The 144,179-nt window shown below is 33.8% G+C and overlaps 1 protein-coding gene across 1 annotated transcript; it reads left to right on the top strand.

Annotated features, from left to right (window-relative positions):
• Positions 1-100,089: 100,089 nt before the first annotated feature.
• LOC139901684 (uncharacterized) lies at positions 100,090-100,848 on the top strand. The gene has a single exon (XM_071884363.1). The coding sequence runs from the start codon at positions 100,090-100,092 to the stop codon at positions 100,846-100,848; it is 759 nt and encodes a 252-aa protein (XP_071740464.1).
• The last annotated feature ends 43,331 nt before the right edge of the window (positions 100,849-144,179 follow it).

Here is a 144,179-nt window from a genome sequence, read left to right as displayed (position 1 = left end):
GTCTTCCAGTCCGGTTGGGGTTGTCAGGCCTGATAGATCTATCAACAGGATTCGCGTTGACAATACCACATGTAAATAGTAGTTACCAAGCTACAGGGAAGTATGCCAGTGGTACAACTCAACGTAGAATATATTTTAAGTACTTGTGTCTATCTCGTAAACATTTATAAAAGCAGCGCATGTGTTCTCAGCCCAAATTATATATATTGCAAAAGCAATTAAAAAGGGAGTAAATGAAACTCACCTACTGTATTTTGTAGTAAAATACATAGAACGACATTGAACAAGTATAGGATTGGCCTCGGATTCACGAACCTATACCATGTATATATATATATATATATATATCAACACATATATTCATAACCGAACAATTTGTGTATTATTATTTATTGTTATTTTAGTAACTTAAAATAATTAGTGTTTATTATACAATATCAATATAGTTATATAAATATATTTTTCTTATATACATAATATTTATTTAGTATATTAATAATAGTAATCTTAATAGTGATAGTGAAAATAATAATTTTGATGATAATATTAATAGTCACTTTGTTTGTAGTAATAATAATACTGGAATAATGATAGTATTATTGATAATAATAATGATAATAATAAAAATAATATAAAATCATGTTAATAAAAATAATAATAATGATGATAATTCTAGTAATAACGATAATGATACTAATAATAATAATTTTATTAATAATAATAATTATAATGATAAGTAACATGTTAATACGTATAATAGTAATGAAAATGATAATTTTAACAAAGATACTTTTATAAAAAAAAATAATAGTTTTAAAAATGATAATTTTAATGGTGATAATAATAATAATAATAATAATACCTTAAATGAAAAGCTTCCAAAAACAAAAATGTCTATGCCCGGGCTCGAACTAGAGACCTCTCGTTCACCCACCAAACACCTTAACCATCTAAGCTAATTAGTTTTCTTGATTTTATTCTGTTCGTATATATATTTAACCATTTCGTTTCTGTTTGAAATTCATCATCATCACTATCTAATTGTATCCTAATCAATCTCATCTTCTTCATCATTCTTATTTAACGAGTATTATCTAAATACCCTCATTAACCCGTCATCGATTCAATATTATTATCAACATCATAAACTTATAATCTTCATTATCGATTATCTCCATATTAAAATCACCACGGTATTTTTCACGTATGATCTTTAATACTTTTTAACAGAAAATAAATTGGGTCTTCAATAACACAATGATTTATTCGACCCCCATGATTTATACTACTCCAAATTGACTAGCCCAACAGAAAAGCATTCGGCCCAAGTTAGAAGAATGAAACACGACCCAAATAACTAATGACGGCCCAAGAGAAATTTTCATTTTTTTTTAAAACGAACGGAAGCAGGAGCCAGGAACAAAATACAGTCAACATCATCTATCTATATTTATCATTAAGTCATTATCATCTTTATCATTAAAGTTGACATACCCATCATTTCATCATATTCATCTTATTTTACCATCAACCTTCATCGTTATTTTAATAAAAGAATAAACAGAAAAATGCTGCAGTAGCTCTTCATTTAGATGGCTGCAACAGAAGATCAAAGCATAGTAGTCGTTGGAACAAGAACGGAAATACAAACGTGGCGAGTTTGTAGCAGAAGTAGCGAGCAGGAAATTTGGGTTGTTGTGTCGGTTATCGTGGGTTAAGCTCGAACAAAACAGTTGAGTTGTAAACGGAGGATAATTGTAGTGTATTCGATGGGTTGTATGATGTTTTCGAATAGAAGTGATAGTAATTCAAGTGGGTTGGGTCTCCGAACAACAGTAGCATCAAATGGAGGTTGTAGTGGTGTTGATGAAAATTTAAAACAGTAGCTCTTGGGTGTTCTTGAGTGGTGGTTCCATGATGGTTGTGGTGATAGGTTAACGAAGAAACAAGAAGCAGAAATAGTAGTGGTGGTGCTCAAATGAGGTGATGAAGTGTTGATTTAGTTTGGGTCGAGTATAGATCAGAACATGAGTAGCCAACAATCATTTACGAGGTACAGGTGTTCATTTGATATCGAAACAGAAAAAAAAATAGAAAGGATGTAGCAGTGATTTGCAGCTTGTTTGATCACGGTTAAAAAAAAAATAATTAGCAGCAATTACCCACATGGTATTTGGTTTTACGAGTTGGTGGGTTTGTTTGAAAGACAAATAGTACAGCAGAAGTATACGATGGCTAACATTGATCGAGCGTTAAGGTGGTGATAGTGTGTCAGGTTTAAGTGGTGAAGGTTAATGTGGCTGTAGGGTGGTTATGGATGGTGATGATTGCCGGAGGTGGATGGGTGAGGTGGTGATTAGTTAAAGGTGGACATATGGGTGATGGTTTTTGCACACATGAAGGAGTATATATGTATATAAAGGGTATGTGTAAGCATGAGTGTTACAAAAATGAAATCTGTAATTGAAGGAGATTGATAGTTAGGCTCCAAAACAAGAAAAGGTAATTGGTGTGTGAATGGATATCAATAACATAAAAAGTGGGAGGTATTGGTTGTTTTTCAAAAATAGATACAGGAACAAGAAGAAAATGAAATATAAAGTTAAAAGTGGTTGAGTGTTCAATGTATATGCATCGAATATATATCTATATATATAACTGTAATATGGTTCTAATAATTAAATATAATAATATAATAATCATTATAATATAATAAAATAATAAAATTTAAAACATGTGAATTTGAAAAACATTAAAGCAGTCGATGAATTTGGTTGTTAGTTACCTAATAGTTTTAATTCGGATAATATATCTTGCTCCGTTGTTAATCAGTGGCGGATAAAAAGTCTTTGGAAAAATCCCAAATTTTTAGAGTAATCATCTTTATTTATTTTGATCATTATGGTATCAAATTCGGTCATTAACTATTAAATAAAATTTACATTACTACTAATTGTTAACTCCCAATCCTAAGTAAAATATAAAAATTTTAAGATTCATCAAATAGTTCCCAGATACATTTTTATTAAGTCTAAAATTTATGTTACTCATTTTACAATTTAATCATATATTATTTCAAATTAACATATATATATATATATATATATATATATATATATATATATATATATATATATATATATATATATATATATATATATATATATATATATATATATATATTTATATATTTAAATATATATTTATCTATTTACAAATAATTGTTCATGAATCGTCGGAATCAGTCGAAGGTCAATTAAATATATGAAACAGTTCAAAATTTTTGAGACTCAACCTAACAGACTTTTCTTATCGCGTCAAAAATATTAAAATCGTATCGAGAGTTTGGTTTAAAATTAGTCGAAATTTTTTTCGGGTCGTGACACATAATTAGACAAAATGCTTTTCACCACATATTCAAATATGTAAAACTAACACGTTCCATTAATAAAAAGGGTTTTACAATGCCGGGCCCACCTATGCCCAAATTACCCTTAAAGTACGAATTACAAGTTTTTGAGCACAAGACTTTTAATACAAAATAAAGCCGAGCATGACGACTGGGGATATGCTACCCAATCCTAATCAATCCAAAAGCAAGCCTTCTAAAGCAACTACGCAAGTCCACTAGTCCCACGCTTACCCGAGCCACCGCATCCATGCAAATCTATAAAAAGGTAAACAACGATAGGGTAAGCTAACGCTTAGTGAGTGATAACATACTACATACATATATATGTATAAAATGGACACGCCACACAAATAATCAAATACCGCATACCGGAGCATCCAAGCATAAAGGCAAGCTAAGCTAAGCATACCGTATAATCACTAAGCAACAAGCTAGTAACAACAACCATAAAGTAAGTCACCAACGACGATGTGAACAACGCCAATAAGCTACACCCGGAGGGTTAGCTACATCACAACAATACATTAATATATATATATAACAGAGCGTAAAATCGCCCAAGGTTAACCAATCGCATAAAGGAATGGTACTCGAATTTCCCATCGGTGTTCGTAACAACCGTTAGTGTACAACACATATATCACTAACCCTTGGACAACACATATACGTTCATGAAACCGTTAGCGTACAACGCATATATCACTAATTTTGGACAACACATATCCATTCATAAAGTCGTTAGCGTACAACACATATATCACTAACTTGGACATCACATATCCATTCGTAAAACCGTTAGCGTACAACACATATATCACTAACTTGGACAACACATATCCATTCATAAAGTCGTTAGCGTACAACACATATATCACTAACTTGGACAACACATATCCATTCGTAAAACCGTTAGCGTACAACACATATATCACTAATCTTGGACATCACATATCCATTCGTAAAACCATTAGCGTACAACACATATATCACTAACTTGGACAACACATATCTATTCATAAAAATAAACACATCACAATTCAATATCAACCCTTCTCCAGTGGGGTTATCCAATTCACAATCACGTGTGATAATGTACACACAAAATGTGTACCTCGCCAAAGGTGGTCAACCAAAATGCACATCCGTGCTAATTGGACCTATACACAAGTCCATCAAATCCACCTATATGTGAAGTGAGCTCTATAACCGAGAACCACTTCACCCGACCCGCACCCATCCTACACATACATATGCATATAGGATATTAACACTCACCTTATCGCCTTGATGAATGCTTCCAAGTAATCCGCGACTCGTCAATGGAAAGTACCTATTTCATTATCACGAAACAAGCAATTAGGGTTGACTTACAAACCAACCCAATTCGACACTTAGTGCCATTTTGACCCAAATGCACTTCCAAGCACAAACCGTGCCCAAACTAACCAATAATCACTAACACAAGTGAGAATGGTCCTAATATGCCAATTAAACCCAATCATAGGTGTTAAACACCTATCTTGCCCAAAATGACACTTAAACCCTAATTTGACCCATAAGAAGTCAATATCACGCCATTAGCAAGTTTTGACACCAAAACATATTTAACTCGGTTTTATACTTCAACTTAATCCATTTTAAGTTTATAAACCTCATCGAATCGACATTCGGGTCATAATCATCAACAAACCCTTATTTTGACTCTAGTCAAAATTAGTCAACCACAAGAACCCTAAAGGTCTCCAATACATCAATAATCACTAATACTAGTGATTATACACCATTCTCAAGTCTTAAACATGGTTAAATCATTAACCAACCCAAAACCCGCCTTTTAACACTTATAAACCCGAATCTTGGTGTTAATCTTCAATTAACAACTAAATGGGTTCCATCTATGAATCATACAATCAAAAGCCCCAAAATTGAATGATGAACACGAAAACAAAATTCGGAGTTAGAGCTTACCACTAGTATCACCGTGTGGCTAAGAACGAGGAGAACAAACTTGTCTACTACGCCAAAGATCAATACCCGCTTCTTCCTTTCCAAAAATCCCTTTGAATCAAATGGGTGTTTGAGTTCTTGAGAGAAATATGAAAAGAAAAGGAAAAAGAAATGAATAAATGAAATGGGTGGATGAGGTTAAGTCCCCAAATCTGGCTCAAATGTGAAAAGACCAAAATGCCCTTTTAAAAAACTCTAAAATAGCCAAAGGGGTCTGCCAGCGAAATATGGCGCGGCGCGCCATAACCCCGCGCGGCGCGCGACTGGGCAGAATCAGAATCCAGGTCTTACAACTCTCCCCCACTTAAAATCGATCACGTCCTCGTGATCTTCACCACTTAACCAATCCGGACCCACTCAACGGTCCTCAATCATATCCCAATCCGAACTTTCCTAGACAATTCTTCCCAATGAATCGCCTTTAGCAACTAAATCGTCACCCGCGATTTATCAAATCCACAATTAGAGCACTAAAACCATGCTCATTCCCTAACATCGGGAAAACTCAACCAATCTCGTACCGAGATATCAATCCCTTAGCGTACCCTTACCGAGTACAACGCTAAAAGCAACCAAGTCTCAACCTAAGGTCAACAACCCGAAACGATGAAGACCGAACTAAACGAACCCTTACGGATAACACTTACCACTAAACATCCCTTGTAGTGTGCAATACGACCAATACGCAACTACCGTAACATCGTAAACAAACGGCTAAAACCGGTAGCACCCAAAACGACTATGGCAACGCTAATCCTAAGGTGTACAAAATCGACTATTGTCACACCCGTAACAACATGTGAGCGAAACACGGCTATCGAAATCACTAATCACACAACATGGTCCTCACGATCCCACCATCGGTGTATAAAATAATCGATAGATCACACCACACGGTCCTTACGACCCCACCATCGGTGTATAAAACAACTGATAGATCACTCAACACTGGATGAAGTCAGCGGACCCCGTCAACAGTCATGCTTCACCAATATATCACTACTCCCATGATGAAGTCAGCGGACCCCGAAGGTCATGCTCCACCAATCAACGATCCCATGATGAAGTCAGCGGACCCCGAGAGTCATGCAACTTCAATCACATACGCACTTTTGGCCTCAAACAACGAGTAGTGCAACATCGCGCTCTGCTACACTATAGTGAACCCTAACAGATACCACTAACCATTTACACAATCGAGCAAGAACCACCTATATCGAACATAGGCACAAAACAATAATTCTCTGTAAGAGAATCCACCACGCACATCCCTTAACCGAGGGATTCCACCTTGCTCGCCATACCCGTCCATTATATCTCAACGAGATTTACCACATTACCACCTTGGTGATAATTCAAATCCAAAATCATAGGTACAATTTAACCGAAATTGTACTCTACCACAAATCTACCAAATCTAGGTCCCGACACAAATTTCGGATCTACCATAAGCATTGTCCGAAATCTCACACTAAAACCTCCTCGTGCGGGAGTGTAACTCCCCCACTTGGAATTACGTTCCATAACCGCATCTCGTACACCCGTACAATGCTACCAAAGGTAGACTTTACCAATAATTGGGTTCACACGGCCCATCACCATGTCTTGCTCCAACTTTGAGCATACCAAGGACCCTAACCTATCCTTAAACACTTCGAACGAAAAGTGTTCCACAAATTACACGAACTATACACTCGCAATCATCTAATTGTTTAGTTTGTCGAATTTCACCCGATCACTCATGAACCTAAGGGTTTCACTTCGGTACCCTAAGTACAATGTAACTGCAACACAATCGGAGTCGAACACCATGCTAGTAGGTATAAAAAGGCACCTAATGTCGCGTCACGTAGACTCCCTTACTAACATGCATCGAGATCAACACCCGATTTCAAGAGTTTCAATCTGTAGTGACCCGAACTTTTCCATGTTTATATATATTAATTGAGATTGATATTTACATGACTAAATGTTTCCAACGTGTTAAGAAATAAAATTTGTTAAGACTTGATTAAATGACATAAGTTTCATATAGACAATTGATCACCCAAGTTGACCGGCGATTCACGAACGTTACAAAATTGTAAAAACTACATGTTGTGGTATATATAGACATATATATATGGTTGACATGAGATTATGATGAATAAGTATCTCACTAAGTATATTAACAATGTGTGATATACATAAGAAATGAGATTACTAAGTTAAGAAACTCGAAATGATATATATAACGATTATCGTTATGATAACATCTACTAAATATATATGTATCACATTATGATATTGATACACTATATTTAACATGATAAAATGATATTTAAATATATCATTAAGTGTGTTAACAATGAACTACATATGTAAAAACAAGACTACTAACTCAAGAATTACGAAACGAGACTTATATGTAACGATTATCGTTGTAACTATATTTTAATGTATATATCATATTAAGATATATTCATACATCATAATATCATGATAATATAATAATTTAACATCTCATTTGATATAATAAACATTGGGTTAACAACATTAATTGAGATCGTTAACTTAAAGGTTTCAAAACAACACTTACATGAACGACTAACGAAGACTTAACGACTCCATTAGAATGTATATACATGTTGTGTTTTGATATGTATTCTTACACTTTTGAAAGACTTCAAGACACATATCAAAGTACTTCTACTTAACAAAAATGCTTACAATTACATCCTCGTTCAGTTTCATCAACAATTCTACTCGTATGCACCTGTATTCGTACTCGTACAATACACAGCTTTTAGATGTATGTACTATTGGTATATACACTCCAATTATCAGCTCTTAGCAGCCCATTTGAGTCACCTAACATATGTGGGAACCATCATTTGGCAACTAGCATGAAATATCTCATAAAATTACAAAAATATTAGTAATCATTCATGACTTATTTACATGAAAACAAAATTACATATCATTTATATCTAATCCATATACCAACGACCAAAAACACCTACAAATACTTTCATTCTTCAATTTTCTTTATCTAATTGATCTCTCTCAAGTTCCATCTTCAAGTTCTAAGTGTTCTTCATAAATTCCATAAGTATAGTTTCATAAAAATTAAGAATACTTCCAAGTTTGCAAGTCTACTTCCAAGCTTTCTAATCCATTCCAAGTAATCATCTAAGATCAAGGAACCTTTGTTATTTACAGTAGGTTATCTTTCTAATTCAAGGTAATATTCATATTCAAACTTTGATTCAATTTCTACAACTATAACAATCTTATTTCGAGTGAAAATCTTACTTGAACTGTTTTCGTGTCATGATTCTGCTTCAAGAACTTTCAAGCCATCCAAGGATCCTTTAAAGCTAGATCCATTTTTCTCATTTCCAGTAGTTTTATCCAAAAAACTTGTGGTAGTAATGATGTTCATAACATCATTCGATTCATACATATAAAGCTATCTTATTCGAAGGTTTAAACTTGTAATCACTAGAACATAGTTTAGTTAATTCTAAACTTGTTCGCAAACAAAAGTTAATCCTTCTAACTTGACTTTTAAAATCAACTAAATACATGTTCTATATCTATATGATATGCTAACTTAATGATTTAAAACCTGGAAACACGATGAACACCATAAAATCGGATATACGCCGTCGTAGTAAAACCGGGGGCTGTTTTGGTTTAGATAATTAAAAACTATGATAAACTTTGATTTAAAAGTTGTTATTCTGGGAAAATGATTTTTCATATGAACATGAAACTATATCCAAAAATCTTGGTTAAACTCAAAGTGAAAGTATGTTTTTCAAAATGGTCATCAAGATGTCGTTCTTTCGACGGAAATGACTACCTCTTTAGTAATTGACATGTAACTTAAATTTCTAACTATAAACCTATACGTTTTCTATTTGGATTCTTAAATTAGAGTTCAATATGAAACCATAGCAATTTGATTCACTTAAAACGGATTTAAAATGAAGAAGTTATGGGTAAAACAAGATTGGATATTTTTGATCTTTTTAGCTACGGAAAATGTTTAACAAATCTATACAAATCATATCCTAGCTAACTTATATTGTATTATACATGTATTCTAATATATTATGTAATCTTGGGATACCATAGACACGTATGCAAATGTTTTGACATATCATATCGACCCATGTATATATATTATTTGGAACAACCATAGACACTCTATATGCAGTAATGTTGGAGTTAGCTATACAGGGTTGAGGTTGATTCCAAAAATATATATACTTTGAGTTGTGATCTAGCCTGAGACGTGTATACACTGGGTCATGGATTGATTCAAGATAATATATATTGATTTATTTCTGTACATCTAACTGTGGACAACTAGTGGTAGGTTACTAACGAGGACAGCTGACTTAATACACTCAAATCTTTAAAATATAATAAAAATGGTTGTAATTATATTTTGATCATACTTTGATATATATATGTACATATTTGTATAGGTTCATGAATCGATCCGTGGCCAAGTATTATTTCCGAGGAAGGAAATATCTGTGAAAATGAGTTATAGTCCCACTTTTAAAATCTAATATTTTTGGGATGAGAATACATGCAAGTTTTATAAATGATTTACAAAATAGACACAAGTACGTGAAACTACATTCTATGATTGAATTATCGAAATCGAATATGCCCCTTTTTATTAAGTCTGGTAATCTAAGAATTAGGGAACAGACACCCTAATTGACGCGAATCCTAAAAATAGATCTATTGGGCCTAACAAACCTCATCCAAAGTACTGGATGCTTTAGTACTTCGAAATTTATATCATATCCAAAGGGTGTCCTGGAATGATGGGGATATTCTTATATATTCATCTTGTTAATGTCGGTTACCAGGTGTTCACCATATGAATGATTTTTATCTCTATGTATGGGATGTGTATTGAAATATGAAATCTTGTGGTCTATTGTTACGATTTGATATATATAGGTTAAACCTATAACTCACCAACATTTTTGTTGACGTTTAAAGCATGTTTATTCTCAGGTGAATACTAAGAGCTTCCGCTGTTGCATACTAAAATAAGGACAAGATTTGGAGTCCATGCTTGTATGATATTGTGTAAAAACTGCATTCAAGAAACATATGTCGATGTAATATATTTCTATTATAAACCATTATGTAATGGTCGTGTGTAAACAATATATTTTAGATTATCATTATTTGATAATCTACGTAATGTTTTTAAAACCTTTATTGATAAAATAAAGGTTATGGTTATTTTAAAAATGAATGCAGTCTTTGAAAAACGTCTCATATAGAGGTCAAAACTTCGCAACGAAATCAATTAATATGGAACGTTTATAATCTATATGATCGGGACATTTCAGTTGGTATCCGAGCGTTGGTCTTAGAGAACCAGAAAATTTGCATTAGTGTGTCTTATCGAGTTTGTTAGGATGCATTAGTGAGTCTGGACTTCGACTGTGTTTTCTTTAAAAATGATTGCTTAACATTTTTGTTGGAAACTATATATTATTAACATGTAAATATTATGTGATATATTAATCTCTTAACATGTTTGATATTGTGTGATAGATGTCTACCTCTAGCACAAATCCCATTGACTCACCTAATAATAACGAAGAGTCGAATATATATTGGCAAGATTCACAAGTTCCCGAAGAACCGGAAGAAGAGGAACCGGAAGAAGAGGAACCAGAAGAAGAGGAACCGGAAGAAGAAGAGGTTCCGGAGGGGGGAATAGTAGGAACCACAGAAAACCGGTCAAATAAAAGAAAATCCTCAACCAATAGACCAAAGTTAATAATGGTCAATGGTGTTTCCGCTAAGGAAGCAAAATATTGGGAAAATTACCAATTTTCCGATGAATCGGATCCTGATGAGGATTCCGATGATGTTATAGAAATTACCCCGACCCAATTTAATGAGGCAAAAGAAAATAATAAGGGAAAAGGCATCAAAATAGAGAAATCTGATTCCGACCCCGATGAACTTTATATGTACCGTCAACACCCGTATTTTCAATATCGTGACAATAACCCGGGAACCTCTAAACCACCAGGTTTTTCTAAACCAATGTGGAAAACGACGACTCGTATTAGAGGAACATCATATATCCCTAGAAGATTAGGAAAAAGAACCAAGCCCGAAGAAGAAGAAACCAGTGATTCAGATTAGAGGGGTGTGAGCATGTTGTGTAATAAATGTATTGTAGTGTGCTTGTACTTTTATGTTCTATGTAAAAATTGCTTGTATTGTTTGTTATTACGAATCTAATCCTTGTCTATTTTACAGTATAAAAACAAAATGGACGTTAAGGGTAGACAACCGAATATTTTAGAAGACCTACCAGAGGATATGATTGAGGAAATCTTGTCTAGAGTCGATCAGCATTCATCAGCACATTTAGTTATGGCGAAATTAACTTGTCAAACATTTGAAAAACTTTCCAGAAATGCCTTAGTTTATAAAAGGCTTTCCTTTGATAGGTGGGGTATATCACATTGGGGAGACTTTATGAAAGGACCCGTTCATATACATTATAAACGATTCACAATAGTTGATTACATTGCGAGGTATTTGACCTCTATATGATACATTTTACAAACATTGCATTCGTTTTTAAAAGACAAACTTTCTTTACATCAAAAATTGACAGGCATGCATACCATTTCATAATATCCACTCTCCAACTATAAATTGATTTAATAATAATCTTTGATGAACTCAATGACTCGAATGCAACGTTCTTCAAAATATGCTATGAAAGACTCCAAGTAATATCTTTAAAATGAGCAAATGCACAGCGGAAGATTTCTTTAACACCTGAGAATAAACATGCTTTAAAGTGTCAACCAAAAGGTTGGTGAGTTCATTAGTTTATCATAATCATTTTATTTCCATCATTTTAATAGACCACAAGAATTTCATTTCCAGTTCTCATAAATATACGTCCCATGCATAGAGACAAAAATAATCATTCATATGGTGAACACCTGGTAACCGACATTAACTAGATACATATAAGAATATCCCCTATCATTCCGGGATCCTCCTTCGGACATGATATAAATTTCGAAGTACTAAAGCATCCGGTACTTTGGATGGGGTTTGTTAGGCCCAATAGATCTATCTTTAGGATTCGCGTCAATTAGGGTGTATGTTCCCTAATTCTTAGATTACCAGACTTAATAAAAAGGGGCATATTCAATTTCGATCATTCAACCATATAATGTAGTTTCAATTACTTGTGTCTATTTCGTAAGACAGTTATAAAAACAGCGCATGTATTCTCAGTGAAAGGACCCGTTCATATACATTATAAACGATTCACAATAGTTGATTACATTGCGAGGTATTTGACCTCTATATGATACATTTTACAAACATTGCATTCATTTTTAAAAGACAATCTTTCTTTACATCGAAAATTGACAGACATGCTTACCATTTCATAATATCCACTATCCAACTATAAATTGATTTAATAATAATCTTTGATGAACTCAATGACTCGAATGCAACGTTCTTCGAAATATTCTATGAAAGACTCCAAGTAATATCTTTAAAATGAGCAAATGCACAGCGGAAGATTTCTTTAACACCTGAGAATAAACATGCTTTAAAGTGTCAACCAAAAGGTTGGTGAGTTCATTAGTTTATCATAATCATTTATTTCCATCATTTTAATAGACCACAAGAATTTCATTTTCAGTTCTCATAAATATACGTCCCATGCATAGAGACAAAAATAATCATTCATATGGTGAACACCTGGTAACCGACATTAACTAGATACATATAAGAATATCCCCTATCATTCCGGGATCCTCCTTCGGACATGATATAAATTTCGAAGTACTAAAGCATCCAGTACTTTGGATGGGGTTTGTTAGGCCCAATAGATCTATCTTTAGGATTCGCGTCAATTAGGGTGTCTGTTCCCTAATTCTTAGATTACCAGACTTTAATAAAAAGGGGCATATTCGATTTCGATAATTCAACCATAGAATGTAGTTTCAATTACTTGTGTCTATTTCGTAAAACAGTTATAAAAACAGCGCATGTATTCTCAGTCCCAAAAATATATATTACAAAAACATTTAAAAAGGGATTAATGAAACTCACCATACTGTATTTCGTAGTAAAAATACATTTAACGTCATTGAACAAGTGCAAGGTTGGCCTCGGATTCACGAACCTAAATTAATTATATATATTTATGTGTTGGTCAATATTTGTCTAACAAATTAGGTCAAGTCATAGTGTACCACAATCCTAATGCTCGAGACTAATATGCAAAAGTCAACAAAAGTAAATTTGACTCAAAATAATTTCCAAAAATCTATACATGATTAATATATAGTTTAAATATCGTTGTTTTATATTTTTAAATATTTTTAAAAGATTTATTAGAGTAAATAATATAATTTATTTATTAATAAATAAAATTTTATATTAAATTTATATAATAAAATATACTTTTATATATATTAAGTAATAAAATTTATAGGGTTCATTTAATATCATAAAGATAATATGATAGGTATTATTAAAGTAAGTTATTACACGTAGTAAAATATGTTTGTATCACATATTTATTTTATAAAATAATATCTATAATGATAGTAAGTAAAGGTTGTATTATTTTGTAATAATAATTATTATTATAAAAATATCAATATTTATAATTACTAAGATGACGTTATGATAAAACGATAATTCTAATTATGATAACTTTAATATTTACGATAATTTTTAATATTATCTTTAAAATAATAATTCTATTTAAAATAATAATAAAAATGATATTTTATAGTAACAATGACATTTCTATTAAAATGATAATTTTTGTTAAAATGATAGTTTTAATACTAACGATACTTTTAATAATAATAGTAATGATAAAAATAATAAGAACGATAATTTTATCTAAATCAATATCTTATAATATTTTAATTTCATCATGATACTCTTACCCATTATTTCTTAATCGTTTCGTTTAATAGCTTTTAATCGTCTTTTATATCGTGTTCATAATAATGATAATAATAGTAATCAAAATAATTAGGTGTTACAAATATTTGTTTTAATTACACTAATATTAATAGTGATAGTTACTATAACATTATTAACGATAATACTAATAATTATCTTAATGATAATATAGTAATAATAATAATAATAACAATAACAATAACCATTTTTAAATAATGATATATATATTAATAATGATAATAATAATAATAATACCAATAATAATAATAATAATAATAATAATTGGATAATAATAATAATACTAATTATAACTTTAACGATAATAACGATAGTAATAATAATAAAAAAATAACAATTTTTAATGATAAATCCCTTTTATTGATAAAGATAATAATAATGATAATAATAAGATAAAACTAGAACGACGATAAAAACGACGATAATAATAATCATTTTTAATAAAAATATCGAAAATTCAATTGATTATAACTTCTAATCCGTTCATCGAAACCATTCGATATCTAAAGGAAAAGTTCTTAATTTTTCGCTAGCTTTCCAAGGACATGCATATCTTATACCTTATCTCAACCGCAAGTGTAACTAATTCAACATTCAACCTAACCTGTCTAATGGAAATATCAAAAGTACAAGCATGCATAATCCTAAATACTCGAGCACTAGTCAGGGATACACTATTAGTATGTAAAAGTTAAATTATGAGTACTCACGTGTCAATATTGAGATTCAATATTGCAGGAAAGGTACGTAGACGCAACGAAAATGATAAACACTATATTGACCTTACGAGCATACCCATGAACCATATTCAATCACCTCCATAGCTATAACCCATAATTTCTTTAATCCTATCCCACTCGAAAAACAATTTCGAAATCACTCGGACAGCACTCCGTCGTAATATTTTATATATACTAATAATATCTTGAAATAATACGGAGTAAATATATATATATGTAAATCGATTGAGAGAGTTTAGAGAAAAATATTTTCACAATAGTTCATATACATTATAAACGATTCACAATAGTTGATTACATTGCGAGGTATTTGACCTCTATATGATACATTTTACAAACATTGCATTCGTTTTTAAAAGACAAACTTTCTTTACATTAAAAATTGACAGGCATGCATACCATTTCATAATATCCACTCTCCAACTATAAATTGATTTAATAATAATCTTTGATGAACTCAATGACTCGAATGCAACGTTCTTCGAAATATGCTATGAAAGACTCCAAGTAATATCTTTAAAATGAGCAAATGCACAGCGGAAGATTTCTTTAACACCTGAGAATAAACATGCTTTAAAGTGTCAACCAAAAGGTTGGTGAGTTCATTAGTTTATCATAATCATTTTATTTCCATCATTTTAATAGACCACAAGAATTTCATTTCCAGTTCTCATAAATATACGTCCCATGCATAGAGACAAAAATAATCATTCATATGGTGAACACCTGGTAACCGACATTAACTAGATACATATAAGAATATCCCCTATCATTCCGGGATCCTCCTTCGGACATGATATAAATTTCGAAGTACTAAAGCATCCGGTACTTTGGATGGGGTTTGTTAGGCCCAATAGATCTATCTTTAGGATTCGCGTCAATTAGGGTGTCTGTTCCCTAATTCTTAGATTACCAGACTTAATAAAAAGGGGCATATTCGATTTCGATCATTCAACCATATAATGTAGTTTCAATTACTTGTGTCTATTTCGTAAGACAGTTATAAAAACAGCGCATGTATTCTCAGTGAAAGGACCCGTTCATATACATTATAAACGATTCACAATAGTTGATTACATTGCGAGGTATTTGACCTCTATATGATACATTTTACAAACATTGCATTCATTTTTAAAAGACAATCTTTCTTTACATCGAAAATTGACAGACATGCATACCATTTCATAATATCCACTATCCAACTATAAATTGATTTAATAATAATCTTTGATAAACTCAATGACTCGAATGCAACGTTCTTCGAAATATGCTATGAAAGACTCCAAGTAATATCTTTAAAATGAGCAAATGCACAGCGGAAGATTTCTTTAACACCTGAGAATAAACATGCTTTAAAGTGTCAACCAAAAGGTTGGTGAGTTCATTAGTTTATCATAATCATTTATTTCCATCATTTTAATAGACCACAAGAATTTCATTTTCAGTTCTCATAAATATACGTCCCATGCATAGAGACAAAAATAATCATTCATATGGTGAACACCTGGTAACCGACATTAACTAGATACATATAAGAATATCCCCTATCATTCCAGGATCCTCTTTCAGACATGATATAAATTTCGAAGTACTAAAGCATCCGGTACTTTGGATGGGGTTTGTTAGGCCCAATAGATCTATCTTTAGGATTCGCGTCAATTAGGGTGTCTGTTCCCTAATTCTTAGATTACCAGACTTTAATAAAAAAGGGGCATATTCGATTTCGATAATTCAACCATAGAATGTAGTTTCAATTACTTGTGTCTATTTCGTAAAACAGTTATAAAAACAGCGCATGTATTCTCAGTCCCAAAAATATATATTACAAAAACATTTAAAAAGGGATTAATGAAACTCACCATACTGTATTTCGTAGTAAAAATACATTTAACGTCATTGAACAAGTGCAAGGTTGACCTCGGATTCACGAACCTAAATTAATTATATATATTTATGTGTTGGTCAATATTTGTCTAACAAATTAGGTCAAGTCATAGTGTACCACAATCCTAATGCTCGAGACTAATATGCAAAAGTCAACAAAAGTAAATTTGACTCAAAATAATTTCCAAAAATCTATACATGATTAATATATAGTTTAAATATCGTTATTTTATATTTTTAAATATTTTTAAAAGATTTATTAGAGTAAATAATATAATTTATTTATTAATAAATAAAATTTTATATTAAATTTATATAATAAAATATACTTTTATATATATTAAGTAATAAAATTTATAGGGTTCATTTAATATCATAAAGATAATATGATAGGTATTATTAAAGTAAGTTATTACACGTAGTAAAATATGTTTGTATCACATATTTATTTTATAAAATAATATCTATAATGATAGTAAGTAAAAGTTGTATTATTTTGTAATAATAATTATTATTATAAAAATATCAATATTTATAATTACTAAGATGACGTTATGATAAAACGATAATTCTAATTATGATAACTTTAATATTTACGATAATTTTTAATATTATCTTTAAAATAATAATTCTATTTAAAATAATAATAAAAATGATATTTTATAGTAACAATGACATTTCTATTAAAATGATAATTTTTGTTAAAATGATAGTTTTAATACTAACGATACTTTTATTAATAATAGTAATGATAAAAATAATAAGAACGATAATTTTATCTAAATCAATATCTTATAATATTTTAATTTCATCATGATACTCTTACCCATTATTTCTTAATCGTTTCGTTTAATAGCTTTTAATCGTCTTTTATATCGTGTTCATAATAATGATAATAATAGTAATCAAAATAATTAAGTGTTACAAATATTTGTTTTAATTACACTAATATTAATAATGATAGTTACTATAACATTATTAACGATAATACTAATAATTATCTTAATGATAATATAGTAATAATAATAATAACAATAACAATAACCATTTTTAAATAATGATATATATATTAATAATGATAATAATAATAATAATACCAATAATAATAATAATAATAATAATTGGATAATAATAATAATACTAATTATAACTTTAACGATAATAACGATAGTAATAATAATAAAAATAATAATAATTTTTAATGATAAATCCCTTTTATTGATAAAGATAATAATAATGATAATAATAAGATAAAACTAGAACGACGATAAAAACGACGATAATAATAATCATTTTTAATAAAAATATCGAAAATTCAATTGATTATAACTTCTAATCCGTTCATCGAAACCATTCGATATCTAAAGGAAAAGTTCTTAATTTTTCGCTAGCTTTCCAAGGACATGCATATCTTATACCTTATCTCAACTGCAAGTGTAACTAATTCAACATTCAACCTAACCTGTCTAATGGCAATATCAAAAGTACAAGCATGCATAATCCTAAATACTCGAGCACTAGTCAGGGATACACTATTAGTATGTAAAAGTTAAATTATGAGTACTCACGTGTCAATATTGAGATTCAATATTGCAGGAAAGGTACGTTGACGCAACGAAAATGATAAACACTATATTGACCTCACGAGCATACCCATGAACCATATTCAATCACCTCCATAGCTATAACCCATAATTTCCTTAATCCTATCCCACTCGAAAAACAATTTCGAAATCACTCGGACAGCACTCCGTCGTAATATTTTATATATACTAATAATATCTTGAAATAATACGGAGTAAATATATATATGTAAATCGATTGAGAAAGTTTAGAGAAAAATATTTTCAAGTTTCTATGATATAATGAAACCTATTGAATTCTATTTATAATAGATTTTTGAATTATTAAAGTGAATTATTAAAGTATGAATTATTAAAGTGAATTATTAAAGTATGAATTATTAAAGTGAATTATTAAAGTATGAATTATTAAAGTATGAATTATTAAAGTGAATTATTAAAGTTAAATTAAAGTAAAAATAAAGTAAAGGTAAAGTTTAAGTATAGTAAAAGTATAAAACTATGTACGCATAATACGCGTATAAATATATAATATTAATTTAAATCGTTATATATATTTAATAAAATAAAATATAAATATCGTTATCTTTATCATACTAGTTAAGTAATGAGTTGTCAAAAGTGGTTCTAGATATTTATAAAAGATATATACGTTTTAATAATAAAGTTCTTTTTAAACTGAAAACGTTTTTGTACGTTTGAAACTAAATAGATCAATCGAGTCTTTATGAGATTCAATCTTCCACTATCCTTTGTCTAGTTCTCAATGATTGACAATTTGTTCTTATTTATAAATCACTTTACCATTTTCCGAATATTGTTAAAATGGAAAGATTTCTCAAATCAACGTGGGCCTTTCAACAGAGACTTGTAATCATAATTCAATATATATGATAATTCAATCATTTGATCGTATCTTCTAATTCCATTGATAAACATTTTGAAAGAGATACAATCATATAAAGTATTTAATCTAATATTTTGTTTACGTTTCAAGTTATAATATATATACACATATACATATATAATCATATTCGTTTAATGGTTCGTGAATCGTTGGAACTTGGTCGAGGTTGAATGAATGTATGAACATAGTTTAAAATTCTTGAAATTTAACTTAACAAATATTGCTTATCGTGTCGGAAACATATAAAGATTAAAGTTTAAATTTGGTTGGAAATTTCCGGGTTGTCACACTCAGTCCCAAAAATATATATTGCAAAAGCATTTAAAAAGGGATTAATGAAACTCACGCATATAATTATTGTAAAACAGTTACTAAAGCATTTGCATGTATTCTCAGCCCAAAAACGTAAAGAGTAAAAAGGGATTAAATGAACTCACCTAATGTATTTTGTAGTAAAAATACATATGACGACATTGAACAATTACAGGGTTGGCCTCGGATTCACGAACCTATATTAAGTATATATATTAACACATTGTAACATTAATCAATTAAGTTTATATATATTTTAATATAATCATATTAGTACTTATAATACGTTATATTATATATATGATATATAATTTAATTAGTGTTATAAAAATAATATATTAGTTAACATGTTAAAACATAGTAGTTTGTAATATTAGTTATATTTATGTTATATGTAATAATTATATTTTATATATATAATATTTATTGTAATAATAATAATAATAATACAAATGGTACTATTAGTAATACAATTAATGATAATAATAATGATAATAATAATAATAATAATAATAATAATAATAATAATAATAATAATAATAATAATAATAATAATAATAATAATAATAATAATAATAATAATAATAAAAGAGTATAACCTTTGAAGAAATGAGCTTTAAAAATAAAACGCCACTGCCCAGGCTTGAACCCCTGACCTCTCGTTATACGCAAACACCCTTAACCACTACACCATCTGCTTCTTTATGTTAACTTACGGATTTTATTTCATCTTATTTTTATTTCATTTTTCATCTTCTTCTTCTTCTCTAAGCAAATCGATCATAAACTTAACCATTATAATCACAGCCTTCGAACTGCATCCCTTCTTCATTAATATGATTACAGAATCATCATCAATCGTCTTCATTTTCATGCACCATCATTAACGTTTAAATCAGATTCAATCCCCATTATCATGTATAGTTTAAATGGAAATGGGTTTCGGCCCAATTCAGTTTCAGAAGTCCAATTATAATCCTAACTAGTCTACTAGAAGCCCAATCACCATGGATAAATCAACCGGGAGTATTTCAACAGGGTTTCGATTCTCCTTTTTTTTTTTAAATGGGGTTACTTAAGGTTGCAAATTGTTGGCCATCAGGAAAAGTAGTAGGAAAGATTAACGTGGCCTTTGAATGATTTGCTGGAACTCGATTGGAAATAAAGAGAATATATAATATTCGCTAGTTTAAAATCTACTTGCTAAACAGCACTTCAACATATTTTTATTATTATTACGGACCATATGCCAGCGAATTAATCCACTAAAGTGGATTCCAACTTTGCTTTTAATATGTTAACTAATTTGTATAATAGAACTTGCTGTAGTAATTGTTGGCCAAAAAGGAACAAGGAAAAGGATGTGCAATCACTTTCCTTCCTTATTAATTCTTTGTTTGCATTAGTTTTCACGAATAGGAAAATATCACAGCCCTTTATGCGTTATACTTCATCATGGTTATCATATTATTTCAATGTAATAACGAAACAATAGGAAGTACAGCAGTTGTAGTCGACAGAAGTAGCTGAACAAGGAAAACAAATAAAGGTTGGTTGTGGTATTCGAACAAGAGAATCAGGAATAGAGCTGCAGCAACAATAAAGCATTTGTAGCAGGTGATGGCAACGTGGACTTGTGCTGATGGTGGTGAAGGTTTTGTCGACGGGTGGTGGTGGCACAAGGTGGCGATGGTGGTTCAAAACATAAACGAATAAGAAGATCAAGATTATGAGAGAGAGAGGAGAGAGATAAAGGATTGATGTTTGTGTTTTCATCGAACCAAATGAAGTAGAAGAGAAAGACAGGATATTTAACGATGGTGGTTGTTTAACAAGAAAAACAACGGTTGGTGTTGGTTGCCCGAAGATGGTGAAAGTCATGATGGTTAGTTCATGGTGATAGTGGATGGCGGTGGTGTAGGGTGGCGGTTTTACAGAAGTAAAAGCAAGTAATACACGCAACAGTGAATCATGGGGATGTGATTATAATGGTTGTGGTGTAATGGTGAGTGGGGTGTTCGGTTATTGGAATGGGTGTTCTTGGATATAAAACGGATACAGTGGGCAGTAGTAGTTAACATAGTTCATGTGGTTTTGGTGATGATGGACAATAGTTGTAGTTGGGGTTGGCATATAATCAATGTAGAAACACAAGCAAAACAGTTAGAAATTTCCCGGTTATATATGTATATTTAAATATCACGGTTACAATAAAATTAGAGAGGGTGTTAAGGTGATTACCGAATGAAGAGGATGAAGAGTGATCGAGTATGTGTGAATTAAGAGTTTGAGGTAGGTGAAGAAGTTGCTGTATTTCAATAAGGAAAGCAGAGAAATATAATATTTCCCATGTGCATGAATCAAGAGAAAAATAATTAAAAGACACAGCTGTCACTTTTGACAATTTAAATCACCCATGACCATTACTTGTTTACATCTTACAGATACTTTTAATTTGGATAAAATATAGTACTCCGCTCTTAATTAATGGCGGACAAAAGTATTCAGAAAAATCCCATATTTTTAAATTAACTATATTTATTTATTTTGGTCATTATGGTATAAAATTCAATCATAAATTGTTTAAATAAAAATTACATCAACTGTCCCTCTCATTTATGGGTAAAATATAAAAAGTGTCAAAATTAATTAATTAGATCCTAAATATACTTTTAATAAGCCTACAACTTATATAATTCATTTTCGTATCACCGTCTAACTTAAAATTACATAAGTTTGGATTTAACATACTTAATATCACTAGGGACATCAATTGAATATTACAATCATTTAATATTTATTTTTAAAATACTTTATTTATATATATAGATATATTGTAGATGATAATTATTATAATATCCTATTTTTATTTTATTAATTTTAATAACAATAACATATAATACTTCAAATTATATTTCCAATTATTAATTATATATATACATTTATACACACACATCTATTTACAATTAATTGTTCGTGAATCGTCGGGAATAGTCAAAGTGTATTTGATTACATGAATATAGTTTCAAAATTTTCGAGACTCAACATTACAGACTTTGCTTATCGTGTCGGAAACATATAAAAATTAAAGTTTAAATTTGGTTGGAAATTTCCGGGTCATCACACTTTAAGTTACTCCGTGTTTTCTTTAAAGAGTTAAATGCAGGGAACCCAAATGTAATTTTACGCTACGGGTTAAGAACCTATTTTGACTCAACATATCCCAACATAGGATTTTGTGAATTAGAAAGAGCTTCTAACATGCAACATAAAGAAGCATGTTATGCTTACGTATAACAACCCTCATATTTCCTTACATGAATTGACTAATTTGACTATAGGGTTGTTATCCATACGTAATATATAATTAAATTCGACGTTGATCAAATATTTATTTTTAGTCGACATGTTCTGTTAACTAAAGTTTACACTAATTATATAAAATAAATTTAGTTAATATTAATGCGTATTATATTTAAAACTATATGTAACATAATTATTAATTAAATGATAAGTTATTTTAATCATTATATATATTTTTAGCTTATAAAAAAATAAAAATAAAAAAAATAAGATTTTTTTTTATAAATTAAATAATGAGCCCATGAATTTTGATTAAATATTTTCAAAAAAAAAAAAACTTATTAAAAACATTTTTAACATGTTTTTATTATTTTGTCAAAATTGGCACCTTTATTTTATTATTTTTTTTCTTTTCACCAACCATTTTTTACCAATAAATACATGGCTCCTCATTTATTTTTTCTTGCCAAACACAAAAAATTAAGTTATTCTCTCAAAACTTTGAAGAAAATTTGAGGTACTTTCTATTTTTATTAATTTTTTTCAATATTATCATTTATATTTATATTTATTGTATATTCTTTGTAAAATTCGAAATTAATTATGTTTATATGTTATAATTAGTATTATAAGTGTTATGATGCATAAAAATAATTTTGATAATTTATGGAATATTATTTATAATTAAATATGAATTATGTAGTGTTTAAACGTAAAAACAATGTAAAATTCGTAATAAATACTTTTAACCAAAAATAAAATATATATAATTTTTTTCTGAGTTTTTAAAACTTATATAGATCTGAAAAAATTATAAAAATAATTACTTGGGTCGAATTGGTATTTATTATATAATTAAACTCTATTATTATGTAATTCGAAGATAAATTAAGAATAAATATAAAATAATAAAAAAAGATTTTTTTAAATATTTTTCTACAGGTTATTAGACTGATAGAAAATTATAAAAATTATAAAAATAATTATTTGGGTTTATTTAGTAATTATGTAGAATTAAAATTATTTTGTGAATACATTAAGGGTAAAAACAAAAATAAATACAAAAATATAATAAAAAACGTTTTCTTAAATTTTTCTACTAATCTATATGATTAACTAAGACTATAAAAATTATATATGTAATTTTTAGATATTTAATTTATTATTTAGACATTTTTGAATAATGTTCGATTAATAAAACACTATTATTTTTGAAGTAATTTAGGTATTTATTTAAAGGTAATTATATTAATATATATAAGACATACTAAGGTATAATAACTAAATATTAAATAAAACTTAGGTTATATTATCACATATATAATTATTAAGTACATTAATAAATCGTTGTGTGTATACACCTAAAGTGAATGTTAATCAAAGATAATGTATAATTCATGTGAACTTCATCGCTACTCACGGTCGTAAGTGAATGATGTCTAGGTTGCCATTTATGGGTAAGCTTGTGGATCTCGAATGCCATGACTTAGATTCTGGTCAAGAATCCTGGGCCCCCGGTTACATCTGGTCATTCCTGACTTATTTGATAGCAACAAAGTTTGAGTAAAGTTATACAACGTCTTGCTAAAGATTAACCCGAACTTTCTAAAATTGGAAAATTACTATAAGTGGAAACTTTCCATAAATAGTAACCTTCTGAAAATGGAAATTCTTTAGTGAACCATTACTATCAATATAGTACTATATACTATTGTCTGTTAGGCAATGTCTGATCATACGTTCTATCTCTAGGTTGAGATCTCGGTCACGTCCTTCCGTTCAATTCTTTCGTGTGCTACTAAGGTGAACTTCATAGCCCCACTTTTTACTGTTTCATAACTGTTTTATAACTTTTGGGGTGAGACACATGCTTGCTTTATAACTGTTTTACGCTTAGACACAAGTACTAAATTGTTAACTATGCTGTCATGCTTTGATTCATGCTAAATCCCTACCGTAATATCGTTAATTGCTACGTTTAAATGCAAACTTAATTATTGTGAGTAGGCATATTGAGAGTAACGTCTCTAACCATTCGACCGTTGGTCTTTGGTTACATAATAATGATTCCACGACACTGACAGTACAAGGTGTCATAGGGTAAATTGTTTAGTAGCGATATTACAAACTACAGAAACACTTTTAGATTGATATATCTATATTGATCAACTTTAAACTAAATCTTGTGGTCTAAAACTTTGGATATTATTTATAAACCTATGAATTTCACTCAACCTTTTTGGTTGACACTTTAAGCGTGTTTTGTCTCAGGTGATGATTGAGCTAGCTGGTACTTGCTACTAGATGATTGATGTATGCTTTGCTGCTTGCATGGAGTCCATCATTCATATTTATCATTTTGTTTAAGACATTTTCCATTTACTGTACTCTTATGATGTAAAACTTTGAATAATGCTTCCGCTGTTTATTTAATAAATAAAACGTCTCATTTAGAGTCGTTCTCGCTTATACAACTGTGTTATGATATGATTGGTCACAATTACCCTTGGTCCATTTTGGGGGTGTGACAGATTGGTATCAGAGCATGTTGTTGTAGAGAACCAGGATTGCATCTTATGTGTGCCTTATACAATTAGGTACCTTAACAATGTAGGACTACAACTTCCTTTGACTATAGTGCCTTTAATTGTTGCCTTTAACTGTTAAATGCTACACTATACTTTAGAAACTTTACTTATCTTAGAATGCCGAGCCAATCTAAGAACTCTGCTCATTCTCCTAAGTAGTATTCAATTCCGCCACCACATTTAAATGCGACACCGTTCTCGACATTCCTATGTCATTTATCATGGTTTTGTGTATTACATATGTATTACATGAAATATTATCCATGAATTTTTGAAACTCCTATATTTGTTACTATTCATACTCAAACGTATATAACTCCCTGTTATATCACGTACCTATATGCTTTATGCCTTTATGCATCAGTTTGCGAACCGAAAAATGTCATTGAGTTATCGAGAATCTCAAAGACATTATAATGTCATCACTACTCATATTCATTACTTTTATACCTTTTATTTCTCGTTATTGAATTTTCTTGACGGATGGCGTCTACGAAACTCTAGAATGGAAGGGTTTGGATTACCGATTTAAAGGATCCTATAGCTCAAGCCCCTAGACCTGAATATGCCATTACGAATTGAAAGTCTTTAATCGAAAGATTATCAGATTACATACTTATCATTTTATGATCTCGACACGTCATACTGCTATTATTGGATTATAGACACATCATATCTTATTATATCTTATCATATCTATCTTAATAAACTTTGTCTAACACTTTTCCTAAATTTCCTCCGTAAATTATGGAAATCTTTTTGCTATATATACGTATATCAAGAAGACAAATATATCATTCAATATTCAACACTCATCTCATAACAAAAACCCTTATTCCGATCAGATAATATGGATTTCTCACATGATTCCTCGAACTCCTCGAGCTCCAATGGCAGCGTAACCGGAATGAACCTACCAATTAGTCATCATCTATTTTGGATGAATTGGGGATGGGTTCGTAGTAAACTTAATCAATGGAGACAAGAAGAAGGTGATCCCTTCCACCAACCGAATTCACCTCTTGGTGAAGAACCAGAAGCACTTACCGGCGAACCCATTCGGAACACTATTTTCACCCTCATTTCCAGGGTATCCAGTCACGAATATATAATATCTAAAATTCTAGATCTTATTCATCCACTTGTCCGAACCGCCAATCACCCCGGAATAATAGAAGAAGTCAATGAGATTCGCGGTCGAGTGGTGGCTCTGGAGAATATGGTGCGAAACCTACGAGCACCAGCAGCAGCACCAGCAGCATAACCAGCATCACCACCAGTACCAACAGCATCACCACCAACAACATCAGCTTCACCAACAACAAACACCATAATCTGTACCTCGGATATCAACATCATACGTCCCATAGATACCAAGGAATATTAGTAATAATGAGTTAAGATCTATTGACTCATTCTTCCTGAAAATTATATATGTATACTTTATATATATATATATATATATATATATATATATATATATATATATATATATATATATATATATATATATATATATATATGGTTTGGGACAATAATAAATCTTTTCGTATTAAGCTATTACGTGTGAATCTTAAATAGTATGTACTACTTGGTTAATTCATATCACTAATATGCTATGATATACATTCCTCGTTAATCACTGCTTCATCACAATAAACTCCATTTCATAATAAACTAAGTGTATTATTCAAATACATGTTTGGTTTTACACTTTCATTTTCGATGTACTCAAAACTCTTTAGAAAACATCATTTGTGCCTTGTGAATTTCACAAGAATTCCACGAGCATCAACATCATATACCGAGGTATATCAATAACAATGAACGATGGAGTATTGATTCATAACTTCATTAAAGAAAGATTCTGCAATGATTATGTAATCTCTCAAGTTTTGAAGATTATTTATTCTCGCTTCAACCGCAAATTAAATGATTTTAATAGTATATTAACTCATTAAATCTATATTATACGTGAAGAATACATATATGAACGTATATCTTCATAAAGATTGTAATTAAAAATCCTTTTGTACAAACTGTTAATTGTGAAAATATTTTAACGGGTACGTAAAACCCGAGAAATATTTATATCTCACATCAATATCTTACATTGTACATTCTTCAAATTCTGATTCAATAATTAGTAACTATACTACTTACATCCACATATGTATCCGTTCACTAAAGAACAACCATTTTCATACAAATTTAATTACCTACTCTGATTTGGACATATCGGAATCCAAGTAAAGCTTTAGCAAGTGTAATCTTCCTAAAGATCACTACATTCATGAATTATATTCATTTGTATTCTATGATGAATTATCACATCAAACCACCGAAATTATCGTTCATTACTTTTGAAATCAACAACGCCTATTCATCAACCATTAGATCCGTTGACGATTACAATCAGCGTTTAATCATCTAAAAATGAAATTTCTTGAAACCATCTCGGATTGATAACCGATGAATCAAATATGGCTGCATTAAATGCAGAGGAAACAGCAAAATTATAGATGGTCTCAATGGCCAAAAGTTTGATAATAAAGAATGGTACGTTGGAAAAGCTCAAAAGAAAATTTGGAACTGAAAAACGGATTGAGCTAAACATGGAGGAGACCAAGGAAAAATATAAGGACCAAACCCTATATTCAAAGAATCCAAGTAATTCTGGATCCGATGAAATCTTTAGAGAATATCTTGCTCCGAAGTTATGTTAAAAGCTTGCGGAAAATTTTTCTTCATCAACCTTCGAACTTAGAAATTCCAAAATGTCGTTATAAATATCCTCTATATTTCTGAAGATATTTTCATAACGATTCTTGTCCACAATTAAGTATCTCTTTGCGATATCTTTATAAAGGAAACTATTTTAGTTTCTATATTCAGTAAAATTCAAGTTTAAATTATAAATGTTTTGAAGAAATATTGGAAATTGAAGCATGAGTTAGTATAATATAATGACGTCAGGCCAACGTGATTATATTACAGTAAGTCATGCTAAATTTTTAATGGAAGATGATGATTCATAGACTTTATAATCATTATTTGCCATGTTACACGACTCTTACATTCTACTTAATCTCTGAACATATCAAGAACATATATTCTTGATAGTTCTATCCTCAGTAATTCTGGTAATTTACCAAATCAAATCGTGATATTACGCTTAGAACATTAGGTTCATTCGAAACTTCATACCTATAAATTCTGGACCATTACTCGCTTAACTTAGAGTCGAGAGCAGAATAAAAAGGTAAAGAGCTCCGACATATAAGGGAAAATACAAAGCCCGATAACAACACGGAAATTACAAATCGTGTATATCAATGCGTATAACAACATAAAGACACGGGAGAATTAAAAACACTATAACCCCAAGAGCATAGTGGAAGTAAACAGATTCCTCTGGTGGTAAAAGAAAAAGAAGCATGACTGCATATATGGTCAATATAATAACAAATATCAATACGGGATTGAGCATATTAACAAATCTTTTAGAAGTATGAATCTAGGAAGAAAGTATAGAAGTGGTGAAGATAATGAAACGGAAGAAGCTAATTTATAGCAAAATTTCCAAACACAGCAATCGAGGCAATTCACCGCATTTAATCAAAGAAATCCCAAAATTCCGTAAATACCGGATAATCAAATCTTATAGATTACGAAGATTTCCTTTAATCCCTTGAATTCCGGAAATCAATCGTGACTACGTCAAAAGTTAAGGCGAACATTTAATTTACTCATTCACTCTTTTACGATAGCTTCGTTTATACTCTTTCTATAATCGAATCGTTCTATCCATATTATTCAATAGTGATAAAACTTTATTCTTCAACTTATATTCATCATTACAATATTCTTGTTGTAAACAATGATGATCTCTATCAAACTTCATGACTATAATTTTCATGAACTACTCTCTGTTTTGTCTACCCTAACATTGTGGCATAAACGCTCAAGGTTTAAATGAGCTCGATATTATTCATAACACATTTTATATATCCAATTTACTGAAATGACTTGTATAACATCATCATTTTGAATGATCTCCGCATTAATAATAAAATGCACTTCGTAGAAGAACTTGTAGAAATTATGGTATGTATGATTTTAATTCTTGAAACAGAATAATATTCTATCCGTTGGAATTCACGCAAGGCCCCGAGCATACCTGGGAACGTGAAAACCAAATAAAACGTAAATATCCTCGTCTATGTACGAACAACACCGATTAATGGCAACAACTAAATTTCGGGACGAAATTTCTTTTAACGGGTAGGTACTATAACAACCCTCATATTTCCATACATGAATTGACTAATTTGACTATAGGGTTGTTATCCATACGTAATATATAATTAAATTCGACGTTGATCAAATATTTATTTTTAGTCGACATGTTCTGTTAACTAAAGTTTACACTAATTATATAAAATAACTTTAGTTAATATTAATGCGTATTATATTTAAAACTATATGTAACATAATTATTAATTAAATGATAAGTTATTTTAATCATTATATATATTTTTAGCTTATAAAAAAAATAAAAATAAAAAGAAATAATATTTTTTTTTATAAATTAAATAATGAGCCCATGAATTTTGACTAAATATTTTCAAAAAAAAAAAAACTTATTAAAAACATTTTTAACATGTTTTTATTATTTTGTCAAAATTGGCACCTTTATTTTTTTATTTTTTTCTTTTCACCAACCATTTTTTACCTATAAATACATGGCTTCTCATTCATTTTTTCTTGCCAAACACAAAAACTTAAGTTATTCTCTCAAAACTTTGAAGAAAATTTGAGGTACTTTCTATTTTTATTAATTTTTTTCAATATTGTCATTTATATTTATATTTATTGTATATTCTTTGTAAAATTCGAAATTAATTATGTTTATATGTTATAATTAGTATTATAAGTGTTATGATGTATAAAAATAATTTTGATAATTTATGGAATATTATTTATAATTAAATAATGTAAAATTCGTAATAAATACTTTTAACCAAAAATAAAATATATATAATTTTTTCTGAGTTTTTAAAACTTATATAGATCTGAAAAAATTATAAAAATAATTACTTGGGTCGAATTGGTATTTATTATATAATTAAACTCTATTATTATGTAATTCGAAGATAAATTAAGAATAAATATAAAATAATAAAAAAAAAATTTTTAAATATTTTTCTACAGGTTATTAGACTGATAGAAACTTATAAAAATTATAAAAATAATTATTTTGGTTTATTTAGTAATTATGTAGAATTAAAATTGTTTTGTGAATACATTAAGGGTAAAAACAAAAATAAATACAAAAATATAATAAAAACGTTTTCTTAAATTTTTCTACTAATCTATATGATTAACTAAGACTATAAAAATTATGTATGTAATTTTTAGATATTTAATTTATTATTTAGACATTTTTGAATAATGTTCGATTAATAAAACACTATTATTTTTGAAGTAATTTAGGTATTTATTTAAAGGTAATTATATTTAATATATATAAGACATACTAAGGTATAATAACTAAATATTAAATAAAACTTAGGTTATATTATCACATATATAATTATTAAGTACATTAATAATTCGTTGTGTGTATACACCTAAAGTGAAGGTTAATCAAAGATAATGTATAATTCATGTGAACTTCATCGCTACTCACGGTCGTAAGTGAATAATGTCTAGATTGCCATTTATGGGTAAGCTTGTGGATCTCGAATGCCATGACTTAGATTCTGGTCAAGAATCCTGGGCCCCCGGTTACATCTGGTCATTCCTGACTTATTTGATAGCAACAAAGTTTGAGTAAAGTTATACAACGTCTTGCTAAAGATTAACCCGAACTTTCTAAAATTGGAAAATTACTATAAGTGGAAACTTTCCATAAATAGTAACCTTCTGAAAATGGAAATTCTTTAGTGAACCATTACTATCAATATAGTACTATATACTATTGTCTGTTAGGCAATGTCTGATCATACGTTCTATCTCTAGGTTGAGATCTCGGTCACGTCCTTCCGTTCAATTCTTTCGTGTGCTACTAAGGTGAACTTCATAGTCCCACTTTTTACTGTTTCATAACTGTTTTATAACTTTTGGGGTGAGACACATGCTTGCTTTATAACTGTTTTACGCTTAGACACAAGTACTAAATTGTTAACTATGCTGTCATGCTTTGATTCATGCTAAATCCCTACCGTAATATCGTTAATTGCTACGTTTAAATGCAAACTTAATTATTGTCAGTAGGCCTATTGAGAGTAACGTCTCTAACCATTCGACCGTTGGTCTTTGGTTACATAATAATGATTCCACGACACTGACAGTACAAGGTGTCATAGGGTAAATTGTTTAGTAGCGATATTACAAACTAGAGCAACACTTTTAGATTGATATATCTATATTGATCTACTTTAAACTAAATCTTGTGGTCTAAAACTTTGGATATTATTTATAAACCTATGAATTTCACTCAACCTTTTTGGTTGACACTTTAAGCATGTTTTGTCTCAGGTGATGATTGAGCTAGCTGCTACTTGCTACTAGATGATTGATGTATGCTTTGCTGCTTGCATGGAGTCCATCATTCATATTTATCATTTTGTTTAAGACATTTTCCATTTACTGTACTCTTATGATGTAAAACTTTGAATAATGCTTCCGCTGTTTATTTAATAAATAAAACGTCTCATTTAGAGTCGTTCTCGCTTATACAACTGTGTTATGATATGATTGGTCACAATTACCCCTGGTCCATTTTGGTGGTGTGACATTACGGGTTAATGATGTTCGCTTCTTACCAAAGTGAGAAAAAGAACATCGGATTGCAGCTTTTGTAACGACCCGGAAATTTCCGACCAAATTTAAACCATAAACTCTATATGTTTCCGACACGATAAGCAAAAACCTCAATATTGAGTCTAGAAAGTCTGAAATCTATATTCGGATAATCAGTTACCCTTTGACCATTTTCGACGATTCACGGACAAATGTTGTAAATAAATATGTATATATAAATATAAGCACATATTATAATTTGAATATTATCAGTTATTATAATGATTATGTATTGTATTATAATTATTGTTAAATTATTATTAAGAATTATAAATACAATGATTTTTGTTATCATTATTAATATCACTAGTATAAAATAACAAGTAGTAAAATTTTGATTAAGATTATTATTATTTATAATTATCATTATCATTTAAAATCATTATTATCATAAATATTTTAGAAAATAACACAATTTATCATAGGTACCATTAATAATATTCTTATTAATTGACTTATTAAAAATTATCATTTTATCAATATTATTTATTATTATTATTTTATTGTTATATATATATATATATATAGATATATATATATATATATATATATATATATATATATATTATTATTAATGTTTATAAAATTTATAAAATAAAAACAGATTTAAATAAATCGGTTTTCTCATTATATTTGTATAATTTTCTTTTTCTGTCAACCCTGTACCAATTAGCCTCACATGTCAATCACTTACTGTATGTGATTTTTGTTGGATTCCCCTAAGTTGTTACATGTTTCTATCCAACGTACAAATCAGAGAAAAACTAGTATGAATCCAAAATTTATTGTCAAATCTTTTCTTCTTTATTATTTATTTATTTATATATTTTTTTTCTTCTGTATATAAATTGTTTTGCGTGGCATCCCTTCTGATGAAAACACATCGGTTCAAATTGTTAAAGGACACCAAAAATCTCGCTAACAACTCCTAATATCTTTCACAGCTTTTAAAAATAGCGAATTAATAACAATTAAATAGGAAGAACAGGTACCGACCCCTGTTCAAGCTTCCTTCTTTAAAAAATCGATTTGTGGTTTATTTAAAAATCTTCTAACACAGTTTGCTTCTAAATCTTCTAAATGAACTATCTGGAAAGTTTAAATTGCCAATTCCTAATAGTTAGATCGAATTTTGGGAATCAAAGTTTGTTTTCAAAAGTCAACAATTTTGTTCATCACAAAATTTAATTTCAATTCGTTGTTTTAGGATAAATGGAGGTTACAGAACGTTTTTAACTGTAAGATAGCACCTTCTTCATGTTTTAATCTTTGTCTGAAATGTTTTCAAATTCAAAATCAAAGATTGAGCTTAAAACCGAAGTGTTCTAGCTGTGCAATGTTTTTTTTTTTTTTTTTTTTTCTGTTAATTTAAAACACCCCAACTGATGATTCAGGGTTCGTATGAAAACATAAAACTAAATGGATAATTAATTGTGGTGATGGGATCAATCCTTGGTCGAATTGCTGTTATGGGGAAGAAGAAACTGTAACGATTGAAAGATAGGTTATAAAAAAACGATTTCAGGTTATAACAGAAAAACATAGCAGCTCGGATGGTTAGGGATATGGGTGTTAACCGAGGGGTCTCGGGTTCGAGCCCGGTTTGGGACTTTATTTTTACAAAAGGCTCTCTAAGGTAGTTTATGATTTTCAAAAACCTTTATTATTATTATTATTATTATTATTATTATTATTATTATTATTATTATTAGAATTATAATTTTAATTATTATTATTAATAGAATTATAACTATAAATATTATTATAAGTATTATTAATAGTATTATCATTATTATCATAATAACTCTTATCATTTAAATTATTAAGTATTATCATTAAGACTAATATTAGAATTATCATTATTATTAAACTTATATTTTTATTAAAAATTAAAATTTAAAAGTATCATTATTATTATTAATTATTAATATTATAATTATTATTAGTAGAATTAAAATCAGAATTAGAATTTGAAATATTATTATTCTTATTAAAATTATTACTATTAAAATTTTCATTATTATTAAATTATCATTTTTTTATTATTATTAAATTATTCTTGTTATTTTTATTTATTATTAATAATTTTTTTTAACATGTATAAAAAAAAAATATATTTGATACCTAATTATAATAATATTACATAAAATATTAAATAGACAATAACATTTATCATATAAGTATTATATAATTAATAGGTGAAATTATTTGACTTCAATTATGTATTAATATATAAATGTGATATAGGTTCGTGAATCCGAGGCCAACCCTATACTTGTTCAATGATGTTATATGTATTTTTACTACAAAATACATTAGGTGAGTATATAGTTCCCTTTTAAACTTTAAATATTTTGGGATGAGAATGCATGCGCTGTTTTTATAAATGATTTACGTTATGGACACAAGTGATCAAAAATATATTCTACGTTGAGTTGTACCACTGGCATACTTCCCTGTAGCTTGGTAACTATTATTTACAGCGGTATTGTAAACGCGAATCCTGTTGATAGATCTATCGGGCCTGACAACCCCAACCGGACTGGACGACCAATATTCAACGGTTGCACAGTACTTCGTTTCGTAACTACACCTTGGTACGGTGTAGTAAGATTTCATAATAAAGGGAATATGCGACGTGATTAAATGTTAAGTATGGTTACCAAGTGCTCAACCACTTAGAATATTTTTATTAAAATGTTTACATATGAAATCTTGTGGTCCATAGTTATAACGCTGCTAGCATCAAACCTATATATCTCACCAACTCTATGTTGACGTTTTAAAGCATGTTTATTCTCAGGTACGTATAGAATCTTCCGCTGTGCATTTGCTCATGTTAAGGACATTACTTGGAGTCGATCATCGCAATGGAACCAAATGTTGATGATTTCGTCCAGGGGATAAGGACGGGTCTCTACAGGTGGTATCAGAGCGGTGGTCTTAGTGAACCAGGTCTTGCATTAGTATGTCTAACTAGTAGATGTTAGGATACATTAATGAGTCTGGACTTCGACCGTGCCTGCATGTCAAAAGTTTTGCTTATCATTTCTAGTCGTAAATTATTTGCTTATCATCCTTAGGGAATTGCCTGCTTATCATTCATAAGTCTAGACACGTCTTACTGCATTTAGTGCATCGATAGTGTATAGACAAAATTCATATCTTAGCATATCTGTTACTTTGGACTTTAGTTGACATCTTTTCAAAGATTCTCCGTAATTTACGGGATTTTGGTATTATATATACATATGTAAAGTATGTATTGAAGAGTACCAAATCTAACTTCTATAATCTATTTCATACCAAAAATTCATTTTTTTTCCGATTATACAAGATGGATTCCGCATCTAGTTCGAATTCCTCAGATTATGACAGCTATACCGATATGGATTTTCATTCAAGCTCCGAAGGCAGCGTCACCGGAATGGATCAACCAATCTCCCATCATCTATTCTGGATGAATTGGGGGTGGGTTCGTAATATACTAAGTCACTGGAGACATGAAGAGGGTGATCCCTTCCATCCACCAAATTGCCCTCTTGGCGATGAACCTGAAGCACTTACCGGCGAACCTGTTCGAGAAACCATTTTCTCTCTCATTTCTAGAGTATCTCGTCACGATTATATACTATCCCATATTTCAGATCTTGTTCATTCGCTCACTCCAACCACCAATCATCCCGGTGTACTAGCAGAGGTTAACGAACTTCGCGCTCGCGTGACGGCTTTGGAAAATATGGTGCGAAGGTTACAAACACCAGCAGCAGCACCAGCAACATAATCCGTACCACCATCATCAACACCGACAGTACCCATATCACCCTCAACCACAACCGCGTCGTAAACCTCAACATCACAATTTGTACCTCGGATATTAACATCACACACCTCAATATCACTATCTGTACTTCAAGTATGATCTTCGATTATCTTCGCTTTACTTATCGTTCCATCTCATTTATCTTCGTTCGACATGGTAATTATGTAATCTTTAATGTTTTAGAGATCATGTAATCAAGTATTAACGATAAATCAAAAAATTTAATATCTTATTGACTCATTAGATCCATGATTACATCTGAAGAAAATATATATACAAGTATATTTTCATAAAGATTGTAATTAAAAATTCTTCCGTACAAACTGTTAATGATGAAAATATTTTAACGGGTAGGTAGTACCCGAGGAATATTTAGATCTCACATTAATCAGTTACAGTGTATATTCTTCGAATCTGATTCAACGGTCATTTGCTATTCTACTTACAACCACCGATATTCGTATCTGTTCACCACCGAATAACCATTTTTATTCAAATTTCATATTTGGATTTTTATCTATCAGAATCCAACAAGTGGCATAATGAAGAAAACATTGGACAAAATAAAAAGTGTTAGAAACAAACAAATTAATTATGAGAAATTCTGTTAGGAATCCACGCTAACTGTTCCTAGTTAACTGTTCCCAGTTAACTGCTAATTCCGTATTACATTTTAACGCAATTTAATTTATTGTCATTTAAGTTCTGTTATTTATTTTACGCACTTTAAATAACGGGACACGTATACAAGGTTTCGATCTATCATATCGAACCATCTATATACATATTTCGGAACAACCATAGACACTCTATATGTGAATGTTGGAGTTGGCTATACAGGGTTGAGGTTGATTTCAAAATATATATATGGTTTGAGTTGTGATCAATACTGAGACCGGTACACGGGTCACGATACGTATTAATTAATTCGAATATTATATATTAAATTATATATGAATATATTGGACTAGTGGACAACTGGACTATTGGACTGCTAACTTTGGACAATTAAAATGAATTAAAATATTGATTATAACATATGAAACTAAACAATTCTTCAAGTTTGCCACTTGATTTCATCTTAAATCTCATTTATACCTCGACAGTTACAATTTGCGTTTAAATCTTTCATGATTTTTGAAAATCCCTCAATCGAGAAATTGAACTAATCGCACTTCATCTACGGAAGAAAAGATTTTTGCATATAGTTATGCACCTAAAAACTCTCGGAAACTGAGTCAACGTAGCAGTGTTAATTCCTTTAAGTGTTATTATTACCCAAAATAACTTTACAATCCCTTTCCAAATTAGCCAATTTTGTCACAGCTCCAGCAAATTAACTTCGACTTCTCAGTAAGACCAGTCTTATTATAACCTCGATATATACACCTTGTCCTTGCGCCGTCGTTATCGGAAAACCTTTTATATTCCACCATACTATCATAAGCGTTTAATCATCTAAAAACACAATTCGCCCGAAAACACCTTGGATTGATAACCGACGATTCAGATATGGCTGCATTAAATGCAGAGGAAACAGTAAAATTGTAGATGGCCTAAATGGCCAAAAGTTTGATGATAAAGAAGGGAGTGTTAGGAACGCTCTATAGAAAATTTGGTACTAAAAAATGGATTGAGTTAACCGTGAAGGAAACAAAGAACAAATACAAGGACTAAAACCTGCTTTCAAAGGATCCAAATGATTCAGTACCTGCTGAAACCGTCAGTAAGAACCCTACTCTTTATTCTAAACCTTTTCCGGATGATATTCTTCATCATCATCTCATCTTAGATATTAAAAGATATCTTCATATTTTCTGTTATACATATTCTTCATATTTCTGGAGATATTTTCACAACTATACCTATCTGCGATCATTTATCTCTCCGTAATAAAAGGAACTTTGTTAGTTTCTAAATTTTAAAACCTTCGAGTTTAAAATATGAATGTTTTGAAGTAATGTTGGGAACTGATGCATGAATTAGTATAATATAATGAAACTTGATCAACTTCATTATATTACAGTAAGTCATGTTAAGTTTCTAATGGAATGTGATGATTCACAGTACCATCATCATGTGCCATGTTACACGGCTCTTACATTCTATCCAATCTCCAAATATATCGAGAACATATCTTCCTGATAGTTCCATCTTTTCTTCTAAATTCTGGTAATTTGACAAATCAAAATCGTGCCGTTACCATTTCTTTCTTAAGGCATTAGCTATATTTATTCCAAATATTCATACCTACGAATTCCAGATCATTACTCGCTTGACTCGAAGTCGGGAAAGGAAAACAAAAGCATGAGGCTTTGAAAAATAATGAAAAATACAAAAGCCGATAACAACCCTCAGAAATTACAAACCGTGTATATCAATACGTATTGCAACGTAAAGACACGGGAGAATTAAAAACATTATAATTCCAAGGAAATGATAGAAGCAAATAGATCCTTCTGGCGGCAGTTGAAAGAGAAGAATGAAAGATATGAAAGTTAGAAGTGTAACAAGAATCAGAACGTGATGAAGCATTTCGAAGAATGCTTTAAGGTATGAACTGAGGAGAAAGAATAGGATGTGAGATATGGAAATAAAGAAACAAAAGTAGTGGATTTATAGTGAAATATCCGACAGAGAAATCGAAATAGATTGGCGCATTAAATCAAAGAAGATCATAATTTCCCTATTCGCCGAAGAATCAAATCTTTTAGATTTCCAAGATTTTCTTTTAAATTCCTTAAATTCCGGAAGTCAATAGTAACTACATCATCGGTTGAAATGAATATATTTATTTACTCATTTCACTCTTTTGTGATAGCTTCACTCGTGCGCCTTACATAATCGAATCGTTTTATCTAAATCTCTCAATAATGATAAAACTTTATTATTACCTCATATTCGTCATGAAAACATTCCTATTGTTATTTTATGACAACCTCTACCAAATTTCGAGGACGAAATTTCTTTAACGGGTGGGTACTGTAACGACCCGGAAATTTCCGACCAAATTTAAACCATAAACTCTATATGTTTCCGACACGATAAGCAAAAACCTCAATATTGAGTCTAGAAAGTCTGAAATCTATATTCGGATAATCAGTTACCCTTTGACCATTTCCGACGATTCACGGACAAATGTTGTAAATAAATATGTATATATAAATATAAGCACATATTATAATTTGAATATTATCAGTTATTATAATGATTATGTATTGTATTATAATTATTGTTAAATTATTATTAAGAATTATAAATACAATGATTTTTGTTATCATTATTAATATCACTAGTATAAAATAACAAGTAGTAAAATTTTGATTAAGATTATTATTATTTATAATTATCATTATCATTTAAAATCATTATTATCATAAATATTTTAGAAAATAACACAATTTATCATAGGTACCATTAATAATATTCTTATTAATTGACTTATTAAAAATTATCATTTTATCAATATTATTTATTATTATTATTTTATTGTTATATATATATATATATTATTAATGTTTATAAAATTTATAAAATAAAAACAGATTTAAATAAATCGGTTTTCTCATTATATTTGTATAATTTTCTTTTTCTGTCAACCCTGTACCAATTAGCCTCACATGTCAATCACTTACTGTATGTGATTTTTGTTGGATTCCCCTAAGTTGTTACATGTTTCTATCCAACGTACAAATCAGAGAAAAACTAGTATGAATCCAAAATTTATTGTCAAATCTTTTCTTTTTTATTATTTATTTATTTATATATTTTTTTCTTCTGTATATAAATTGTTTTGCGTGGCATCCCTTCTGATGAAAACACATCGGTTCAAATTGTTAAAGGACACCAAAAATCTCGCTAACAACTCCTAATATCTTTCACAGCTTTTAAAAATAGCGAATTAATAACAATTAAATAGGAAGAACAGGTACCGACCCCTGTTCAAGCTTCCTTCTTTAAAAAATCGATTTGTGGTTTATTTAAAAATCTTCTAACACAGTTTGCTTCTAAATCTTCTAAATGAACTATCTGGAAAGTTTAAATTGCCAATTCCTAATAGTTAGATCGAATTTTGGGAATCAAAGTTTGTTTTCAAAAGTCAACAATTTTGTTCATCACAAAATTTAATTTCAATTCGTTGTTTTAGGATAAATGGAGGTTACAGAACGTTTTTAACTGTAAGATAGCACCTTCTTCATGTTTTAATCTTTGTCTGAAACGTTTTCAAATTCAAAATCAAAGATTGAGCTTAAAACCGAAGTGTTCTTGCTGTGCAATGTTTTTTTTTTTTTTTCTGTTAATTTAAAACACCCCAACTGATGATTCAGGGTTCGTATGAAAACATAAAACTAAATGGATAATTAATTGTGGTGATGGGATCAATCCTTGGTCGAATTGCTGTTATGGGGAAGAAGAAACTGTAACGATTGAAAGATAGGTTATAAAAAAACGATTTCAGGTTATAACAGAAAAACATAGCAGCTCGAATGGTTAGGGATATGGGTGTTAACCGAGGGGTCTCGGGTTCGAGCCCGGTTTGGGACTTTATTTTTACAAAAGGCTCTCTAAGGTAGTTTATGATTTTCAAAAACCTTTATTATTATTATTATTATTATTATTATTATTATTATTATTATTATTATTATTATTATTATTATTATTATTATTATTAGAATTATAATTTTAATTATTATTATTAATAGAATTATAACTATAAATATTATTATAAGTATTATTAATAGTATTATCATTATTATCATAATAACTCTTATCATTTAAATTATTAAGTATTATCATTAAGACTAATATTAGAATTATCATTATTATTAAACTTATATTTTTATTAAAAATTAAAATTTAAAAGTATCATTATTATTATTAATTATTAATATTATAATTATTATTAGTAGAATTAAAATCAGAATTAGAATTTGAAATATTATTATTCTTATTAAAATTATTACTATTAAAATTTTCATTATTATTAAATTATCATTTTTTTTATTATTATTAAATTATTCTTGTTATTTTTATTTATTATTAATAATTTTTTTTAACATGTATATAAAAAAAAATATATTTGATACCTAATTATAATAATATTACATAAAATATTAAATAGACAATAACATTTATCATATAAGTATTATATAATTAATAGGTGAAATTATTTGACTTCAATTATGTATTAATATATAAATGTGATATAGGTTCGTGAATCCGAGGCCAACCCTATACTTGTTCAATGATGTTATATGTATTTTTAAAACAAAATACATTAGGTGAGTATATAGTTCCCTTTTAAACTTTAAATATTTTGGGATGAGAATACATGCGCTGTTTTTATAAATGATTTACGTTATGGACACAAGTGATCAAAAATATATTCTACGTTGAGTTGTACCACTGGCATACTTCCCTGTAGCTTGGTAACTATTATTTACAGCGGTATTGTAAACGCGAATCCTGTTGATAGATCTATCGGGCCTGACAACCCCAACCGGACTGGACGACCAGTATTCAACGGTTGCACAGTACTTCGTTTCGTAACTACACCTTGGTACGGTGTAGTAAGATTTCATAATAAAGGGAATATGCGACGTGATTAAATGTTAAGTATGGTTACCAAGTGCTCAACCACTTAGAATATTTTTATTAAAATGTTTACATATGAAATCTTGTGGTCCATAGTTATAACGCTGCTAGCATCAAACCTATATATCTCACCAACTCTATGTTGACGTTTTAAAGCATGTTTATTCTCAGGTACGTATAGAATCTTCCGCTGTGCATTTGCTCATGTTAAGGACATTACTTGGAGTCGATCATCGCAATGGAACCAAATGTTGATGATTTCGTCCAGGGGATAAGGACGGGTCTCTACAGGTTTTAAATAAAACTTTTCCACAAGTGATGGATTCAGTAGTTGGGGTGAGAAACAAGGTTTTTAGATTATTACGGGGCTGCTGGACATTACGAAACCCTCGTCCTTTTGACGACATTACAACATGCTACCTAGCTAATGGTCATAATGGTTATTTTCCACAAGACCAAGGATGGGAAGTCGTCTTAGTAAAAACCAAAATGCATGACTTGTTTCTGGACTTATGAATTACGTGTCTTTATTTTTTTTGCTGAACAACTTGCGTATTAACTAGATTTATCTTCAAAACTGTCCTGTATCATAGTGTACTATATTTCATGTTATATGTAATATAGCGAAGTTGTAAGTTTGAAGAATATTTGTATGTGATATATTATTATAATCAGTTTTTCATATGGAATTGTAGTAGTTGAATTGCATATTAGCTACTAAGTATGAACTTAACGGGTAGGTAGTACCCGAATTTAAACTTATAAAACGCTAATATGAAGAAAAAGCTTTTATAAATGAGTTCATATTATGCTACGAGATACTATTGACTACTCTTAATATTCTGTATGATTAACTTGTTTCATTTGACTATTTTGAAGGAAATGGCACCGACTACTCGACACACCTTGAATATGAGCGAAGAGGAATTTCGTGACTTTCTTGCTTCAAACATAGCCGCAGTACAGGCCGCGCTACATACCAAAAATAACTCTGAATCTAGCAATACAGCTAACGGTGCGAGAAATCATGTAGGATGCTCCTACAAGGAATTCACTGCCTGCAAACCTTCAGAATTTGATGGGACCGAAGGACTAATTGGATTGAAACGGTGGACCAAGAAAGTTGAATTGGTGTTTGCCATAAGTAAGTGTGCTGAAGGAGAAAAGTGAAGTACGCTACGCATACCTTCATAGGTATTGTGTTAACATGGTGGAATACCTATCTAGAGCAAGTGGGACAAGATGCTACTTACGCGCTACCGTGGTCAGCATTCAAGCACTTGATGAACGAGAAGTACTGTCCCAGAACCGAGGTCAATAAGCTCAAGTCAGAACTTAGAGGGTTACGAACACAGGGATTCGATATTACTTCGTACGAAAGACGATTAACAGAATTGTGCCTATTGTGTTCGAGAGCGTTCGAAGATGAGGAAGAGAAGATAGACGCGTTTGTGAAAGGGTTACCGGAGAGAATCCAAGAAGATATAAGTTCACACGAGCCTGCCTCCATACAAAAGGCATGTAGAATGGCTCACAAACTAGTGAACCAGATTGAGGGAAGAATTAAAGAACAGGCGGCCGAAGAGGCCAACGTGAAGCTAGTCAAAAGAAAGTGGGAGGAAAATGGTGATAAGAGTCACCAAAACAACAACAACTATCCCAACAATCGCAACATCAATCGCAACTACAACAAATGGCACAACAACAACAAGAACTACAACAATCATCCCAACAATAATAACAACCGCAACAACAACAAGAATCAGAAGCAGCTATGCCAAAGGTGTGAAAAGTATCACTCGGGGTTCTGCACCAAATTTTGCAACAAGTGTAAAAGAAATGGTCATAGCGCGGCGAATTGTGAGGTCTACGGACCAGGGGTTAACAGAACGAAAGGAACAAATGGTGTCGGAACGAGTAATGGTGGAGCAAGTAGTGTCGGAGCAAGTTATGCCAATGTAGTTTGTTATAAATGTGGAAAACTAGGCCACATTATTAGAAATTGCTTGAACCAGGAGAACACGAATGGACAAGGCCGCGGAAAAGTTTTCAATATTAATGCGGTAGAGGCACAGGAAGACCCGGAGCTTGTTACGGGTACATTTCTTATTGACAATAAATCTGCTTACGTTTTATTTGATTCGGGTGCGGATAGAAGCTATATGAGTAGAGATTTTTGTGCTAAATTAAGTTGTCCATTGACGCCGTTGGATAGTAAATTTTTACTCGAATTAGCAAACGGTAAATTAATTTCAGCAGATTATATATGCCGAAATCGAGAAATTAAACTGGGTAGCGAAATATTTAAGACTGATTTGATACCAGTAGAGTTAGGGAGTTTTGATGTAATAGTTGGCATGGACTGGCTGAAGGAGATGAAAGCAGAGATCGTATGTTACAAAAATGCAATTCGCATTGTACGAGAAGAAGGAGAACCCTTAATGGTGTACGGAGAAAAGGGCAACACGAAGCTACATCTTATTAGTAATTTGAAGGCACAAAAACTAATAAGAAAAGATTGTTATGCTATTCTAGAACACGTCGAGAAAGTACAAACTGAAGAAAAGAGCATCAATGATGTTCCCGTCGCAAAAGAATTTCTCGATGAATTTCCGAAAGAATTACCGGAACTACCTCCACATCGATCTGTTGAATTTCAAATAGATCTTGTACTAGGAGCTGCACCAATAGCTCATGCTCCTTACAGACTCGCACCCAGCGAGATGAAAGAACTGCAAAGCCAACTGCAAGAACTATTAGAACGTGGTTTCATTCGACCAAGTACATCACCATGGGGAGCTCCTGTTTTGTTTGTCAAGAATAAGGATGGTACATTTAGGTTGTGTATTGACTACAGAGAGTTGAATAAACTTACCATCAAAAACTGTTATCCACTGCCGAGAATTGACGACTTATTTGATCAACTACAAGGCTCGTCGGTTTATTCGAAAATTGATTTACGTTCTGGATATCATCAAATGCGAGTAAAGGAGGATGATATTCCAAAAATTGCTTTTAGGACGCGTTATGGTCATTACGAGTTTATGGTTATGCCGTTTGGATTGACTAACACACCAGCTGTGTTCATGGACCTTATGAACCGAGTGTGTGGGCCATACCTTGACAAGTTTATCATTGTTTTCATCGATGACATACTTATTTACTCAAAGAATGATCAAGAGCACGAAGAACATTTGAGAAAAGTGCTAGAAGTATTGAGGAAAGAAAAACTGTACGCTAAGTTTTCAAAGTGTGCATTTTGGTTGGAAGAAGTTCAATTCCTCGGTCACATAGTAAACAAAGAAGGTATCCAGGTGGACCCGACAAAGATCAAAACCGTTAAAAAGTGGGAAACCCCAAAAACTCCGAAGCATATACGTCAATTTTTAGGATTGGCTGGTTACTACAGAAGATTCATCCAAGATTTCTCCAAAATAGCAAAACCCTTGACTGCATTAATGCATAAAGGGAAGAAATTTGAATGGAAGGATGAACAAGAGAAGGCGTTTCAGTTATTGAAGAAAAAGCTAACTACGGCACCTATATTGTCATTGCCTGAAGGGAATGATGATTTTGTGATCTATTGTGACGCATCAAAGCAAGGTCTCGTTTGTGTATTAATGCAACGAACGAAGGTGATTGCTTATGTGTCTAGACAATTGAAGATTCATGAGCAAAATTATACAACTCACGATTTGGAATTGGGTGCTGTTGTTTTTGCATTAAAGACTTGGAGGCATTATTTATATGGAGTCAAAAGTATTATATATACCGACCACAAAAGTCTCCAACATATATTTAATCAGAAGCAACTGAATATGAGACAACGCAGGTGGATTGAACTATTGAATGATTATGATTTTGAGATTCGATACCACCCGGGGAAGGCGAATGTGGTAGTCGACGTTTTCAGTAGAAAGGACAGAGAACCTATACGGGTAAAAGCTATGAATATAATTATTCGTACTAACCTTACTATTCAAATAAAGGAGGCGCAACAGGGGGTTGTAAAAGAAGGAAAGTTGAAGAATGAGATACCCAAAGGATCAGACAAACATCTTAATATTCGGGAAGACGGAACCCGATATAGGGCTGATAGAATTTGGGTACCAAGGTTTGGAGATGTGAGAGAAATGGTACTTAAAGAAGCACAGAAAACCAGATATTCAATACATCCCGGAGCGGGGAAGATGTATAAAGATCTCAAGAAACACTTTTGGTGGCTGGGTATGAAAGCCGATATTGCTAAATATGTAGGAGCATGTTTGACATGTTCTAAGGTCAAAGCTGAACATCAGAAACCATCAGGTTTACTACAACAACCTGAAATCCCGGAATGGAAATGGGAAAACATTACCATGGATTTCATTACTAAATTGCCAAGGACTGCAAGTGGTTATGATACTATTTGGGTAATAGTTGATCGTCTTCCTGCCAATGAGAGAAGATGACAAAATGGAGAAGTTGGCGCGATTGTATTTGAAGGAGGTTGTCTCCAGACATGGAATACCCATCTCTATTATCTCTGATAGGGATGGTAGATTTGTTTCAAGGTTCTGGCACACGTTACAACAAGCATTGGGGACTCGTCTAGACATGAGTACTGCCTATCATCCACAAACTGATGGGCAGAGTGAAAGGACGATACAAACGCTTGAAGACATGCTACGAGCATGCGTTATTGATTTCGGAAACAGTTGGGATCGACACCTACCGTTTGAGGCACTTTATGGTAGAAAGTGCAGGTCTCCGATTTATTGGAATGAAGTGGGGGATAGACAGATTACTGGTCCAGAGATAATACAAGAAACTACCGAGAAAATCATCCAAATTCAACAACGATTGAAAACCGCCCAGAGTCGACAAAAGAGCTACGCGGACAGTAAAAGAAAAGATATAGAGTTTGAAATTGGAGAAATGGTCATGCTTAAGGTTTCACCTTGGAAAGGCATTGTTCAATTTGGTAAACGGGGGAAACTAAATCCAAGGTACATTGGACCATTCAAGATTATAGATCGTGTCGGACCAGTAGCTTACCAACTGGAGCTACCTCAACAACTCGCGGCTGTACATAACACTTTCCACGTCTCGAATTTGAAAAAATGTTTTACTAAAGAAGATCTCACTATTCCGTTGGACGAAATCCAAATCAATGAAAAACTTCAATTCATTGAAGAACCCGTCGAAATAATGGATCGTGAGGTTAAGAGACTTAAGCAAAACAAGATACCGATTGTTAAGATTCGATGGAATGCTCGTAGAGGACCCGAGTTCACCTGGGAGTGTGAAGATCAGATGAAGAAGAAATACCCGCATCTATTTCCAGAAGATTCGTCAACACCTTCAACAGCTTAAAATTTCTGGACGAAATTTATTTAACGGTTAGGTACTGTAGTGACCCGAACTTTTCCATGTTTATATATATTAATTGAGATTGATATTTACATGACTAAATATTTCCAACATGTTAAGCAATCAAACTTGTTAAGACTTGATTAAATGAAATAAGTTTCATATAGACAATTGATCACCCAAGTTGACCGGCGATTCACGAACGTTACAAAATTGTAAAAACTACATGTTGTGGTATATATAGACATATATATATATGGTTGACATGAGATTATGATGAATAAGTATCTCACTAAGTATATTAACAATGTGTGATATACATAAGAAATGAGATTACTAAGTTAAGAACCTCAAAATGATATATATAACGATTATCGTTATGATAACGTATACTAAATATATAGGTATCATATTAAGATATTGATACACTATATTTAACATGATAAAATGATATTTAAATATATCATTAAGTGTGTTAACAATAAACTACATATGTAAAAACAATACTTCTAACTCAAGAATTACGAAATGAGACTTATATGTAACGATTATCATTGTAACGATATTTTAATGTATATATCATATTAAGAGATATTCATACATCATAATATCATGATAATATAATAATTTAACATCTCATTTGATATAATAAACATTGGGTTAACAACATTAATTGAGATCGTTAACTTAAAGGTTTCAAAACAACACTTACATGTAACGACTAACGAAGACTTAACGACTCCATTAGAATGTATATACATGTTGTGTTTTGATATGTATTATTACACTTTTGAAAGACTTCAAGACACATATCAAATTACTTCTACTTAACAAAAATGCTTACAATTACATCCTCGTTCAGTTTCATCAACAATTCTACTCGTATGCACCCGTATTCATACTCGTACAATAAACAGCTTTTAGATGTATGTACTATTGGTATATACACTCCAATGATCAGCTCTTAGCAGCCCATGTGAGTCACCTAACACATGTGGGAACCATCATTTGGCAACTAGCATGAAATATCTCATAAAATTACAAAAATATTAGTAATCATTCATGACTTATTTACATGAAAACAAAATTACATATCCTTTATATCTAATCCATATACCAACGACCAAAAACACCTACAAACACTTTCATTCTTCAATTTTCTTCATCTAATTGATCTCTCTCAAGTTCCATCTTCAAGTTCTAAGTGTTCTTCATAAATTCCATAAGTATAGTTTCATAAAAATCAAGAATACTTCCAAGTTTGCAAGTCTACTTCCAAGCTTTCTAATCCATTCCAAGTAATCATCTAAGATCAAGGAACCTTTGTTATTTATAGTAGGTTATCTTTCAAATTCAAGGTAATATTCATATTCAAACTTTGATTCAATTTCTACAACTATAACAATCTTATTTCGAGTGAAAATCTTACTTGAACTGTTTTCGTGTCATGATTCTGCTTCAAGAACTTTCAAGTAATCCAAGAATCCTTTGAAGCTAGATCCATTTTTCTCATTTCCAGTAGTTTTATCCAGAAAACTTGAGGTAGTAATGATGTTCATAACATCATTCGATTCATACATATAAAGCTATCTTATTCGAAGGTTTAAACTTGTAATCACTAGAACATAGTTTAGTTAATTCTAAACTTGTTCGCAAACAAAAGTTAATCGTTCTAACTTGACTTTTAAAATCAACTAAACACATGTTCTATATCTATATGATATGCTAACTTAATGATTTAAAACCTGGAAACACGATGAACACCATAAAATCGGATATACGCCGTCGTAGTAAAACCGGGGGCTGTTTTGGTTTAGATAATTAAAAACTATGATAAACTTTGATTTAAAAGTTGTTCTTCTGGGAAAATTATTTTTCATATGAACATGAAACTATATCCAAAAATCTTGGTTAAACTCAAAGTGAAAGTATGTTTTTCAAAATGGTCATCAAGATGTCGTTCTTTCGACGGAAATGACTACCTCTTTAGTAATTGACATGTAACTTAAATTTTTGACTATAAACCTATACTTATTCTATTTGGATTCTTAAATTAGAGTTCAATATGAAACCATAGCAATTTGATTCACTCAAAACGGATTTAAAATGAATAAGTTATGGGTAAAACAAGATTGGATATTTTTGATCTTTTTAGCTACGGAAAATGTTTAACAAATCTATACAAATCATATCCTAGCTAACTTATATTGTATTATACATGTATTCTAATATATTATGTAATCTTGGGATACCATAGACACGTATGCAAATGTTTTAACATATCATATCGACCCATGTATATATATTATTTGGAACAACCATAGACACTCTATATGCAGTAATGTTGGAGTTAGCTATACAGGGTTGAGGTTGATTCCAAAAATATATATACTTTGAGTTGTGATCTAGCCTGAGACGTGTATACACTGGGTCATGGATTGATTCAAGATAATATATATCGATTTATTTCTGTACATCTAACTGTGGACAACTAGTTGTAGGTTACTAACGAGGACAGCTGACTTAATACACTCAAATCTTTAAAACATAATAAAAATGGTTGTAATTATATTTTGATCATACTTTGATATATATATGTACATATTTGTATAGGTTCGTGAATCGATCCGTGGCCAAGTATTATTTCCGAGGAAGGAAATATCTGTGAAAGTGAGTTATAGTCCCACTTTTAAAATCTAATATTTTTGGGATGAGAATACATGCAGGTTTTATAAATGATTTACAAAATAGACACAAGTACGTGAAACTACATTCTATGATTGAATTATCAAAATCGAATACGCCCCTTTTTATTAAGTCTGGTAATCTAAGAATTAGGGAACATACACCCTAATTGACGCGAATCCTAAAGATAGATCTATTGGGCCTAACAAACCCCATCCAAAGTACTGGATGCTTTAGTACTTCGAAATTTATATCATATCCGAAGGGTGTCCCGGAATGATGGGGATATTCTTATATATTCATCTTGTTAATGTCGGTTACCAGGTGTTCACCATATGAATGATTTTTATCTCTATGTATGGGATGTGTATTGAAATATGAAATCTTGTGGTCTATTGTTACGATTTGATATATATATAGGTTAAACCTATAACTCACCAAAATTTTTGTTGACGTTTAAAGCATGTTTATTCTCAGGTGAATACTAAGAGCTTCCGCTGTTGCATACTAAAATAAGGACAAGATTTGGAGTCCATGTTTTTATGATATTGTGTAAAAACTGCATTCAAGAAACATATGTCGATGTAATATATTTCTATTGTAAACCATTATGTAATGGTTGTGTGTAAACAATATATTTTAGATTATCATTATTTGATAATCTACGTAATGTTTTTAAAACCTTTATTGATAAAATAAAGGTTATGGTTGTTTTAAAAATGAATGCAGTCTTTGAAAAACGTCTCATATAGAGGTCAAAACCTCACAACGAAATCAATTAATATGGAACGTTTATAATCTATATGAATGGGACATTTCACAATCCACCCGACGAACCTCATGGTTCATCAACTTCAACATGAAAGCGAACACACGCTTAACGAACGAACACCAAAACCCATTTCCATGATTTGGTAGAAACATTTCCCAATACTAAGGGATGCTTGGTTGCACCAAGTCTTACGCCCTTCGCCCGACAATCCAACGTCACCATAGGGTACTTCCATTAGGAACGTCACCCATATCAATAACATGCACAACACAATTGAGACCTTAAGGGTCTCACTCGAACGAGCTTAACGACCCGATACCAACCAAAATGCCTAAGCACCCAAGGATTCGCACCATAGGGTCAAGGCACAACACACCACTTATACACTCTACCGAGAGCAAACCGGAACCATAAACGTAAACCACCCGCTCGCTACGAATTATCTCCAACGGAGAATAAAGTTTAGCTAAGACTTACGCACATACCGCATGTTATTATAAACGAACAACATATAATTTTGTACTGATGTATTCCCATCATGTATTCGTGCTCTAACCTCCTAACCCGATCGTCATGCGATTCGGAACACTCTGACTTTCGGTGTCCCTCCATCCGGCAAATGAAACACCTGATTGAGCCTAAAGGCACCACCGTACAATCTTGTGCCAAATGACCCCGTTCCCCACACTTAAAGCACGTAAGCTTGTAACCCTTCTTACTCTTCTTCTTCACATTCCCGACGCCTTCAGGCGTACTTCGTGCCCTCTTACCCTGAGCACCATGTAATCCTAACCTTGCAAGTACATCTTCATCATCACTAACTCGAGGTTTGAGAAACCTCTTTTCAAACTCTTCCTTTACAACTTTAGTCACTTGGTCTCGGACCATTTCCGTCATTTGTCCTTCGACCAACTCCTTGGTTACTTCCCTAACTTTGCCGGTGAAAACCGAGACATATTGTTCAAACACGGCCTCAATCTTTAACGTTAACTCATCCTTCCCTTCGTGAATAGGCTCACTCATTCCGCATCCATCTTCCGCTTTCATTCTAAGGAATGCAAACGATTAGATCACGAACGTATAAACCACACGCACAACACCGCCCCATCTTGCTAAACACTCATCGTACATCACTTGTTAGACATGATTTGCACCCGTAATAAGGTTTGCAAGTCCTTATTACGCACACACGCCGTATCGACTTGTTAGTACAACGACCGTCTCGCTCGATGCTATAAACAAACACAAACGAAATTCTACGCGATATAAACACATGCGAGAATTATCATCACAACACAATCATATATTAATAATATCCGCATTACTAATATAAACGTTAGTCAACCTATAAACAAGGCACTAACTAAACCCATTTCGACCCGTAATCCTACAAGTCCCGCAACAAATTAAGCACACACAAAAGTCTAAGTCTAGGCACCTATCTCAAGTCACCTAAATCCCTTAGACCATGCTCTGATACCACTTGTAACAACCCAAACCAAACCACGTTCGAACCCGCTTAAAATAAAACACAAAAAAAATTTTATTTTGTTGCACAGCTATTGGCGCGGCGCGCCGGGAACCCGCGCGGCGCGCAGAAAGGCCTGGACAGGCTGCTGTCCCAAAAAGTCAAAAACGTGAAAATGTTTGACCACCTCCCGACATAATTAGACAAAACGCTTTTCACCACATATTCAAATATGTAAAACTAACACATTCCATTAATAAAAAGGGTTTTACAACGCCGGGCCCACCTATGTCCAAATTACCCTTAAAGTACGAATTACAAGTTTTCGACCACAAGACTTTTAATACAAAATAAAGCCGAGCATGGCGACTGGGGATACGCTACCCAATCCTAATCAATTCAAAAGCAAGCCTTCTAAAGCAACTACACAAGTCCACTAGTCCCACGCTTACCCGAGCCACCGCATACATGCAAATCTATAAAAAGGTAAACAACGAGAGGGTAAGCTAATGCTTAGTGAGTGATAACATACTACATACATATATATGTATAAAATGGACACGCCACACAAATAATCAAATACTGCATACCGGAGCATCCAAGCATAAAGGCAAGCTAAGCTAAGCATACCGTATAATCACTAAGCAACAAGCTAGTAACAACTACCATAAAGTAAGTCACCAATGACGATGTGAACAACGCCAATAAGCTACACCCAGAGGGTTAGCTACATCACAACAATACATTAATATATATAACAGAGCGTAAAACTGCCCAAGGTTAACCAATCGCACAAAGGAATGGTACTCGAATTTCCCATCGGTGTTCGTAACAACCGTTAGTGTACAACACATATATCACTAACCCTTGGACAACACATATCTGTTCATGAAACCGTTAGCGTACAATGCATATATCACTAATCTTGGACAACACATATCCATTCATAAAGTCATTAGCGTACAACACATATATCACTAACTTGGACATCACATATCCATTCGTAAAACCGTTAGCGTACAACACATATATCACTAACTTGGACAACACATATCCATTCATAAAGTCGTTAGTGTACAACACATATATCACTAACTTGGACAACACATATCCATTCGTAAAACCGTTAGCGTACAACACATATATCACTAATCTTGGACATCACATATCCATTCGTAAAACTGTTAGCGTACAACACATATATCACTAACTTGGACAACACATATCCATTCATAAAAATAAACACATCACAATTCAATATCAACCCTTCGCCATTGGGGTTATCCAATTCACAATCACGTGTGATAATGTACACACAAAACGTGTACCTCGCCAAAGGTGGTCAACCAAAATGCACATCCATGCTAATTGGACCTATACACAAGTCCATCAAATCCACCTATATGTGAAGTGAGCTCTATAACCGAGAACCACTTCACCCGACCCGCACCCATCCTACACATACATATGCATATAAGATATTAACACTCACCTTGTCGCCTTGATGAATGCTTCTAAGTAATCCGCGACTCGTCAATGGAAAGTACCTATTTCATTATCACGAAACAAGCAACATAATTAGGGTTGACTTACAAACCAACCCAATTCGACACTTAGTGTCATTTTGACCCAAATGCACTTCCAAGCACAAACCGTACCCAAACTAACCAATAATCACTAACACAAGTGAGAATGGTCCTAATATGCCAATTAAACCCAATCATAGGTGTTAAACACCTATCTTGCCCAAAATGACACTTAAACCCTAATTTGACCCATAAGAAGTCAATATCACGCCATTAGCAAGTTTTGACACCAAAACATATTTAACTCGGTTTTATACTTCAACTTAATCCATTTTAAGTTTATAAACCTCATCGAATCGACATTCGGGTCATAATCATCAACAAACCCTAATTTTGACTCTAGTCAAAATTAGTCAACCACAAGAACCCTAAAGGTCTCCAATACATCAATAATCACTAATACTAGTGATTATACACCATTCTCAAGTCTTAAACATGGTTAAATCATTAACCAACCCAAAACCCGCCTTTTAACACTTATAAACCCGAATCTTGGTGTTAATCTTCAATTAACAACTAAATGGGTTCCATCTATGAATCATACAATCAAAAGCCCCAAAATTGAATGATGAACACGAAAACAAAATTCGGAGTTAGAGCTTACCACTAGTATCACCGTGTGGCTAAGAACGAGGAGAACAAACTTGTCTACTACGCCAAAGATCAATACCCGCTTCTTCCTTTCCAAAAATCCCTTTGAATCAAATGGGTGTTTGAGTTCTTGAGAGAAATATGAAAAGAAAAGGAAAACGAAATGAATAAATGAAATGGGTGGATGAGGTTAAGTCCCCAAATCTGGCTCAAATGCGAAAAGACCAAAATGCCCTTTTAAAAAACTCTAAAATAGCCAAAGGGGTCTGCCAGCGACATATGGCGCGGCGCACCATAACCCTGCGCGGCGCGCGACTGGGCAGAATCAGAATCCAGGTCTTACATTACATTCGTTTTTACATTTTAATCTCATTAAAACACTAAATCAAGCATATCTTTTGATCCGAGACTCGAAATAATATGAATCCAAAGCCTAAAATTATTGTCTTGATGAGAGGGACTCATCTATACACTTTATTTTATCAAAAAAAACATGTAAAGTTTACTGATTTCATCAAAAAGTCCGCTGTCCCAATTTAATCAAACCGAAAACATACATAAATGAGCATTTCTACGCATACAATCATCAATACAACAATACACTAGTACTATACAATCATAATAACATCAAAAACAGAAAAAAATGAATAAAAATGAAAAAGTTAGGTTAGGGTTTATACCCTAATCAAGAATTGATTAGTATAGACGCGTAGAGGATGATGCGCTGAATCCGAAAATGATGAAAGCTCCTTGAAATGAGTTCTTGATTGATGAAGATTATAACAACCCTCATATTTCCATACTTGAATTGACTAATTTGCCTATAGGGTTGTTATCCATACGTAATATATAATTAAATTCGACGTTGATCAAATATTTATTTTTAGCCGACACTTTTTGTTAACTAAAGTTTACACTAATTATATAAAATAACTTTAGTTAATATTAATATTAATGTGTATTATATTTAAAACTATATGAAACATAATTATTAATTAAATGATAAGTTATTTTAATCATTATATATATATTTTTAGCTTATAAAAAAGAGATTTTTTTATAAATTAAATAATGAGACCATGAATTTTGACTAAATATTTTCAAAAACAAAAACTTATTAAAAACATTTTTAACATGTTTTTATTTTTTGTCAAAATTGGCACCTTTATTTTATTCATATTTTTTTTTCACCGACCATTTTTTTCCTATAAATACCCACTTCCATTTCATAAAAACTTGTATCAAATCTTTGGAAAAACTCTCTCACAAACTTGGGAAAGTACTTGAGGTATTTTCTATATTTTTTTATCGAATTGCTTTTATTTTTTTGTATATTCTTTAAAAATTCGAATTTAATATATATAAATTATTTTTACATGTTATAATTAGTATTATAAGTATTATGAGGTATAAAAATAATTTTGATAATTTATGGAATATTATTTATAATTAAATACGAATTATGTAGTATTTAAACATAAAAACAATATAAAATTGGTAATAAAATATTAAACGGTAATAAAAAAAATTATAAATTTTTTTTGAGATTATTATACTTTTATAAACAAGCAAAAATTATAAAATTAAATAAATGGGATGATTAGTATTTAAAAAGAATTTACTTTTGCATTATTCTAAACCGAGAGAAATAATAAAGAAAATACAAAATAAATACAAACGTGTATTAAATATTTTTATAATATTTTTATATGATTAGTAACATCACTAGATACTTTAAAAAATATATAAAAATTAATTTTAAATTATTTTTCTGATTTATTTAATTATAGGTCGATTACAATGGTTAAATAATTAGAAAACATTAAATAAATAATACTTTGATATAAAATTTGATTTAATAATTTTTATAACATTTTTACATAATATAGAACCTATAAAAAGTATACAATTATTTATTTAGGTCAATTTAATATTTATTACCTAATTAAATTTGATTAATATAAACCGAGTATATATATAAAGAAAAGTGGGAAATAAATACAAAAACTTGATAAAATTATTTTTATAAAATATCCTACTGAATTGTATAATTAACTAAGTTTATAAAAATTATAAATATAATATTTAATGAATTAATATTCGAATTAACATATATTAGTATGATTTTCGATTAACATAAGTATATTACATATACTAAATTAATATTATTATTATAACTTACGGTTAATAACTAAGTATGCTATATAATAAAGTATAATGCTTATAATGTAAGTTAATAACAATACATTATTAATAAACACTTATTTTATAACTATACTAATTTAATAATAATAACTTATAGTATATAATATAAGATAATCAAATTGTTAATACATTAATAAATATATTATAACATATATAATAACATATAAACCTAAAGTGAAGGTTAATCAAAGATAATGTACAATTCATGTGAACTTCATCACTACTCACGGTCGTAAGTGAATGATGTCTAGGTTGCCATTTATGGGTAAGCTTGTGGATCTCGAATGCCATGACTTAGATTCTGGTCAAGAGTCCTGGCCCCCGGTTACATCTGGTCATTCCTGACTTATTTGATAGCAACAAAGTTTGAGTAAAGTTTTTGTAAGACCCAAATATTTATTGTACATAATGTATTTATGGTGTACAATGTGTGTATGAAGTGTACGAGACATGTACGTGTTGCTTGCTCGAACGTCGAAGAAAACTGGACGTTGTTTGGAGTTACAAGGTGTGTACGTACCTTTTCGACCCCAAATAAAGTTTGTGTTGATGTTTCAAAGCCTTACCATTAAAAAGAAAATCTTATTACGTTTCCAACGATATTTGATTCATCGAAAACGGAGTTACGGTCAAAACGTTATGGCCAAAACAAGTTTGCTGAAGTTCGGATGAAACAGGCAATTGTCACGGCGCGACCAGAATGGCCACGGTGCGACAAATGCCTATTTTGAGGGTCAGAAAGCTTAAAAAAAGTGATCTAAAATCACCCTTTAGGCCACGGCGCGACAAATTTGCTTTGCGGCGCGACAATAGGCACGATCTGGTACTTTTCAGCCTTTTAATGAGTTAAATGAGGGGCAAAGTTGGTATTTCACATATGGACGGGTCTTTGGCCATAAAACTGATCCCAATCTTATCTAAACCTCATTTCCTTCTCATTTCTTCCCTCCCACTCAAACCTCAAACCCTAGAGAGAGAGTAAAGGGTTTAGAGAGAGAAAACTCGAATCGGGGATGAAGAAGAGTGATTCGGGTCGGGTCTCAAGAGTTAAAGTTGTTCTCCTCGTTCACGGCTACATTGTGATAGTGATGGTAAGTTCTAACTCCGAAATTCATCTTTATGATTTGATATTCAAGTTAGGGTTTTTAGCTTTTTAGTTGTAAAACCCATTTAGATGATGAAGTGGGTTATGAAAATTAGTTATTTTTGATACATGGCGGGTTTTGGGTTGATTGACGTTTTGACCATGATTAGGCTTTGGTTTTTGGTGTAATCACTTAGTTTAGTGATTTTAGAAGCGTTGGAACCCTTTTGGGTGTATTTGAGTTGACTAATTTTGAAATGGGTCAAGATTAGGGTTTATGTGTCAAAATGGGTTTTAAGTCAAGTTTTGGTAAATCAAGTAGGTAAATACTTGATTTAAGTGTTAGTGGTTGTCTTGAAAATATAATCACTAGTCGTTAGTGATTTTGGGGCGTCTTATGACTTTGGTCAAAATGAGCAATTGGAATTGGGTCAAAATTGAGGATGACACTAATTTGGATTAATTGGATGTTAAACGCTTTTGTTAAGTGTTAAATGATGCTTTTGATGTAATTACTCGCGAGAAGTGATTTTAGGTTAAAATTTGGTGTTTTAGCAATAAAGTCAAACTTGGTCAACCATGGAATGGGTTTTGTGTAAAATACGAGCTAGTATGCATTTAGAGGTTAAAGTTGACATATTTGGGTATTTCGGGAACGCGGGAACTAGTCTCGTTAGTTTTGGACCTTCGGGTAGCGTTAAAAGTGCAAAAGGGTGTATTTTGCACTTGTTGTTCATTTGGGTTGGTCAAGAGTCCAAATGGGGTTGTATGTTGATTATGTGTATACCTATATGCGTATTATAGGTAAAATCTTGCTCAGTTGTGTGTGGTGAAGATTTCGCGCATGGTTTGTAATGCTCGAGTTCACGAGGTGAGTGGAATGATTATGCATATGTGTATATAATGTATTTACTTGTACGAGATTCGATGTGGGTTTAAGTTCGGGCGGTCGATACCACATCGGGTCAATATATGATATGGGTTTAAGTTCGGGCGTTCGATGCCATGTCATATATGTGTGTGGGCATGTAGTGTGGGTTTAAAGTTCGGGCGTTCGATACCACATTACACGTGACGGGTGGGTTTAAAGTTCGGGTGATCGATACCACTCCGGGGTTAGTGTTATAATTTGTTGTGCACTAACGGTTGTTGGGAACACCAATGGGAAATTCGAAGTACCATTCCTTGTACTATTGGTTAACCATGGTTATGTGCTGTAGTGTAGCATATTATATTGTTCGAGTTATTTATGCTATTGTTTGTGCTAGCTTGTGGTCTTGGAGATTTAGCGACATACTTTGCGATGGTATGCCATGTAAATTGCTAGCGTGTATGAGGTATTTGTGTAAGTGTTTGCAAGTAGGTATATTATGTAGTGACCCGAACTATTCCATGTTTATATATATATTAAATGAAATTGTTATTTACATGATTAAGTCTTTCCAACATGTTAAGCAATCAAACTTGTTAAGACTTGATTAATTGAAATAGGTTTCATATAGACAATTGACCACCCAAGTTGACCGGTGATTCACGAACGTTAAAACTTGTAAAAACTATACGATGACATATATATGGTTATATATATAGTTAACATGATTTTATTATAAGTATGTATCTCATTAGATATTTTAACAATGAGTTATATACATAAAAATGAGACTACTAATTTAAGAAACTCGAAAACGATATATATAACGATTATCGTTATAACAACGTCTTACTAGGTACATATGAATCATATTAAGATATTGATACACTTGGTTAATTATGTTAAATGATAAGTAAATATATTATTAAGTGTATTAACAATGAAATACATATGTAAAAATAAGACTACTAACTTAATGATTTCGAAACGAGACATATATGTAACGATTATCGTTGTAACGAAATTTAACTGTATATATATATCATACTAAGATATATTATATATCATAATATCATGATAATATAAAAATTTAACATCTCATTTGTTATAATAAACAATGGGTTAACAACATTCAACAAGATCGTTAACCTAAAGGTTTCAAAACAACATTTACATGTAACGACTAACGATGACTTAACAACTCAGTTAAAATGTATATACATGTAGTGTTTTAATATGTATTCATACACTTTTGAAAGACTTCAAGACACTTATCAAAATACTTCTACTTAACAAAAATGCTTACAATTACATCCTCGTTCAGTTTCATCAACAATTCTACTCGTATGCACCCGTATTCGTACTCGTACAATACACAGCTTTTAGATGTATGTACTATTGGTATATACACTCCAATGATCAGCTCATAGCAGCCCATGTGAGTCACCTAACATATGTGGGAACCATCATTTGGTAACTAGCATGAAATATCTCATAAAATTATAAAAATATGAGTAATCATTCATGACTTATTTACATGAGAACAAAATTACATATCCTTTATATCTAATTCATACACCAACGACTAAAAACACCTACAAACACTTTCATTCTTTAATTTTCTTCATCTAATTGATCTCTCTCAAGTTCTATTTTCAAGTTCTAAGTGTTCTTCATAAATTCTAAAGGTTCTAGTTTCATAAAATCAAGAATACTTCCAAGATTGCAAGTTTACTTCCAAGTTTTCTAAATCCATTCCAAGTAATCATCCAAGATCAAGAAACCTTTGTTACTTACAGTAGGTTATATTTCTAATATAAGGTAATAATCATATTCAAACTTTAATTCAATTTCTATAACTATAACAATCTTATTTCGAGTGAAAATCTTACTTGAAATTGTTTTCGTGTCATGATTCTGCTTCAAGAACTTTCAAGCCATCCAAGGATCCTTTGAAGCTAGATATATTTTTCTCATTTCCAGTAGGTTTATCCAAGGAACTTGGGGTAGTAATGATGGTCATAACATCATTCGATTCATACATATAAAGCTATCTTATTCGAAGGTTTAAACTTGTAATCACTAGAACATAGTTTAGTTAATTCTAAACTTGTTCGCAAATAAAAGTTAATCCTTCTAACTTGACTTTTAAAATCAACTAAATACATGTTCTATATCTATATGATATGTTAACTTAATGATTTAAAACCTGGAAACACGAAAAACACCGTAAAATCGGATTTACGCCGTCGTAGTAACACCGCGGGCTGTTTTGGGTTAGTTAATTAAAAACTATGATAAACTTTGATTTAAAAGTTGTTATTTTGGGAAAATGATTTTTATTATGAACATGAAACTATATCCAAAAATTATGGTTAAGCTCAAAGTGGAAGTATGTTTTCTAAAATGGTCATCTAGACGTCGTTCTTTCGACTGAAATGACTACCTTTACAAAAACGACTTGTAACTTATTTTTCTGACTATAAACCTATACTTTTTCTGTTTAGATTCATAAAATAGAGTTCAATATGAAATCATAGCAATTTGATTCACTCAAAACGGATTTAAAATGAAGAAGTTATGGGTAAAACAAGATTGGATAATTTTTCTCATTTTAGCTACGTGAAAATTGGTAACAAATCTATTCCAACCATAACTTAATCAACTTGTATTGTATATTATGTAATCTTGAGATACCATAGACACGTATACAATGTTTCGACCTATCATGTCGACACATCTATATATATTTCGGAACAACCATAGACACTCTATATGCAGTAATGAGGGAGTTAGCTATACAGGGTTGAGGTTGATTCCAAAATATATATAGTTTGAGTTGTGATCAATACTGAGATACGTATACACGGGGTCGTGTATTGATTCAAGATAATATTTATCGATTTATTTCTGTACATCTAACTGTGGACAACTAGTTGTAGGTTACTAACGAGGACAGCTGACTTAATAAACTTAAAACATCAAAATATATTAAAAGTGTTGTAAATATATTTTGAACATACTTTGATATATATGTATATATTGTTATAGGTTCGTGAATCAACCAGTGGCCAAGTCTTACTTCCCGACGAAGTAAAAATCTGTAAAAGTGAGTTATAGTCCCACTTTTAAAATCTAATATTTTTGGGATGAGAATACATGTAGGTTTTATAAATGATTTACAAAATAGACACAAGTACGTGAAACTACATTCTATGGTTGAATTATCGAAATCGAATATGCCCCTTTTTTATTAAGTCTGGTAATCTAAGAATTAGGGAACAGACACCCTAATTGACGCGAATCCTAAAGATAGATCTATTGGGCCTAACAAACCCCATCTAAAGTACCGGATGCTTTAGTACTTCGAAATTTATATCATATCTGAAGGGTGTCCCGGAATGATGGGGATATTCTTATATATGCATCTTGTTAATGTCGGTTACCAGGTGTTCACCATATGAATGATTTTTATCTCTATGTATGGGATGTGTATTGAAATATGAAATCTTGTGGTCTATTGTTACGATTTGATATATATAGATTAAACCTATAACTCACCAACATTTTTGTTGTCGTTTAAAGCATGTTTATTCTCAGGTGAATACTAAGAGCTTCCGTTGTTGCATACTAAAATAAGGACAAGATTTGGAGTCCATGTTTGTATGATATTGTGTAAAAACTGCATTCAAGAAACTGATTTCGATGTAACATATTTGTATTGTAAACCATTATGTAATGGTCGTGTGTAAACAGGATATTTTAGATTATCATTATTTGATAATCTACGTAAAGCTTTTTAAACCTTTATTTATGAAATAAAGGTTATGGTTTGTTTTAAAAATGAATGCAGTCTTTGAAAAACGTCTCATATAGAGGTCAAAACCTCGCAACGAAATCAATTAATATGGAACGTTTTTAATCAATAAGAACGGGACATTTCAGTTGGTATCCGAGCGTTGGTCTTAGAGAACCAGAATTTTGCATTAGTGTGTCTTATCGAGTTTGTTAGGATGCATTAGTGAGTCTGGACTTCGACCGTGTTTACTTGAAAAATGATTGCTTAACAAATTTTGTTGGAAACTATATATTTTTAACATGTGAATATTATGTGATATATTAATCTCTTAACATGTTTGATATTGTGTGATAGATGTCTACCTCTAGCACAAATCCCATTGACTCACCTAATAATAACGAAGAGTCGAATATATAGTGGACTGATTTACAAGTTTCCGAAGAGGAACCAGAAGAAGAATCAGAACCGGAAGAAGAATCAGAACCGGAAGAGGAGGAACAGGAGGAGGAAATAGAACTTGTGGGGGAAATAATAAAATGGTTAAGTAAAAGAAAATCCTCAACCAACCGACCAAGGTTAATTATGGTCAATGGTGTTTCCGCCAAGGAAGCAAAATATTGGGAGGATTACCAATTCTCCGATGAATCGGATTCCGACGAGAATTCCGATGATGTTATAGAAATTACCCCAACTGAATTTAAAAAGGCAAAAGAAAATAATAAGGGAAAGGGCATAAAAATAGAGAAATCTAATTCCAACCCTGATGAACTTTATATGTATCGTCAACCCCCGAAGCCCTTAAGTTGTAACAATGACCCGAGAACCTCTAAACCACCAGGTTTTTCTAAACCGTTGTGGAAAATGACAGCTCGTATTAGGGGAACATCATATATCCCTAGAAACTTGGCAAAACGAACCAAAACCGAAGAAGAAGAAACAAGCGAGTCGGAATAAGATAGGTGTATTCGTGTGGTGTAATATATGTAATATAGTGTGCTTATGCTTTATGATATATGTAAAAATTGCTTGTATTAATAAGTATTTTTTTAATGAATCTAACTCTTGTCTATTTTACAGTATAAAAACACAAAATGGATAGACAACCCAATATTTTAGGAGACCTACCCGGAGACATGATTGATGAAATCTTGTCTAGAGTCAGTCAGAATTCTTCGGCACAACTATTTACGGCGAAATCAGTTTGTAAGACATTCGAAGAAAGTTCCAAGAATGTCTTGGTTTATAAGAGACTTTCGTTTGAAAGATGGGGGATATCACATTGGGAAACCTATAAGTTACGATGTGTTTACTTTGACGCATATATTGCGGGGAACCCAAATGCTATTTTACGCAACGGGTTAAGAAATTATTTTGACTCAATGTATCCGAATATAGGACTTCATGATTTAGAAAAAGCGGCTAACATACAACATAAAGAAGCATGCTATGCTTACGGGTTAGTAATGTTCGCTTCTCACCAAAGTGAGAAAAAGAACATCGGGCTACAACTATTAAACAAAACGTTCCCACAAGTGACGGAGTCAGTAATTGGGGTAAGAAATGAGGTTTTTAGGTTATTACGAGACTGTTGGTCATTACGTAACCCTCGTCCCTTTGACGACGTTACAACACGCTGTCTTATCAACGGCCATAACGGTTATGTTCCACAAGACCAAGGATGGGAAGTAGTCCTAGTAAAACTAGAATGCATGACTTGTTTCTGGAAGTATGAATTACGTGTCTTTATTGCCTTTGCTGAATGAATTGTGTACTAGCTAGAATTATCTTCACAACTATCTTGTATCAAAGTTATTGTGTGCTATATTTCATGCTTTATGTAAAATAAGCGGTATTGTAAGTTTGTAAAATATTGTATAAAAGTTTGAACGCGAAATATTATTATAATCAGTTTTTCATATAGAATTGTAGTAGTTGAATTGTATATTAGCTACTAAGTATGAACTTAACGGGTAGGTACTACCCGAATTTAAATAAAACGCTAATATGAAAAAAAAAAAAAAAGCTTTTATAAATGAGTTCATATTATGCTACGAAATACTATTAACTACTCTTAATATTCTGTATGATTAACTTGTTCCATTTAACTATTTTGAAGGAAATGGCATCGACTACTCGACACCCCGTGAATATGAATGAAGAGGAATTCCGTATTTTTCTAGCTTCAAACATAGCCGCAGTACAGGCTGCGCTACATACCAACAATAACCTTGGATCTAGCAGTACAGGAAATCGTGTAGGATGCACCTATAAAGAATTCACTGCCTGTAAACCTTTGGAATTTGATGGAACTGAAGGACCGATCGGATTGAAACGGTGGACCGAGAAGGTCGAATTGGTGTTTGCCATAAGTAAGTGTACTGAAGAGGACAAAGTGAAGTACGCTACACATACCTTCACAGGTTCTGCGTTAACATGGTGGAATACCTATCTAGAGCAAGTGGGATAAGATGATGCGTACGCACTACCATGGTCAGCATTCAAGCACTTGATGAACGAGAAGTACCGTCCCAGAACCGAGGTCAATAAGCTCAAGACAGAACTTAGAGGGTTACAAACCCAAGGATTTGATATTACCACGTACGAAAGACGATTCATAGAATTGTGCATATTGTGTCCGGGTGCGTTCGAAGATGAGGAAGAGAAGATCGACGCGTTTGTGAAAGGACTACCGGAAAGAATCCAAGAAGATATAAGTTCACACGAGCCCGCCTCCATACAACAGGCATGTAGAATGGCTCACAAGCTAGTGAACCAGATTGAGGAAAGAATTAAAGAACATACAGCTGAAGAGGCCAATATGAAGCAAGTCAAAAGAAAGTGGGAGGAAAACGGTGATAAGAATCACCAATATAACAACAACAGCAATTACAATAATAATCGCAACAATTATCCCAACAATCGTAACATCAATCGCAACTACAACAAACGGCCCAACAACAACAACAACAACAACAACAACAACAACAACAACAACAACAACAGCAACTACAACAATCATCTAAATAACAATAACAACCGCAACAACAACAACAACAATCAGAAGCAGCTATGCCAAAGGTGTGAAAAGTATCACTCGGGGTTCTGCACCAAATTTTGCAACAAGTGTAAAAGAAATGGTCATAGCGCGGCGAAGTGTGAGGTCTACGGACCAGGGGTTAACAGAACGAAAGGAACAAATGGTGTCGGAACGAGTAATGGCGGAGCAAGTAGTGTCGGAGCAAGTTATGCCAATGTAGTTTGTTATAAATGTGGAAAGCCGGGCCACATTATTAGAAATTGCCCGAACTAGGAGAACACGAATGGACAAGGCCGCGGAAGAGTTTTCAATATTAATGCGGCAAAGGCACAGGAAGACCCGGAGCTTGTTACGGGTACGTTTCTTATTGACAATAAATCTGCTTACGTTTTATTTGATTCGGGTGCGGATAGAAGCTATATGAGTAGAGATTTTTGTGCTAAATTAAGTTGTCCATTGACGCCATTGGATAGTAAATTTTTACTCGAATTAGCAAACGGTAAATTAATTTCAGCAGATAATATATGCCGGAATCGAGAAATTAAACTGGGTAGCGAAATATTTAAGATTGATTTGATACCAGTAGAGTTAGGGAGTTTTGATGTAATAGTTGGCATGGACTGGCTGAAGAAGGTGAAAGCAGAGATCGTATGTTATAAAAATGCAATTCGCATTGTACGAGAAGAAGGAGAACCCTTAATGGTGTACGGAGAAAAGGGCAACATGAAGCTACATCTTATTAGTAATTTGAAGGCACAAAAACTAATAAGAAAAGGTTGCTATGATGTTCTAGCACACGTCGAGAAAGTACAAACTGAAGAAAAGAGCATCAATGATGTTCCCGTCGCAAAAGAATTTCCCGATGTATTTCCGAAAGAATTACCGGGTTACCCCCACATCGATCCGTTGAATTTCAAATAGATCTTGTACCAGGAGCTGCACCAATAGCTCGTGCTCCTTACAGACTTGCATCCAGCGAGATGAAAGAACTGCAAAGCTAATTACAAGAACTTTTAGAGCGTGGTTTTATTCGACCAAGCACATCACCGTGGGGAGCTCCTGTTTTGTTTGTCAAGAAGAAAGATGGTACATTCAGGTTGTGTATCGACTACTGAGAGTTGAACAAACTTACCATCAAGAACCGCTACCCACTACCAAGAATCGACGACTTATTTGATCAACTACAAGGCTCGGGTATCATCAAATGCGGGTGAAAGAAGATGATATTCCAAAGACTGCTTTCAGAACACTTTACGGTCATTACGAGTTTATGGTCATGCCGTTTGGTTTAACTAATGCACCAGCTGTGTTCATGGACCTTATGAACCGAGTGTGTGGACCATACCTTGACAAGTTCGTCATTGTTTTCATTGATGACATACTTATTTACTCAAAGAATGACCAAGAACACGGTGAACATTTGAGAAAGGTGTTAGAAGTATTGAGGAAGGAAGAATTGTACGCTAAATTTTCAAAGTGTGCATTTTGGTTGGAAGAAGTTCAATTCCTCGGTCACATAGTGAACAAAGAAGGTATTAAGGTAGATCCGGCAAAGATAGAAACTGTTGAAAAGTGGGAAACCCCGAAAACTTCAAAATACATACGCCAGTTTTTAGGACTAGCTGGTTACTACAGAAGGTTCATCCAAGACTTTTCCAGAATAGCAAAACCCTTGACTGCATTAACGCATAAAGGGAAGAAATTTGAATGGAAGGATGAACAAGAGAAAGCGTTTCAGTTATTGAAGAAAAAGCTAACTACGGCACCTATATTGTCATTGCCTGAAGGGAATGATGATTTTGTGATTTATTATGACGCATCAAAGCAAGGTCTCGGTTGAGTATTAATGCAACGAACGAAGGTGATTGCTTATGCGTCTAGACAATTGAAGATTCATGAACAAAATTATACGACGCATGATTTGGAATTAGGCGCGGTTGTTTTTGCATTAAAGACTTGGAGGCACTACTTATATGGGGTCAGAAGTATTATATATACCGACCACAAAAGTCTTCAGCACATATTTAATCAGAAACAACTGAATATGAGGCAGCGTAGGTGGATTGAATTGTTGAATGATTACGACTTTGAGATTCGTTACCACTCGGGGAAGGCAAATGTGGTAGCCGACGCCTTGAGCAGGAAGGACAGAGAACCCATTCGAGTAAAATCTATGAATATAATGATTCACAATAACCTTACTACTCAAATAAAGGAGGCGCAACAAGGAGTTCTAAAAGAGGAAAATTTAAAGGATGAAATACCCAAAGGATCGGAGAAGGATCTTAGTATTTGGGAAGACAGAACCTGGTATAGGGCTGAAAGGATTTGGGTACCAAAATTTGGAGATATGAGAGAAATGGTACTTAGAGAAGCTCATAAAACCAGATACTCAATACATCCTGGAACGGGGAAGATGTACAAGGATCTCAAGAAACATTTTTGGTGGCCGGGTATGAAAGCCGATGTTGCTAAATACGTAGGAGAATGTTTGACGTGTTCTAAGGTCAAAGCTGAGCATCAGAAACCATCAGGTCTACTTCAACAACCCGAAATCCCGGAATGGAAATGGGAAAACATTACCATGGATTTCATCACTAAATTGCCAAGGACTGCAAGTGGTTTTGATACTATTTGGGTAATAGTTTATCGTCTCACCAAATCAGCACACTTCCTGCCAATAAGAGAAGATGACAAGATGGAGAAGGTGATTTATATTTAGTTATTAATTTATATTTAGTATTAATTATTATAACACATGTTTTAATCTTACTATTTAGTATTAATTAAAATAATTTATAATTAGTAATTAGTTTATAATTAGTTAATTATTGTAATTCCTTTTAATTTAATTAAAACATGTCTTTTAGTTAATTTAAGTTAATTTGTAATTTTATTTTATTGTTTAAAACAAATTCCTAATCATTTAGTTTTATTAAAAATTATTATTTTATTTATTATCATTTAGTATTAAAATTGTTTTATCACAATTAGAATAATTTCATTTAGTTCATTTTTAAGTTAGTAATTATAAATCTCGTAATTTTGTAATTTTAATTATGAAGTAAATTAGTTAAGTCTCGTTTCCATTATTGTTATTTTATAAATTCCTAATCCAAAACCCCCTTTAAATAAGTTTGACTTCAAAGACTATTAAAAACCATTAAACACTCCATCTCCCTGTGGAACGAACCGGATTTACCTACAAACTAAACTACGCGGATAGGACCAGTTGCCTATATATGTTTGAAACCAACCTAAAATCGTTAAAATATCATATATACAATAAATCAATTCGTGTAATAAAACAACTCAATCCGTTCATAAATAAAGGTATTGTTTCAGACCATCAACTTTTTGGCGCCGCTGCCGGGGAGTTGGCAGTTAAATAAATAGATAATTTTTCTTATTCGTAGTAGTAGTTGGATTTGTACGTGGACCGGGTTGTTGGATCACCAATTTTATTGGTCAATAGAAGGATCCTGCCCCTCTGCTGCATCTTTTGGCTATTCGAAACGTGGGCAAAATCAGAAGGAAAATCTGTTTGTTTAAGGGTTTTTATCATTGTTTTTATGTTATTCGATCCTCTCGAGGAAATTCATTTCCAAGAAAGTTCAAAGTTTATGAATAAATCCTTTAGTTCTTTGTACAATTTCCCAATTGTATGATCCGTTCAGAAAATCCTAAACTCGTTAAACTTAATCCGGAACCGCAAAGAATTAATAAAGGACAAAAACAACAAAAAGAAGCAGGAAGTACTAGTAATTTTAAAACACAGAAAAACACTAAAAAAGAAACAAGTAAGTAACACTAGAAAAGCTTTTGGTGTTATGATCTCATAATAGAAATTAATGCATGAACTTACGTTCCTCCAACACTGAATTAACTCCTTCATATCCTGAACCCGAAAGGGAATTCCAAGAATGCTTAAGAGCTCAAGAAGTAGAATCTCTTGCTGAGAATTTACAATCACTTTCCTTAGAATCTGACTCTGAACCAGTTATCCAACCAATCATAGAGCCATTTATTAAAGAAGAAGAAGAGATGGCGGCTACAAATCAAATGATGGAAGCATTAATGAAGGTAACAAGAACAGGTCAAGGCCACGCAATTATTCAACCCACTATGACTGACGGTTTTGAAATAAAGGGTCAATTTCTCCACATGGTGACTAATACATGTCAATTCGGTGGAGCCCCAAATGAGGATGCTAACGAGCATCTTCGTAAGTTTGTAAGCATTTGCAAGCTTTTCAAAATCAAAGATGTCACCGATGAAGTTGCATGTTTAAAAATCTTTCCATGGTCCTTAAAGGATGATGCAAGAGATTGGCTAGACTCATTACCAGAAGGTTATATTGAAGACTGGAATGATATGATGGATAAGTTTTTGTCAGAATTCTTTCCTGCTTCAAAAGCAGCAAAATTGCAAAGTGATATAAACCACTTTATGCAAAAGCCTAATGAAACTCTTTATGAAGCTTGGATCCGATTCAACAAAATGCTTAGGGTATGTCCTCAACATGGGTTGAATACATTCCAAAAGGTCCAGATATTCTATAAAGGAGTCAATGTGGCAACTAGAAAAGATATAGATGTTGCAGCCGGAGGTTCGATCATGAAGAAAACACCTGAAGACGCTCACGCAATCATTGCCGATATAGCAGCCCATTCCCATAATTGGCATCAAGAGATGGAATTCTCTAGATCATCAAAGGTTGCTAGTATCGAAAGTAATGATGAAATTGCTTCTTTAAAAGTCCAAATAGAAAATCAAGCAAGGCAAATTGAGAAGGTAACTAAAGAAATGCACGCTATCAGAGTAGGGTGTGAACTGTGCCAAGGTCCCCATCTTACTAGAGATTGTGATCAAAGTACAATGGAAGAGCAAGCAAATTTCTTAGGTTACTTGCGAAAAGGTGAAATGAATTTCAATGATTTTCCAGCAATAGAAGCAAACAACCGAAAATATCCTCCTATAAACAGCTATCAAATAGGAGGACCTTCAGGTTCAAATAATAATAACTATCAAGGAGGAAATCCAGGTTACCAAAATAACCGGAATTTCCCAAATCAAAATCAAAGAAATGCACCACCAGGTTACAATCACTTAAATAACCGAAATCAACCTCAACTAATTTATCAAAATAATTTCCAGCACAATCAACCACAACCACAAGCACTCATACAACCACAACCCGAGAAGAAATCCGGTTTAGAAGATCTCTTGAGAGATTTTATGGTTAAGCACGAGCAAAATGCAGAGCTCCAAACTCAGCAAATTCGAAATCAACAAGCCACAATTTAGAATTTAGAAAGAGATGTTGGAAGGATCTCACAGTTACTATCAGAGAGACCACCAGGTACTCTCCCCTCAAATACTCAAGTGAATCCCAACAACAACCAAACAAGAAATGAGCATGTAAATGCTATAACTACTAGAAGTGGTTTAACTATTTACCCGGAGACTCTAAAGTCCCCGGAAGTTCCTTTATCTCCTTCTATTTTACAAGTACCGATTGATAAAAATGAGCAAGTTGACAACGAACAAGAAAAAGATGATCCACCAGAGGTCATATCGAAGAAAAGTGAAGAACCACCAGTAAAGGTGTATAAGGAACCTATTCCATACCCAAAAGCATTGAAGAAAGATAGACTCGCGAGTCGATATCAGAAATTTACGGACATGATCAAGCAAATTAGCATTAACATGCCACTCGCGGAGGTTCTTAGGGATATGCCCAATTACGGGAAGTTTTTGAAAGATCTCATATCTTCAAAGGGTAAATACCACGACATTTCTGCCACATTCCTCCATGAGGAGTGTTCGGCCATCTTGAAGAAACAAAATGTACCTCCAAAATTGGGAGACCCGGGTAGTTTTATCATTCCATGTATGATGGGTGATTCGGTAGTGTACGATGCACTAGCCGACCTAGGTGCAAGTGTTAACCTAATGCCTTACTCGTTATATTTAAAACTTGACTTAGGAAACTTAAAACCAACCCAGATGGGTATTCGATTAGCAAACCAATCATTTGATACTCCCATAGGTATAGCCGAGGATATTCTTGTAAAAGTTGGCTCACTTATCTTTCCCGTCGACTTTGTTATTCTAGAAATGCAATAGGACACAAAAGTTCCTATCATTTTAGGACGTCCTTTCCTTAACACTGCAGATGCTATCATTAATGTCCAAAAAGAACAATTGAGTCTAGGTGTGGGAAACGAGAGAATAATTTGTCACATTGACAAAGCCATGAAAAGACCCACTTCCACCGATGACTCTTGTTTTCAAATTGATGTTATAGATCTTTGTGTCGAGAATGAATTGCAGGAGCTACTGGAAATTGATATCCCGGGGTTAGCCCCAGTAAGTGAGAATGAATACTTCAATATTGATAAAGATTTTGATGAGTTGATGAAGGTGGTCACGGATGACGAGACCATCAAAGAAGAAATTCCCAAGGAAGAGGAATCGTTTGAGGAAATCAAGAATGAAGATAGATTCCGTATAAAGAATTCCTTGGAAGAACCACCCGTACTAGAGCTTAAAGAGCTACCCAAACACTTGGAGTATGCTTATCTCGAAGGTACATCTCAATTACCAGTAATTATTGCTTCACATCTTTCCGGTAACGAGAAGGATAGGTTAATCTCTATTTTAAAAACCCATAAAAAGGCTATAGCCTGGAAAACAACCGACATTCCAGGGATAAACCCATCTTATTGTACACATAAAATTCTCCTTGAGAATGACTTCAAACCAGTAGTACAAAGACAACGCAGGCTAAATCCCAACATGAAAGAGGTTGTTAAAAAGGAGGTAGTCAATCTTCTTGACGTCGGGTTAATCTATCCCATCTCCGATAGTCCTTGGGTTAGTCCAGTACAAGTAGTACCCAAAAAGGGGGTACAACCGTTATTCTAAATGAAAAGGACGAACTCGTTCCAACTAGAACGGTTACCGGCTGGAGAGTCTGTATTGATTACAGACGTCTCAATGATGCCACAAGAAAGGATCATTTTCCGTTACCTTTTATTGATCAAATGATTGAACGATTAGCGGGGAAAGAATATTATTGCTTTCTAGATGGTTTCTCCGGTTACTTCCAAATTCCAATTGATCCCAACGACCAAGAAAAGACCACATTCACTTGTCCTTTTGGTACCTTTGCCTATCGCCGCATGCCGTTTGGTTTATGCAATGCACCCGGAACCATTCAAAGGTGCATGATGGCAATTTTCGATGATATGGTAGAGGATTGTATGGAAGTCTTCATGGATGACTTTTCCGTGTTTGGAGATTCCTTTGAATCGTGTCTTTTTAACCTTGAACGTATGCTTATCCGATGTGAGAAAGCAAATTTGGTCCTAAATTGGGAAAAATGCCACTTCATGGTAAAGGAGGGCATTGTACTTGGTCACAAAATATCTCGTGCGGGAATAGAGGTAGATAAAGCTAAAATTGAAGTTATATCTAAGCTACCTAAACCGTCGAATGTTAAGGCCATTAGAAGCTTTCTTGGTCACGCGGGATTCTATAGGCGATTTATCAAAGATTTTTCTAAAATCGCCCGCCCATTGACCAAGCTTCTTGAAAAGGATGCTCCATTTGACTTTGATTCTAATTGCGAAAATGCATTCTCGATTCTAAAGTCAAAACTCACACAAGCTCCCATTATCGTATCTCCGGATTGGAGTATGCCATTTGAGCTAATGTGTGATGCAAGCGACTATGCCTTAGGTGCTGTCTTAGGACAACGACTCGATAATCATTTTCTTCCAATTTATTATGCAAGCAAAACGCTAACGGGGGCTCAAATTAATTATACCACCACAGAAAAGGAGCTCCTAGCGGTTGTTTATGCGTTTGATAAATTTCGGTCATATTTGGTGTTGTCCAAGACCATTGTTTACACGGACCATTCGGCACTTAGGTACTTATTCTCAAAACTAGATGCAAAGCATCGTCTCATACGTTGGGTTCTTTTACTTCAAGAATTTGACATTGAGATACGTGACAAGAAAGGAGCCGAGAATCTAGCTGCCGACCATTTATCCCGACTTGTGTAGCGACCCGACAAAATCGTCATTGACGGCGCCGTCTACTTAGGTCCCGTTACGTGGTCATAAGTCTTTAAAACAACATTTGACCAAAAGTATGTCGCATTTATTTCAAAAGTAAAGATGTTTCAAGGTTTACAAAGTAGTTCGACAACTAGTTACATAACAAAGTTTAAAGTACAATTGAAACATATGCGACCCAATTTAAAAGTAGCCAAAAGACGCTCCACGTATGCATGTATACTCGATATCCAAGCAAAACATCAAAAGTAATGAGCGGAAGCATGTATCACAAAACGTTCAAGGACCTGAGAAAAACATAGAAATCTGTCAACGAAAACGTTGGTGAAATGATAGGTTTAAGTAAGTAAGTACAAATGAACCACAAGATTTGTAACATTGATATAATAGTAATACATTCCAAAAGTTTGTTTCACGAGCACCCAATTATCAATGCTTAACTTTCCTTCCATAGAACCCCATCACAATAGTGTTAGAACATACACTGTTTCACGAAAATATATTTCATTCGTAAACGGTAGCGAACCGTTTGAATGAGGGTTTGTCAAACCCATATGGATCCATACAACATAAGTTCTCGCTTACACCCGGCAAGTGTAACTAATGATAATCGAATTGAGGATTTTGTTCTAAACTCGTATGTAGAATGTTTGTTTTCCTGTACTTGTGTTCACTTAGTAAAAGAAATGTTTATGTTTTCTCATCCCAAATGTAAGTTCAAAAAGAGTAAAAGTGGGACTATGATCTCACCTTGAGTGCACGAGTAATAAAGTACTTCAACAAGTAAATGTGTGCAAAGAACAATGCTAGTCTTAACCTAAACAAGTAAGTTGTATCAATAATGGTAAACGCGATTGGTCAAAGATGTTCAATTAGTCCTATGGCTCTTTACGACTCGATTAAGTAGCATGTGAATCAAATTGTCAATTTTCATGCAAGATACAAGTATAGAAGCAAGTTAGAGAGATTGCATAAGTATTCGGTTAAGTTTGGCTATAAGTCAAACTTGGTCGGGTCAAAGTCAACGAAAAAGTCAACACGTTCGGGTCGGGTCCCGAACTATTTTTCTGAGGTTTTTAATCATATATAAGCATGTTAGTCAAGTTTCATGTTAATCGGAGGTGCGTAGCATAGTTAGAATTAATCGAAAAACGACCAAACTGGACAGCACCTGATAGGCCATCTGGACGGCGTCCAAAATGGCTGGACGGCGTCCAGTATTGAAGGCCTGGACGGCGTCCAAAATACTGGACGGCATCCAAGTCTGAAGGGCTGGACGGCGTCCAAGAATCTGGACGGCGTCCAGATCTGTATCCAGGCCCTGTTTTGCTGCAACAAAGAAATGCACGAACCAAAACTCAATCAATCCCAATTTATGACCCGCAAACAATCAAAACATGTATCCTATATCATCGGGAAGGTATTTTGATAAAGGATACAACTAACCACATATCATCAATCGATTTTATCATTTACAATAACCGAATTCTCGTCAAGTGATCATTTAGAGTTCGTTTTCCAAGTTTCAAGTTCACAAATTCATTTCATGATTCGGTAGTCCAATCTACACATACGATATGCCGTTTCGAAGGTAATTAAACGTACCTTGCAACTAAACACTTACTAACAACATTAACAAGCATTCAATGCATCAAAAGTTCATTTTAAGGTTCATCAAACCCTAATTAAGAATCACAAAATCAATAATCATGTTAACACAAGGTTTTCATATCATCCAACATACCAAAACGAAACTAACGATGCTAGTAACACTTTTAACACAATGGGTTTAACATCTAACAACATTTAATCAATCAAAATCAAGGATTAAACTAACTCATTTCAAGTGTTCATGCTAGTTACACCAAATAACAAGATCGAGCATACAAATTACATACACGACATCACAATGAGCCATAGACACTAACTAACACCATTTCAAGTCAAAAACACGAATTTAGAGAAATCTAGAGTTTTAGAAATGTTACCCAAACGAGATGAAGTTGGTACCAAAATGAAGAGGATGAAGAGAGGATCACGAATATGTAATTTATTTTGTTGTAAGCCTCCTAGATCGAATTTAGATGATGATTGAATGAATTTGGTAAATGTGTGTGTGTTCTTGCTAGAGAGAAAGAGAGAGAGATGGAGATGATTGAATGGTGGTGATTGGGGTGGACTAGTTGACCTAGTCAACTAGTTTGCCCCGTGTCAATTTTAGTCCCTCGAGTTTAAAAGCGGGTACGTGATTTAATCGAACGAATATCTTAAATAAGCGAGAGTAAACCGGAGTTGTTATAATTCAATAACGGAAAATATTAAGAACGTTAGCTAACGAAGGATACGAATCTATATACGGAAGATATTATTTAAAAAAAAAGACGGGCGTTAAAATAATTTAACGGAAAAATGCGGGATGTTACATTACCCACACCTTAAAAGAAATTTCGTCCCGAAATTTATTTGGAAGTAATAGTCGATGTCTCTTCCTTGAGACCTTGCATTGTCAATGCTATGAATAAGTGAAGATACGTCCTTGGGCATTCCCACGAATTTGGACAGTCGGGGTTTTATGTTGTATTAAGGCTTGGTTTTACGATCCACAATTTCAACCGGTCTTTCTACGAAGAGGAGTTGTCATCTATAGTAAGTTTATCTAGAAGGATAGCACGTTCCTGTTCCGCAGGACACGTATCTAAGTTTGTTACATGGAACGTAAGGTAAACGGAAACTTAATTCAGTCGGAAGTTCTAAACGGTAGGAAGCGGTTCCAATACGCCCCAAGATTTCAAAAGCATCAATATTGCGGATATAAATTTCCTCGATTTCCCAAAATGGATTACACCTTTCCAAGGTGTGGTTTTCAATATTACACGGTTACTGACTTTAAATTTGAGAGATTTTCATCTAACATTGGTATAACTCCTTTGGCGACCACGGGCCATCTTGAGCCCTTCTCGGACTTGAACTATCTCAAAGGTTATTTCTTGAATGATTTCAGATCTGATGATTTGCTTGTCACCTACTTCGGTCCAACAAATAGGAGAACAACATTTGTGGTTATATAAAGTTTCGAAAAGTGCGCGTTAACACGCGAGTGGTAACTACTGTTGTAAGAGGGATCAACTAAAGGCGACAATACAAGTTTGTAACATGTCTTTCCAAGATGTAAATTGTTCGTTTTCTTAGCTCGTCTGTTTGTGGAAGATACGCAGTACTCACGTCTAAACGTGTTCCGAAGGCTTCTTGTAAACAAGATGTGTAACGAGTATTTTCGATCCGGGATAATTGACAATGATACACCGTGTTGGAATATAATTTCTTAAGATATGCTTGGACAAGTTAGTTAAGGTTCAAAAGCGTCCGTTGGTACAAGTTTCTTATCGGCTACCGAAAAATGTTCGTAAGGGCTAGTCACCCTCGTGGCGAATACTAGTGACACGTGAAGAGCCTCTCTCTCCATTAAGAAATTATATAAAAAGGTTTCCGTATACGGAAGTACGAGCGAAAAGATAGGAGTGAAATGAGAACTTAGAATAGGATGAGTTTATATCTTGAGGTAGCCATATCGCGCATCTAGTGGCCAAATGTTGAGACTTGGTGGGAAACGAGATAGTACACGTAGTTGTATAGTTCGAAGTTGAGTAGTAGTTGGCCATATCAGAAGTATAAGGACGATAAGTCAAAAGTAAAGGGGTATCCTTGAATTGTGTGTTATCTTGGGTCCCAGTAATATCAGACGGTAATAGTGAAATAGCAGAGTTATGTATCGTGGTACGCGATGACGAGAAGATTGATCGGATCTATAATTAAGTATTCCATTTTTTTATTTTTTATTTTTCAGGCAAAAATAACGAATTTCAGTTTCCTTGGTTTCGAGTCGAAAGAGGATGCCCTTCAGGCGTTCACGCAGAAATATTTCCATATTTGAGTTCCATTTTGTGCTACACGAATTTAGCTAGTGAGGTTGGTGTGAATAATCACGTTCAAAGTGCGGACACGGAGGGTTTTAAATTTTTCCCTTAGAGAGTTAACGAGGTTAAAGGTTGTGTAACAAGAGAAAAAGTCGGAAATGATTCTTCGGTAACAACCGGAGAGATTTAAGATTTTACAAATACAAGATAGAGTCGTGAGGGTTTCCCGATTACGCGTGGCTTCGATTTTCGGGAGGTTTGTTGTAATACCTTGACCACTAACAACATGGTATAGGAATTGAACTTCGTTTAACCAAAATTCTCACTTGGAGAATTCAGTATAGAGTTGCTCCTTTCTCGAGAGTTCGAGCGTAAGACAGAGACGTTGTTCGTTTTCTTGTTTACTTGAATAGGTTTAGACATCATTTGTAAATACGATGATGGATTTGTCTAGATAAGTTTGCATACGCGGTTCATAAGATCCATGAACACCGCCGGTGCATTAGTGAGACCAAATGGCATGACAAGGAATTCATAACTACCATAACGAGTCCGGAAAGCGGTTTTGGAGACATCTTCCCCCTTAACCCTTAATTGATGATAACCCGAGCGGAGATCGATTTTCGAATATACACAAGACCCTTGTAGTTGATCAAAGAGGTCATCGATGCGAGGAAGAGGATATCGGTTCTTAACCGTCAATTTATTTAGTTCACGATAATCAATGCACATTCGTAGGGATCCGTCTTTCTTTTTAACAAACAAAATCGGAGCGCCCCATGGTGAATGGCTAGGTTGGATAAAACCACGGTCAAGTAGTTCTTGGATTTGACTTTGAATTTCTTGCATTTCGGATGGAGCAAGTCTATACGGTGCACGTGCTACAGGTGCGGCTCCCGGAATAAGATCGATTTGGAATTCAACCGGTCGATGAGGTGGAAGACCCGGCAATTCGTCGAGAAATACATCGGAAAAGTCACTAACAATTGGCACATCATCGATATGCTTCTCATCGGACTCGACTTTCTTAACGTGGGCAAGGATCTCAAAACAACCCTTATGGAGTAGTTTTCTAACTTTAAGGCACGAAACGAGGTTGAGTCTGGTGCAACTCTTATCGCCATAAACAATCAAAGGTTCACCATTCTCGATAGGAATTCGGATCGCGTTAAGATCACAAAGGATGTGAGATTTCATTTTGACTAACCAATTCATACCGATTATTACATCAAAGCTTCCTAGTTCCATGGGTATCAAGTCAATTTCAAATTCCTTACCCAAAATGTTTAACGTACACCCCCAGTAATATGTGTCGGCACTTAATAGTTTCCCGTTAGCCACTTCAATGGTATAAGTGGTATCTAATGGAAGAGGTGGAGTGCTAAAAGAATGAGTCAAAGTCTTGGATACAAAGCATTTATCGGCACCCGAATCGAATAAGCAAGAGACATAAGAATTGTTGAGAAGAAACGTACCCGTGACTAGTTCCGTGTCATCCCGGGCTTCCTCGGTGTTGATGTTGAAAGCTCGGCTGCGCGTGTTGGGGTTATCTTTCTTCTTTGGGCATGCATTTCTATAATGACCCGTTTGGCCACATTCGTAACAAGTGCCCGTCTTTGGTGCATTGGGCCACTTTCGAGCGACGGGAATGGCACTTTTACAATCGTTGGCCTTATGACCAATTCCTTGGCACCGATGGCAGATTAGCTTACTACATTCGCCAAAGTGATGTTTGTTGCATTTGTTGCAGAGAGGTAGATTTCCGGCATAACCCTTCTTGCCGTCGGAGGTGAAAGATTTCTTGGCAAAGTTGTTGTTGCTTGATTGGGGAGCTTCCCATTTTCTTTTGTTGCCACCCAATTTATCCTCGGCCTTAGGTGCTGGAACTACGATTTCGTCAACCGTTTCTATCAATTTGCGGGCCATGTTCAAAGCTTCTTGATGATTAGTGGGTTTGGATGACATTACTCCGTGTTTGATACTCTTTGGAAGACCATCCATGTAAAGTTCAACCCTTAAAGCTTCGGGGTTCACAAGATTTGGGCACATCAAGGCTAGTTCGGAAAATCGTTGATTATAAGCCTTGAGATCATTTCCGATCGCCTTTAAAGTTCTTAGCTCTTGTTCGAGCCTTCGGGTTTCTTCATGAGGGAAGTATTCGACAATCATCTTTTCCCTCAATTCGGCCCAAGAGAGTGCGTGAGCTTCATCGGTACCCACCGATTGTACATAAGTATTCCACCATGTAAGAGCGACACCGGCGAAGGTGTGAGTGGAGTATTTGACCTTGTCTTGTTCCCGACAACCGCTTATGCTAAAGACGGCTTCCGTTTGCTCAAACCATCGGGTGAGCACGACCGGTCCCCCGGTTCCATCAAAAGTGTGAGGTTTGCACCCCATGAAAGCTTTATAGGAGCATCCCTCGTTTGAGTTACCGGCTCCATTGTTGTTGTTGTTGTTGTTGTTGTTGTTGTTGTTGTTGTTGTTGTGGTTGTTATTATTATTGTTGTTGGATGAGTGACCGGCCATGGCCGCATCTACGGCGGTGGCTATCATCCGTTCGAGAGCTTGTTCGGGAGTTTCATTGCGGCGTACACGACGAGGAGCCATTGTTCCTTCAAGACACAAGAATATCATTGATTAGTATTCTCAATAATACTAACCGTGATATAGAATAAAGATAAAGAGAAGTTTTTTTTTTTTTTTTTTTTGACTCGCCTTAAATTCTTTATGTCATAATGTCGGAATGTTCATATGAGTCACCGTAATATAATCCCGGCAATTATATTACCCTGATTCATATGTGCATTCGACATTATTCTATAAAGTCAAGATGGCGTGTCACTCAAATTAAACAACGTGAGAGTAAGATGAACTAGGAGTAGATATGAGTAGAAGCGTTCGAGTATAAATGCACAAGTAGTCAAGTAATTCCTACTTCAAGTCTATATGCCGGTTGTAGTCTAGACTCACCAATGTACCCTATGACTCGAGGTTGACACTAATGAACTCTAAATCCCTACAACCAATGCTCTGATACCATCTGTAGCGACCCGACAAAATCGTCATTGACGGCGCCGTCTACTTAGGTCCCGTTACGTGGTCATAAGTCTTTAAAACAACGTTTGACCAAAAGTATGTCGCATTTATTTCAAAAGTAAAGATGTTTCAAGGTTTACAAAGTAGTTCGACAACTAGTTACATAACAAAGTTTAAAGTACAATTGAAACATATGCGACCCAATTTAAAAGTAGCCAAAAGACGCTCCACGTATGCATGTATACTCGATATCCAAGCAAAACATCAAAAGTAATGAGCGGAAGCATGTATCACAAAACGTTCAAGGACCTGAGAAAAACATAGAAATCTGTCAACGAAAACGTTGGTGAAATGATAGGTTTAAGTAAGTAAGTACAAATGAACCACAAGATTTGTAACATTGATATAATAGTAATACATTCCAAAAGTTTGTTTCACGAGCACCCAATTATCAATGCTTAACTTTCCTTCCATAGAACCCCATCACAATAGTGTTAGAACATACACTGTTTCACGAAAATATATTTCATTCGTAAACGGTAGCGAACCGTTTGAATGAGGGTTTGTCAAACCCATATGGATCCATACAACATAAGTTCTCGCTTACACCCGGCAAGTGTAACTAATGATAATCGAATTGAGGATTTTGTTCTAAACTCGTATGTAGAATGTTTGTTTTCCTGTACTTGTGTTCACTTAGTAAAAGAAATGTTTATGTTTTCTCATCCCAAATGTAAGTTCAAAAAGAGTAAAAGTGGGACTATGATCCCACCTTGAGTGCACGAGTAATAAAGTACTTCAACAAGTAAACGTGTGCAAAGAACAATGCTAGTCTTGACCTAAACAAGTAAGTTGTATCAATAATGGTAAACGCGATTGGTCAAGGATGTTCAATTAGTCCTATGGCTCTTTACGACTCGATTAAGTAGTATGTGAATCAAATTGTCAATTTTCATGCAAGATACAAGTATAGAAGCAAGTTAGAGAGATTGCATAAGTATTCGGTTAAGTTTGGCTATAAGTCAAACTTGGTCGGGTCAAAGTCAACGAAAAAGTCAACACTTTCAGGTCGGGTCCCGAACTATTTTTCTGAGGTTTTAAATCATATATAAGCATGTTAGTCAAGTTTCATGTTAATCGGAGGTGCGTAGCATAGTTAGAATTAATCGAAAAACGACCAAACTGGACAGCACCTGATAGGCCATCTGGACGGCGTCCAAAATGGCTGGACGGCGTCCAGCATTGAAGGCCTGGACGGCGTCCAAAATACTGGACGGCGTCTAAGTCTGAAGGGCTGGACGGCGTCCAAGAATCTGGACGGCGTCCAGATCTGTATCCAGGCCCTGTTTTGCTGCAACAAAGAAATGCACGAACCAAAACTCAAACAATCCCAATTTATGACCCGCAAACAATCAAAACATGTATCCTATATCATCGGGAAGGTATTTTGACAAAGGATACAACTAACCACATATCATCAATCGAGTTTATCATTTACAATAACCGAATTCTCGTCAAGTGATCATTTAGAGTTCGTTTTCCAAGTTTCAAGTTCACAAATTCATTTCATGATTCGGTAGTCCAATCTACACATACGATATGCCGTTTCGAAGGTAATTAAACGTACCTTGCAACTAAACACTTACTAACAATATTAACAAGCATTCAATGCATCAAAAGTTCATTTTAAGGTTCATCAAACCCTAATTAAGAATCACAAAATCAATAATCATGTTAACACAAGGTTTTCATATCATCCAACATACCAAAATGAAACTAACGATGCTAGTAACACTTTTAACACAATGGGTTTAACATCTAACAACATTTAATCAATCAAAATCAAGGATTAAACTAACCCATTTCAAGTGTTCATGCTAGTTACACCAAATAATAAGATCGAGCATACAAATTACATACACGACATCACAATGAGCCATAGACACTAACTAACACCATTTCAACTCAAAAACACGAATTTAGAGAAATCTAGAGTTTTAGAAATGTTACTCAAACGAGATGAAGTTGGTACCAAAATGAAGAGGATGAAGAGAGGATCACGAATATGTAATTTATTTTGTTGTAAGCCTCCTAGATCTAATTTAGATGATGATTGAATGAATTTGGTAAATGTGTGTATGTTCTTGCTAGAGAGAAAGAGAGAGAGATGGAGATGATTGAATGGTGGTGATTGAGGTGGACAAGTTGACCTAGTCAACTAGTTTGCCCCGTGTCAATTTTAGTCCCTCGAGTTTAAAAGCGGGTACGTGATTTAATCGAACGAATATCTTAAATAAGCGAGAGTAAACGGGAGTTGTTATAATTCAATAACAGAAAATATTAAGAACGTTAGCTAACGAAGGATACGAATCTATATACGGAAGATATTATTTAAAAAAAAAGACGGGCGTTAAAATAATTTAACGGAAAAATGCGGGATGTTACAACTTGAAAACCCTGAATTAGATAAACTCGATGATACAATCATCAAGGACACATTTCCGGACGAATCTCTAATGAGGGTTGACAAGGAATCTGAAATCCCATGGTTTGCTCATTTTGCAAACTATCTTGCTTCAGGCATTCCTCAAAAAGGACTTTCTTACCAACAAAAGAAGAAATTCTTTGCGGATTTGAAATCCTATTTCTGGGAACACCCCGACCTATTTCGTGTTGGTGCAGATCAAATAATTCGCCGTTGTGTGTACGGACAAGAGGCTCAACAAATTCTTGAGCATTGCCATCAAGGGCCCACCGGCGGTCATTTCGGACCAAACCACACTGCAAGAAAAATCCTTGACTCGGGCTTTTATTGGCCCACGATCTTTAAAGATGCCCATAATTTCGTTCGGACTTGTAATGCATGCCAACGAACGGGTAACATCACAAAAAAGGATGAGATGCCGCAAACCGGCATCCAAGTTTGTGAAATCTTTGATATTTGGGGAATCGATTTCATGGGACCATTTCCAAGTTCCCATAAGTGCAAGTACATCCTAGTAGCCGTTGACTATGTATCCAAGTGGGCTGAAGCAAAAGCTTTGCCTACAAATGATGCTAGGGTGGTGGTGAACTTCTTGAAAAATCTCTTCTCACGCTTTGGAATCCTAAAGGCGCTCATATCCGACCGAGGAACACATTTTGCCAACAACCTTCTTGAAAAGGTGTTAAAGAAGTATGGCGTAACTCATCGTTTCTCTACTCCGTACCACCCGCAAACAAGTGGTCAAGTGGAGAACACGAATCGTGCCTTGAAACGCATACTTGAGAAAACGGTTAATAACAACCCTAAGATTTGGCAACGCAAGTTAGACGACGCGTTGTGGGCTTTTAGGACTGCGTATAAAACACCAATCGGTACCACACCCTTTAGACTTGTATATGGTAAAGCATGTCATCTACCTGTCGAAGTTGAACACAAGGCATATTGGGCTCTGAGAGTGTGTAATACTGACCTTGTGCAAGCCGGAGAAAATCGTTTCTTACAACTTCACGAACTAGATGAATTAAGATTACAAGCATATGAAAATTCTAAAACATACAAAGATAAAACTAAAAAATGGCACGATGCACGATTAAAAAAGAAAGAATTTGAACAAGGGGATAAAGTATTAGTATTCCAATCACGTTTCAAGTTTTCACCTGTTAAACTTAGATCCCGATGGACTGGGCCATATATAATAAAACAGGTTTTTCCATCTGGATATGCAGAATTATATAGCAAAGACGGTGGAATTTTCAAAGTGAACGGTCATCGACTCAAATTATACTTTGAAGGAATCAATACAACGGAAAGAGACGAGATCACATTCTACCCTAAGGACAAGTAAATTCAGGGTAACTTTAAGGTTTTAAACTCCATTCTCGATTTTTATTTTTATCTTTAAGAGTGGGGTTAGATTGGTCTTTCCCTAGCAGACCCTAAAGAACTAGTCTTCTCCCTCCATTCTACCTTTTTATTTTCTTCTTTTCGTTTTTATTTATTGTTTATTTTCAAGATGCGCAATCAATATGTCTACAACCACTTCTTTTTAATGTGCGATAAAATTTTACCGAGAGATGTGGTGTTAGATATAAAGAGAAGATGCGATCAGGCGAGTAAAGAAATAAGGCAAGAACTTAACGAGAAAAATTATGCCAAAGGAAAATCAAAATCAGCTGAGAAACGTCGAGCGCGTCATTTGGGCAAATGTGTAAAATGTGGAAAACCAGCTCATTATGGAAATTGTCCAAAGAACCAGACAGACTCTAATTTCGAGTACGTAACCTTATGCCGAGAAGGACCTTTTAAATGTTCAAAGGAAAACCTCTTAAACCAACGAGGTTACGCCTACGAAGCCATGGGGGGCGAAATGATGCGACTACACTACGAGGCGAGTCAACGCGGTTTCACAATCTAAGTCTTTTTCTCGCCAATTGTGTTTTTGTGCATTTTTTTGTATTTTTGTGCATTTTTGTATTTTTGAATTTTTGTGTGTTTATGTTTTGGTGTGTTTTAGTTTATATTTGTTTGCTGTGATGTTATTAAAAAGGGTCTACCGTTTAAAATTGATAAACCTTGAGTTTAACCTGTTTTCATTGAAAACGATAATGCTAAGTGTAATAACTGAATTGTCGTTCTTCAAATTGCACGAAATTTATTGTTGGATTCATAATATATCTTTTATATGGTAAACCACCAAAAACAGAAGAAAAATCAAAACTACTAAAATTATACTTTTTTTTTTATCAATAATTGTAAAAATATATAACTTATAAACCTTAGTCGTGGGTAATGATAGGTGTAACAACCGAGATTGTCTCTACCTAGTTGATAGGAAACAAAGTTTTAAGTTTGAAAATTAGTTGGTTTAAAATATATATAAAAAAAATAGTGTGTATTTTAAATTCATTTAATTTTTATTTTTCATGTACTTGTTTTTAATTCTAAATATTAATTTTCTTTTATAAAATTTTTTTTTTTAAAAAAATAAAATAAAAAAATTGGAATGTTTTATTTTCAAGTTGTTTTTGAAAAATATTAAAACGTTAACTTTTGAAGTATTAAATTATAAATTGAAATTGAAAATTTATAAACGGATAAAGACTAGGTGTACCAACCGAAATTTCCGTTACATCAATTATAAATTTAAAATTGATATTTTGAAATTTAAATTTTTAGTAAAAAAAAAAAAGGGCTAATACTTACGCGAACCGTGTGGTATACCACACGAAACGCGTACAATCGAAAACTACGCGAAACACGTAACCCCACGCGAAACGCATAGGTTAAAATACAAAAAAACAAATCTGTCGAATTCTGCTTCTCCTTCCCATTATTATTATTGTTTTTGCTGCTATGAAGACGAGAAGAACACCCGAATTCTACCAAAATCACACCCAAAACTCAATTAAACACTCTCAATCTCTTCCAATTCATCTACCTTTCAACATGCCGAGATTGGTAAGGGTCCTCAACCCATTTTACCACTTGTTCTTCAAATTTTTCATTAATTATTTATATAGCTTTAATCCGAATTTTATGCTTGTTATTGATAAATTTAGCTTAATTATTGATATGGCTATGTTGTAAGCATGAATATAAACCCGATTAGCATAAAAATTTGATGTTTAATTGACTATTGAAAAAATTAGGGTTTATACAAATTGAGGAGCTGCTATAAATTGTGTTATTTTGGTTACAATTAGATGTTTTTAGTTGTGTTGATAGTAGTTAGAACCCTTGAACATAAGTTTGATTGTTTGATTTTGTGATTTTATTTTTAGTGTAAATTTGATACTTTTTTTTTTGTAATTGTCATGAATCAAGTGTGTATTGTGATGATGATTAGAAGCTGGTTTATACACAATGTGATTGAATTGGATTATATATACTTAGCTCATTGCGTATTTCCATTTGTGATTCACATTTTTGTTTTTGAAACTTGATTTTTGATTAGGAATTTTTGATTTATTTTTGTTTGTTTTTATTTGTTGTTAAGATATTGATTCATGTGGTGTTGAAACAAGCTTGTATGTCAAGAATAAATTCGTTGCTAACATTAACATACCCAATTGGGACGGTTCTCTTGTTTTTAAAATGTTATGCAGGGATTATTCAGAATGAGAGCTGTTAACCAACAGCAAGGGGAAGAACAAGTAACCCCAGAAATGGAACAACTACTACAGAATCTACACCCAAACCTGAGATTTCCTGATGATGTACCTAACCGATTACAAAAGGTTAAGGACTTACTTTCTCTGGTCACTAGAAACATCTCTCCAGTATACGTTGTGGACTGGGCTCCTTTAGGACCACCAGTCAATTTAGATTTGCAAATAAAGGGAATTTTAAACCAAAGTTTTACAAATGAATTTGGAATGACTTTGGTTTTTAATGATTTTGAGAGATTGTTTAGTTTAAATAGCCCTGTATACAGAGAATGGTGTTTAGAATTCTACTCTACCGTTAGAATAAGTTTACACCCAGAAAATATCGATGATATTAATTTTCTACAATTTAGGCTGGGTGGGGTAGATAGAGCAATGTCCCTAAGTGACGTGACTACCGCATTAGGGATTTACACCGTAGACGAGATGATAGCTCCCGGTTTTAGGGAATATATTTTTACAGGGGCTAGATATACAGGTAACTATGAATCTGGTTTAGTCTGGCGATCTTTCACTAATAGAAATACATATGAGCCAGGCCAGAAATCTTATCTAAAGATCACTGATGTCCGCTTCAGAATAATTCATAGGTTTATAGCGAACACAATAAACCAAAGGTCATTTACTAATACAGATAAAATTAATTATATTGACCTTTGGTACTTGGATGCGATCAGAGATAGGGATACATTTATTAGTATACCCTATGGAGTTGCTTACTTTTTGGCCCATGTTGGTAAGGGTGCTCGAGGGACGAGTGACATGTCGGGGGGACACTATATCACGTGTCTAGGAAGCTGGTTCGGACTCGACCCGAGTGAATCAGAACCTCCAATCCAACCGGTAAATCAAGCTGTTAGAACTTTAGGATTGGACGTGTATAGGACGGCTAAGGCCATACAAGTGAGGGGTGGGGTAATTAGTTTGAGGCGGCAAGAAGTAGTCGCTCACGCTCCTATGGAGGAGGATGAGGAACCCGCTAGGGAAACTAGGAGGAGACGAAGATAGCCAGATGAGGCTACTACGTCTAACGTAGGTGTTTCGATTTCAATATGCTACAAAATTCGTTTAATTCATTGAGTTTAGATTTAAGGAACTCGTATGATAATTGGGGACGGAGATCAGAAGAACAGTACACTAGTTTGTCTAGGCAAATAGGGGATATTAGGCATACCCAACTGGCCCAGGATACTATGTTAGAAAACATCCGCTACGATCAGAGGGGCCAGGGAGCACAGTTAGAGTGGGTGCATCATCAGGCTTATTTATACGCAGCTAACCCACAACAATACGCTCCCTCAGCTTTTCCATCATACCCCAGTGGCAAGAACACGGTGACCCTCTACCTCCACCTTATGATCCCAACGCTGCCCTTGCCGTGAGTCAGGAAGCCTATAGGCGTTTTTACGAGGAACAACGCCTAAACGAACAACGGCAGCAACAGGAGCGAGAACAGGAAGATCAGGGAGGCCCTGCGTGGTCATTTTTCTAGTTTTTCTTTTTATTTTTAGAATTATTTATTTTGTATTTGTTTGTATAAAATGATTTTTATGGTGTGTTAATTTATTCTTATCTTTAATTATCTTTACAAAAACTCTAGTGTGGGGTAAAATTTTTGTACTACTAAAGTACAACCCCATCTCGTTTGTGATTGACATATTTGTTGACAGGTACTTATGATGATGAGATTTGACATAGCGAAACACGAAATTATTATTGTGATAAAACGGATTGGATATGTTCATACGATAAGCATTTTACAATATCCAATTACTTAACAAAGGAAGTTCTATATACTGTACACTTTTTTCCTCTCAAATTTATACATTTTAATCTGATTTTATGTAATGAGGGCATTACATAATCTTAATTGTGGGGTAGGGAATATATAAATTCTCGAGAACTTATAATTTGGTGGTTTTTATGAAAAATTTTACAATTTTTAAACAAATATAACTAATCAATTTTTAAGGTAATTACGAGCAATTAAAGATTAGGTGTCAAAAACCGAAATTATTGTCTCCATACATTAAAAATACATAAGTTTATCTGATTGAAATATATAAAAGAAAACCAAGTATAACAGAATTTATAAACTCTATATGTTTAGAACTATTTATCACATGTTTCTATGAAGTATTACAGATATCATCGCTTTGGAATGTATAAACCTGAACATCTCGTAAAGGAAGTAAAGTCTTCCAAAATGACACACTTGCTAACTTATGTTAGAAGATGTAGTCCAGAACAGCTGTAGGTTGACGAAAAATCTTGAAAAGTCATCTCTATCATCGGCTGGAAATCCACCTCACCTCAGCATCAAACAGGGTTTTTGGTGGTCAGACTTATCCTAACCATGAGATGGATCTGTCTCGTACAATGGGGGGCACATTGCAAATTAGCTTTTAAGACTAATGAATCTAATCCCCAGATGGATGATCTCCGTAAAGATCAACCACGTCTATGTTTGACCGCAGTCAACATACATATGCCATAACAAATTGAGGTGTGCAAACTCATGGCTCACCGATGATATTTGGACACGATATAATTTTACTCTAAAACTTGTGCTATTTTATGAATTATATTGTGTAAAACCATTTTTAGGACATTCGGTTTCAAGTTCCATGATACTTCAATTATGGGGGCGGATAGCTTGCTAATCGCCGACTGAGACTTTGGTTTTCAGTTACCCTCAACCGGAATTTGAGGTTAAAACCGGAAAATGTCTAGTGTAAAAACTAGCATGACATTTTATAAAATCATAAAACGTTTTCACAAGGTCCAATTTTCCCTAAGGATCCAAATTTTTAAACCTTAATCACGAGTTTCAACTTTGTTTCTGTTGTCAGAATTTCGTTTCGTGTGGTGTGCGTGTGATTCAATAAAAATTGTGTAGTGTTTCCAACTTATTCCATATAGCGTGTGTTTCATTTCGTGTAGCGTGTGTTGTGTGATTTAATGATCGATAAGGAAAAATATGTAATGTTCCGATTCTTTTTAGAAGATGTAATTGCTTGAGGACAAGCAACGTTCAAGTGTGGGGTATTTTGATATTGCTTTAAACATACATATTATTCGACGCAATATCATTTATATTTCATAGGTTTTTACTGTTTATTAAGACATTCAAATGTATAAATCACGAGAAAACGACAAAAGATAATACGAGCTCGAAGTTTGAAGAAAAGACGATAAACGATGGATTTAAACCAAATATATGTCGAGATAACATTACCCGAATACAAGTTCAAGATGAGCAAAGAATAAAATTTCAAATGAAAAGTTCCAAATCGATAAACGTCAACGCGGGATCAAAAGAGAACAAAACATAAAATAAAAACAAAGAAAACTGTCGGCTGTTCTTACGCGAATCGTGTGGCAACCTACGCGAAACGCGTAGTATTTAACTCTTACGCGGATCGTGTGGACTCCTACGCGAAACGCGTAGTATCCAATCCAGATTCAACAGCAAATGGGACGGTTACTTTTATGTTTTAATATTCATTCTTTTTCAAGTGGTACAGCAAGGACTACACTTTTGACCTGCTACACATGTTATAATACGGAGTACTCTTACAAAAAGAAAAGAGAGAGAGAAAAATAGAGAAGGAGTACACATACATTTTCAAGGAGACTACACACACAAAAATCATTAGTTACTGTCATTTATTTTTAAGTATTCTGTACCAAATTAATTTTCAAGTTTGAAGAGTTAGGATAGTTTCAAATATTAAGGGTGTATTGTTCGTGATTAAGGGTATTATTGTACGCGCAAAAGGGGTGTTATTATTGTAATTTTCTACCATTGAAGTTAATGAAAGTGAAGAATTTTTAGTAAGTATATTCTGTTAAAAATTATTGTTATCAATTTTTATAGTTATTGTTATTTTTGCATATTTATATTTTTATGTTTACCCTAGTATAATGAGTAGCTAATTTCCCTAGTGTTTGCTTAGATGTAGAGCCCCTAGTGAAATGAATTGTTATCATTTGTAAAAATTAAAATGTAACTTTAGTATTTTTAATATTGAGCCTAATTAAAAGAACCATTATTATGTATTTGGATATTTAACCCTTGTCAATTAATTTGTTAGATTAAAATAACGAAAGTTATTTTTATTTATATAAATTAAGCTTCAACATTAAAAGTGATCTAGACGAACTTATAACTAATTTACTAACACTAAATTAAAAAGTAAGGTTCGGTGGTTTGGGTAATATCACTAGTCATATAATAGTGAAATTGTAAAAAGGGAAACCGTTATGATTTGAGTTTTGGCGAAGGTCAAAACTGGGTTGGGTCTCAATTTAAATACTTAAGGACTAGTAACTATCTAAATATAATCCAATGAAAATTACATTTAATTTAGTTAGTTAAAACTTATTATTTTTTCGAAAGGAAAATATAAGTTTTATACTAAACATTTTAATACGAGCTTAAACTTAAAACAATCCATGGACTTAGAGGTGACACATTTAAGTAAACACTCCCTTTTATTTTATAAATCATTATTATTATTATTTACGTTCATTTATTCAGTAAAGTTAAAAGTAAAATTAAAAAAAATATTACACAGCATTATATTCCAGTTTATTCGTCACTGTTTTGTCATCTGGATTATAACATATGCGGATCGCGTATATCTCTACACGATACGCGTACATATTAAACCATACGCGAAACGCGTGTAAATACGCGAAACGCGTAAGTATAAATACGGGAACAGTACGAAATTAGGTTAAAATCTAGGGTTTTGAATATATTATTATTATATTTAAGTTATTAATTTATATTTAGTATTAATTATTATAACACATGTTTTAATCTTACTATTTAGTATTAATTAATATAATTTATAATAAGTAATTAGTTTATAATTAGTTAATTATTGTAATTCCTTTTAATTTAATTAAAACATGTCTTTTAGTTAATTTAAGTTAATTTGTAATTTTATTTTATTGTTTAAAACAAATTCCTAATCATTTAGTTTTATTAAAAATTATTGTTTTATTTATTATCATTTAGTATTAAAATTGTTTTATCACAATTAGAATAATTTCATTTAGTTCATTTTTAAGTTAGTAATTATAAATCTCGTAATTTTGTAATTTTAATTATGAAGTAAATTAGTTAAGTCTCGTTTGCATTATTGTTATTTTATAAATTCCTAATCCAAAACCCCCTTTAAATAAGTTTTACTTCAAAGACTATTAAAAACCATTAAACACTCCATCTCCCTGTGGAACGAACCGGATTTACCTACAAACTAAACTACGCGGATAGGACCAGTTGCCTATATATGTTTGAAACCAACCTAAAATTGAAAAAATACCATATATACAATAAATCAATTCGTGTAATAAAACAACTCAATCCGTTCATAAATAAAGGTATTGTTTCAGACCATCAATTACAATCAGCGTTTAATCATCTAAAAATGAAATTTCTTGAAACCATCTCGGATTGATAACCGATGAATCAAATATGGCTGCATTAAATGCAGAGGAAACAGCAAAATTGTAGATCGTCTCAATAGCCAAAAGTTTGATAATAAAGAATGGTACGTTGGAAAAGCTCAAAAGAAAATTTGGAACTGAAAAACGGATTGAATTAACCATGGAGGAGACCAAGGACAAATACAAGGACCAAACCCTATATTCAAAGAATCCAGGTAATTCTGGATCCGATGAAATCTTTAGAGAATATCTTGCTCCGAAGTTATGTTAAAAGCTTGCGGAAAATTTTTCTTCATCAACCTTCGAACTTAGAAATTCCAAAATGTTGTTATAAATATCCTCTATATTTCTGAAGATATTTTCATAACGATTCTTGTCCACAATTAAGTATCTCTTTGCGATATCTTTATAAAGGAAACTATTTTAGTTTCTATATTCAGTAAAATTCAAGTTTAAATTATAAATGTTTTGAAGAAATGTTGGAAATTGAAGCATGAGTTAGTATAATATAATGACGCCAGGCCAACGTGATTATATTACAGTAAGTCATGCTAAATTTTAATGGAAGATGATGATTCATAGACTTTATAATCATCATTTGCCATGTTACACGACTCTTACATTCTACTTAATCTCTTAACATATCAAGAACATATATTCTTGATAGTTCTATCCTCAGTAATTCTGGTAATTTACCAAATCAAATCGTGATATTACGCTTAGAACATTAGGTTCATTCGAAACTTCATACCTACAAATTCTGGACCATTACTCGCTTAACTTAGAGTCGAGAGCAGAATAAAAAGGTAAAGAGCTCCGACATATAAGGGAAAATATAAAGCCCGATAACAACACGGAAATTACAAATCGTGTATATCAATGCGTATAGCAACATAAAGATATGGGAGAATTAAAAATACTATAACCCCAAGAGCATAGCAGAAGTAAACAGATTCCTCTGGTGGTAAAAGAAAAAGAAGCATGACTGCATATATGGTCAATATAATAACAAGTATCAATACGGGATTGAGCATATTAACAAATCTTTTGGAAGTATGAATCTAGGAAGAAAGTATAGAAGTGGTGAAGATAATGAAACGGAAGAAGCTAATTTATAGCAAAATTTCCAAACACAGCAATCGAGGCAATTCACCGCATTTAATCAAAGAAATCCCAAAATTCCGTAAATACCGGAGAATCAAATCTTATAGATTACGAAGATTTCCTTTAATCCCTTGAATTCCGAAAATCAATCGTGACTACGTCAAAAGTTAAGGCGAACATTTAATTTACTCAATCACTCTTTTACGATAGCTTCGTTTATACTCTTCCTATAATCGAATCGTTTTATCCATATTATTCAATAGTGATAAAACTTTATTCTTCAACTTATATTCATCATTACAATATTCTTGTTGTAAACAATGATGATCTCTATCAAACTTCATGACTATAATTTTCATGAACTACTCTCTGTTTTGTCTACCCTAATATTGTGGCATAACCACTCAAGGTTTTAAATGAGCTCGATATTATTCATAACACATTTTATATATCCAATTTACTGAAATGACTTGTATAACATCATCATTTTGAATGATCTCCGCATTAATAATAAAAATGCACTTCGTAGAAGAACTTGTAAAAATTATGGTTTGTATGATTTTAATTCTTGAAACAGAACAATATTCTATCCGTTGGAATTCACGCAAGGCCCCGAGCATACCTGGGAACGTGAAAACCAAATAAAACGTAGATATCCTCGTCTATGTACGAACAACGCCGATTGATGGCAACAACTAAATTCCGGGACGAAATTTCTTTTACCGGGTAGGTACTATAACAACCCTCATATTTCCATACTTGAATTGACTAATTTGCCTATAGGTTGTTATCCATACGTAATATATAATTAAATTCGACGTTGATCAAATATTTATTTTTATTCGACACTTTTTGTTAACTAAAGTTTACACTAATTATATAAAATAACTTTAGTTAATATTAATATTAATGCGTATTATATTTAAAACTATGTGAAACATAATTATTAATTAAATGATAATTTATTTTAATCATTATATATATATATATTTTTAGCTTATAAAAAAAGAGATTTTTTTATAAATTAAATAATGAGCCCATGAATTTTGACTAAATATTTTCAAAAACAAAAACTTATTAAAAACATTTTTAACATGTTTTTATTTTTTGTCAAAATTGGCACCTTTATTTTATTCATATTTTTTCTTTTCACCAACCATTTTTTTCCTATAAATACCCACTTCCATTTCATAAAAACTTGTATCAAATCTTTGGAAAAAATCTCTCACAAACTTGGGAAAGTACTTGAGGTATTTTCTATATTTTTTATCGAATTCCTTTTATTTTTTTGTATATTCTTTAAAAATTCGAATTTAATATATATAAATTATTTTTACAAGTTATAATTAGTATTATAAGTATTATGATGTATAAAAATAATTTTGATAATTTATGGAATATTATTTATAGTTAAATACGAATTATGTAGTATTTAAACATAAAAACAATATAAAATTCGTAATAAAATATTAAACGGTAATAAAAATAATTATAAAATTTTTTTTGAGATTATTATACTTTTATAAACAAGCGAAAATTATAAAAATTAAATAAATGGGATGATTAGTATTTAAAAAGAATTTACTTTTGCATTATTCTAAACCGAGAGAAATAATAAAGAAAATACAAAATAAATACAAACGTGTATTAAATATTTTTATAAAATTTTTATATGATTAGTAGCATCACTAGATACTTTAAAAAAAAAAATAATTTTAAATTATTTTTCCTATTTATTTAATTATAGGCCGATTACAATGGTTAAATAATTAGAAAACATTAAATAAATAATATTTTGATATAAAATTTGATTTAATAATTTTTATAACATTTTTACATAATATAGAACCTGTAAAAAATATAAAATTATTTATTTAGGTCGATTTAATATTTATTACCTAATTAAATTTGATTAATATAAACCGAGTATATATATAAAGAAAAGTGGGAAATAAATACAAAAACTTGATAAAATCATTTTTATAAAATATCCTTCTGAATTGTATAATTAACTAAGTTTATAAAAATTATAAATATAATATTTAATGAATTAATATTCGAATTAACATATATTAGTATGATTCTCGATTAACATAAGTATATTACATATACTAAATTAATATTATTATTATAACTTACGGTTAATAACTAAGTATACTATATAATAAAGTATAATGCTTATAATGTAAGTTAATAACAATACATTATTAATAAACACTTATTTTATAACTATACTAATTTAATAATAATAACTTATAGTATATAATATAAGATAATCAAATTGTTAATACATTAATAAATATAATATAACATATATAATAACATATAAACCTAAAGTGAAGGTTAATCAAAGATAATGTACAATTCATGTGAACTTCATCGCTACTCACGGTCGTAAGTGAATGATGCCTAGGTTGCCATTTATGGGTAAGCTTGTGGATCTCGAATGCCATGACTTAGATTCTGGTCAAGAGTCCTGGGCCCCCGGTTACATCTGGTCATTTCTGACTTATTTGATAGCAACGAAGTTTGAGTAAAGTTATACAACGTCTTGCTAAAGATTAACCCGAACTTTCAAAAATTGGAAAATTACTATAAGTGGAAACTTTCCATAAATAGTAACCTTCCGAAAATGGAAATTCTTTAGTGAACCATTACTATCAATATAGTACTATATACTATTGTCTGTTAGGCAATGTCTGATCATACGTTCTATCTCTAGGTTGAGATCTCGGTCACGTCCTTCCGTTCAATTCTTTCGTGGAATACTCTTTTGTGCTACTAAGGTGAACTTCATAACCCCACTTTTTACTGTTTCATAACTGTTTTACAACTTTTGGGATGAGACACATGCTTGCTTTATAACTGTTTTACGCTTAGACACAAGTACTAAATTGTTAACTATGCTGTCATGCTTTGATTCATGCTAAATCCCTACCGTAATATCGTTAATTGCTACGTTTAAATGCAAACTTAATTATTGTGAGTAGGCCTATTGAGAGTAACGTCTCTAACCATTCGACCGTTGATCTTTGGTTACATAATAATGATTCCACGACACTGACAGTACAAGGTGTCATAGGGTAAACTTGTTTTGTAGCGATATTACAAAATGCAGCAACACTTTTAGATTGATATTTCTATATCAATCAACTTTAAACTAAATCTTGTGGTCTAAAACTTTGGATATTATTTATAAACCTGTGAATTTCACTCAACCTTTTTAGTTGACACTTTAAGCATGTTTTGTCTCAGGTGATGATTGAGCTAGCTGTTTGCAACTTTGTGATGATAGATTTGATGCTTGCATGGAGTCCACATCGCATATTATATTTTAGTTCATAAACATTTATTTTACGTTTTAATAATAATGTAAACATGTATTACTGCTTCCGCTGTTTTATTAACAAAGGTTTTATTTAAAAAGTCTCATATAGAGTCGTTCTCGTTTATACAACTGTGTTATGATATGATTGGTCACAATTACCCATGGTCCATTTTTGGGGGGTGTGACAAAGATGATGATGATTATGATGATGGTGGTTGACGGCTCAAAAAGGAGGAAAAGGGAGGAGAAAAGCTAGAGAGAAAAATTAGGTTTTAAGGAAATGTGTTAAAATGAAATGTAAAAATCAAAAATGGAAAAACAAGGGCTAAACACTCACTCCCTTGGAGTGTTCGGCCGAAAATTGCATGGGGGTGGGCCCCATTGGCCCAATTTTGTTAAATGGTAATTTACTTTTGGCTTGAATGCCCGAACGAAACTCGAAACGCGAAAACACCGCTACGCGATTAAATCTTCGGAGAGATAACGCACACGCGATAAATAATATATATAAACACTATATATTTACATATGATATAAAAATATCATATTTAAAATAATAGGGATTCGAAAATCTCAAAAGTCTGACCGTTGATTTGAAAACCGAAAAGATTCATCGGATAGAAATACACGACACGTAGAAACGTACAAATTTAGATACGAATACAAATATTCATATAACACATAATAATTAATATATTATTACTAAAATAATAATATAGATCATAGAAATGACGTGGCACGAATAACAATTAACGAACGTTAAATAATAAACGGTAAAAGATAACGGAAAAAGTAGGGTCGTGACAAGTGGTGTTCCGTGACCCCAAGGGTATATACATAAACTCGCCACTTCTTACTCCGTATTATTTATGAATATGAATATGAACAATGTTGTAGCTCATGTGGTAGTGGTATGTCTCTCTTAGCGAGAGGTCAGGAGTTCGACTCCCGTGAGGTGCAGCATTGCACACAAGGTTGTCCATTTACTCTTAAATTCCACTCAAGGTGTCTTCCACACATGGGCGGATTTGAGGGCGTTCAACACGTACGTTGTCATAGGGCCCATAAACCAAAGGGGCCCATAATCCAACAATGTGCAATATTTATGAAAAATATTGTTATGATTGATGCTGGTATTATACCTAATTTTTTAATATTTAGTGAACTTGTTCTTACATATATTTAAAACTTTTGTATACAAAAGGCCTATTTTTTGTTAATTGAATAGGGCCTATATGAAAAATTGAAATCGACGAGACACCCCTGCTTTCGCACATCGCGTTGTGGGGGCAGTGGGGAAGGGATTTTTTTACCTTTCATGCCTTCAAATTGGGCCGGGTTACCTCCCGAGCAGCAGTTGGGAAGGGGTTTTTTTTACCTTTTATGCCTTCGGATTGGGCCGGGTTACCTCCTGAGCAGCAGTTGGGAGCGGGTTATGCAACTGTGGGAAATGAACGCGTGGATGGTTATGTCCCTCTGTGTGATCCCGTACTAGTGTTTAAAAAAAATGAAGGGATACAATGGTAAAGCAATATTTCCTAGATTAACTTATTTAATATCAGTATGTCACCAATAAGATCTAAAGGGGGTGAATAGACCATTAATAAACTTGAGAGGGTTCACAATGTCAGTTTCAAATTTATAAAGGACTCTACAGAAAACCATTTATGATGGGTGTGTGATGTGGTATAAAATATGAAATCAAGAAGTATTATCAAACATTCAAACCTATGTGAACTGAAATTATATTATTAACGTTATAGTGTTATACTCTACATAATATAATGAATATTATTATTATTATTATTATTATTATTATTATTATTATTATTATTATTATTATTATTATTATTATTATTATTATTATTATTATTATTATTATAAAATTAATAAAAAGAAAAATAATAATAAACAATTAAACATATAATACTTCAATAAGACAGTGTAGTAGTCCGTAAATGTTAAGGGGTGGTGGGGGGCCGGGCAGGCAAAGCCCATGGTTTATTGATCCCTTCTGGCGCCACCATCAAGTGACCAATCTCCAATCTTTATCCGATCTTCATTTATCATCACCCCTTCACCACCTTATTGCCAAATCACCTCACCTATTATATTTTTATATATTGTTGTAATAAAATTCCATTTCTATCTATATAAAAAAAAGGATTAGGGAACTCACTTATAAATTTTAAATATTATACAGCCAAAAAGTTGTTACCGTATGAACAAGCCTGCAGCCATAAGTTAGAGCTTTAAAACTTTATTAATATTTATATATCATCATAATCATAATTATATGTATAATTGATCGAATTTTAAATCATATTAGGTTAGTTTCCACCGAAAATATGCAAGTATAAGTAGAAATTAACATTCATGTTAGCGTGTAATGGACTCAACCTAACTAATTAGCATTATATTAATTATATATGTTGTTGTATGTACTTCTATGTCAAATCGGCCTCAATTTCAATCTTAGTCAATGGGTCGCCAACAAGTGAATTCACCCTTGGGAGAGGAGTTCGTCAGGGTGATCCACTTTCACCCTTCCTCTTTATCCTCACGGCGGAAGGTTTGAATATCCTTGCTAAAGCGGCTACGGAAAAAGGTCTTTTCAAAGGTATTGAGGTAGGGAACGATAAAATCTTAATTTCGCATCTTCAATATGCGGATGACACCATCTTCTTTGGTGAGTGGAGTCGTATTAATGCATGTAACCTTATGAATCTTCTTAAATGCTTCGAGCTATCCTCGGGCCTTAAAGTCAACTTTCAAAAGAGTTGTTTATATGGTGTTGGGGTTGATCATGGGGAAATTAACGGTTTAGCTGACCTTATGGGCTGTCAAGTGGGTCAGTTTCCATTCACTTATCTCGGGTTACCCATCGGATCCAAAATGAAAAGATTAAGAGATTGGAAAACGGTGATTGATAAATTCAATAGTAGACTTTCGAGTTGGAAAATGAAATCGATGTCTTTTGGGGGAAGATTGGTTCTTATTAAATCGATCCTTACGAGTCTTCCGTTGTACTTCTTCTCGCTCTTCCGTGCTCCTCCTTGTGTGTTAAAAATGCTAGAGAGTGTAAGACGGAAATTCTTTTGGGGTGGGTCGGGGTCGGGCAATAATATTTCATGGGTAAAATGGGATAACGTCATAAATTCATTTGGGAAGGGGGGGTTAAATATTGGGTCCTTGAAAAGTAAAAATCTTGCTTTATTGAGGAAGTGGTGGTGGAGGTTTAAAACCGAAACCGACGCACTTTGGGTTAAAATTATTCGTAGCATTTATGGCTCTAATGGTGGCCTATTGTCGGGAAGTGAACCTTCTCGCTTTCCTACATTAGGTGTGTGGTACAATATTGTTTTTCAGGAAAAAATATAGAAGACTTGCAGGTTAATTTTCTGAACTCATTCATCAAAAGAATCGGGAATGGTGGCTCTACTTCTTTTTGGCACGAACATTGGATAGGTGAAGACAAGCTATGTAACCTTTTTCCAAGACTTTATAGACTCGAGCAGATGCCAAATATTACTGTCAAGGATCGAATGCTTGAAGGTGAAATTACCTGGCAATGGAGAACCAACCCAAGGGGTCGGGCAGCAAGTGATTTTGCCGCACTATCTAGCTTGCTGGTCTCGTGTTGTCTGGATCACACAACTGAAGACAAATGGAAGTGGTCAAAGACTTCTGATGGCGATTTCAAAGTGAAGGTGCTAGCATCCGAAATAGATGACTTTACTCTGGCCTCAAGTTCTTCGAATGAAAGTACGTTACGGAACAATCTCATCCCAAAAAAAGTTGAGATCTTTGTGTGGCGTGCCTTAAAACGAAGATTACCCGTAAGGCTCGAATTAGATAAACGGGGCATAGACCTTCATAGTGTACGTTGTCCACTTTGTGATGACGACTTGGAATCCGTTGAACATACATTTATCCTTTGCAAGCACGCTTTGGAGTTATGGGATCGAGTTTTCAATTGGCGGAACTTAGGGAACTTTTCAAATGTCACCCTTCAAGAAATCTTTGCTGGCAACGGTCCTACATCTTCTTCGACATTTGGCAAGAAAATTTGGCAAGCATTGGTTTGGACATGTGCATACTTGATGTGGAAAAATCGTAATAACTTGATTTTCAAAGGTAAAGGTTGGAACGGTCCTATAGCTCTCAATGAAATTCAAGTCAAATCGTTCGAGTGGATTTCGCAGATATCGAAAGGAAAAAAGTTTGAATGGCTCATGTGGTTACACAATCCGAGTCATTACCTTTCTGCTACATAGTTTTTTTGAGCAATAGATGCAACCTTTGCATCTTCCTCCTTTGTAATATAGTTCTTAGTGAAGATGTAATGCTGTATTGAGAGTCTGTTTCGAGTTGCTTTCACATAGGTCTTTCCTATGTTTTTGCGTTGTTTAGTTCATTCTAATAAAACTTTGCTTTTCAAAAAAATATTAATTGCAATTATATTATAATAAGTAAAAATTACTAACATTCATGCTAAAGTGTTGTGCGTTGGCCCAACCTATACCTACTTAGTATTTTATTATATGTTATGCTTTTTTGGATTTGTATATCACTGTGAATAAATTGTGCTATTTGATATTGATATGCTTGAAAAATTGGAAGTGACACTTAAATAAACCTTGATTAACAAATAAACTCATAAAGCTTAAGCTGATTTTTTATGTAACAACCGGCCTGTCGTAATATATCTACTTAAAACTATAAAAGGTGTTCAACATTTGGACTCAATCACTACAAGAAAAATGATCATTTGTGACGATCTTTTAGTGACGACTCAATATTTGATCACTAATAATGCTATTTAGTTACCATTAAAAAAGTGGTCACTAAATTTTGGTCACTATACGATATTAGTGACCACACAAATGGTCACTATAGTAACCAATTTTGGTATTTTGGTCTCTAAAATTTTTCTGTGACGGACCTATAGTGACGAGAAGTGACCAACCTATTTTGGTCGCTAACTTGATTTAGTGACCAAATTAGTGTTATTAGTGACCAATAGCCTTTGTCACTAAAACTCATTTTTCTTGTAGTGAATTTTGGATAATAGCAATTTTCTTTTACTTGAAATGATTTACTTTATGTTTTTTACTTGTTAATTATGTTCTTATTAGAAAATAATAGAAAGAAAAAGACTAGAATTTACTAGAAGAATACCCGCACAATTCGACGAATAATATTTCTATTCAACGACGTGTTGTACCAGGAGTCACGAAACTAAAGCAAGAACGTAATTAATTACCGGTAAAGATGAGAGAAAAAAAAAGAGTTTCTCGTTAGTTAATTCTACATATACTTGATTATCGAACTTAAAAAACAAAAAACCAATTAACATTTTAGATTATATATGTCACAATTTTTAACTTATTTTTTAAATAAATTATGATCATCAAATATATTAAAGGTTGTATATGCAAATTTGAAATTATAATAGCTGTTGTTTATTTCTTGTTAGATAAAACTCTCTCTATTACTATCTTGGTAGGAATTATTGTATGTAACGAATTAAACTTTTAAACTTTGGCACTCTTCACTGATCATGCATGTTTTCACCATAGGGTTTAACATGTCTGCTCAATACGTTGGTGGGGTTTAAGGATCTTAGAACAAGGCTCTCCGGTCCGGCTACCGTGAATAACCCTGGCTGACATGACGATGTCGGCGGGGTGGCCAAGTGACTAAGTCCACCTTCGATAGCGGTCGCTGATCAGAAGGCCCCAAATAAGGTTGTAGGTGCTAGCTTAATGAAGAACTAACCTGTTAACCTTGAAGAGACGGAGAATGATGCTTAATTACGTAAGACGTGTGGCAGATGGTAGTTACGTAATGTGATGATCTTTAGAATGATAGTTAGGGTTTGTATATATAGGCAAACCCTAATTCTAGAACCATCCGAGATAATGGCAATCCTTTCCATAACGAACTCCCCCGAATCACGGATGTAATTATGGAAAAGATATTTACTTGATAGCCAAGTAATCGCTGTACCGGGAACAAATGCATTAGATACGAATCCACATACCGCATAACGCACATGAGCACACGCATACCGCATAACGCACATGAGCACACGCATGCGGGTTGCGGTATCATTATGTCCCCCCAGTTTGATGTTATATGGCGCAAGACATATGATATTAAACTATTAAGCGGAAAAAACAAGAAAACGGCTAGCATTCAATGTTCCGCGTGCGTTTCGAGGTCATTTAATGCCTGTCACTGTCGCAGAAGCCCATTCGGCTGACAAGACGTAAAGTGGCAGTTGGCAGGCGCGTGTCAGCCACACGCTCATAGGTAACAATACCCAACTGACATCCACGCGCGCACTGAAAATGCAACCCGTTGATCGCGTAACACGTGTACAGCCACGATCACACCATTCCACCCCATGACTCCAAATCTTCACTATAAATAGCCCCAATTCACACACATTTCCATTTTTCAGCTCCAAGCTTTCCCAATACGCTGCTATATTCAATTCCGATCAAATTCTAAATACTCCGGCCACCGTCTAAAGGTTAGTAATTCTCCAACCACTCTATAGAAAATGACTAAGGCTAACGAGACCTATGTAGATAGTGTTAGATCGATTATAGAGCAGAAACTCATTGATTACTTAGTCAAACAATACCCACCGTTAGCGAAGTACAATCCGGTGCCACCCTTGTCTAATCGGCGTGCTCACGAGCCACCGGAGAAGAAGGTGGCCATCTACGAACATGCGTTCAAGCACGGCAACTTTAGGGTTCCCCCCTCCGACTTCTTCCTAGGCGTACTAGACCACTTCAGAGTGGGATTAGGGCAACTACACCCTTATGCCATAGGTAAAATAGTACTGTTTGAGATGTGGTGCGTCGGACTCAACAAGGTACCGCTTGTCAAAGTTTTCTGTCATCTATACCGCTTGGCCAATCACCACAAATTCTGGTTCACCTTCTTCGCCCGACAAAATTTCACAAAAACCCCAAAGTCGAATGCGGGTAACTGGAAAGAAACGTTCTTTTACATTGACCAAACTGTAGTTGGTACCAATTTTCCGCAAACGCTTATATGGTGCGAGAAGGTGGAGAAGGATGTGAACAAAACCCCGGTCCTTGATGACGAGGAAACAAAGCTATTGGCGGAGTGCGCTAATGCACAGCTGGTGCACCGGTCATACGGGAACTTAATGTTGCGGTTAGGGAAGATCTCCGCACACTGGCCATGGGAAGATGTGCGTCCAGCCATAGTCGGACCGGATGGAAAGGGTAGGAATAGTATGATCACGTACTAACATAACAGTTTGCTATTTATATATGCTAACGCATGCGTACATGTTTGCAGAGATGAAGATGAAGAAAGTACCGACTGCAGAGGAGATTGCGGGCATTTCCTTCCGCAAGCAGAATGTGAATGAGCAGTTGGAGCAGGAGAATGTTGGCGAGAATGCACTTGCCACCTCCGATAATAAGCGCAAGGCCACCGAAGCCTCCCAACCCCAACAGAAGAAGAAGAAACTCACTCCCAAGCAGAGGGAGGATAAGCGGAACGACAACTTCGTTCCCATCGAGCCCCGTTCAGCGGATCTACCTCCCCCATCTTCTGGTAAGCATTCCCCCATCGCGCATACCGCATACTTAAGTTTTTCATGTATTTAACCATTTATTAATACGCAGAGCATGCTGAAGAGACGCATCACACCCCACCGCGGGTCAATCCGGACCTTGAAGCTACCGCCGAGTCAAAGGACAAGACGATACACCTTGACTCTGAGTCTACACCAACCCCGCCACACGGCAGTTTCCGATTGACGAACCTGGCGCAGCTCACCCAGTCATCGGCGGAAAACGCCGCAGAGCAATCCGCCTTCCTCCAACAAATCTTCCCGGCTGAGTTCCGCAACCAACTATCCGCACTGCCATTTAATCAGGCGCTCAACGCCTTCATTCAAAACGGCCTTGTTTTTTTTGGCATGGTTGCGGATCAAGCCCGCCGTTCCACTAACCTGTATCAAGTGGCCGTGCGGAAAGAAACATAATTAGGGCTGCGGCAAGCGGGGGTTGATCAGGTTAAGAAAGACAGGGATGCCGCAGAGGAGGCGCGCAAAGCGGCGGAGGCGACTGCGGCGGAAACAAAAACCGCCCTGATTGAGGAAAGGAAGAAAAACCGCGAGCTGGTTGGTGCGGTTGACCAAGCTAAGGGGGAGACTGAGAGTCTGCGGGTGGAGCTGGAAAGGGTGAACAGGGAGAAGGATGACGCGGTGACATGCTGCGAACTGGCAGAGGCGGACTTATCAAAGCTTCGCACCGCCCTTCCTACCATTGCGCAGAAGGTGATGGATTCCGGGCCCGTATCCGACAAGTTTAACGCCTACGTTGAAGCGGTGAAGGACCACGAAATCAACAAGGCAGTGCTGGAGGTGATCCAATCTTGCGGTTTGACACCGCCGTACCCTGATATCGTACAAAAGAAGCTAAAGGAGGGTACGGCTGCGGTGGTAATGGAGGCAAAAGAAGCCATCACAGCCATCCCAATCCCCCTGATCAATGCTTTTGCTGCGGACCCGACTATGTCGGTTGACGGGTTCCTCAAGGAGGATTATTAGTGTTAGCTTGTATTTGTTTGCGCCGCAAGTCCTGTGTTCAGGAAGGCAATTGTAAATACAATTTTTGGGCCCTAATGAAATTGATAATACTAAAAACGAACATATATTTCATAGCATTATTTCTCAAGAAAGACAAGCTTTTAGTTGCAATTGTTCTATTTACAAGTGATATTCGTTTAAATAATAAAAGGTGAAGACAAAAAAAAGATTCGACGAATTGAAGACGCAAACGACCAAAAAGCTCAAAAGTACAAAAGACAATCAAAAAGGTTCCAATTATTGATAAGAAATGTCTCGAAATTACAAGAGTACAAGATTCAAAACGCAAAGTACAAGATATTAAATTGTACGCAAGGACGTTCGAAAATCCGGAACCGGGACCAGAGTCAACTCTCAACGCTCGACGCAACGGACTAAAAATTACAAGTCAACTATGCACATAAATATAATATAATATTTAAATAATTCTTATAATTATTTATATATTATAATAAATAATAAAAACCGTCGGCAAGAAAGACTCCAAAGGGACTGAGCTGTAATTTCAATCTTCGCGACTCGCGGAGTTTGAAGGCAAAAATGCCGCGAGTCGCGGAGCCCCAAAAATCGAAAATCCCTATAAAGCTCGCGCATTCTGATCGTAAAAATACACAAAATATAAATCTTTTTCTTCTTCTTCTCATACGTAAATTATATATATATATTTATAATTTATATTTTAATTTTAATTATAATTCTAATAATAAGGATATGTTAGCGAATGTTGTAAGGGTGTAAGTCAAAATTCTGTCCGTGTAACGCTACGCTATTTTTAATCATTGTAAGTTATGTTCAACCTTTTTACATTAATGTCTCGTAGCTAAGTTATTATTATGCTTATTTAAAACGAAGTAATCATGATGTTGGGCTAATTACTAAAATTGGGTAATTGGGCTTTGTACCATAATTGGGGTTTGGACAAAAGAACGACACTTGTGGAAATTAGACTATGAGCTATTAATGGGCTTTATATTTGTTTAACTAAATGATAGTTTGTTAATGTTAATATAAAGATTTACAATTGGGCGTCCCTATAAATTACCATATACACTCGATCGGACACGATGGGCGGGGTATTTATATGTACGAATAATCGTTCATTTAACCGGACACGGAAATGGATTAATAGTTAATAAACTTGTTGAAACAGGGGTGAATTACATTCAAGGGTAATTGGTGTAATTGTTAACAAAGTAGTAAAACCTTGGTTTACACGCAGTCGATAACCTGGTGTATTCATTAAACAAAGTATTAAAACCTTGTTACAATTCGAATCCCCAATTAGTTGGAATATTTAACTTCGGGTATAAGGATAATTTGACGAGGGCACTCGCATTTTATATTTATGACTGATGGACTGTTATGGACAAAAACCAGACGGACATATTAAATAATCCAGGACAAAGGACAATTAACCCATGGGCATAAAACTAAAATCAACACATCAAACATCATGATTACGGAAGTTTAAATAAGCATAATTCTTTTATTTCATATTTAATTTCCTTTATTTTATATTTAATTGCACTTCTAATTATCGCACTTTTATTTATTGTTATTTAATTGCACTTTTAATTATCGTCCTTTTTAATTATCGCAAGTTTATTTTATCGCACTTTTATTATTCGCAATTTCATTATCGTTATTTACTTTACGCTTTAATTTAAGTCTTGTATTTATTTTATATTTTACATTAGGTTTTAACTGCGACTAAAGTCTTAAAATCGACAAACCGGTCATTAAACGGTAAAAAACCCCCTTTATAATAATAATATTACTTATATATATGTATTTGTATTTTTATAAAAGTAAACTAATATAGCGTTAAGCTTTGTTTAAAGATTTCCCTGTGGAACGAACCGGACTTACTAAAAACTACACTACTGTACGATTAGGTACACTGCCTATAAGTGTTGTAGCAAGGTTTAAGTATATCCATTCTCTAAATAAATAAATATCTTGTGTAAAATTGTATCGTATTTAATAGTGTTTCGTTGTAAACTTCAATAGTATTTTATACCCCTTAGCTTTGACATCAAGTATTTTTGGCGCCGCTGCCGGAGACACTCTTAAACGCCGGAAGCGCAACGCTAATATAAAAAAAAAAAAAAAAAGATTTTTAGTTAACTTTTATTAAAATTTGTTTTTGTAAAAATACGTTTTAATTATTCAAAAATATAAAAAGAAAAACAAAAATATAAGTATTTTTAAGATTTTGTTAAATATTTAAGTTTTATAAGTTTCTTTATTTTTATTTTAGTTTATAAAAATATAAGTTTTATTTAAATATCTTTTATTTATATAAAAACAGAAAACAGAAAATATAAAAACAGAAAAAAAAAAAAAAAAACGTCGAGTTTTAAACTGTTTCAGGGTTGAATTTTGAAACCCCGCGACTCGCGGGGTTTGAAGCTTTGAATACCGCAAGTCGCGGAGGGGACCTGACACACGAACAGGAAGCCCTAATCCTGCATTTATTACGGATTATTATTAATTATTATTATTATTAACCCTAATTATTATTATTATTATTATTATTAAGTTTATTTTAATTTAAGTTTTATTTAATTTATATTTTAGTTAAATTAGTTTAATTAAATTGTAAAATTAGTAGTTTTATTAAATAAATAATATAAAAATAATATTTTTATAAAAATTGTACTTTTTACAACTTTTTGTATATTTTTATTTTGTCCCTTTTTAATCGTTGTAGCGTAATATTTGTATTTTTCGCTCATATTTAGTTTTAAACTTAGTTTTTGCTATAGTTATTTTTACTCCTAGATTTTTAGGCTTTGCCGTAGAATTCCTTAAGTACTTTTTCTTTAGACTAAGATTTAGGTGCTTTAGAATTTTGCGACGCCTTTTTAAGTTTTAGTTTCTTTTTAAGTTATTTCCATTTGGGATTTAGTTTTTCCTGTAAGCTTTAATATTTTTAGACGACTTTTACCTATGTATCAATTATCATTCCAATTAGTAATATCAATTTGCGATTATAATTTTAAGTTAGTTGTAGTAATAAGGTTAGGTTAGTCAAGTATTTTTTAATTTTTTATAAGTTTCTTTTATTTTTCCGTCACCTTTTATTTTTTTTCAACCATTTTTCTTTTTCAATTTTTTTTCCGACGAACTCTTTTTCTTTCTTATTTCTCGCTATTCTAGTTTTAGGACATAGATTTTTATTCTACTTCTTATCTAAATTTCTTAAAATTACGAAAATTTATTTTGAGTGGTTAAATTGATAGACATCAAAATTTTCTGGTTCGTAGTAATAGTTGGATTTGTACGTGGACCGGGTTATTGGAGCCAAACAGTCCTCAATTATATTAAGACCAAACGAATCCTGCCCCTCTGCTGCATCTTTTGGCTATTCGAAACGTGGGCAAAATCAGAAAAGTCTATTGATTGGATAACTTATTATAATTTTTCTTTCCTTTTTAAAACTAATAGGATATTCAGTGAATGCACCGAGCAAGACGTTCATCACCTTTTGTACATTCACCACCTGTAACTAGATCAAGACATTTAGCAAATATAACCGCCGTTGATTTTTCTTTAGAATCGTCATCCAGTCGACCAAGTACTTTAGTTCAAATTTCCGATAATCCATTTTTTGAACCCGACCTCACAATTGAGAATCCGGAAAATATTCAGGAACGGTTCGTAGATCCTGAACCATTAAACTTTCCTCCGGAGCCACCAATCATTCAAACAGAGATTGTTGAGGAACGAACCATTAAATCAGAATCATCTAGTGATACCGATTCAACAAATTCAATTATGGAGAATCTGGAACCTTTAAGTATGGAAGACCGAATGAGAGCTAAACGCACTGGCCAAGGTCACGCAATTACTCATCCAGACATTAATGCGCCAGATTATGAAATCAAAGGACAAATTCTACACATGGTGACTAATCAATGCCAATTTAGTGGTGCGCCGAAGGAAGATCCAAATGAACATCTACGTACCTTTAATAGGATCTGCACACTATTTAAAATCCGAGAAGTGGAGGATGAACAGATATATCTCATGTTATTTCCCTGGACTTTAAAGGGAGAAGCCAAAGATTGGTTGGAATCGTTACCTGAAGGGGCGATTGATACATGGGATGTTTTAGTTGACAAATTTCTTAAACAATTCTTTCCTGCATCTAAAGCCGTAAGACTTCAAGCAGAAATTGTTACGTTCACACAGAAGCCAAATGAAACTCTATATGAGGCGTGGACTAGATATGGAAAGTTGTTAAGAGGATGTCCGCAACATGGTTTAGACACCTGTCAAATAGTACAAATATTCTACCAAGGATGCCACATCACTACAAGGAAAGACATAGATATAGCAGCTGGTGGTTCTATTATGAAGAAAACCGAAACTGATGCTTACAAAATTATTGATAACACTGCTTCCCACTCACATGAGTGGCACCAAGAAAAAGACATCGTTAGATCATCTAAAGCAGCTAGAGCCGATTCTAGCCATGACTTAGATTCCATTTCCGCAAAGATAGATGCTGTGGAGAGACGAATGGAAAAGATGACTAAAGATATTCACTCAATACGAATTAGTTGTGAGCAGTGTGGAGGACCACATTTGACAAAAGATTGTCTCAGTATTGAATTAACAATGGAACAAAGAGAGAATATTTCATACATAAACCAAAGGCCTGGAAATAATTATCAGAATAATTATCAACCGCCAAGACCGATTTACAATCAAAACCAGAATTATAACCGAAATATTCCATACAACAACCAACAAGGTCCTACCAATCAACAAGTATCTAATAACAATTACAATCAGCAAAGACCTAATTTTCAAAAAAAACCACCACAACAAACCGATGATAAAAAGCCGAATTTAGAAGATATGATGACGAAGCTAGTTGAAACTCAAACGCAGTTTTTCACATCTCAGAAACAAACTAATGAACAAAATGCTCAAGCATTTAGAAATCAACAAGCTTCTATTCAAAATCTAGAACAAGAAGTGAGTAACCTAGCAAGGTTAATAGGTGAAAGAAAACCGGGAAGTCTACCTAGTGATACAAATGCTAACCCCCGGAATGAAACAGCTAAAGTCATTACCACAAGAAGTGGTACAACACTTAAACCACCGGAAATACCTGTAACTTCTAATGAAACTATTCCTACTCCACAAGAACCACAACCTGATCAAGATAAGGAAAAAGAACCGGTAGTTGAAAAGGTTAATGAAGATAACACAGTTAAGGATAAACCTTATGTTAAACCATATCAACCACCACTTCCTTACCCGAGTAAAATGAAGAAAGAGAAACTTGAAGCCGAGCAATCCAAATTTTTGGATATGTTTAAACAGATAAATGTAAATCTTCCTTTCATTGATGTGATTTCAGGAATGCCTAGATATGCTAAATTCTTGAAAGATCTAATCTCAAATAGAAAGAAAATGGAAGAACTCTCGGCTGTTACTATGAATGCTAATTGTTCAGCAGTGCTGTTGAATAAGATACCAGAAAAACTATCTGATCCAGGAAGTTTCACAATTCCATGTTTTCTGGGTAGTCTTAGTTCAATAGAAGCATTGGCAGACTTAGGTGCTAGTATAAATCTAATGCCGTATTCACTATACGCTAAACTAGACCTTGGAGAATTAAAACCAACCAGAATAAGCATACGACTAGCCGATAGATCAATAAAATATCCTAGAGGGATAATGGAGAACATGCTAGTTAAAGTTGGTACTTTAGTATTTCCAGTAGATTTTGTTGTTCTGGACATGGAAGAAGATTCTCAAGTTCCTCTCATATTAGGAAGACCATTCTTAAACACGGCTAAAGCAATGATAGACGTGTTCGGTAAGAAACTGACCCTAAGTATAGAGGATGAGAGTGTTAACTTTTCAGTTGATAGAGCAATGCAACAACCACAATCTACAGATGATACATGTTATTATATTCAAACTATAGATGCACATGCAGAATTATTAGAAGAATTTCCAGAATTACAAGGAACAGGAGAATGTTCTTTAGGAGAAGGTAATGAACCAATTGATGAAGCTGAAATGTTAGCTACACTTATAGCTAATGGATATGAACCAACAACAGAAGAAATTCAAATGCTAAAAGAAGAAGACAGATATCGATACAAATCATCGATAGAAGAACCTCCGAAATTAGAATTAAAGCCACTTCCAAACCATTTGGAATACGCTTATTTACATGGTGAATCTGAATTACCTGTAATAATATCGTCTTCTCTTACTGAAAATGAGAAATCACAACTCATTTCTGTGTTGAAAGCTCATAAACCAGCCATTGCATGGAAGATTCATGATATTAAAGGAATAAGTCCTTCGTATTGCACACATAAAATCCTTATGGAAGAAGGTCATAAAACGTATGTGAAACGCCAACGAAGACTAAATCCTAATATGCAAGATGTAGTTAAAAAAGAGATTATTAAACTGCTAGATGCAGGTTTAATTTATCCAATTTCTGATAGTCCATGGGTAAGCCCAGTTCAATGCGTGCCTAAGAAGGGTGGCATGACTGTCATTACAAATGAGAAAAATGAGCTTATTCCTACTAGGACTGTAACAGGATGGCGTGTATGTATTGATTATAGAAAATTAAATGACGCCACCAGAAAAGATCACTTTCCCTTACCTTTCATAGATCAAATGTTGGAAAGATTAGCCGGAAATAGTTACTATTGTTTTCTAGATGGATTTTCCGGATATTTTCAAATTCCAATAGCACCCGAGGACCAAGAGAAAACCACATTCACGTGCCCTTATGGTACTTTTGCTTACAAACGCATGCCATTTGGACTTTGCAACGCCCCTGCAACCTTTCAAAGGTGTATGATGGCGATTTTTCACGACATGATAGAAGAATGCATGGAAGTATTCATGGATGACTTTTCAGTCTTCGGTGATACATTTAAATCATGTCTAATTAATCTGGAACGAATGCTAATTAGATGCGAACAATCAAATCTAGTACTTAATTGGGAGAAATGCCATTTCATGGTTAAAGAAGGCATCGTTCTTGGACATAAAATTTCAAAAGAAGGAATTGAAGTGGATAGAGCTAAAGTAGATGTAATTGCTAAACTTCCACATCCCACCAATGTTAGAGGAGTTAGGAGTTTTCTAGGGCATGCCGGTTTTTACCGACGTTTCATAAAAGATTTTTCTAAAATTGCCACTCCTATGAATAAACTCCTAGAAAAAGATGCTCCATTCATCTTTTCAGATGAGTGTATCAAATCTTTTAATATTCTTAAAGAGAAACTCACTAATGCGCCGATCATGATAACACCAAATTGGAATCTACCATTTGAACTAATGTGCGATGCAAGTGATTTTGCAATGGGAGCCGTTTTAGGACAAAGGATTGAAAAACGATTTCAACCTATTTATTACGCTAGTAAGACATTACAAGGAGCACAGACGAATTACACAACTACTGAAAAAGAACTCCTTGCTATTGTCTTTGCTTTTGACAAATTTCGTTCATATCTCATTCTATCCAAAACGATAGTCTATACCGACCATTCTGCTCTTAGATACCTATTTTCAAAACAAGATGCTAAACCAAGATTAATCCGTTGGATCTTACTCTTACAAGAGTTTGATATTGAAATCCGAGATAAAAGAGGAGCAGAAAATCTCGCCGCTGATCATCTTTCTCGTCTTGAAAATCCCGAATTAGAAGTTCTAAATGAATCGGCCATACAAGACAACTTTCCTGATGAATATCTATTGAAGATAGATTATAATGAAATCCCATGGTTTGCAGACTATGCAAACTACTTAGTTTGTGGATTCCTTGAAAAAGGATTATCGTACCAAAGACGAAAGAAATTCTTCAGTGATATAAAACACTATTTCTGGGAAGATCCATATCTGTTTAAAAGTTGTCCCGATGGAATAATACGCCGATGTGTATTTGGAGATGAAGCTAGTAAAATTTTAAACCATTGTCACACAGGACCAACAGGAGGGCATTATGGGCCTCAACTAACAGCAAGAAAAGTTTATGATGCTGGATTCTATTGGCCTACAATTTACAAAGACGCACACCTTCTTTGCAAATCCTGTGATGCTTGTCAAAGGGCCGGAAAAATAAGTCAACGTGATGAAATGCCACAAAATGTCATCCAAGTATGTGAAGTATTTGACATTTGGGGTATTGACTTTATGGGTCCATTTCCAAAATCTCATAATAATCTATATATACTCGTAGCCATTGATTATGTATCTAAATGGGCGGAAGCACAAGCTCTCCCAACTAACGATGCACGAGTTGTAGTCAACTTTTTAAAACGTCTTTTTGCAAGGTTTGGAACACCGAAAGCTTTAATAAGTGATCGGGGTACTCATTTCTGTAATAATCAACTTGAGAAAGTTCTTAAAAGATATGGAGTAACTCATAAAATCTCCACCGCATATCATCCACAAACAAGTGGACAAGTTGAAAATACCAACCGAGCTTTAAAACGTATTTTAGAGAAAACTGTAGGATCAAATCCGAAGGAATGGTCCATTAAATTGGAGGATGCACTCTGGGCTTTTAGAACAGCCTACAAAACTCCAATTGGAACCACACCTTTTAGACTTGTTTATGGAAAAGCATGTCATCTTCCAGTAGAAATTGAACACAAAGCATTTTGGGCTTTGAAGACATGTAATCTTGATTTACATGAAGCCGGACGTCTACGATTAAGTCAAATAAACGAATTAGAAGAATTAAGACATGAAGCATACGAAAATTCATTAATCTATAAAGAAAGAACGAAGAAATGGCATGATAAAAGAATCAGAAGTTCAAAAAAATTTAAAGAAGGAGACAGAGTTCTTCTTTTCAATTCACGATTCAAGCTATTTCCTGGAAAATTGAAATCAAGATGGTCTGGACCATTCATAGTCAAAAGAGTTTTCCCATACGGAACGATAGAATTGATAAATTCAAATGGGATTGAATTTAAAGTTAATGGTCACAGAGTTAAACATTACATACATGGTCCGATGGAAGTCGACAACGAAGTTAATCACAATTTCGACACCACAGCTAACTAAGTGTGGGGAGAATCAAGTCTTTAAAGGATAATATGTATTTCTGTTAGAGTTAGATTGTCTGTTTTTGTGTAGTTCTCGAAAATGGAACACGTATGGTCTTTCCCTAGCAGACCCTAAAGAACTAGTCTTCTCCCCCCATTCTGAATTTTTATTTTTTTTAGGTTTTTACAAAATGAAGACTGCCTGTGAACTAAACCATGGTCTAATGCTACACGCTTTGATCACTAAACGTAATAATGACATACTACCGAGTGAATTAGTATCAGTAATCAGAGAAAGAATGGACGGAGTTAGAAAAGAATCTAGATGCGAAGATAATAAGTTACAATTTGGTAAAGGAAAATCAAAATCCGCAGCAAAAAGAAGAGCACGACACCTAGAAAGATGTCACAAATGCGGAAAATGGTCACATGGAGGTAAATGTTCAAATAATCAAACCTATTCAAATACCGAATTTGTTACTTTATGCAGAGACGGACCGTTCATATGTTTAGAAGAAAAGACACTGAATGCGCGAGGTTACGCCTATGTAGCCATGGAAAACCAATTAAACCGACTATCTTATGAATGGGATAGATCATATAACTAAGAAATCTATCTCACAGGTATGTCTGTACAGTTTTTATTTTTATTTTTATTTTTAACCTTTTGATAATAAACGCTAATTTGTTCGCTAAAAAGTATTAAATTGGTATTGAATAAAATTAGGTTTGGCGACCGAAATTATTGATATCATTCAAAAATTTATTACATCACTGCGAAATTTAACGTTTATTCTTAAGGTATAAATATCTTTAAACAATCAACCCAAAATATTTCAAAAATTCGTCATGAGTTAAATTAGGTCTTGGAACCGAAATTACTTTACCGAAAAGAGGGGCGCATATTTTTGATAATATTTGATTGATTAAAGTGGGATAAAAAGACAAAAAGATTTTTAATTTTATTCTTACCATGTTTTTAATATTAATATTTAAATCTTAAATTAATATTGTAAACTTTGTAAAAACAATATATTTAAAATTGTAAATATTTGAAAAATTAATATAAGTTTGGTATGAATTTATAATATGAATTTTTAAATTAAGATTGGTGTGAACTTTTAATTTTTAAAATATGAATTTTTAATTTTATGCATTTCAAATTTTAAGTTTGGTGTGAATTTTTAATATTAATTTTGAATTTTATATTTAAGTTGTGTGAATTTAAAAACAAAAATTTACTTTATCTCATTAAGTTAAAATATGATTTTTAAAATTCGTCGTAAGTTGAAGACTAGGTCTTTAAACCGAAATTGCTTTACCCGAGGGAGGGACGAGAACTTTTATTATCATTATTTTTAATCTTATTGAATTAAAGTATGCCAAAAACATTGAAAAAACCCAAAAATCTTAGCTTTTAAAACAATCGCTACAAAAAGACAAATTTTAAAATTTTGTCGAGGGACGGACTAGGACATCGATCCGAAACGACCTCGTCCAAAATAACAAAGGAAACAAAATTTTAAAATTAAGTACTTAATTGTTTCATAAGTTAATGATTATAAAAAAAATAAATAAAAAATAAAATAAAAAATAGCAAACTCCGCGACTCGCGGAGTTTGAAGTGCAATTCGCCGCGACTCGCGGAGGGACCGAAAATCAGAAAAAAAATAAAAAGAGCTGAACAATCAGTTTCAGTCCACACAACCCAAAACTCAAAAACACAGCGAAATACCCACGAAAAAAAACCCGAAAAATACACCCCAAAATCACAATTTTTAACCGTTAATCATCAAATCTTTTGCTAAAATCATGTTGAGAAGGATGCTATCTAAGAATTACTCAAGAAAAACGGTAAATTTCTACACCTAAACACCATTTAATCCGAAATTTGGTGTTCTTAAGTCATTTTTTTTCAAATTGATTTTGATGCTTTTTAGTGTAATTAGGCTTAAATTGTTTATGTATTATGCTTGTATAACCTAGATTGATGCTGTTTAACATGATTAGAAGCCTTAAACTTCAAATTTTGAATAATCTAGGGTTTGTGTTCTTGAGCAATTTGGGGCTTTTTGATATAAACAGGTTATGGCCGATTTTTGTCATGAATTGTTGCTAAATTGAGTAGTGTAACATGTCTAGGTAGTTAAATGATCCAAACTTTGAGCCTAAACATGATTTTGAGAATTAAAGTGGACTTTTTCAAGTCTAAAATTCATGAACTTGATTTTTGAAAGATAATGCCATTTGAAACTTGTTTAATTGCTAGTAATGATTATTTTGACATGTTATTTGAGTTGAATGATTATGAACTTGGCGAACATTTTCGTATATGCTTATTTGAAAAAGTGTAGATTTGATGAAAATATGAAAATGAGCTCAAGTTTGATATAAATTGATAATGTCATTGTAATTATTTTGATTGATGATTTTGCTGACACTAATGCATATTTGGATATACAAAATTTGTGTTTGATGTGTTTTGCAGACTGAAAGGGGTGAATCTTCATCCCAAGCCCGCAATGCTCCTGCTGAGAATTTGGAACAACAGGAGGTGGATAACTACTACAAGCAGGATATACCTCATCCAGTCATGACCTTTTCCGATATGCACTTGGAAGAGTTGCACCCGAACCTGAGATTTGACAGACTTTGGATAGATTATCCAAAATATCAACGAGGTTTGCATACTCTTCATTCTAAGGTTGTTGAGGTACCAAGGGTCATAGAATGGGGACCCTTAGAAGCTGTAGAATTGGCCGGGCCAATTAGGGAATTACTTGTACAGAGGTATGGTAATTCTTCTTTTAATGACTGGGTACATTTATTCACCATGCGTAGACCTGTATATAAAGTATGGTGTGAAGAATTGTTATGTAGTATAGAGTTGAATGATCGGGTAGCTAGTTTAACCGATCGTTCTTTTATTAGATTTTTGTTAGGCGGTTCGATGCGCCACATGTCTTTACTGGACATGGCTCAGGCTTTACGTATATATACGCCTGAGGAGTTAGCGTCTGCCGATTGTAGAGGATTGATACTAAACGGTAGAAAGATAGATGAAAATTTTGATACACACGGTGTGTGGAGTTAAATGACAAGCCATCACCGTTTCAAAGGGGGAAATTACTCTTATTTGGATATAGATAGAGCCGAATTAAGAGTGATACATAGGTTTTTAGCTAATTCGATTACACAAAGGGGTAAGAACAAGGAAAAAGTAAATGAACAGGATTTGTTTTACCATATGTGTATTCGAGACCCACAAAGCGCTGTAAGTATACCGTATTGTGTGGGTTATTATTTATCAGCTATGGTTCGGGGGATGCGACCGCATAGCATAATAGGAGGTGGTATTTTTATTACTTTGATTGGTGAATATCTCGGTGTGGATATAAGTCGGGGGGGATTATTAGTAGAAGAACCGGAACCCCGCGATACTATAGGTTTAAATGTATACCATGGTGCGAAAGTTTTGAAGAGGCGAAATAATGCCGCAGTACGATACCATGGTAGACATCCACAGGTGGAGAGAAACATGCAGCAAGGTAATGTAGGAGGGGGGAATGAAATGCAAGAAATGCAAAGGTTTATAGCTTCTCAGGAATACGAAAATGCTAGACAGAGAGCATTTGAAGATTGGCAAGTTCATCAGAACCAAATCATAGCTCATTGCCAACATATAGGTAGAAACTATATTCCTACACCGAAACCCATCTTCCCTCCTTGGTTTATAGAGATGCAGCCACCGTATCCTACGTATGACCCTGCCGAAGCATTCTATAGCACCTATGGTTATGCCTGGAACCCCTATTGGTACCAGTATCATCCCTAGTATACTTATTATTTTATTTATTTTGTAAATTGTAATTATTGATACGTTTAATACTTTTGTTAATATTATAATCATTTTTATAATTATCTAACTTTTATTCTTAGATTTTAATAATTTTTGAATGTGGGGTAATATACCAAACTTCAAAAATATGTATATATGTTTGCAGTTTATCTTATGTACACAACAGGGTAAAACAACGCATTTTCAAAGACTGGCATTAAGTTCAGCAAAAGCAACTAATTTTGACGACAAGATGCAAAATATATGTGAAATAACAACAAGACGGAATGAACAAATGATGTGCACCATTTATCATTCAGCAAACAAACGCCAATATATTTGGAAACTTTGGTAAAAATTTAATCATTTTCACACAAATCACCCTCAATAATTTAAATTGTTACTGATTTCTTGCAAATGAGGGCATTGCAAGATCTTAAGTGTGGGGAGGGGTTAAATTCTTTCGGATTTTTAAAATTTTTATCTTAAACACTTGGTTACCATTAAAAATACTAGTAAAGCAGTAGTTGTATTAGAATCTAGTGCTCTCTGATAAAAAAAGAACAGCCCTAGTCTTATATACAAACTACCCAATTCTAGTAAAATTTTTCAAAATTTTCAATTAAATGAACTCGAAATCATGTTTATACATATTTATGAACGATAAAACTAGGTTTTAACACCGAAATTATTGTTACCTCAGAAAGGACATAAATTGAGAAACAAACCAAAATGTTAAAATTCATTTAAAATGGAATAGAGGACGATAAAAAGGAAAATAAAAGCCAAGTGTGGGAAAATTTACCAAGTTATCTTAAACATATGTCACATATATCTGTAACAAATAACTGAAAATACTTTTGCTTTGGACTAAAGTAAACTGTTTTTACCCGATGAAAGAAAAGAAGAGATGGATCTACACAATGAATCAATTCCATCATTAAAAGGAAGTAAAGTCTTCCGAAAAAGAAACGCGCTTCTTGATTTAGGTCATGAAGTTGTCGTCCAGACCAGCTGTAGGTTGACGAAAAATCTAGAAAAGTCATCACTAAAATCAGCAGGAAATCCACGGACCTCAGCATTAAACAGGGTCGCCAAGTGGTCAGATTTATCCTAACCATGAGAAGGATTTATCTCGTACAATGGGGGGGCACCATGCAAATTAGCTGGATAAGACTAATGAATCAGATCCCTAGAAAGGATAATCTCCTTAAAGATTAAAAATCAGCTTTTAAGACTAATATTACTCAATCCTAGAGATTGACCTTAAAGATTGAGAATTCAAACTCATGGAATTCAATGATATCTAAACTCGAGCTTGAACGAGAAAATATTTTGATCAAAATTATAAACCGATTTGTTTTCTGAAAACCCTATTTTCAATGCGTTCATTACCATTGAACGTAAAAACCTAGGAATTCACCTGGAATTCATTAGGTCACCTGAACTAAATCGGGTGTCAACCGTAAGAACGGTGGTTGCATAGTGGTCAAAGACAGGACCTTGTGCCATACCGAAAAATTATAAGGGTGAGCTTTACTATTGCTCCTACCAAGGATAGTAATTGCGTCCGACACGTTATAGACCATAATTAAAAGCATGTCAGGGGACATTGCCTTAACAGTTGCTTGTTCAACGCTTTCCTTTACAACCGGACGGTAGTTTATCGAAAGGTAATATACGGGACAAGTAAACTGGACGTGTTGCTTTCCAAATACAAGGTTAGCAAGTGGGTGACACAAAACCGCAAGTTTTGAGCTAAAATTTTCAAATCTGAAACCCACCAAACCCACAAAAATATTTTGCAAACACCGGTAAAGGGTTATCCCGGAAAACTTATCTAGGGTAAAAACTAGATTTAATTTTCAAAAGATCAAATGTTTTCATAAAGATCCAATTTCCTTAATGGATCTAAATTTTTATAGTCATGTGGGACTGTAAACCATATCGTTACTACCATTGTTTATACCGCCGTATAGAAATCACTGATGTACAAAGTGTGAAGAATAAAGAAGTGATTCTAGTATTTCAAGACGATATTGCTTGAGGACAAGCAACGCTCAAGTGTGGGAATATTTGATAATGCTAAAAACGAACATATATTTCATAGCATTATTTCTCAAGAAAGACAAGCTTTTAGTTGCAATTGTTCTATTTACAAGTGATATTCGTTTAAATAATAAAAGGTGAAGACAAAAGACAGATTCGACGAATTGAAGACGCAAACGACCAAAAAGCTCAAAAGTACAAAAGACAATAAAAAAGGTTCCAATTATTGATAAGAAATGTCTCGAAATTACAAGAGTACAAGATTCAAAACGCAAAGTACAAGATATTAAATTGTACGCAAGGACGTTCGAAAATCCGGAACCGGGACCAGAGTCAACTCTCAACGCTCGACGCAACGGACTAAAAATTACAAGTCAACTATGCACATAAATATAATATAATATTTAAATAATTCTTATAATTATTTATATATTATAATAAATAATAAAAACCGTCGGCAAGAAAGACTCCAAAGGGACTGAGCTGTAATTTCATTCTACGCGACTCGCGGAGTTTGAAGGCAAAAATGCCGCGAGTCGCGGAGCCCCAAAAATCGAAAATCCCTATAAAGCTCGCGCATTCTGATCGTAAAAATACACAAAATATAAATCTTTTTCTTCTTCTTCTCATACGTAAATTATATATATATATTTATAATTTATATTTTAATTTTAATTATAATTCTAATAATAAGGGTATGTTAGCGAATGTTGTAAGGGTGTAAGTCGAAATTCTGTCCGTGTAACGCTACGCTATTTTTAATCATTGTAAGTTATGTTCAACCTTTTTACATTAATGTCTCGTAGCTAAGTTATTATTATGCTTATTTAAAACGAAGTAATCATGATGTTGGGCTAATTACTAAAATTGGGTAATTGGGCTTTGTACCATAATTGGGGTTTGGACAAAAGAACGACACTTGTGGAAATTAGACTATGAGCTATTAATGGGCTTTATATTTGTTTAACTAAATGATAGTTTGTTAATGTTAATATAAAGATTTACAATTGGGCGTCCCTATAAATTACCATATACACTCGATCGGACACGATGGGCGGGGTATTTATATGTACGAATAATCGTTCATTTAACCGGACACGGAAATGGATTAATAGTTAATAAACTTGTTGAAACAGGGGTGAATTACATTCAAGGGTAATTGGTGTAATTGTTAACAAAGTAGTAAAACCTTGGTTTACACGCAGTCGATAACCTGGTGTATTCATTAAACAAAGTATTAAAACCTTGTTACAATTCGAATCCCCAATTAGTTGGAATATTTAACTTCGGGTATAAGGATAATTTGACGAGGGCACTCGCATTTTATATTTATGACTGATGGACTGTTATGGACAAAAACCAGACGGACATATTAAATAATCCAGGACAAAGGACAATTAACCCATGGGCATAAAACTAAAATCAACACGTCAAACATCATGATTACGGAAGTTTAAATAAGCATAATTCTTTTATTTCATATTTAATTTCCTTTATTTTATATTTAATTGCACTTCTAATTATCGCACTTTTATTTATTGTTATTTAATTGCACTTTTAATTATCGTCCTTTTTAATTATCGCAAGTTTATTTTATCGCACTTTTATTATTCGCAATTTCATTATCGTTATTTACTTTACGCTTTAATTTAAGTCTTGTATTTATTTTATATTTTACATTAGGTTTTAACTGCGACTAAAGTCTTAAAATCGACAAACCGGTCATTAAACGGTAAAAACCCCCCTTTATAATAATAATATTACTTATATATATGTATTTGTATTTTTATAAAAGTAAACTAATATAGCGTTAAGATTTGTTTAAAGATTTCCCTGTGGAACGAACCGGACTTACTAAAAACTACACTACTGTACGATTAGGTACACTGCCTATAAGTGTTGTAGCAAGGTTTAAGTATATCCATTCTCTAAATAAATAAATATCTTGTGTAAAATTGTATCGTATTTAATAGTGTTTCGTTGTAAACTTCAATAGTATTTTATACCCCTTAGCTTTGACATCAAGTATTTTTGGCGCCGCTGCCGGGGACACTCTTAAACGCCGGAAGCGCAACGCTAATATAAAAAAAAAAAAAAAAAAGATTTTTAGTTAACTTTTATTAAAATTCGTTTTTGTAAAAATACGTTTTAATTATTCAAAAATATAAAAAGAAAAACAAAAATATAAGTATTTTTAAGATTTTGTTAAATATTTAAGTTTTATAAGTTTCTTTATTTTTATTTTAGTTTATAAAAATATAAGTTTTATTTAAATATCTTTTATTTATATAAAAACAGAAAACAGAAAATATAAAAACAGAAAAAAAAAAAAACGTCGAGTTTTAAACTGTTCCAGGGTTGAATTTTGAAACCCCGCAAGTCGCGGAGGGGACCTGACACACGAACAGGAAGCCCTAATCCTGCATTTATTATGGATTATTATTAATTATTATTATTATTAACCCTAATTATTATTATTATAATTAAGTTTATTTTAATTTAAGTTTTATTTAATTTATATTTTAGTTAAATTAGTTTAATTAAATTGTAAAATTAGTAGTTTTATTAAATAAATAATATAAAAATAATATTTTTATAAAAATTGTACTTTTTACAACTTTTTGTATATTTTTATTTTGTCCCTTTTTAATCGTTGTAGCGTAATATTTGTATTTTTCGCTCATATTTAGTTTTAAACTTAGTTTTTGCTATAGTTATTTTTACTCCTAGATTTTTAGGCTTTGCCGTAGAATTCCTTAAGTGCTTTTTCTTTAGACTAAGATTTAGGTGCTTTAGAATTTTGCGACGCCTTTTTAAGTTTTAGTTTCTTTTTAAGTTATTTCCATTTGGGATTTAGTTTTTCCTGTAAGCTTTAATATTTTTAGACGACTTTTACCTATGTATCAATTATCATTCCAATTAGTAATATCAATTTGCGATTATAATTTTAAGTTAGTTGTAGTAATAAGGTTAGGTTAGTCAAGTATTTTTAATTTTTTATAAGTTTCTTTTATTTTTCCGTCACCTTTTATTTTTTTTCAACCATTTTTCTTTTTCAATTTTTTTTCCGACGAACTCTTTTTCTTTCTTATTTCTCGCTATTCTAGTTTTAGGACATAGATTTTTATTCTACTTCTTATCTAAATTTCTTAAAATTACGAAAATTTATTTTGAGTGGTTAAATTGATAGACATCAAAATTTTCTGGTTCGTAGTAATAGTTGGATTTGTACGTGGACCGGGTTATTGGAGCCAAAAAGTCCTCAATTATATTGAGACCAAACGAATCCTGCCCCTCTGCTGCATCTTTTGGCTATTCGAAACGTGGGCAAAATCAGAAAAGTCTATTGATTGGATAACTTATTATAATTTTTCTTTCCTTTTTAAAACTAATAGGATATTCAGTGAATGCACCGAGCAAGACGTTCATCACCTTTTGTACGTTCACCACCTGTAACTAGATCAAGACATTTAGCAAATATAACCGCCGTTGATTTTTCTTTAGAATCGTCATCCAGTCGACCAAGTACTTCAGTTCAAATTTCCGATAATCCATCATTCCGGGACACCCTTCGGATATGATATAAATTTCGAAGTACTAAAGCATCCGGTACTTTGGATGGGGTTTGTTAGGCCCAATAGATCTATCTTTAGGATTCGCGTCAATTAGGGTGTCTGTTCCCTAATTCTTAGATTACCAGACTTAATAAAAAGGGGCATATTCGATTTCGATAATTCAACCATAGAATGTAGTTTCACGTACTTGTGTCTATTTTGTAAATCATTTATAAAACCTGCATATATTCTCATCCCAAAAATATTAGATTTTAAAAGTGGGACTATAACTCACTTTCACAGATTTTTTACTTCTTCGGGAAGTAAGACTTGGCCACTGGTCGATTCACGAACCTATAACAAATATGTACATATATATCAAAGTATGTTCAAAATATATTTACAACAATTTTAATACATTTTGATGTTTTAAGTTTATTAAGTCAGCTGTCCTCGTTAGTAACCTACAACTAGTTGTCCACAGTTAGATGTACAGAAATAAATCGATATATATAATATCTTGAATCAATCCACGACCCAGTGTACACATATCTCAGTATTGATCACAACTCAAACTATATATATTTTGGAATCAACCTCAACCCTGTATAGCTAACTCCAACATTCACATATAGAGTGTCTATGGTTGTTCCGAAATATATATAGATGTGTCGACATGATAGGTCAAAACATTGTATACGTGTCTATGGTATCTCAAGATTACATAATATACAATACAAGTTGATTAAGTTATGGTTGGAATAGATTTGTTACCAATTTTCACGTAGCTAAAATGAGTAGTTTTTACCAATTTTGTTTTGCTCGCCATTTCTTCGTTTCTAATCCGTTTTGAGTGATTTAAGCGGCCACGGTTCCGTATTGAACTTGACTTTATTAAACTAAACAGAAAAGGTATAGGTTTATAGTCGGAAATACAAGTTACAAGTCATTTTTGAAAGAGGTTGTCATTTCCGTCGAAAGAACGACATCTTGATGACTGTTTTGAAAAACATACTTTCACTTTGAGTGTAACCATAATTTTTGGATATGGTTTCATGTTCATAAGAAAAATCATTTTCCCAGAAGTATAGCTTTTAAATCAAAGTTTTTCATAGTTTTTAATTATCCAAACCAAAACAGCCCCCGGTTGTAACTACGACGGCGTAAATCCGGTTTTATGGTGTTTATCGTGTTTTCAGGTTTTAAATCATTAAGTTAGCATATCATATAGATAAAGATCATGTGTATAGTTGATTTTAAAAGTGTAGTTAGAAGGATTAACTTTATTTGCGAACAAGTTTAGAATTAACTAAACTATGTTCTAGTGATTACTAGTTTACCACTTCGAATATGATAGCTTTTTATGTATGAATCGAATGATGTTATGAACATCATTACTACCTTAAGTTCCTTGGATAAACCTACTGTAAAAGAGAAAAATTGATCTAGCTTCAACGGATCCTTGAATGGCTCGAAGTTCTTGAAGCAGAATCATGACACGAAAACAAGTTCAAGTAAGATCATCACTTGAAATATGACTGTTATAGTTATAGAAATTGAACCAAAGTTTGAATATGATTATTACCTTGTATTAGAATGATAACCTACTGTAAGAAACAAAGATTTCTTGAGGTTGGATGATCAACTTACAAGATTGGAAGTGAGCTAGCAAACTTGAAAGTATTCTTGATTTTATGTAACTAGAACTTGTAGAATTTATGAAGAACACTTAGAACTTGAAGATAGAACTTGAGAGAGATCAATTAGATGAATAAAATTTAAGAATGAAAGTATTTATAGGTGTTTTTGGTCGTTGGTGTATGGATTAGATATAAAGGATATGTAATTTTGTTTTCATGTAAATAAGTCATGAATGATTACTCATATTTTTGTAATTTTATGAGATATTTCATGCTAGTTGCCAAATGATGGTTCCCACATGTGTTAGGTGACTCACATGGGCTGCTAAGAGCTGATCATTGGAGTGTATATACCAATAGTACATACATCTAAAAGTTGTGTATTGTACGAGTACGAATACGGGTGCATACGAGTAGAATTGTTGATGAAACTGAACGAGGATGTAATTGTAAGCATTTTTGTTAAGTAGAAGTATTTTGATAAGTGTCTTGAAGTCTTTCAAAAGTGTATGAATACATATTAAAACACTACATGTATATACATTTTAACTGAGTCGTTAAGTCATCGTTAGTCGTTACATGTAAGTGTTGTTTTGAGACCTTTAGGTTAACGATCTTGTTAAATGTTGTTAACCCAAAGTTTATAATATCAAATGAGATTTTAAATTATTATATTATCATGATATTATGATATATTAATATATCTTAATATGATATATACATTTAATTGTCGTTACAACGATAATCGTTACATATATGTCTCGTTTCGAAATCCTTAAGTTAGTAGTCTTGTTTTTACTTATGTAGTTCATTGTTAATACACTTAATGATATATTTAATTATCATATTATCATGTTATATATATAATATAACAATGTATTAATATGCTTCATATATATTTAGTAAGACGTGGTTATAACGATAATCGTTATATGTATCGTTTCGAGTTTCATACGTCAATAGTCTCCTTTTTAAGTATATAACTTATTGTTACTATTTTTAATGAGATAATTGATGATCATTATATCATGTTAAACATATATATTTATTCATTTATGTATCATCATGTCATATACAACTTATAGCGTTCGTGAATCATTGGTCAAACTGGGTAATCAGACGTTTACAAAATTTCCGTTTCAATTAACCAAGTCTTAACAAGTTTGATTGCTTAACATGTTGGAAACATTTAATCATGTAAATATAGTTTTCATTAAACATATAATCATAGAAAGGTTCAGAAAAGTTCGGGTCACTACACCTAAGTCCCGTGTTGGGCCGGCACTTGAAACGATTTATTTGTAATAACATTAGTTTATATTATACATTATTGTGTTATGCATGCGTTATCTATTAATTGTGTATATATCGCGAATCAAAACAAAAGATGAACCGCATGCCTATGCGCACAGTTAACCAAAACTCATGCGCATACGCAGGTACTGCGTAAAATAAACCAACATTTTAGCAATTTTACCTTAAACAACTTAGACTCAAAAGCTACTGCGTTATTGCTTTGTCATGTGCTAGAGGTGCACTTTAGCTGTATGGTAAGCAACGCAACTAAAAACAAACCAATGCTTTTATGCTTAAGAGTTCCTCACGCAAACCAATGCGAGAGTAATTACGCATAAGCAAACCAATGCTTGTATTTTTAAGTCGACTTGGTAGCCATCTAGTCTGCGTGGCACTTGGCTAGGGGAAAACCAATTCCCTTCGCCTGCCGTTAATGTCTAGCCTTGTAACCAAACAGGCTTCTGCCGCACGGGGGCTAGATGTAGCGACCCCGACAAATCGTCAAGTGACGGCGTCGGCTACGTGGGTCCCATTACCTGATTATAAGTCTTTAAGATAACGTTTGACCAAAATATGTCGCCTTCATTTCAAAATAAAGATTGTTTCAAAGTTTACAAGAATTGTTCAACCAAAAGTTAAGTTACAACGTTATAAGTACGATTGAAATCTAGGCGACACGGTTTAAAGTAAAGTCAAAAGACGCTCCATGAAATGCATGTATACTCGACATCGGATGCAAGTATCAAATAGTAAGCGGAAGCATGTTTCACATATCGTGCAAGACCTGAGAAAAACATAGAAATCTGTCAACGAAAACGTTGGTGAAATCATAGGTTTAAGTAAGTGAGTACAAGTGAACCACAAGATTTGCATCAATGAAATAATAGTAATACATTCCAAAAGTTTGTTTCACGAGCACCCAATTATCAATGCTTAACATTCCATCCATTGTATACCCCATCCATAGTGCTAGAACAAACACTGATTCTCGAAAATATATTTCATCCGTAGACGGTAGCGAACCGTCAAAGATGAGGGTTGTCAACCCATATGGCCATATAACATAAGTTCTCGCTTACACTCGGCAAGTGTAACTAATGATAATCGAATTGAGGATTTTTGTTCTAAACTCGTATGTAGAATGTTTGTTTTCCCGTTCTTGTGTTCACTTAGTTCAAAAGAATCGTTTATGTTTTCTCATCCCAAATATAAGTTTAAAAAGAGTAAAAGTAGGACTATGATCTCACCTTGAGTGCAAGAGTTAATAAAGTACTTCGACAAGTAAACGCGTGCAAAGACAAAGCTAGTCTTGACCTAAACATATAGGTTGTATCAATAACGGTAAACACAAACGGTCAAAGATGTTCAATTAGTCCTATGGCTCGTTACAACTCGATTATGTAGCATGTGAATCAATTAGTCAAGTTTCATGCACGATACAAGTAATTAAGCATGTTAGAACGATCGTATAATTGTTTGGTTAAGTTTGACTAAAAGTCAAACTTGGTCAAAGTCAAAGTCAACGGGGTCGGGTCGGGTATCCGACAATTTTCCCATGATGAGAAATCATTTATGAGCAGAATGGCCAAGTTTCATGTTAATCGGAGTTACGGTTAAGCGGGAAACATTTTGTGAAAGGAAAAATAAAAACAAAAATGAGCTGGGCATATGCGCGGCGCGCAATGGGTTGCGCGGCGCGCACCCAAGTGTAAATCCTGGTCAGAACTTAACCACGAAGGCAAACATCTGGGATTTCTAATTCTGCGCGGTGCGCGGGTATATGCGCGGCGCGCAATACCTGGGAAACATGCAGTTTGCAGAAAAATGGTCCAAGTCACGAACCAAAACTCAAATTAACATATTTTATGAACCGAAAACATCCAAAATGCATACTATATATCGTTGGAAAGGTAATTTGACAAGGAAAACAACTAAGCACATTTCATCAAGTAATTCATCACTAACAACAACCAAAAACCGCATTAAACGTTCATAATCAAAGTTTCAAGTTCTAAAAACGCATTTCATGATTCGGGCAACCAATTTACATGTATGATATGCCGTTTCGAAGGTAATCAAACACACATTGAAACTAAACACTTATCAACAACAATTCATAGCATTTGATGCACCAAAAGTTCATATAAAGCTTATCAAACCCTAATCCAAGTTCACAAAATCACTAATCATGTTCTTGGAGTTTCCTTAATCAACCTATACATCAAAACGAAGCTAATGATACTAGTAACACTTTTAAAACATGCACTTTAACAATCTAACAACATTTGATCATTCAAAATCAAAGATTTAGCAAGCAAATTTTCATAATGAACTAGTTACACCAAAAACAACGAATCGAGCATACAAATTACATACACGACATCATGATGAGCCATAGACACTAATTAACAACTTTATAAGTCAAGAACACGAATTTAAAGAAATCTAGAGTTTTAGAAATGTTACCCAAACTTGATGATATTGGTATCAAAATGTAGAGGATGAAGAGAGGATCACAAATATGTAGTTTATTTTGTTGTAAGCCTCCTAGATCGAATTTAGATGATGATTGAATGAATTTGGAAATTGGGTGTGTTCTTGCTAGAGAGAAAGAGAGAGAGAGAGAGAGAGATGGTTGAATGGTGGTGATTGGGGTAGACTAGGTGACCTAGTCAACTAGTTTGCCCCGTGTCAATTTTAGTCCCTCGAGTTTGTAGTCGGGTGCGGAAAATAACCAAACGAATATTTTAAAACGCTCGAGTAAACGGGTGACGTTATAATTAAATAACGAGGATATTATGAACGTTAGTTAACGAAAGATACCAAATTAAATGACGAAAGATATTATTAAAAAAAAAAGACGGTGTTAAAATAAATTTAATGGAAAAATGCGGGATGTTACATTATCCACACCTCAAAAGAAATTTCGTCCCGAAATTTAGTTGGAAGTAATAGTCGATGTCTCTTACTCGAGACCTAGTGTAGTAACTCTACGAATGATTAAAGGTACTTTCTTGGACATTCCACGAATCTGGATAGTCGGGGTGTTACGTTGTATTAGGGCTTGGTTTTACGATCCACAAGTTCAGCCAGTTTTCCCTACGAGGAGGAGTTTGTCATCAATAGTTGGTGCATCTAGAAGGATTGCACGTTCCTGTTCCGCAGGACACGTTTCTAAGTTTGTTACACGAAATGTAGGGTAAACGGAAACTTAATTTAGTCGGAAGTTATAAACGATAGGAAGCGGTTCCAATACGCCCCAAGGTTTCAAAAGGTTCGATATTGCGGATATAGCCTTTCTCGATTTTCCAAAATGGATTACACCTTTCCAAGGTGCGGTTTCTCAATATTACGCGGTGACACGCTGGGATTTGTGAGGTTCTTATCTAAGTTTGGTATAACTCTTCTGGCGACTACGGGTCATCTCGAGCCTTTCTCGGACTTGAACGATCTCAATTGTTGTTTCTTGATGGAGTTCAGATTTCGGTGGTTGATGCTTTGGTTAAATGAACAGGGGTATGACATTAGCGGTCATATAGGGTTTCGAAAAGTGCGCGTGAACACACGAGTGGTAACTACTGTTGTAAGAGTGATCTACTAGAGGTGACAATACGAGTTTGTGACATGTCTTTCCAAGACGTAAATCGTTCGTTTGCTCGGTTCGTCAGTTTGTGGGTGGTACGCGGTACTCATGTCTAAGCGGGTTCCCAAGGTTTCTTGTAAAACTAGAAGTGAAACGAGTATTTCGATACAGAATAATTGACAAAGATACACCGTGCTGGAATAGAATCTCTTAAGATACGTTTGAACAAGTTAGTTAGGGTTCGAAAAATGTTCGTTAGGACTATTCACCCTCGTGGCGAATACTTATGTAATATGAGGAGTTTCTCTATCCATGGAGAAATGTTACAAGGAGTTTCTTTAAACGGAAATGCGAACGGTAAAGATAGTAGTGAAATGAGGACTTAGAATAGGATGAGTTTACATCTCGAGGTTGCCATAACGTGCCTCTAGTTGTCAAAAGTTGAAGTCTGAAAGAGAAACGAGGTAGTACACGTAGTTGTATAGTTCGGGGTTGAATAATAGTTGACCGATTATCAGAAACACAAGGGCGTTAAGTCAAAGAAGAGTGAAGTATCGTTGGATTGTGTGTTATCTTAAATCCCAGTAATATCAGACGGTGACGGTGAAATAACAGAGGTAGGTAGTGTGGTACGGGATGACGAGAAAATTGATCGGATCCACAATTTAGTATTCGAATTCTTCGTGCAATATAACGAATTTCAGTTATGTTGATTTTTGAGTCGAGAGAGTATGCCTTTCGGCGTTCAAGTAGAAATATTTCCATGTTTGAGTTCAATCTGTTGCTATACGATTTTAACTAGAAATGTTGGTGTGAAGGATCACGCTCAAGGTTCGAACACGGAGAGGTTTAGAGTTTTCCTTAGTGAGTTAACGAGTTTAAAAGTCGTGTGACACGAGAAAAGTCAGAAATGAATCTTCGGTAAAAATAGACGAGATCTAAGATTTTACGAATACAAGTCTGAGTTGGGAGAGTTTCCTGATTACATGTGGCTTGATTTCGAGATTGATTGTAATGTCTTGACCATTAACATCATGGTCTAGAAAATTGGACTTCGTTCAACAGAAATTCTCACTCGGAGAATTTGGTATAGAGTTGCTCTTTTCTCAAAAGTTCGAGCTTAAGATGGTGATGTTGTTCGTTTTCCTTCTTTACTTGAATAGGTTAAGATGTCATCTATAAATACGATAACAGATTAGTCTAGATAAGTTGCATACGTGGTTTAGGAGGTTCATGAATACGGACGGAGTCCTAAATAAATCAAACGGTACTAAGAGAGATTTACAACTAACGTCGCGAGTTCAGAAAATGGCTTAGGAGACATCGTCTCACTTAACCCCCAATTGATGATAACCGGAACGGAGGTCGATTTGGAACATACGAGATTCGTGCAAATAATCATGAGGTCATGGATGCGAGGGAGAGGGTATCGGTTTCCAACCGAAAATTTCTTAGTTCACAATAATCTATACATAAATGTAGGGCAACAATTTCTCCTTAATGAATAGGTTTTGAGTTCCTTAGTTCTATTGGTGTCGAGTTCAATTTCTTAACGTATATCCTCCGATAATATTTATAGGCATACAATATTTTTCCGTTGGTCGCTTAAATCGCCTAAATAGTATCTAGGGAGAAAAAAAAATGGAAGGTAATGAGTACAAGTCAAAGTCTTGGTTGTAAAACGTCTAGCGGTAATCGAATCGAACAAGTATGAAATATACGGTTTGTTGTGAAGAAACGTACCCGTTACTAGTCCATCGTCGTTCCGGGCATCCTTGGTGTCGATGTCGAAGGTTCAACGGCGTGCGTTGGGGTTGATTTTCTTATTTGGGCACACATTCCTAAAATGACCCAGTTGGCCACATTCGAAGCAAGCACCCGTTCTGTGTGCGTTGGGCATCTTTCGAGCGACGGGTTCTTGGCGCCGGTGGCGAAACCTGCCACATCCTTCAAAGTGATGCTTGTGGCATTCGTTACAAAAAGGTAGTTTTCCGGTATAGCCTTTCTTGTCGTTGGAGGCGAAAGGCTTCTTGGAGAGGTTGTTGTGGTTGTGGTTGCTTGATTGAGAGGCTTCCCATGTTCTTTTATTGCCGCTAGATTGGTTCTCGACCATTGGTGCCGGCGTTTCCATTTCATTCGCCGTGTCTAAAGTATGGCGGGCCATTGTTAAAGCCTCTTGTAGGTTAGTGGGTTGGGATGCCATTACCCCGTGTTGAATGCTCTTAGGGAGGCTATCCATGTAAAGTTCGACTCTTAGGGATTCGGGAGTCATGAGATTTGGACACATTGAGACTAGTTCGGTAAACCGTTGATTATAAGCTCCGAGGTCATTCCCGACCGTTCTTAAATTCCTTAGCCCTTGCTCGAGCCTTCGAGTCTCATCGCGTGGGAAGTATTCGGTGATCATTCTTTCTCTTAATTCGGTCCAAGAGAGTGTAAGGGCTTCATCGATACCCACTGATTGTACATACGTGTTCCACCATGAGAGAGCGATACCGGTAAGAGTGAGGGTGGAAAACTTGACCTTATCTTGGTCCTAACAACCGCTTATGCTAAAAACGGATTCTGTTTGTTCAAACCATCGGGTGAGAGTAACCGGTCCCCCGGTTCCATCGAAAGTGGGAGGATTGTACTTCATGAAGTTCTTGTAGGAGCAACCTTCATTTGAATTACCGGTTCCATGATTGTTGTTGTTAGAAAAGTGATCGGCCACGGCCGTACCCACGGCGGTGGTTATCATTCGTTGAAGAGCTTGTTCTAGGGTTTCGAGAGGAGTATTGTGTTGACCTTGGTGAGCCATTGTTCCTTCATGACACAAGAATATCGTTGGTTAGTATTTTCAACAATACTAACCGGAGTATGGAATAAGGATAGAGAGGAAATTTTTCCTTGACTCGCCTTAAATTCTTTACGTCATAATGTCGGAACGTCCATGTGAATCACCGTAATATAATCCCGGAAATTATATTACCCTGATTTACATGTGCATTTAACATTACTTTATAAAGTCAAGGTGGCGCGTCAACAAAATTTATCAACGTAAGATCAAGATCGAATACGAGTTAGATATGATAGAAAAGTTCGAGTATAAATGCACAAATAGTCAAGTAATTCCTACTTCAGTCTATATGCCGGTTGTAGTCTAGATTCACCTATGTACCCTATGACTCGGGGTGGACACAAATGAACTCTAAATCCCTACAACCAAGGCTCTGATACCACTTGTAGCGACCCCGACAAATCGTCAAGTGACGGCGTCGGCTACGTGGGTCCCATTACCTGATTATAAGTCTTTAAGATAACGTTTGACCAAAATATGTCGCCTTCATTTCAAAATAAAGATTGTTTCAAAGTTTACAAGAATTGTTCAACCAAAAGTTAAGTTACAACGTTATAAGTACGATTGAAATCTAGGCGACACGGTTTAAAGTAAAGTCAAAAGACGCTCCATGAAATGCATGTATACTCGACATCGGATGCAAGTATCAAATAGTAAGCAGAAGCATGTTTCACATATCGTGCAAGACCTGAGAAAAACATAGAAATCTGTCAACGAAAACGTTGGTGAAATCATAGGTTTAAGTAAGTGAGTACAAGTGAACCACAAGATTTGCATCAATGAAATAATAGTAATACATTCCAAAAGTTTGTTTCACGAGCACCCAATTATCAATGCTTAACATTCCATCCATTGTATACCCCATCCATAGTGCTAGAACAAACACTGATTCTCGAAAATATATTTCATCCGTAGACGGTAGCGAACCGTCAAAGATGAGGGTTGTCAACCCATATGGCCATATAACATAAGTTCTCGCTTACACCCGGCAAGTGTAACTAATGATAATCGAATTGAGGATTTTTGTTCTAAACTCGTATGTAGAATGTTTGTTTTCCCGTTCTTGTGTTCACTTAGTTCAAAAGAATCGTTTATGTTTTCTCATCCCAAATATAAGTTCAAAAAGAGTAAAAGTGGGACTATGATCTCACCTTGAGTGCAAGAGTTAATAAAGTACTTCGACAAGTAAACGCGTGCAAAGACAAAGCTAGTCTTGACCTAAACATATAGGTTGTATCAATAACGGTAAACACAAACGGTCAAAGATGTTCAATTAGTCCTATGGCTCGTTACAACTCGATTATGTAGCATGTGAATCAATTAGTCAAGTTTCATGCACGATACAAGTAATTAAGCATGTTAGAACGATCGTATAATTGTTTGGTTAAGTTTGACTAAAAGTCAAATTTGGTCAAAGTCAAAGTCAACGGGGTCGGGTCGGGTATCCGACAATTTTCCCATGATGAGAAATCATTTATGAGCAGAATGGCCAAGTTTCATGTTAATCGGAGTTACGGTTAAGCGGGAAACATTTTGTGAAAGGAAAAATAAAAACAAAAATGAGCTGGGCATATGCGCGGCGCGCAATGGGTTGCGCGGCGCGCACCCAAGTGTAAATCCTGGTCAGAACTTAACCACGAAGGCAAACATCTGGGATTTCTAATTCTGCGCGGTGCGCGGGTATATGCGCGGCGCGCAATACCTGGGAAACATGCAGTTTGCAGAAAAATGGTCCAAGTCACGAACCAAAACTCAAATTAACATATTTTATGAACCGAAAACATCCAAAATGCATACTATATATCGTTGGAAAGGTAATTTGACAAGGAAAACAACTAAGCACATTTCATCAAGCAATTCATCACTAACAACAACCAAAAACCGCATTAAACGTTCATAATCAAAGTTTCAAGTTCTAAAAACGCATTTCATGATTCGGGCAACCAATTTACATGTATGATATGCCGTTTCGAAGGTAATCAAACACACATTGAAACTAAACACTTATCAACAACAATTCATAGCATTTGATGCACCAAAAGTTCATATAAAGCTTATCAAACCCTAATCCAAGTTCACAAAATCACTAATCATGTTCTTGGAGTTTCCTTAATCAACCTATACATCAAAACGAAGCTAATGATACTAGTAAAACTTTTAAAACATGCACTTTAACAATCTAACAACATTTGATCATTCAAAATCAAAGATTTAGCAAGCAAATTTTCATAATGAACTAGTTACACCAAAAACAACGAATCGAGCATACAAATTACATACACGACATCATGATGAGCCATAGACACTAATTAACAACTTTATAAGTCAAGAACACGAATTTAAAGAAATCTAGAGTTTTAGAAATGTTACCCAAACTTGATGATATTGGTATCAAAATGTAGAGGATGAAGAGAGGATCACAAATATGTAGTTTATTTTGTTGTAAGCCTCCTAGATCGAATTTAGATGATGATTGAATGAATTTGGAAATTGGGTGTGTTCTTGCTAGAGAGAAAGAGAGAGAGAGAGAGAGATGGTTGAATGGTGGTGATTGGGGTAGACTAGGTGACCTAGTCAACTAGTTTGCCCCGTGTCAATTTTAGTCCCTCGAGTTTGTAGTCGGGTGCGGAAAATAACCAAACGAATATTTTAAAACGCTCGAGTAAACGGGTGACGTTATAATTAAATAACGAGGATATTATGAACGTTAGTTAACGAAGATACCAAATTAAATGACGAAAGATATTATTAAAAAAAAAGACGGTGTTAAAATAAATTTAATGGAAAAATGCGGGATGTTACACTAGAGGACACCCCTTAAGTAGGCAGGAACCGCATACAAAAAGAAATAAACAATAAAAGTATGCGCGAGTAAATATTCAATTGGCATTAATAATGATTACAACCGCGACACATCCAAACGGACGGAAAATACATAGAAAAAATAATGTGCTAAAATAAATTGGAGTGATCAGGTCCATCTAGCTACATATAACATTTTTTCAACAATGTCGCGTGCCAAGTGCGTTTCACAGGTTTTCCATCTAGTGTCTCGAGATGGTATGCCCCGGTGTTGCTTGCTTTTGCTACCCTATACGGACCTTCCCAGCGGGGGCCCAATTTCCCAGTATCCTCCGCATGACTTGCGTCATTCTGACGCCAAACTAAGTCCCCGCACTTATAAGAGCGCGAACGCACACGCTGATTGTAGTACTTTGCAATTTTCTGCTTGTTATTGGCTTCGTTTACCGCCGCAGAGAGTCTGCGTTCTTCAAGCAGATTAAGATTTTCCCGCAAAGCTTCTGAGTTATTTTGTTCGTCAAAATTCTGTATGCGGAACGTTGGTACCCCAATCTCTGCGAGCACAACAGCTTCTGACCCGTAAACCAAACTGAACGGAGTTTCGTCAGTGCTTGCTTTCGGCGTTGTTCTATGTGCCCACAAAACTTTTGGTAGTTCATCCACCCAACCAACTCTGCCATGGCCCAATCTAGCTTTGATTCCGGCCACTATATCCCGGTTGGTGACTTCGCACTAGCCATTCGCCTGCGGATGCGCAACGGAAGTAAAAGTCTGCTTAATATTAAGCTCTGCGCACCAACTACGAAAAGGATCCCCCGCAAACTGCGTACCGTTATCACTAACGATTTCGTTTGGTATGCCGAATCGACAAACAATGTCTTCCCATACAAAGTTTCGCACCCTTTTTCCCGAAATTGTTGCCAGCGGTCGCGCTTCAACCCACTTCGTGAAATAATCGATCGCAACAATCAAGAATTTGATGTTTCCTGCGTGTGCAGAGTATGCGTAAGATACTGACTTAAATAGCATATGGTATAAAATAAATGATAATATTACCTCGGCCTTTTGGAAATGGTCCGACTATGTCAATTGCCCATTTGCAGAATGGCCATGGTGAGGAGACTGGTATCATTGGATGCGCAGGTGCCCTGCTGATAGGTGCATGTATTTGGCAGGATTCGCATTGCTTAACTATTCGTATAGTATCTGCGTACATTGTGGGCCAATAATAACCTAGCCGCATAATTTTTGACACAATAGACCTGTGCCCCGAATGAAGAGCACATGCACCCTCATGCACCTCGCATATAACCTCCTCTGCCTTTTTCGGACCAATACATCTTAAGTGCGGCCCTAAATAATTTTTTCGATATAGGACATCACCCTTAAGGGCATACAGTGGTGCCTTGATGCGGACCTTCTTCGCATCAACGGAATCCGCAGGTGATGTGCCGTCCTGCAGGAAAGCAATAATAGGTGTCATCCATGTTGAGCTGGATTCCTCAACAGGTGCTACCAAAGGCATCATAACAATGGATTTCGCATGCAGTTCTTCTATAAGAACTTTCTTCCCCAGATGATCAAAAGCCAAAGCAGCCAATTTGCTAAGCGCATCCGCTTTCTTATTTTGCCCCCGCATTACGTGGGAGATTTGAAAAGCTTCAAACTGGTCAGCGAAGTTATGAACAAGCGATAAATATTGCTGCATGGCAATGTCGTGTGCTTCAAAGTCCCCGCTGACTTGACTACATACCAGCTTTGAATCCACATAAGCGTGCAGAATTTTAACATTCAATTTATGCGCAATACGCATACCCGCTAACAGAGCCTCGTATTCTGCTTCGTTGTTCGTAATAGCAAAATTAAACCGTAGCGCATATGTATGCTCTTCACCGTCTGGACCAGTTAAAATTACACCCGCACCCGCGCCAGCTGCGCTGCGAGCACCATCGGTATATAACTCCCATGGTGACAAAGTTGGTGCAGGCGTATCTTGATGTTCTGCTGATGCCTAGACATCCGCAGGTAACTCTGCAAGGTAATCCGCAATTATTTGACCCTTAACTGCGCTTCTCGAAGAAAAATTTATTTCATGCTCTCCTAACTCGACTGCCCATTTAACCATTCGGCCAGAAATCTCAGGCTTGTACAACACCTGAAAGAAAAATGATTGCGTTAATCAATGTGGTAACCCTGAACATTGCCGCAAATTTTGCATGTACCAACCTGTTTGATTGGTTGATCAGTTAGAACCACAATTGGATGTTCTTGAAAATATCGGCGCAAACGCCGCGCCATATGGACCAGCGCATATACTAGCTTTTCTATTGGTGAATAGTTTACTTCGCTTGATGTCAGCGTCTTGCTCACGAAGTAAACCGGCATTTGCGTCTGAGAAAACCTCAGTGTTAAATTTCTGCGAAATAAATAATGTAAATAAAAGTAGATTACCTTTCCGCGGTCTGCGATAAGGACTGAGCTGATTGCTTCTTTTGATGTCGCAAGGTACTGCGTAAGCGTTTCTCCTGTTACTGGCGCGGTGAGTGTTGGTAATTCTGCGAGCACCCTCTTCATCTCCTGAAAAGCTGATTCCGCCTCCTGAGTCCATACAAAGTCTTTTTTCTTTAAGCAATTCTTCAAAGTATTGAAGAATGGCAATTGTCGCTCCGCGGCCTTCGACAAAAATCGCGTGATCGCCGCAAGCTTCCCGGTTAGACTCTGCACGTCTTTCTTTGTTTTCGGAGATGGCAAACTATCAATGGCTTCAATCTTTTTGGGATTTGCCTTGATTCCCCGCGCTGTCACCACATGACCTAGAAACTTGCCTTCCTCTTCCCCAAAACTACACTTGAGCGGGTTAAGCTTCATATTTATTCTGCGTAGAGACGCAAACGTTTCTAGGATGTCCGCGAGCATTTCTTCTTCAGTGTTGCTCTTAATTACCAAGTCGTCAACGTACGCTTCAAGATTCCTTCCAATTTGGTGTTTGAATGCCGCATCAATTACGCGCTGATAGGTTGCGCCTGCGTTTTTTAATCCGAAGGGCATCTTCTTATAACAGTAGATACCTTGCGGCGTATGAAAAGCAGTTTTGTCCTCATCTTCCGCAGCCATTAAGATTTGGTGATAACCCTTGTATGCATCTAGAAAACACTTGTACCGAAAACCTGACAGTGATTCCACCTTCCAATCTATCTCCGGGAGAGGATAGTTGTCCTTGGGACATGCTTTATTAATATCCTTAAAATCAACACACATCCGCCAGTTACCGTCAGCCTTTTTCACCAACACAGGATTAGCAACCCATGTCTGATAGTGCACTTCCCGCAATATGTTTGCTTTGACTAGGTTATCTACTTCTGCGCACAACCAATCACTGCGTTCAAGAGCCATATGCCGCTTCTTTTGCCTAACGGGCGTGAGTGATGGATTAACATTCAATTTATGTTCCGCAATATCTCGCGGAACCCCAGTCATGTCTGATTTGCGCCACGCGAAAACATCTACGTTTGCGGATAATATTCCATGTAGCTTAGCCTTGGTTTCAGCTGACAAACCTGCGCCAATTTTAATTCGCTTATCCGGATGTAAACGATTCGCTATAACCGCACAGTTTGCGAGTTGTTCCCCCACGCTGGGAGTGCTTATAGGCACAACTGAGCCACACAACTCAGTTGTTTGATGTGACACAATCGTGGCAACGCCTCCCACTGTAGGAAACTTAATCAAGCCATGCACCACTGATGGTATAATGTTAAAACGCCGTATGAAGTTTCTTCCTAGCAGCGCGTTATAACTCGAAGTCGATCGGACCACATAAAAATCAACCAACTCATGTCTGACCATCTGCGGATTCCTGTCATCCGCAAGCTCTACCATCAGCTCTATCTGCCCTATCGGCCATGAGCTTTCTCCGGAGAACCCAGATAACGTAACATCAGACTGGCGTAGCTGCGTCCTAACTTCTGTAGGAAGGAAACGATAGCAATGTTCGTACATAATGTCGACGCCACTCCCGGTGTCAACATGCATGCGTTTAATTTGTACTCCGCAAGTAGGGATACGACACTTGATGATAATGGGCTCGTTAACTGTGTCGATTGACATTACAGGAGGAAACGTGATTGGGAGAAGTTCCCAGTCATGATGATCATTGTATTTTCTCCTCTGGCTAACTTTCTCTGCGTCAACCATATTAATGGTTAAGTCCGCATTTTTTGCTTTATCAACTTTTTGCCATGCGAAAGTTTTAGCCTTCGAACCTTCCTCTGCGGATTTTTCCTTGTCCTTCTTAGGTGGTTTTAGGTGATCCAATTTACCTGCGCGTAGTGCCTCGAGCACTCGTTCCATCAAGTTTTTGCATTGATTAGTGTCATGCCCGTAGTCGTCATGGAATTCGCAATACTTTGTTTTATCCCACTTACCAAATTCTGTAAGCGGAGTTGGAACCGCAAAGGTTGCGCATACCGGTTCGGTTGCCAAAATTTCTTTTGGCATTTTAGACAAACTTTTAAGCAGCGCATAGTTCTGGTTATTGATGCCTCGCTGATTATTGTTTCGATAATTGCCACTTGATTTCCCTTTATCATTCCTGATAGGACCGCCGCTAGGATACCTTCCGCGAGAGTTGTTACCACGATTTTGATCGCGCGAACGATCATCGTCGTCCTTCCTATCGTTGCGTGAGCTAGCTGTTGGGATATCATTATCTTCGCCACTCCGCATATACTCGTGGCATTCATTAAGCGCCTCAGCATAAGTTGTTGGGACTTGATAAGGCTAAAAAGGAACATATATTTCATAGCATTATTCCCCAAGAAAGACAAGATTTTAGTTGCAATTGTTCCATTTTCAAGTAATAATCGTTTATATCAAATAAGTGCGAAGACAAAAGGCGAAAACGACGAATTGAAGACGGAAAGGTCCAAAAAGCTCAAATGTACAAGATACAATTAAAAAGGTTCAAATTATTGATGAAGAACGTCTAAAAATGACAAGAGTACGAGTTACAAAACGCAAAGTACACGATATAAAATAGTACGAAAGGACGTTCGAAAATCCGGAACCGGGACATGAGTCAACTCTCAACGCTCGACGCAACGGTGTAAAAATTACGAGTCAACTATGCACAAGAATAAAATATAATATTTAAATAATTCATAATAAGAATAATATTAAATAATAAAAAGTTGTTAATTGAGCATAGTTCAGGGGTCATAAATGAAAATTCAAATTTATAATTTGCCTATAAAAGGCAATGTTTTCGTTCAGTTTTAGGTACCCTTTTCAACCCCAATTCTATCTATCTCTCTTCTCTATAACGTATAACATAAATAAATAATTTTAATTTTAATTTTAATTTTAATAATTTAGTTATGGTACGAATAATTTACGGGTTTTAAGTCAGAACTCTGTCCGTGCAACGCTACGCGATTAATCACCACTGTAAGCTATGTTCTTCCTTTTTAATTTAATGTCTCGTAACTAAGTTATTATTATGCTTATTTGAGCCGAAGTAATCGTGATGTTGGACTATATTAAGACGGGACTATTGGATTTTGTACCATAATTAAGGTTTGGGCAAAAGATAGACACTTGTGGAAATTGGACTATTGACTATTAATAGCTGGGGGGTATTGTCTAATTGAGTGACAACTCATTGGAGTCTGTCGAACCTATCTTCAAATTAATTATCCTAATAATTAATAATGATTATGGTTGTCCTATTTAGTGACGTTCATATGGAATCTATTATAATCATTTAATTAATTATTCGGGTTGGGTAATTGATTATTCAAACTGATCAAGTGGGTAAATTAATATTCATATCTAATCAAAACAGGGGTGGATTACATACAGTGATAACTGGTGTAATTGTTGACAGAAGTGATAACTGCGTCACAGTTTAAATCCTTAATTAGTTGGAATATTTGACTTCGGGTATAAGAGTAATTTGACGAGGACACTCGCACTTTATATTTATGACCGATGGACTATTATGGACAAAAACCAGATAGGTATCAAATAAACCATGACAAAAGACAATTAACCCGAGTAACAATTAATTAAAATCAAAACGTTAAACATCATGATTACGGAAGTTTAAATAAGCATAACCCTTTTATTTCATATTCTATCGCAATTTTATTTATTGTTATTTTATTTATCGTCATTTATATATTTTACGCACTTTAATTATTGTCATTTATCTTTACGCTTAAAAATATAAAATCGACAAACCGGTCATTAAACGGTAAAAAACCCCCTTTTATAATAATATTACTACTTATATATATATATATATATATATATATATTTATATAAATATAGTTTTATAAAAATATAGTACGTAATCACTAGCTCCCTGTGGAACGAACCGGACTTACTAAAAACTACACTACTCTACGATTAGGTACACTGCCTATAGTGTTGTAGCAAGGTTTAGGTATATCTCATCCGTAAATTAATAAAACTTGTGTCATATTTTGTAGTATTTTGTATTAAAAATAATACTATTTCGTACCCTCACGCTACAACATCAAGTTTTTGGCGCCGCTGCCGGGGAACGTTAAAACGCTATATTTTTAATTTATATTTGTAAAAATAAAATTATATAAAACAAAGTAATTTTGGGGACACGTTGTGTCTAATAGATTTTTTTTTTAATTAGTTTTTATAGATTTTCACTAGATTTCACTAGATTTTCACCCTTCTTTTTCTTTGTTTCTATCGTGACCACCAAAAGCAAAAGCAAAAGCAATGGGTCCCACTTCTTAATTGCCTACTAAAAATACCTTATTCATTTTCTTGGATGCTGTGCTTTAATAGAAATCAAAAAAAGAACGAAATGAGATTTGGTACAAGTTAATGACTGTAATTAATTTAATTGTTAATAAATCTAGTCGCAGATCATTTATATGAGATTTGGACTTATTTCATTTTTTTTTTTTTAAAAAAAACGTAAAAAAAAAAACGTAAAAAAAAAAAAAACGTAAAAAAAAACAAAAACGTAAAAAAAAAAAAAAAAAAAAAAAAAACGAGTTTTGAGCCTGCATCAATTTTGAATCTGCATTATTTTGAGCCTGCATCAGTTTTGAATCTGCATCAGTTTTGAGCCTGCATAGTTTTGAATCTGCATCAGTTTTGAACCTGCATCAGCTTTTGAACTTGCATTCAATTTTGAATCTGCACTCCCATTTTGAGCCTGCATATAAAAAAAAAAAAAATTATTAAAAAAAAATATTTTTTAAAGATTTTGTCTATAAAAAAAAATGTTTTTTTTTTTAGTTTTATTACCTTTAGATTTTTAGACTATAGTCGCAACTTTTAGTATTAAGTTTAGTTTTGCCATAGTTATTTTCTTATTTTTATTTTTCGATGCCTTTTACCTATGTATCAATTACAATTCCAATTAGTAATCTCTATTTGTAGTTTTAATTTTAAGATAGTGATAGTTATAAGGTTGGATTAATCGCGTGTTTTTAAAGTCTTATAAGCCACTCTTCGCCTTTTTCGTTTTTCGACGCTTTTCGACGCGCAATCTATTTCTTCCTTATTTCTCGTCATTCTAGTTATAGGACATAGAATTTTATCTACATCTAATCTAATATTTCTTAAACGGAAAGAGAAATTATTTAAGCGGTTAAGTTAATAGACGTTGACATTTTTCTGGTTCGTAGTAATAGTTGGATTTGTACGTGGACCGGGTTGTTGGAGCCAAACAGTCCTCAATTATATTGAGACCAAACGAATCCTGCCCCTCTGCTGCATCTTTTGGCTATTCGAAACGTGGGCAAAAATCAGAAAAGTCTATTAATTGGATAGCTTATTTATGTTTTTCTTATTATTTTTATAACTAATAGGATATTCTGTGAATGCACCGAGCAAGACGTTCACCGCCTGTCATACGATCACCGCCTGTAACTCGATCAAGGCATTTAGCAAATATCGTCGCCGTTGATTTTTCTTTAGAATCGTCATCTAGTCGACCAAATACTCAAATTTCCGATAATCCAGTTTTTGAAACCAACCTCACAATTGAGAATCCGGAGATTGCTGAGGAAGAAACCATTAAATCAGAAACCTCTAGTGATTCGGATACAACACTTCCAATCATGGGAAATCTAGAACCTCTAAGTATGGAAGACCGAATGAGAGCCAAACGCACCGGCCAAGGTCATGCAATTACTCAACCAAACATTAATGCACCAGATTATGAAATCAAAGGACAAATTCTACACATGGTAACTAATCAGTGCCAATATAGTGGTGCGCCGAAGGAAGATCCAAACGAACATCTTCGTACGTTTAATA

The sequence above is a fragment of the Rutidosis leptorrhynchoides genome, chromosome 3 (genome assembly GCF_046630445.1).
Source record: "Rutidosis leptorrhynchoides isolate AG116_Rl617_1_P2 chromosome 3, CSIRO_AGI_Rlap_v1, whole genome shotgun sequence".
In the NCBI taxonomy this organism is placed as follows: Eukaryota; Viridiplantae; Streptophyta; class Magnoliopsida; order Asterales; family Asteraceae; genus Rutidosis; species Rutidosis leptorrhynchoides.
The sequence above is the reverse complement of the archived record's forward strand: the minus strand, read 5'-3'. Positions and strand labels throughout refer to the sequence as shown.

What these genes read in the sequence shown, in the direction of transcription:
- LOC139901684 (XM_071884363.1), top strand. Translation starts at nt 100,090, where the DNA reads ATGCCAAATATTACTGTCAAGGATCGAATGCTTGAAGGTGAAATTACC.